The sequence below is a fragment of the Chrysemys picta genome, chromosome 16 (genome assembly GCF_011386835.1).
Source record: "Chrysemys picta bellii isolate R12L10 chromosome 16, ASM1138683v2, whole genome shotgun sequence".
Lineage (NCBI taxonomy): Eukaryota > Metazoa > Chordata > Testudines > Emydidae > Chrysemys > Chrysemys picta.
Genome location: NC_088806.1, coordinates 3,802,283 through 3,922,437, shown reverse-complemented (window position 1 = coordinate 3,922,437; position 120,155 = coordinate 3,802,283). Strand labels below are relative to the sequence as shown.

The following is a 120,155-nucleotide window of genomic DNA, read 5'->3' as shown; positions in this document are numbered from 1 at the left end:
GCTGGAGCCAGCCCGTTCTCTTGCTTGTGATTGGCTGGGCCTTGCCCTCTCTCCCCCTTTCCTCTGATTGTCCGGGTGCTACAACAGTTCTTCCCTGTGATTGGCCGGCTCCTTCCTCTTTTTCTTGCTCCCCTACGATGACATCTCTTCCCTCTCATTGGCTGACAGAGGTGCATCTCATCACCCCTGATTGGCTGGGCACCGCCCCTGCGCCCCCTGCACTAGCTGACTGCCCTCCCCCCTCCCGGGATTGGGTGGGCTCTGCCTCTTCTTCTCTCGTGATTGGCTGGGCGCCGCGCTCTGTTCCCGGGCGAAAGCCGGGACCCCTTACAAAATGGCGGGGCGCCACGCCTCCCTTCTCTGATTGGCCGCGGTCCGGAGTGATTGACAGGAGCCTCCGTTTTTTCTTTTTTTAATCGTAACGGCGCCGGCACGAGCCCCGCCAGCTCCCCAGTGACGTTGTAACAGACGCGAGCGCAGCAGCGGCGCGAAGCTCCCCGGCTCACGACCTCGCCCAGCCGGAGTGTTCGCCGAGGAGAGGACACGGGGCCTGGCAGAGCCAATGAGGGGACGGCCAAGCGCGGGCAGTCAATAGCGAACGAACGGGAGGAGAAGGACGTGCAGTGCCAACCAATGAGAGGGCGCATGAGGGAGGGGAGAATGGCGCGGCGACCAATGGGAAGGTTGGGGGAGCGGGCTCAGTCGCCAAGGGGAAGTCTGCGGGGGATGGGTCGGCCGGGGTCGGCATCCAATGGCAGGGCAGAGGGCGGGGACCTAGAGGGAGAGGCTACTGCTGGGGGGCGGGGGACTGTCGGCACCGGTGGCCAATAGTAGGGCGGGGGCGGAGTCTTCCGGATCCGGCGGTCAATGGCTGAGCGAGAGAGGCGTGACCGGTGGACTCTAGCCCGGCCCCCGTTTGCCTGACTGCCCAATGAGCTGCCGGGAGCGATTTTGAACCGCGAGCCGGGGCCCCTGATTGGCCAGACCGCACCGGGACTGGCGCCGCCGGTCTCCGCGATTGGCTGGTGCCCTCAGAGCGCGCGGCCTGTCAGCGCCCGTGGGAGGCCGGCTCGGCAGAGCGAGCGGAGCGCGCGAGCCCCGGGTAGGTACCGTCACGGTTTAGGCGCTTAAGGGGGGGTAGGGGGTTACGGAGATGTGGGGGGCTGGAGAAGCTGGGGGGTTATGAAGATGTGGGGGCTGGGGGGTTGTGGGGGTGTGGGGGCTGGAAGAGCTGGGGGGTTATGGAGATGCAGAGCTGGGGGGTTATGGGGATGTGGGGGGCTGGAAGAGCTGGGGGGTTATGGAGATGCAGAGCTGGGGGGTTATGGGGATGTGGGGGGCTGGAGGAGCTGGGGGTTATGGGGATGTGGGGGGCTGGAGGAGCTGGGGGGTTATGGAGATGTGGGGGCTGGAGGAGCTGGGGGGTTATGGGGATGTGGGGGGCTGCAAGAGCTGGGGGGTTATGGAGATGCAGAGCTGGGGGGTTATGGGGATGTGGGGGGCTGGAGGAGCTGGGGGGTTATGGAGATGCAGAGCTGGGGGTTATGGGGATGTGGGGGGCTGGAGGAGCTGGGGGTTATGGAGATGTGGGGGGCTGGAGGAGCTGGGGGGTTATGGGGATGTGGGGGGCTGGAAGAGCTGGGGGGTTATGGAGATGTGGGGGCTGGGGGGTTATGGAGATGTGGGGGGCTGGAGGAGCTGGGGGGTTATGGAGATGCAGAGCTGGGGGGTTATGGGGATGTGGGGGGCTGGAGGAGCTGGGGGTTATGGGGATGTGGGGGGCTGGAGGAGCTGGGGTTATGGGGATGTGGGGGGCTGGAGGAGCTGGGGGGTTATGGGGATGTGGGGGGCTGGAGGAGCTGGGGGGTTGTGGGGGCTGGAGGAGCTGGGGGGTGTGGGGGCTGGAGGAGCTGTGGGGTGTGGGGGCTGGAGGAGCTGGGGGGTTGTGGGGATGTGGGGGGCTGGAGGAGCTGGGGGGTTATGGGGATGTGGGGGGCTGGAGGAGCTGGGGGGTTATGGGGATGTGGGGGGCTGGAGGAGCTGGGGGGTTATGGGGATGTGTGGGGCTGGAGGAGCTGGGGGTTGTGGGGGTTGGAGGAGCTGGGGGTTATGGAGATGTGGGGGCTGGAGGAGCTGGGGGGTTGTGGGGGTGTGGGGGCTGGAGGAGCTGGGGGGTTATGGGGATGTGGGGGGCTGGAGGAGCTGGGGGTTATGGAAATGGGGGGGCTGGAGGAGCTGGGGGGTTGTGGGGGTGTATGGGGTTGTTATGGAATGTGGGCGTTAGGGGAGAAGGGGCTTATGGGGGCTGGGGGATTGTGGGGAAGTGGCAGGATTATGGGGGCTGGAGGATCAGTGGGTTATGAGGGAGTTGGGGGGCTGTCACGGAGTCCCCGGGCGATGCTCTGGAGCTGCTCCCCACGAAGCCAGGCAGGGCTCTGGGGGAGCCTCCTCTCTGTGAGCAGATTGTCACCAGGGCAAGAAGCTCCCACGGCTTCGACCTTCCTGGGTCTGACCTCAGAGCATCCAGCCTCCCCTTCCACACTGTGCGCTTCCCACAGCGATTCCGCGCACCCCAACTCCGCAGTCAGACATGACTCCCAGCCCGCCGGTAAAACAGGAGGTTTATTAGTCGTCAGGAACACAGCGGAGAACAGAATTTGCTAGCACAGAAATCAGTGACTTTCAGCCAAGTCCATCTTGGGGAGTCCTGGCCCAGATGCCCTGGCCTCTCCCTCTGCCGGTCCCACGCCGCAGCGTGGCCCGGACTCCCCCCTCTGCTGGTCCCACACTGCAGACTGCCCTGGACTGTGGAGTGTGTGTGTGTGTGTGGGGGGGGGGGTTTATGGGGATGAGGAGCAGGGGTTATGGGGGGTTGGAGGAGCAGGGATGTGAGTTTGGGGGGGGGCTTTGGCATGGGAGGGGGTCTTTGAGCCAGGTGGAGTGTGGGTAGGATGGGCGGCTCAGGGTTAACTGGTACGTGGAGGGCTGGGATCTGGGATGGGTGAGTTGGGGCTGGGGATTTGGATGGGGGGGCTGGGATGAGTTCTAGGGAGCAGATCCTAGGGGTGGGGGTGGGTGGGTTCGGGAGCAGGGGGCTCTGGTGCTAGGGTTGGGGGAGGGGCAGTGGGGGACCCAGGGAGGGGGTTGGGGTATTGGGTCGCTGTGCTGGTTTCAGGTGGCTGATGGGTTGGGATTGGGTTGGGTTAGTGTGGGATTGGGGGGGCTCTGAGGCAGCCTGGCATGGGGGTTATTGACTAGGGTGGGATGTGTGGGGTGCAGGCAGGCTGAGTGAGGGTGGTTGGGGTGGGGGGTTCTCTGGGAGTTGGGGGGTGATGAGGGGTGGGCTTGGGGGCTGTGACAGTTGAGCCCCGGGGTACCCCACAGAGTAAGCAAGTGAACTAACTAGTGACTGGGCTGTTAATGGGGAAACACTGAGACAACTTGCAACTGGACAGGACCCCCAGGCATGGGGTCATTGCTTGGCTTTTCCTGGGGTGGTTGGAGTGCCCCTCGTCCGGCTGGGGGCAGCCCCTTGGCCCCGCTGGGGGGTGGGCTGCACAAATTGAACTCAGCTTTCTAGTGATCCAAATACATCCGCTCCTGCCCCCGTCCATGCCCAGCTCTTGCTAGGATGTTGCTTGACGTACTAGGTGGCTCAGTTGTTTACTCCGTGGGGTCCAGACCCTGTTCTTGCCTTGGGGGGTCTGGATCCTGATTGTGACAGGGGCAGGAGTCAGGGGACTGGACAGACTGGTTTCCAGCCCTTCTTTGCTCCCTGTGGTGTCTAAGCCAGCAGGGGAGCGCAGTGCCCTGGGTCCGTGCCAGTGTGGGCTAGTGGCTAGGAGACTATGCAGGAGGTGGTCAGGATGCTGGGGATCTATTCCCCGCTCTTTGGGGGATCTTTTGACAACTCTTCCCCCCACACTCCGTGCCCCAGTTTCCTCTCTTGCCCTCTGTCTGTTCAGATGATACTTCCCAGGGCAGGCCCTGTATAGCCAGCACAATGGGGCCCTGATCTTAGCTGGGATCTCCAAGCACTGTTGTAATACCTGTAACTAGGGTGGCGCCCTTCAGAGCATGTCAGCCAAGCTCCTGTCCCTCCATTACCTGCACCCCCCTATTTCAGGGACTCCCTGCCGCTCTCCCCATAAGTATCTCCATTCTCCACACCATGCCAGGGGCTGGGTACCCCCTTCCCCCAGGCCAGGGACCCTGTCTTTCCTTCCCCCCGAGGTTGGAGCAGGCTTTGAGCAAGAGTAGAGGGGTTGTTCACTGCAGGATATTACTGGGTGCCATTGAGTTAAGCGGAAACCTAGTCCGTTCCTGTGGATTTCCAGCTGTTTCATCAATCCATTTCAGTGATTCTAATAAGCCAGAGAGACCTTAACCTTTCTGGTAGAGTCGCCTATGCAAATTTTTTGGAAAATCTGAAGCAGGAGTTGGCAGCCTTTCAGAAGTGTTGTGCCGAGTCTTCATTTATTTACCCTAATTTAGGGTTTCGCGTGCCAGTAATACATTTTAAAGTTTTTAGAAGGTCTCTTTTTCTATAAGTCTATAATATAGAACTAAACTATTGTTGTATGTAAAGTAAATAAGGTTTTTTAAAATGTTTAAGAAGCTTCATTTAAGATGAAATTAAAATGCAGAGACCCCTGGACCGGTGGCCAGGACCCAGGCAGTGTGAGTGCCACTGAAAATCAGCTCGTGTGCCGCCTTTGGCACGCGTACCATAGGTTGCCTACCCCTGATCTGAAGGGTATTTTAAAAAAACAACCCCTCTCTATTCCACCCCCGGCTCTGCTTGACCTGGGCTGAATTCTGTTATCCCCACCTTTTAAAAATCCCGCTGCTGTCTGGGCAGCGGGAACCAGTCGAGGTTTTAACAAGACCCAAAATAACATACTGGGTGATTTGCATTGTGCAAGATGAAAACCTTTGCAGTTCTATGAGGAGAGCTGCTGACGGTCAGCGTTGGTTATGCAGGTGAGATGTTTTTCACTATAAGTGAAGGAATGAATTGAATCCGAATGCTTATCAGAGGCGCCCTGTTTCAGTTTGCTTATAGCTAGGTTTGGACAGGTTAGATTTTTATGGGTGAGTGTCGATTTCATTGCATGCAGCAAACCGATGAGAAATACTTCCATGCCTAATCATCAAAATTGACAGGCAGGGTAAAGAACTCATTAGTTTGACTTAAGGGTCTTTACTTTGTCTACATCAGGTGCCAAAATACACAATCTGTGGTTTAACTGTGCAAAGCTTTCACTTTTCCAATCTGTCTGGTCGTTAAATAATTGTCTGATGCCAATTTCCCATGACTGTGAAAATTTAAAATGAAAAAAATTGGGGGGGGAGAATGCTTAAAACCATCATTTTGCACAGCTGGGATTTAAATATGCAAACACTGGTGTATGGGGGGGGGGAGTGCTTCAAAATAAATATGGATATTATCCATTGAAATTATATATATAAAAAAATATCAGCTGCTGCCAGGCCTACTTATAACTTTGGCAAACTTTTAACTGTTTGCCCTGAAATTGTCTGGTCCGAGTCTTTGCCTCAGACTGACTTTTGCGAGAAAATTTCAGCCAGAATGGGTCAGCCATTTCTGAGAATGAAGATAGGAAAAAATAAGGCACTTTCCCCCTGTTAAATTCTTAAGACTTTCTTTGAGAGTCTCCATCGCCCCCCAGCTTTGGAGCAGGGACTTGAAATCTGGCAGGGATCACGGCCCTGGTTGTTCCCGGGGAGCTGGATTCCGTCCATGTCTCTGTCACAGAGTTCCCAGGAGACATTGGCCAAGTCGCTTCCACCAAATGCTTTCCAGATGGCCACTCAATGAGTCTTCCTCCCTTTTTGGGTGCCCAAAATGAGCCCACAGGGTCCGATGGCAGCCGGCCACGTGCTTGCAGCTGAAGTCACCGGGAGCTGTGCTGTGAACATGCCAGGCACTGTGTGACACAACGTATTGCTGCCTCGGTGCCTCCGTTCTCCGTCTGTAAAATGGGAGCAAAAGCCCTCAGCTGGCAGGGCCAGTAAGAGAAATCAAGGCATGGGAAGCGCTCGGCTCCCGGAGGGCCGAGCACTGGGGGAGATGGAGCATGGGTTAGAAGCAGCAGCAGGAGAGATTCCAGAAGACTGGAAAAAGGCAAACATAGTGCCCATCTATAAAAAGGGAAATAAAATCAACCCAGGAAACTACAGACCAGTTACTTTAACTTCTGTGCCAGGGAAGATAATGGAGCAAGTAATTAAGGAAATCATCTGCAAACACTTGGAAGGTGGAAAGGTGACAGGGAATAGCCAGCATGGATTTGTAAAGAACAAATCATGTCAAACCAATCTGATAGCTTTCTTTGATAGGATAACAAAGCGGAGGATGTGGTATACCTAGACTTTAGTAAGGTGTTTGATACGGTCTCACATGATATTCTTATCGATAAACTAGGCAAATACAACTTAGATCAGGCTACTATAAGGTGGGTGCATAACTGGCTGGATAACCGTACTCAGAGAGTAGTTATTAATGGTTTCCAATCCTGCTGGAAAGGTATAACAAGTGGGGTTCTGTTTTGGGGCCGGCTCTGTTCAATATCTTCATCAACGAAGATATCTTAGATATTGGCATGGAAAGTACGCTTATTAAATTTGCAGATGATACCAAACTGTGAGGGATTGCAACTGCTTTGGAGGATAGGGTCATAATTCAAAATGATCTGGACAAATTGGAGAAATGGTCTGAGGTAAACAGGATGAAGTTTAATAAAGACAAATGCAAAGTGCTCCACTTAGGAAGGAGTACGGCAGAAAGGGATCTAGGGGTTATAGTGGACCACTAGCTAAATATGAGTCAACAGTGTGATACTGTTGCGAAAAAAGCAAACATGATTCTGGGATGCATTAACAGGTGTGTTGTGAGCAAGACGCGAGAAGTCATTCTTCCGCTCTACTCTGTGCTGGTTAGGCCTCAACTGGAGTATTGTGTCCAGTTCTGGGCGCCGCATTTCAAGAAAGATGTGGAGAAATTGGAGAGGGTCCAGAGAAGAGCAACAAGAATGATGAAAGGTCTAGAGAACATGACCTATGAAGGAAGGCTGAAAGAATTGGGTTTGTTTAGTTTGGAAAAGAGAAGATTGAGAGGGGACATGATCACAGTTTTCAGGTATCTAAAAGGGTGTCATAAGGAGGAGGGAGAAAACTTGTGTATCTTAGCCTCTGAGGATAGAACAAGAAGCAATGGGCTTAAACTGCAGCAAGGCAGGTTTAGGTTGGACATTAGGAAAAAGTTCCTAACTGTCAGGGTGGTTAAACACTGGAATAAATTGCCTAGGGAGGTTGTGGAATCTCCATCTCTGGAGGTATTTCAGAGTAGGTTAGATAAATGTCTATCAGGGATGGTCTAGACAGTATTTGGTCCCGCCATGATGACCTCTCGAGGTCCCTTCCAGCCCTAGAATCTATGAAACAAGCTGGGGGGGGGGGGGTGCAGGTGTTAAACAAGGAGACAGCCACGGAGCGACGAGTGGCTCATTGAGCAAGCACCGTCCACGGATTGAGGCAGGGCTCCTGTGGAAACCGTAGCATGTGATCGTGTAGTTATAGACGTAAGCTTATCTGTAACGCCGGCGGGAAGGGGCGGTCGGAGCTGCGTTTCCCAGGCTTGGCTGGGAGACTCCAAATCCGTGATACGGCTGTGGCCAGAACTGCTGACAGAGCGTTGCCGGCTCTCTGTTTTTAAAGCTGGCCTGGGGTTGGGGCAGATGGGATGGGCAGGGGCTTTAAATCCAGACCATCTCATAGCCTGTTCTCTGGGGGCGAAGAGCTGTGTCACTCCAATGCCTGTCAAACAGCTGGGAGGAAAAACCTCTGTGTTCAAATTCCCCTTCAGAGTTGGGTGATCACTAGTCCTCCACAGAGACCTCTGGCAAAGGCCAGGCCTGTGGGGTGGGGACAGGGGAAGCTCAATAAGCTTATTTTGGGGAGGAAATCGACTTTCCAGCCTTTGTCATAAAGGAGGGTTCATGTTCTTTCCCTCCCCAAATCGGTCCCCCGGGGCACGCCGGTGTGGCCGATTCTAACAGCTGGTCTGTTTCCAGTGGGGTCCCACGGGGATCGGGGCTTGGCCCGACGCTATGTAACATCTTCCTCAGTGGCCTGGAAGAAAAGAGCAAATCGTCCCCGCTAGAACTTGGCGATGACCTGACAGCTGGGGACGCGGTGAATAACGAACAGGTCAGGTCACTGATACAGGGCACTCTGGATCGCTTGGTGACCTGGGTGCATGCGAACTATGTGCTTTAGTACAGCTAAATTCCAGAGGGACGTGAGTTAATTGGCGAGGGCTCAGAGAAGAGCCATAAACCGGCCGGGGAGTGAGAGACGCCGGGTGTTCGATCTGTTTAGCCGGGGAAGGTTGGGGTAGTGCTTAGGGCACTGGGCTGGTACTTGACTCCCGACTCCCCGTGTGACCCTGAATCGCTCTGATCTCTTCTGTAAAGGGGGATCCTTGTGCCCCAAGGGGAACCCCCTGATCCAGGGCCCTCTGGCGATCAGGGTCTCCGCGGGCAGGGACTCTGGGTGACCGCTTAGGCTGGTGCTGATGCTGTGTCTGCTTCTCCCCACAGAATGGCCTACAAGGAGAATGTGACCCCTGGTACCGGCACCAGCCTGGCCAAGGTGAGCCAAACTGGCGGGCCTAGGGTGGGAGGGATTCTGTTGTGCCAGGCGCTGCACAAAACCCTCTCTCCTGCCCCCCCACCCTAGATCGGAGCCCCCCACCCGGCGGTGCCCAAAACCCTCTACCCCCCCCCCCCGAGATTGGGAAACCCCCCCCCCAACCTGGTCGCTGCACAAAACCCTCTCCCCCCGCCAGAGATCGGAGCCCCCTCCCCCCCCGGGCACTGCACAAAACCCTCTACCCCCCACCCCCCCCTGTGCTGCACAAAACCCTCTTTCCCCCCCACCAAGATCGGAGACCCCCCTCACCCGGGCACTGCACAAAACCCTCTCCCCCCCGCACAAGATCGGAGCCCCCCCACCCAGGCACTGCACAAAACCCTCTTTCCCCCACCTGAGATCGGAGCCCCCCTCTACCCAGGTGCTGCACAACCTCCCCATCCCCCAGATCAGAGCCCCCCCCACCTAGGTGCTGCACAAAACCCTCTCGCCCCCCCCCCCCCCCACGCCTGAGAACAGAGCCCCCCGCCCGGGCGCTGCACAAAACCCTCTCCCCCCACCAGGTATTGGATCCCCCCACCGGGCACTGCACAACATCCTCTACCTCTTAGTCCCAAGAGCGAACACCCACCAAAACAAAGAGCACAAACAAAAGCTTCCCCCACCCCCCAAGATTTGAAAGTATCTTGTCCCCTTATTGGTCCTTTGGGTCAGGTGTCAGCCAGGTTACCTGAGCTTCTTAACCCTTTACAGGTAAAAGGATTTTGGAGTCTCTGGCCAGGAGGGATTTTATAGTATTGTACACAGGAGGGTTGTTACCCTTCCCTTTACAGTTATGACACAGGTGCTGAGGCAAAGTGAAAGCCCCCGCTCAGCGCCCGCTCTGCCTAGCTACGGTACAGGAGCGGTGGCAGCCACCACAGACCAATGATAAATACGGGCACTGATTCCGAGCGATGTAGTAAACTGGGAGAAAACCGGCCTTGGGGTGAGAGACACCAGCAGCTTGATCTATTTCACTTACCAAACAGAAGGTGAAGGGAGAACGTCTATAAATATCTGCCCGGGAAACCAGTATTTGTCAATGGGGATTCGCCATCGCTGACAATTTCCCACTCGAGATGGGCTGGTTTTCTAACAGATCCGTTCTCGGGTTTCTTTTCTTTGGAGAGACCCCGTCCAGCCTCTGGCACCTGCCTGTAACCCTCGGCTGCTCTCTCTCTCTCCCCCCTGCAGTATGGGGTGCTGAGCGGGCCGGGCCCCCAGCGAGTCCCCCGGAAGGATCCCTACATGCCCAGCGGCACCCCCTCCGAGTCGCTGCTGGCGCAGAGGGCAATGGCCAGCACCAATAAGATTATCCTGAAGTCCTCCAGCATCCAGAAGCCAGGTCGGGAGGGGCAAGTTGGGGGCTGGGGGTACGCGGGGGGGGGGAGGGGAGGGGAATCTGTCCTCCCCCCCAACAGATCTGCTCAGGCTCGGCCGGGTGTTAATTCAGGGTAGTTTCGAGGCCTGCGTTAGGAAGGAAGGCAGAGCGGGCGATCTCGGGGGCCCGTCTGGCCTTGGAATCGATAAGTCTAGGAGCTCAGAATGGGGGAGAAAGACGAAGTGGGGATTTCCGACAGTCTAGTAGGGCCCATTCGATCAGCCAGCCCAACCTCCGGGTTCGCCCAGGCCAGAGATGGTGGACGGGGCATCGCCCGCAGTCTGGCTCAGCTGGGAGCTGTGGGCACCCATAATGTCTGGGCTGCCCACCGGGACCTGTCTTTGGGGAGGGTGGGCCTGGTGCACCGGGGTATGCTAGGATGTGACTCACTCTCCCTCTCCGCAGCCGTCCCAGGCAGGGTGCCTGCCGAACTCAGCTCCGGTGCCCAGGCGGCTCAACCCACCCCCCAGTGAGTGTCTCTGCAAGGGAGGTGGCTTGGGCTGGGCTGGGGGGCCGGGGTGGCACTTTCCCTTAGAGGACACTGAGATCTGACTCCTGCGTGGGGGGGGGAGGAGGGGGGAGAAAGAGTGCTCACTTTGGGGCTGCCCGTCCTGGCTGACATCCCCCTCACCCTGATCCAGGTGGTTCCCTGGAGATCTGCTGTCTGGGCTAGGGAGATCTGGGGCACAGAATGGGATTTGGGGCAGCCAGGCCCTAGGGAGCGTTGGTGGGGTGGGGGGCTACCAGAGGGAGGGGAGATCTAGGACAGGTGGGCCTTGGGGAAGGGCTGCTGGGAGGGAGGGCAGTTTCTGGGGCAGCCGGGCCCCGGGGTGGGGAGGGGGGTTTCTGGGGTGGCAGGGCTCCGGTGGGGGAGGGAGTGGAGGATCTGGGATGGCTGGGCCCATGGGGCAGAGCTGCCCAGAGGGGAGGGGGATGTGGGGAGGCTGGGCTCCAATGGAGGGATCTGTGGGGGGATCTGGGGCAGCTGGGCAATTCGGGGGGAGGACTGCCCGGGAGGAGGGGGGGATCTGGGGCAGCCGGGCCCTGTGGGGGAAGGAGGATCTGGGGCGGTCAGATCCCGGGAGGTGGGCTGCTGGGGGCAGAGGGGGGATCTGGTGTGGCTGGGCTCCAGGAAGGGGATCTGGGGTGGCTGGGCCCTGCGGGGGAAGGGATGCCTGGGGGTGGGATGTGGGGCAGCCAGGTCCTGGGGGGAGGGCTGCGTGGGAGCAGGGGCCCTGTGGGGGACGGGGGATCTGGGGGAGTACAAATCCCCTGCTGTCCCTTAGCATCCCGTTCTGCACCCCCCAACTCTAACCCCTCCGCCCCCCCGCCAGGCGAATCTTTACCATCAATGACTTTGAGATCGGGCGCCCGCTGGGCAAGGGGAAGTTTGGGAACGTGTACCTGGCCCGGGAGCGGGCATCCCGGTTCATCGTGGCGCTCAAGGTGCTCTTCAAGTCGCAGATGGAGAAGGAGGGCGTGGAGCACCAGCTGCGGCGGGAGATCGAGATCCAGTCCCATCTTCAGTGGGTGGGGCTGGGCGCGGGCGGGGTGGGGCAGACTCAATGCCGGCGCCTCCAGGGGGCACCGTGTGGGGCAGGGTCCTGGCTGGGGGCGCGACCCTGAGAAGGGATTGGCGGGGGGCCCCCGAAGCCTGGCCTGCAGATAAGGGACCCAGGAGATCGGGAAGCAGAGAGGAGGTGGAAGCCCCTTGGGGTGGGGGTGTCCCGGGTGCAGCCCTGAAGCTGTGGATTGGACCAGTCTGGGGGGGCCGTCCTGCCCTGGGAGGGGCCAGCTGGGGCACCCCCACGACACCCCCTCAGTAACCCATGTCCCAGGCCGTGCATGTGGGGGTCTCTCTGGCGGGGGGATCAGGGGCAGGGAAGAGTGCTGCCCCCCATTGGGAGGGGAGACAACCCCCCCCCAGTTGCCCTGCCCCTTGGTGATCTGACTTTGACTCGGGCCCTCTCTGAGCAGCCTCATAGGGAGTGGGGCGGGGGCTCCCTAGTGGGCACTGTGCCATGGGCAGGGGGCACTCTCTGTGCTCAGGCCCGGCTCTCACTGCCCCCTGCCTTTGGCCCGCAGACACCCCAACATCCTGCGCCTCTACAACTATTTCCACGACAAGAAGCGGGTCTACCTGATCCTGGAGTATGCGCCCCGTGGCGAGCTCTACAAGGAGCTGCAGAAATGCCGGCAGTTCGACGAGCAGAAGACCGCCACAGTGAGTGTGCAGGGGCCCGTCGGGTGCAGTGCCCCCCAGGCCCGGGGCAAGGCAGATGGGGGCTGCAGACCCCTGTTAGATACAGGCGTGGCACGTGCCATCTCCACCTTGGCTGTGAGGGTGGCATGGTCTATGGGGAGAGCGCTGGCTGGGAGTCAGGACGCCTGGGTTCTCTGCCAGGTTCTGAGGGGGCGTGCGGTCTAATGGTTAGAGCGGGGGGGGCTGGGAGCTAGGAGTCATAGAATCATAGAATATCAGGGTTGGAAGGGACCTCGGGAGGTCATCTAGTCCAACCCCCTGCTCAAAGCAGGACCAATTCCCAACTAAATCATCCCAGCCAGGGCTTTGTCAAGCGTGACCTTAAAAACCTCTAAGGAAGGAGATTCCACCACCTCCCCAGGGATCCCATTCCAGTGCTTCACCACCCTCCTAGGGAAATAGTGTTTCCTAATATCCAACCTTAACCTCCCCCACTGCAACTTGAGACCATTTCTCCTTGTTCTGTCATCTGCCACCACTGAGAACAGTCTAGATCCATCCTCTTTGGAACACTCCTTCAGGTAGTTGAAAGCAGCTATCAAATCCCCCCTCATTCTTCTCTTCTGCAGACTAAACAATCCCAGTTCCTTCAGCCTCTCCTCATAAGTCATGTGCTCCAGCCCCCTAATAATTTTTGTTGCCCTCCACTGGACTCTTTCCAATTTTTCCACATCCTTCTTGTAGTGTGGGGCCCAAAACTGGACACAGTACTCCAGATGAGGCCTCCCCAATGTCGAATAGAGGGGAATGATCACGTCCCTCGATCTGCTGGCAATGCCCCTACTTATACAGCCCAAAATGCTGTTAGCCTTCTTGGCAACAAGAGCACACTGTTGACTCATATCCAGCTTCTCATCCACTGTAACCCCTAGGTCCTTTTCCGCAGAACTGCTGCCTAGCCATTCGGTCCCTCGTCTGTAGCAGTGCATGGGATTCTTCCGTCCTAAGTGCAGGACTCTGCACTTGTCCTTGTTGAACCTCATCAGGTTTCTTTTGGCCCAATCCTCTAATTTGTCTAGGTCCCTCTATATCCGATCCCTACCCCCTAGTGTATCTACCACTCCTCCCAGTTTAGTGTCATCTGCAAACTTGCTGAGGGTGCAGTCCATGCCATCCTCCAGATCATTAATGAAGATATTGAACAAAACCGGCCCCAGGACCGAACCTTGGGGCACTCCGCTTGAAACCGGCTGCCAACTAGACATGGAGCCGTTGAGCCCGACGATCTAGCCAGCTTTCTATCCACCTTATAGTCCATTCATCCAGCCCATACTTCTTTAACTTGCCGGCAAGAATACTGTGGGAGACCGTATCAAAAGCTTTGCTAAAGTCGAGGAATAACACGTCCACTGCTTTCCCCTCATCTACAGAGCCAGTTATCTCCTCATAGAAGGCAATTAGGTTAGTCAGGCATGACTTGCCCTTGGTGAATCCATGCTGACTGTTCCTGATCACTTTCCTCTCCTCTAAGTGCTTCAGAATTGATTCCTTGAGGACCTGCTCCATGATTTTTCCAGGGACTGAGGTGAGGCTGACTGGCCTGTAGTTCCCCGGATCCTCCTTCTTCCCTTTTTTGAAGATGGGCACTACATTAGCCTTTTTCCAGTCATCCGGGACCTCCCCCGATCGCCATGAGTTTTCAAAGATAATGGCCAATGGCTCTGCAATCACATCCGCCAACTCCTTTAGCACCCTCGGATGCAGCGCATCCGGCCCCATGGATTTGTGCTCATCCAGTTTTTCTAAATAGTCCTGGACCACTTCTTTCTCCACGGAGGGCTGGTCACCTTCTCCCCATACTGTGCTGCCCAGTGCAGCAAACTGGGAGCTGAGCTTGTTCATGAAGACAGAGGCAAAAAAAGCATTTGAGTACATTAGCTTTTTCCACATCCTCGGTCACTAGGTTGCCTCCCTCATTCAGTAAGGGGCCCGCACTTCCCTTGACTTTCTTCTTGTTGCTAACATACCTGAAGAAACCCTTCTTGTTACTCTTAACATCTCTTGCTAGCTGCAACTCCAAGTGTGATTTGGCCTTCCTGATTTCACTCCTGCATGCCTGAGCGATATTTTTATACTCCTCCCTGGTCATTTGTCCAATCTTCCATTTCTTGTAAACTCCTTTTTTGTGTTTAAGATCAGCAAGGATTTCACTGTTAAGCCAAGCCGGTCGCCTGCCATATTTACTATTCTTTCTACACTTCGGGATGCTTTGTTCCTGCAACCTCAATAAGGATTCTTTAAAATACAGCCAGCTCTCCTGGACGCCTTTCCCCTTCATGTTATTCTCCCAGGGGATCCTGCCCATCAGTTCCCCGAGGGAGTCAAAGGCTGCTTTTCTGAAGTCCAGGGTCCGTATTCTGCTGCTCTCCTTTCTTCCTTGTGTCAGGATCCTGAACTCGACCATCTCATGGTCACTGCCTCCCAGGTTCCCATCCACTTTTGCTTCCCGTACTAATTCTTCCCTGTTTGTGAGCAGCAGGTCAAGAAGAGTTCTGCCCCTAGTTGGTTCCTCCAGCACTTGCACCAGGAAATTGTCCCCTACGCTTTCCAAAAACTTCCTGGATTGTCTGTGCACCGCTGTATTGCTCTCCCAGCAGATATCAGGGTGATTAAAGTCTCCCATGAGAACCAGGGCCTGCGATCTAGTAACTTCTGTTAGTTGCCGGAAGAAAGCCTTGTCCACCTCATCCCCCTGGTCTGGTGGTCTATAGCAGACTCCCACCACAACATCACCCTTGTTGCTCACACTTCTAAACTTAATCCAGAGACTCTGAGGTTTTTCTGCAGTTTCATACCGGAGCTCTGAGCAGTCATACTCCTCTCTTACGTACAATGCAACTCCCCCACCTTTTCTGCCCTGCCTGTCCTTCCTGACCAGTTTATATCCATCCATGACAGTACTCCAGTCATGTGAGTTATCCCACCAAATTTCTCTTATTCCAATCGCATCATAGTTCCCTGACTGTGCCAGGACTTCCAGTTCTCCCTGCTTGTTTCCCAGGCTTCTTGCGTTCGTGTCTGGGCACTTAAGATAACTCGCTGATCGTCCCACTTTCTCAGTATGAGGCAGGGGTCCTCCCCTCTTGCGCTCTCCTGCTCGTGCTTCCTCCTGGTATCTCATTTCCCCACTTACCTCAGGGCTTTGGTCTCCTTCCCCCAGTGAACGTAGTTTAAAGCCCTCCTCACTAGGTTAGCCAGCCTGCTGGCGAAGATGCTCTTCCCTCTCTTCGTTAGGTGGAGCCCGTCTCTGCTAGCACGCCTCCTCCTTGGAGTCTTGAGCTCTCTCATAGAATCATAGAATATCAGGGTTGGAAGGGACCTCAAGAGGTCATCTAGTCCAACCCCCTGCTCAAAGCAGGACCAATTCCCAACTAAATCATCCCAGCCAGGGCTTTGTCGAGTCGGGCCTTAAAAACCTCCAGGGAAGGAGACTCCACCACCTCCCTAGGTAACGCATTCCAGTGCTTCACCACCCTCCTAGTGAAATAGTGTTTCCTAATATCCAACCTGGACCTCCCCCACTGCAACTTGAGACCATTACTCCTTGTTCTGTCATCTGCCACCACTGAGAACAGTCTAGATCCACCCTCTTTGGAACCCCCCTTCAGTAGTTGAAGGCTGCTATCAAATCCCCCCTCATTCTTCTCTTCTGGAGACTAAACAATCCCAGTTCCCTCAGCCTCTCCTCATAAGTCATGTGCTCCAGACCCCTAATCATTTTTGTTGCCCTCCACTGGACTCTTTCCAATTTTTCCACATCCTTCTTGTAGTGTGGGGCCCAAAACTGGACACAGTATTCTAGATGAGGCCTCACCAATGTCGAATAAAGGGGAACGATCACGTTCCTCGATCTGCTGGCAGATCTCTCCCCAGCTCTGGGAGGGGAGTGGGAGCTAGTGGGTTAAAGCGGGGGGGGCGGGGCTGGGAGCCAGGACTCCTGGGTTCTTTTCCTGGTTCTGGAGGAGAGTGGGGTCTAGTGGTTGCGGCTCTGCTCCTGGCCTACTGGGTGCCCTTCTGCAAGTCACTTCCTCTCTCTATTGCCTCAGTTTCCCAATCAGCAGGGGGCACTCTTCCCTGGCAGGCAGAGCTGGCCCCAGGGGGGTGCTGTGGGGCAGGGGCAGCAGGGGGTGCTCTGCCCTGGCAGGTAGGGCTGGCCCTAGGGCGGTGCTAGGGGGCGCTATGGGGTAGGGAGCAGGGCGGGGGGGTTCAGCAGGAGGCGCTCTCCCCTGGCAGGCAGGGTGGCGCTAGGGGGCGCTGTGGGGCAGGGGCAGCAGGGGGCGCTCTCCCCTGGCAGATGGGGCTGGCCCCAGGGTGGCGCTAGGGGGCACTGTGGAGCAGGGGGCGGTCTCCCCTGGCAGGCAGGGCTGGCCCCAGGGTGGCACTGGGGGGGTGCTGTGAGGCGGGAGGCTCAGCGGGAGGCACTCTCCCCTGGCAGGCAGGGCGGCGCTAGGGGGCGCTGTGCTGTGGGGAGTAGAATATAATTTAACATTTTCCACTGCAGGTGGAGGAATTTATTGATTTTTTTTTCCCCCCCAAACATTTATTTTTAACCTGTGCGCCCCTGTTTTTCAGGGACAGTAAGAAGGGGGCGCAGGGGGCGGGTGGAAACAAGTGGGGATTTTCCTTGTTTCAAAGGCCTCTTTCCGCCTCCAAAGTGTTTTTGAAAATCTTGGATTTTAGGGGGGAAATGGGGGGTTCGTGCCAACCCAGCCCCCTGACCGCCCCGCGCTCTGCCCCACAGTTCATGGAGGAGCTCGCTGACGCACTCATCTACTGCCATGCCAAGAAGGTGATTCACCGCGACATCAAGCCGGAAAACCTCCTCATGGGCCTCAAGGGCGAGCTCAAGATCGCCGACTTCGGCTGGTCCGTGCACGCGCCCTCCCTCAGGTGAGAGCCGGCCGGGGGCGCGGCGGGGAGGGGAGGTGTCCCTGCCCCATCCTCAGCTTGGCACTCACCCTGCACCGCTCCCCCCGCACCACTCCCCCACAGGCGGAGGACCATGTGTGGCACACTTGACTACCTGCCTCCCGAGATGATCGAGGGCAAGACGCACGACGAGAAGGTGGATCTATGGTGCATCGGGGTCTTGTGCTATGAGCTCCTGGTGGGGCACCCGCCCTTTGAGAGCTCCACCCACACGGAGACATATCGCCGCATCACCAAGGTGAGGCGCCCCGCCCCTGAGGTGGCTGCATCTCAGTGCTGGACGAGGGGTCCCTGGATAACCAGCCGCCCCACTCCAGAGGTGGCTGCATCTCAGTGCTGGATGAGGAGTCCCCGAGTAACCGGCTGCCCCGCCCCAGAGATGTGGCAGAATAACTCACGGCACATTGTGGGAGGCCGCACAGGCAATCCCCTGTCAGCCTAGGGCTGCTGCTGTGGGTTTCGGCCAAGGGGGCCACTAGTCCTTTGGCATCCCTAGGAGGGGTCCCCCAAGTCTGGGATGATCTGTGCTCCTGCCCCTCACAACTGGACACCTCAGTCATGAGCTCCAGGCTGAGGGCGTTACCCCAGCTGCAAGGGGGAAGGCGGGCGCAAAGGGGCCACAGCAGAGAAGAGAACCCAGGAGTCCTGGCTTCCAGCCCCTCCTGCTCTAACCCCAAGCCAGGGATAGAACCCAGGCGTCCGCCTCCCTCTGACTCTGCGTGCCCCCGGCAGGTGGATCTGCAGTTCCCGCCATTCATGTCAGAAGGTTCCCGGGACCTGATCACCAAGCTGCTGTGCCACAACCCCGCGGAGCGGCTGCCGCTGCGGGCCGTGCTGGAGCACCCCTGGGTGAAGGCCAATTCCCGGCGGGTGCTGCCGCCTGTCTTCAACCCCGCCCCTGCCAACTAGCCCTGCCCCGCGGCCTCTTTCATCCCTCACGGGAGGGGCGGGAGGGTGGGAGTCCCCGCCCCCCCCCCCCCCCCCCGCCCAGCCTCCCTTGGCGATGTCCCCCCCCTCGGGCGGTCCCAGGAAGGGGGCACGGGGCCGACACACCCACTCGGGCCTGTAAATAAAGGTGCGGCTGCCAGTCCCTGACCCCGGAGGGTTTTGTGGCCACCTTCCCAGCTGTTGGGCTAGCCCCCACCTACACCCAGAGGGGCAGCGGGTCCCTGCCCCTCCTCTCCTTTCCTGCCCATGTGCCATGGGGCGGCGGCATGCCCCGGCCTGGCCTGTTTTAAATGTCCCTGCAGGAGGCTGTATGCCCCCTGCCCTCCTTTTAATAAAATTTGGAGTTACTTTGCCATGGGGTCCTCTTGCGTCTGTCTGTGTTGGGGGAGGGCAGAAAAAAGGGTGGGGGGGCAGCGGGGGGCAGCTTCGGGCCTGCAGAGCCAGGATCCCCTGGGGGGCTCAGCAGCCTTCGTCTCCAGCCTTTAACCCGCCCCCCCCCTTCTACTTCCCCACACCCCAGTTGCCGTCCACGGGCCCTGGATTTCCCAATATGACCTGTCCCAATGTCCTCCCAACCCAGCTCCTGCTGCTTGCACCCCCCCCCCCCCATGGTTCATAGGGGGTGCTGTGCTCCTGGGAGCGGGGCAGGGGCCCCTAATGGCCCAGGGTGGTGCTAGGGGGCATTGTGGGGCAGGGAGCAGGGTGGAGAGCTGCCTGAACACTATCCCATAGGTCAATAGCACTAGCACCATCCTCTTCACCCTCTGGGTCCTCTGCTGCGAGCCGGGGGACTTGGTGAGGATATGGGAACTGGGGGTGCTGTGGGGCAGGTGCAGCAGGGGCCGCTCTCCCCTAGCAGGTGGAGCTGGTCCTAGGGGGGCACTGTGGGGCAGGGAGTGGGGTGAGGGCTCAGCAGGGGCCGCTCTCCCCAGCAGGTGGGGGGCACTGTGGGGCAGGGACACACAAGGGGCTGCTCTCCCTTGGCAGGCGGGGCTGGCCCTAGGGGGTGCTGTGGCGCGGGGGGCTCAGCAGGGGGCCCTCTCCCCTGGCAGCAGGGCTGGCCCCAGGGTGGCGCTAGGGGGCCCTGTGGGGCAGGGAGCAAGGCAGGGGGTTCAGCAGAGGGCGCTCTCCCCTGGCAGGCAGGGCTGGCCCCAGAGCACTAGGGGGTGCTGTGGGGCAGGGACACAGCAGGGGGTGCTCTCCCACACCTTTCATGCCCCCAGCCCTGAAATGCAGCCATTGCTGGGGCACAGCAGTGCCCTTGGCTGCCTGGCTCCCCATGAGTCGAACATGGGCCCCCCTGCTGGCTTGGGGGGCAGGCCTGGGGGCAGAGCCTCTTCCCACCCCCTGATTGCCCCATCTCCTCCCCCCCAACCTCAGCCTCAGCTCGGGGTGGGGGGAATCCCTTGGGCCTGGTCTGTGTGGAGGGGACTGACCCAGCCCCACGGCCGCAGGGGGCCGGGCACCTCCTGCCCCCATCCCAGCATCGCCCCTGGGGGAGGAGGGGTAGAATAGGACTGACAGGGCCCTTTATTGGCCCTCTTGGTCCCTTGTTGCCCCCTCCCTTTTTTATCTGCCATCTACTGGCCCCCATCTCCCCCCTTGTTTCCCCAGACCCTTTGTCTGCCCCTGGCGTCCCTTATCTGCCCCTCTTCTAGCGGCCCCCTTCATCTGCCCCCCTTCTATCCCTTGCCTTGCTGCCCCTCCCCCTTCATCTGCCCCATGCCCATTATTTGCCCTGCCCCCCGTGGCCCCGCCCCCGCGCGCGGCCCCGCCCCCGCGCTGATTGCAGAGGGCTCGGGCCCAGCAGCTCCCCCTCCTGCCCCCCCTCACCCGCCCAGGTGCCCGGATGCGCCAGCCCGGCCGCCATCTTCCCCGCTCGGCTCAGGGACCCGCGCCACTCGCCGAGCGCCCGCCCCGCCGCAGACCCCGGCCCGCGCCGCCGCCGCTCCCGACATGTGAGTAGCCCCCGATGCAAGAAGGGAAGCAGCGTGCAATGGTCCCCGGGCTGCATCGCTTCGGGTGCATGCCAGAGCCGGGCTCGCCGCCCCCGCAGGGGCTGGGGGCTCCGCCGACCCCGGGGCTTAGCAAAACGGGGGGGGGCAGGGGGCTGCTCAATGCCCCACGGGCTGCATAAACCTGGGGGCATGCGAGATCGGGCCCTTTCCCCTCGCCCCCGTAGGGAAAGGGGGCTCATCCACCCTCCCAATGGATGGTGTTAGTAAGGCAGGGGCATGATGGGTGCAAGGAGATAAATAGTGTGCAATGTTCCCCAGGCTGCAGAAAGCGGGGTGCACGCCAGATCTGGGGTCCCCCTGTCCAGGGCAGGGGGCTTATCCACCCTCCCAGTGGATGGGCTCGGTAAATCCAAGCTGGGGTGTTCTCAATGCAAGGAGATAAAGAGCGTGCAATGTTCCCCAGGCTGCAGAAAGCGGGGTGCACGCCAGATCCGGGGTCCCTCTGTCAAGGGAAGGGGGCTTATTCACCTTCGCAGTGGATGGGCTCGGTAAAGCCAAGCTGGGGTGTTCTCAATGCAAGGAGCTAAATAGCGTGCAGTGCTCTCCAGGCTGCATAAAGCGGGGTGCACGGGAGATCCGGGGTACCCCCCCCAGTCCCCATAGGGGAAGGGCGCTTATCCACCCTCCCGTGGATGATCTCCGTAAAGCCAGGCTGGGGTGTGCACCCGAGATCGGGGCTCCCCCGCTGGGAAGATGGCTTACCCACCCTCCCGTGGCCGGCCTCTGCAAAGCAGGGTAGGGGCATCCTCAGGGCAAGGAGAAAAATAGGCTCTGGCGTGGGATGATGCATCGCCCCGGGTGCACGGGTGATCTCCTTGCCCGTTCCCGCATTTGGGGGGCTTATTCCCAAAAGCCAGGGCCCCTGGGGCTGGGTGTAGCCAGGCAAGGGCAGGGACGGGGCTAGGGGATCGATAGCAAGGAGATCGATCGCTTGCATTGCACCTCTGCTTGCATTACCCCCCCCCCATGCATCAGCTAGCCGCATACTTCCTGCCCCACCCGCGGGGGGGTCCCATCACACCCGATGGCACCCGCGCTAGCAAAGCCCGGTTGCAAAGAAAGGACCCAGGGGTGCCCCTGGCTGCGTTTGCTGCCATGCACAAAAGATAGTGGGTGCCAGGGGGCTGGGTTGGGGGACACCCTGCAAAGGGGCAGAGGGAGGGCTGGAGAGAGAAGAATGGGTGGTAGGGGCCCAGGGCTATGGGGGGAGCCTGTGATGGGGGGCACGGGTTTGTCGGGTGGGGCGGGAGTCTTGTGGGGGGACAGAGGGAGGGGGGTGGGAGCCTGGGTTGGGGAGCAGAGGGGGATGGGGGGCAGGAGTCTTGGGGAGGGGGACAGCAGGAGAGGGCAGGAACTAGCCATGGGGAAGTGGGTTTAAAACTATCACTCCATCTCCCCCCCACACACACACTCATGTCATGCGGGGGGGGGGGGGCACCCATCGGGGGACGCTGGGTTTAAAAAGAGCCTCAGCCCAGCTGAATTTCTGGGTGGGTCCCCAATCCTCTCCCCCACAGACAGGGGGCATCCGAGGCCCCCTCAATACAAGAATAGGGGGGGCTGCGTCCCCCGTTTGTCCTGCTGGGTATTTTTAGCTCCGGCGGCAGGATGACGCTGAACATGGCCGCTCGTTGGCAGCCCGCCTCCCACCCCACACACACGTTTTGCTTTCCCGGTGGGGAGGCAGCCCCCCCCCCCCAGTTCTGCAGAGCCCCCCAGCCTCCGATGTGAAGGCCGCGTGGCCAGTTGTAGCCCAGCCCCCCACCGTCCGGGATTTTCGGGGAGGTGGGGGGGTCATTTTTTATTTTTAGAGGAGACGGGAAGGTCACAAAGAAACAGATGGAGAATGGAGTGAGCCAGGTTGGGGGGTAGGATGTGGGGCTGGGAGATGGATGAAGGACAGGGCAGCAGTGGGGTGGGGGGGTAGGATGTGGGGCTGGGGGGTGGGTTGGGCAATGGAGGGAGGACAGGGCAGCAGTGGGGTGTGTGGGAGGAGCATAGGATGTGGGGCTGGGGGGCATGGATGGAGGACAGGGTAGCAGTGGGCCGTGGGGGTTAGGATGTGGGGCTGGATGGAGAACAGGGCAGCAGTGGGGTGTGTAGGATGTGGGGCTGGCAGGGGCCGGAGGATTAAGAGGGGGATGGATGGAAGAAGGGGCAGCAGTGGGGCATGGGGGTTGGGATGTGAGACTGACAGGGCCCTGGGCAGGTTGGAGGGGCATAGGGCATTGGGGCAGGGCAAGGCGGTGGTCCCACCCCTCCCCACCTCAGACCCCACTCCAATCCCAGAGTTGGGGGAGAGAACCCAGGAGTCCTGGCTCCGGGGTCCCTCCCTGGCCTGCAGTGGACGAGCTGCAGGGTTGCTGTGGGTCTTTGACCGTGTATTGGGGGGGGGGGCTGTGCCTGTTTGGGGGCCCCCCGAGAGCTCTGTGTGTGTTGGGGAGGGCCTATCTCACTGCCCCCCAACCTCCTTCTCTAGCAGGGGCGGCCGCCTATCCCTCTCCTGATGACCCCAGCCCCCTACAGCTGGGGATTGTCTGCCCATAGACGCTCCAGGGCCCTGGGGGGTGTCTGCACACGCCCCCACGGACGCTGTAGGGTCCCGGGGGGTGTGTGTGTCTGCACACACCCCCAAGGACGCAGTAGGATGGTGTTTCTGAGCTGGGGCATTGCAAGGCAACAAAAACGTTAGTACAGTATAAACCAGAGCGAATTTCCCTTCCCTATGTGCTGCGGAGTGGGGGCGCTGGGAGCCAGGACTCCTGGGTTCTCTCTCTGGCTCTGGGATGGGAGTGGGGGCTAGTGGTTAGAGCAGGGGGCGCTGGGAGCCAGGACTCCTGGGTTCTCTCCCTGGCTCTGGGAGGGGAGAGGGGGCTGGTGGGTTAGAGCAGGGGGCGCTGGGAGCCAGGACTCCTGGGTTCTCTCCCTGGCTCTGGGAGGGGAGAGGGGGCTGGTGGTTAGAGCAGGGGGGGTTGGGACCCAGGACTCCTGGCTCACCCAGGCCAGAGAATCTTCCCCCTGGAGGGAGGCCGGTAATTTGGGTTTGGCTAACGCGCCTTCTAGACAGGCCTCCCGGCTGGATCCAAACACTGGACCAGCCCCCCTCTGCCCCGGGCAGCTTGTTCCAAGGGTCCCTCCCCTTCCCGGTTAAACACCGGGGCCCGATTGTGTCTGGCGCCCCCGGGATTTCCTCCGCAGGCCAGTCCTCCCAGAGACACTCCCCAGATGCCGCCACGGCCCCTCTCGGCTCGGTTCTGGGCTCTTCTCTGCCCCACTCTGCGGCGTCCTTTGGGAAAACTGCCCGCATTGGAAGCAGGGGCTGGTCGCGGGCTCACCCACGCCGCAGCCGGGGCAAATCCCCTCCCGGCCCCCCGCGAGGGGGTGTCTCTGGGGCTGGTCCGATGAACGCTTCTCGCCTGAAAGTTGAATCCTGGATCCCAGTCCCCCCACTCTGACCATTCACCCCCACTCCCCTCCCAGAGCCGGGGAGAGAACCCAGGAGTCCTGGCTCCCAGCCCGCCCTGCTCTAACCACCAGCCCCCACTCCCCTCCCAGAACCCTCTCCAGTGCAGCCCCCGTTTGCATCTCTCCCTGGCACTGGGTTTGGGTCGTTACCCAGCTGATCGCAGCCTACGTCTGCCCGGCGGGGATAAATTCTAGGGGTTCATTCCCCGGTGCTGCCCCACAGCCGCCCCCCCCCCCCCCGCCGCCCAAAAAACCAGGATAGAGAGGCACCTGTGACGCTAGGGGGGCTGCAGGGAGAGGCTGGCTATGGGGCAGGATTATGGGGTACTGGCAGTCCAGGAGTGGAGGGCATCTATGGGAAGGATTGAAGGGTGCTGGCATTGCTGGGGGCAACTATGGGGTGGGATTGAGGGCACCAGGGCGCTATGGGGTGGCAGTGAGGGGCTATGGGGCGGGATTGGGGGGCAGTGGCGGTGTGTGGGGGGTTATGGGGTGAGATTGAGGGGCAATGGGGTGCTATGGGGTGGGAGTGAGGGTCTATGGGGTAGGATCGAGGGCCGCTGGCAATGCAGAGGGGGGCTATGGGTGGGATTGAGGGGCTATGGGATAGGATCGAGGGGCGCTGGCAATGCAGAGGGGGGCTATGGGTGGGAGTGAGGGGCTATGGGATAGGATCGAGGGGCGCTGGCAATGCAGAGGGGAGCTATGGGTGGGAGTGAGGGGCTATGGTGTGAAAGCGAGGGGCAGTGCCCACTGAGGCTGGCTGGGTTTGGGGCTATTTCTCCTTTGCGGGGTCACTGTGACCATTGCCCTCTGCCCCCCAGGTCGGCCACTGCTGCTGTGCCCCCCGCCGCTGGAGGAGAAGGGGGTGGCCCCCCACCACCACCCCCCAACCTCACCAGCAACCGGAGGCTGCAGCAGACCCAAGCCCAGGTGGACGAGGTGAGTTCAGGGGGTGGCATGCGGCTTCCGGACACCTGGGTCCCTTCTCTGGCCGGGTCTCCCTGTGTCTGACGCTTCCCCCCCTCTCCCCCCAGGTGGTTGATATCATGCGGGTGAACGTGGACAAGGTGCTGGAGCGGGACCAGAAGCTGTCGGAGCTGGACGACCGAGCCGACGCCCTGCAGGCCGGCGCCTCCCAGTTCGAGACCAGCGCCGCCAAGCTAAAGCGCAAGTACTGGTGGAAGAACCTCAAGGTGCGGCCCCCCGGCTCCCACTGCCCCCGCCGCCCCCCATCTCTCCACGCGACGCCCCGGCTCCCCACGGTCCTCTGCAGCCTCCACGGCCCCCCGTGGCCCCCTCATCTCCCCATGGCCCTCTGCAGTCCCCACGGCCCCCTGTGGCCCCCCCGTCTCCCCCCCACAGCTCCCTGTCTTCCCACGGCCTCCTGCAACCCACTGACATCTCCCCACGGCCCTCTGCAGCCCACTGACTTCCCCTGCAGCCCCCATGGCCCCCCTGTGGCCCCCTCGTCTCCCCACGACCCCCTGTGGTCCCCCATCTCCCCCCCATGACCCCCACGTCTCCCCACGGCGCTCTGCAGTCCCCATGGCCCCCTCGTCTCCCCCCCACAGCCCCCTATCTCCCCACTGACATCTCCCCATGGCCTCCTGCAACCCACTGACTCCCCCCATGGCCCCCTGCAGCCCCCCCCGTCTCCCCACAGTCCCCTGTGGACCCCCGTATCACCCCCCCACAGCTCCCTGTCTCCCCACGGCCTCCTACAACCCTCCCTATATCATCTTCCTCATCCCTGCCACTCTCTGCCCCATAGCTGCCCTTCCTGGCTCCCTCTGACCCTCTGCCCTCCCCCAGGGCTCCCCTCCTGGCCCCAAACCCCTGCCCCCCACTTCCCTCCCGCGGCCCCGACGCTCATGGTCTCTCTCCCCACAGATGATGATTATCCTGGGGGTGATATGCGCCATCATCTTGATCATTATCATTGGTGAGTGGGGGTTTGGGGGAGGGGGGGCTGGTGGGCAGGGGGGTGGCTATGTGACCCCCACCCCCTTCCCTAGGGACGCTCCCACCTGCTCTTGGGATGTGGGAAAGGCAGCTGGGCACCTGTCATGGGGGTGTGGCAATGAGGAGGCGGGGCTGTCCTTGGCCCCACCCACAGACAGACCCACAGCCACCCCTAAAGAGGGCAGCAAAGGGTTATTGGAAGGGGTGTGGCTTTCCTTGGACCTGCCCACACAGAAACTCCACCCACCCCTCTCCCCTTAGTGCAGAAATAAAGGGGGTGGAGCTTTTTTCCATCCCACAGGCCCCACCCACCACAGCACCTACACAGTCCAGCCAATAGTGCAGAAACAAGGTATTCGAGGGGGTGGGGCTTTCCTTGGCCCTGCCCACAGACACCCCGAGTACAGCTGTGAAACAGGCAAAGGGTTATTGGGAAAGGGTGTGGCTTGTGAGGCCCCGCCCACAACCGCACCTGGACCCTATGGGGTGAAACTGGGGAAGGGTTATTGGGAAGGGGTGTGGCTTTCTGTGGCCCTGCTGGATGGCCTGAAATTTCCTTCCCTCGCTCCCTGGACTTCCCCTTCTCCAGCTGTTGGAGTCTGCTGGGTCCTGTCGTCGTCCCCCCCTTCTTCCCCCCGAGCCCCTTCTCTATTTTTGGAATGAAGGTGATGGCACCCATCAGAATGAAGCAACAGAAATGTCCCATCCCCAAATGCCACCTGCCCCCTCTCCCCCTCCCATCCAGTCTCCCTGTAAACGTCAGCCACCATCATTAGGTTCCAGGGTTAACATCCAATTGGGCTAAACAGGGAGACTTCCTCTTCGCTCTGAAGAAAGCCCCACTTCCTGTCCTAAACTGGTGCTTCCCGTAGGGCTCTTAGGCTGCCCTGGCTCCCCAGAGGGATCCCTGTATAATCATCAGCCTGCCCCAGAGGTGGCTGCATTTCAGCGCCAAGCGAGGGGTCCCTGTGTAACCAGCCGTCCTGCCCCAGAGGTGGCTGCATCTCAGTGCCAAGCAAGGGGTCCCTGTGTAACCAGCCGCCCCGCCCCAGAGGCGGCCGCATCTTGAACTAACTCCTCTCTGCTCCTGTCTCTCTTTCCTTTCTAGTTTACTTCAGCACTTAATGGACCCTTGGAAGCCAAAGCCCCCCCTCCCTCCCCCCAAAGGAGCTGCGGCCGGGAGAGGCGCGAGGGGCTATGACCCCCCCCTCCCATGATCTCAGCCATATCTTCCAGCCTCCCCCTCCCCCTTCCCCTTTCCCCCCGGGCCCCCCCGTGGCGTGTGTGCGTGTCTTGCGGTGCGTGTGGCCGTCCTGTATATAGGCTGACTTATTTATACATATATATATATTCTATATTTTGTCTGTTTGTAGATTTATTACTAGATTTCCAGCTGTCATGGATCCGCCCCCCAATACCTGCTCCCTCTCCTCCCTGGTGTTTTCAGTGTCTAGTGTTTTAATTTAAATATTTTAAGGACCAATCCCCCTTCCCCAAAAATAAAATAGGGGGAACCCAGAAGCCTGAGAAACTCAAGCACCCACCCCTGCCCTTTCAGAGTGAGGCCGGGCAGCGCGAGCGCTGGGTCCCCCGGTTTGGCTATGTCAGCACAGGTATAACCAGCCGCCCTGCCCCAGAGGTAGCTGCATCTCAGCACCTGGGCTAGGGGTCCCTGTGTAACCAGCCGCCCCACCCCAGAGGTGGCTGCATCTCAGCGCCGAGCAAGGGGTCCCTGGATAACCAGCCGCCCCACCCCAGAGGTGGCTGCATCTCAGCACCAAGCAAGAGGTCCCTGGCTAAACCAGCTGTGCCCCCTCTCCCCCCCCCCCCCAGAGGTGGCCGCATCTCAGCACCTGGGCTAGGGGTCCCTGTGTAACCAGCCGCCCCGCCCCAGAGGTGGCTGCATCTCAGCGCCGGGCAAGGGGTCCCTGGATAACCAGCCGCCCCACCCCAGAGAGGGTTGCATCTCAGCACCTGGGCTAGGGGTCCCTGTGTAACCAGCCACCCCGCCCCAGAGGTGGCTGCATCTCAGCGCCGGGCAAGGGGTCCCTGGATAACCAGCCGCCCCACCCCAGAGACAGTTGCATCTCAGCGCCGGGCGAGGGGTCCCTGTGTAACCAGCCGCCCCGCCCCAGAGGTGGCTGCATCTCAGCGCCGGGCGAGGGGTCCCTGGATAACCAGCCGCCCCACCCCAGAGATGGTTGCATCTCAGCGCCGGGCGAGGGGTCCCTGGATAACCAGCCGCCCCACCCCAGAGATGGTTGCATCTCAGCGCCGGGCGAGGGGTCCCTGGATAACCAGCTGCCCCGCCCCAGAGACAGTTGTATCTCACACCACGTGGGGCCGGGGGTGGGGGTGTCATGAGTTTCTTTACCTTCCTCTTCCCCCCCCGCCCCGACCCTGTGGGCTTTTGTAACATTCCTGGAGCCCACTGTGCAGTCTGTCTTTGGGGGGAGGGGAGGGGGCTGGGGGTTGATCTTCCTGCCCCCCCACCTCATGTTGGGGAGGGGGCAGTGCTGTGTCACACCCCCAGCTCTAAGCCCTTTAAGAGTCTTAAAGTGGGGGTTGCATGGGGAAAGGGGGGAGCCCCCAAATCCACCCCTCCCCCATGGCCCAGCAGTTCCAGCTTCTCTCCTCTGGGGATCTGGGGGTGGCGGGATGGGGCCCCAAGGTGGGGCAGGCTGGCTCCCCATTAACTGTCTGGCCCCAGAGTGTCCCCCACCCAGCAGCAGGGCCCAGGCCTGGCTGGGGAAGGGGGGCTCGGTGATCCCATAGCGGGGAGGCTGGTTAAGTCTTGTCTAGGAGGGGGGAAAGAAGCTGGCGCAGCCCAGAGCCAGCGACTTCCCGCCCCCCAGACAGGGTGTGGGCACTGATGGGGCATTCCCCTCCCCCACCCCCTAGTGGGGGGGTTCCCCTGGTGGCCAGCAGGGGGTGACCCCTGAGCTGCTCTGCAATGGAGGAAGCAGTGGGTCGGGCTGTGGGGGGGAAGGGTACGATTGGGGGGTACTGGCCGGCTGGATCCCCCCACCACCCCACCGGGACCCTGCCCGGCTTTGCATCCCTGTGTCGTGTGATGAGTGACCCCCACCTTTCCCTGCCCCACCCCCTAGAGTCAATCATCTGTAGCATTAAACCTTCCCTGCTAGCCCCATAGCGTTAAACCTCTCCCAGCTCCGAGACAGCCCCATAGCACGACCCCTGCCCCCGCCAGCCCCTATAGCACGATCCCCCACACACACCCACTTAGGAGACGTGACGTGTGACTGTGTCCCTCGGGGGGGGGGGGGCGGATCGGGGGCCCCCCTGCCAGCTCGGAGGGACGTTGGTGCGGGGTCCCCTACGATGCCTGTTTTGGGGGGGGCAGCCTGGTGGGTCCTCTGCTCCCCATCTGGAGGGAACGCGGGAGCTGAGGACCTGGCTGGCTCTGCCCCCCACCTGCCCCCTATGAGGCTGGCTTGGCAGTGGGGCGGCCGGGGGTGCCTTCAAGCAGGCTGTGTGGATTGTGAACTGCTGGGGAAGGGGGGGGGGGGCAGATCCCAGGCTGTGTTTTCCCCAGGCCGGAGGGCAGGTGTCACTGCTGCCCCTCGGCTTTGGGGGCGCTGGTCCCACCATGCCCCACAGTGGGACCAGCGCCCCCGAATTCTAAAGCCATCTGGGATGGGAGTGGAGGGGGGGCAGGGCTGGCTGGATTCCCCTAGACCCAGCCGGAGGGAGGGGGGTCGGTCTCTCCCCCCCCCCCCACGTGCTCCCTGGCAGGCACCGTGTGGAGGGAACGGGGAGTGACTTTATGCTGTGAAAATGTACAATAAATAAATGTCCTGTGAAGAACGCCCAAGCTGCTGTCTGTCCATCTGTCTGTCTGTGCTGCCGACTGTCCAGGGGAGGGAGCCCTGTATAACCAGCCGCCCCGCCCCAGAGGTAGCCGCATCTCAGCGCCGGGCGAGGGGTCCCTGTATAACCAGCCACCCCGCCCCAGAGGTGGCCACATCTCAGCGCCGGGCGAGGGGTCCCTGTATAACCAGCCACCCCGCCCCAGAGGTGGCTGCATCTTGGTGCCAGGTGAAGGGTCCCTGCATAACCAACTGCGCTGCCCCAGAGGCAGCCCCAGGAATGAAAGGAGCTGGGGCTTAGCAGCCAGCCTCAAGCCTCTTTTCCAGCTCAGGGGGTGGGGGGTTCCCTTCCCATAACAACCCCACGCCCCCCCTTAGGGAAGGTGTTTGGTTTGGGGGTTGATTTATGGTTACAGTTCTGTTAATTGAAAGGGGGACTCATGCCTATCTCAGTGAGGTTTTAACTCAACTCAACCCAGAGCCGGGGAGAGAACCCAGGAGTCCTGGCTCCCAGCCCTCCCTGCTCTAACTCCCCAGCCCCCACTCCCCTCCCAGAGCCGGGGAGAAAACCCAGGAGTCCTGGCTCCTTCCCCACAACCGACCCTGTTAAAAATTAAGACTCCCCCTCACGCAGTGGAGCTGGGTGAGTGCCGGGGCTGCCAGCAGGGGGCAGCCTTCCCTGCTGCTAGAGAAATGGGGCGGGGCCATAGCCCCATTCCCATCTGGCTACAGTCCGGACCAAGGGAGCCTTGACTGGTTCCTCCAGTGCTGAGCTGGGCAGCACCCACGGCCAAGGGCTCTGGGGTTCGCTCCCTGGGTCTGGGAGGGGAGTGGGAGCCAGGACTCCTGGGTTCTCTCCCTGGCTCTGGGAGGGGAGTGGGGTCTAGTGGTTAGAGCAGGGGGGTTGGGAGCCAGGACTCCTGGGTTCTATCCCCAGCTCTGGGAGGGGAGTTTTGGTCTGGTGGCTGTGTATTCCCCAGCACAGCCAACCCCTAGAACTCAGCCATGAGGCCGAACCCCAGGTATCCCCGAGACCTTGGGGGTGAATAATTTTAAACAAACCCCATTTAAGCCCAGAAAGGGCCTGTTCAACCAGCCAGCCCGTCCCTCTGGCTAGCACGGACCCATGCGTTGCACTCAGCCCCCCCCTGCAATGCATCCCACACCCAAAGCCTTTCACCCCTCGGCTAACTAAACTGGCACAGATCACAAGAGATGGAGGCGGGGGGCTGATGTCCCTGCAAAGGTGAGATGAGCCCCCATCTGAGCCCGGCAGGGCATCGGTGCCCCACGCTGGACCAGAAGGCAAACTCCCCCCACGGGCCCTGCCCATCTGGCTTAGGCGGGCAGGGCTAAATGCTATTTTGCGCCAGGCAATGAAAAGGGACGGAGGGGTTGGCTGGGTTGGCTCTGCCCTTTGTCTACAGCTGGGCAAGGGTACAATGGGCACCGCTGGCCAAAAGAGCCTGATCTCGTGGGGTCCACCCGGATACGTGCTCGAAGAATCCAATGATTTCTGCTTCGCCCACGCTGAACGCTGCCTCAACAACCAACCTCCTCCTCCCCTCCAGTTTCTACGGCACGTGCTCAGGATTCGGCACGTAAGCCCCCCGATTGCCGCATCACATTTCCCTGACTTCTGTGATGCACACACTGAATTCTGCATCAGCTTGCCCTGATTTCTGTGTCACCTGCTTGATTCTGCACCTGTTCCCCCTGCCTTCTGTCTCACACACTGAATTCTGCATCCAAATCCCCATTTCTACATCACACATTGAATTCTGCACCCAAATTCCCGAGTTCTGTTTCACACTTACTGAATTCTGCACCCAAATTCCCTGATTTCCCCCATCACTGACACTGAATCCTGCATCACACACACCAAATTCTGCACCCAATTCCCCCCGATTTCTGTTTTGCACGCTGAATTCTGCACCGAATCCCTGATTTCCATCTCCCCTGCTGATATCTGCACCAAATCCCCCTGATGTGTGTTTCTCACACTGAATTTGCCATGAAATCACCCTGATTTCTTTGTCATGCTCAATTCTCCACCAAAGACCCCCTGATTATATAAAGTCATAGCATTGAAGGCCCGAAGGGAGGGACTCCTCTGAGTTCCTGTACCTCACAGGCCATCAAGCCCCGCACACCAACCCAACAACTGAAATCAGACTGAAGTATCACAGCACACAGGCCATAAACTATTATGTGCTACAGGGAGAGGATAGGATGGATGATCCTGGCAAATGACCCGCACCCCATGCTGCAGAGGAAGGTGAAAAAACCCCATAAACACAGCTGCTGACCCAGATGAGCAAGACCCAGCCAGCCAAGCACCGGAGAGAAAGAATCTTTGGTGCCAACTCAGATCCCTGGCCCAGCCACCCACCCAGCCAGCGTTCCATCTCTGGCTTGGCCATCCCCGATGCTCCAGAAGAAAGAGAGAAAAGCCCAGAATATTCTGGGCAGGCAGGGGAGGGGATTTCTTCCTGACCCCTGCAGGCGACTGGCCAGAGCCCGGAAGCCTGAGATCTTCAGAACATAAGAAAGAAACTGGAATGTATTTCCCTCCACCCCAGGACGTCAAGCCCCACTCCCCACCCTCCCAAGCAACCCCGTCATACAATGGCCCTCAGCCATTTGCCCAGCTCCTTCTTACAACTAATTCAGCTGTTTGCCCCCTGCAATTCCCAGTGGGAGACTGTCCCAGAAGATCACCCTGCGGATGGTGAGAAACCGTCTAACGTCCAGCCTGAATTTGTCCAGGGCCAGTTTATAGCCACTTGTTCTTGCAGGAACATTGTCCTTTAGCTTCACTCGCTCGTTGTACCCTGCGGTGTCGCCCCCCCCCCCCCGTCTTGCCCCAAATCCCCCCGATTTCAGCATCACAGACGCTGGATCCTGTGCCCAATCCCCCCGATTTCAGCATCACGCCCGCTGGATCCTGCCCCAAATCCCCCCGATTTCAGCATCACGCACGCTGGATCCTGCCCCAAATCCCCCCGATTTCAGCATCACGCCCGCTGGATCCTGCCCCAAATCCCCCCGATTTCAGCATCACGCCCGCTGGATCCTGCGCCCAATCCCCCCGATTTCAGCATCACGCACGCTGGATCCTGCCCCAAATCCCCCCGATTTCGGCATCACAGACGCTGGATCCTGACCCAAATCCCTCTGATGTATTTATAGAGAAATCAGTCCCCGTCCCCCCGAGTCCTCTTTTTGCTGGGCGAGACAAATCAGTTTTTCCTGTCTCCTCTCATAAGACAGGCCCTCCATGTCCATGATCATTCTAGGAGCTCTTCTCTGCACCGGGTTCCAGTCTGAATTCATCTTTCCCAAAAATGGGTGAGCCAAATTGGAGGCAGCGTCCCAGATGGGGTCTTACCTGTGCCTCATCTGACACGACGGCCTGTATCCATCTCCATGGATACATCCTAGTTCACTTTTGCCTTTTGCGCTGCCCCATCACACTGGCGGTTCCTTGGCCTAGGATCGACCCACCTGCCCAGGGCGCTCTCCTGCTCCGTCGTTTCCAGCGGACGAGCCCCCAGCTCGCCGCACAAATTCTTGCCCCTAAATGCATGGCCTTGCTCTGGACTATGGAGTTTCATCCCATTTCTGCCACTCCAGTCTTCAAGGTCATCCAGAGCGTCCTGAATAATATTCCAATCCTCTTCTGCATTGATGTCTCGCATGCCGGATCCTGCCCCAAATCCTCCCGATTTCTACGTTTCGCACGCTGGATCCTGCCCCAAATCCTCCCGATTTCTACATCTCGCACGCTGGATCCTGCCCCAAATCCTCCCGATTTCTACGTCTCGCACGCTGGATCCTGCCCCAAATCCTCCCAATTTCTATGTCTCGCACGCTGGATCCTGCCCCAAATCTTCCCGATTTCTACGTCTCGCACGCTGAATCCTGCCCCAAAATCTTCCAGATTTCTACGTCTTGCACGCTGGATCCTGCCCCAAATCCTCCCGATTTCTACGTCTCGCACGCTGGATCCTGCTCCAAATCCTCCCGATTTCTACGTCTCGCACGCTGGATCCTGCCCCAAATCCTCCCAATTTCTACGTCTCGCACGCTGGATCCTGCCCCAAATCTTCCCGATTTCTACGTCTCGCACGCTGAATCCTGCCCCAAAATCCTCCAGATTTCTACGTCTTGCACGCTGGATCCTGCCCCAAATCCTCCCGATTTCTACGTCTCGCATGCTGGATCCTGCTCCAAATCCTCCCGATTTCTACGTCTCGCACGCTGGATCCTGCCCCAAATCCTCCCGATTTCTACGTCTCGCACGCTGGATCCTGCCCCAAATCCTCCCGATTTCTACGTCTCGCACGCTGGATCCTGCCCCAAATCTTCCCGATTTCTACGTCTCGCACGCTGAATCCTGCCCCAAAATCCTCCAGATTTCTACGTCTTGCACGCTGGATCCTGCCCCAAATCCTCCCGATTTCTAGGTCTCACATGCTGGATCCTGCACCAAGTCCCTCATGTTTCAGCACCTGATTTCCAGCTGAGGGAGGGAAGTGGGGTCTAGTGGTTAGAGGGACCAGGACTGGACATAAGGTTGAATCTACACGAGGAAGACAGGGTCAGGGGGTTGGAGAGATCCCTGGTGTAGGCCCCATCCAGCTGCCAGAGCAAGATTGGTGCTTGCCTGGTTGGTGCCGCAGAGCCAAAGCCTGGGGCTGTCTCAGCTCCGGCTATTAATAGATGTCCCATAGCAGCGGGAACAAGGCGCTCTCGCCTCCTAACCTAGCTCCCCAGGCCCCGCCCCAGCTCCTACCACCCACAGACCTCCTATTCCCAAACACAGCCCCATGAGCCATGGGGTGGGGCTGCCGGGAGCCTCACCTGCCTCCTGCCCCAGATGAGTGGCTGAGATACGCTTTCCTGGGCAGCGCTGATTGGAGAGGGGGGGTGGGAGCCAGGACTCCTGGGTTCTCTCCCCGGCTCTGGGAGGGGAGTGGGGGCTGGTGGGTTAGAGCAGGGGGGCTGGGAGCCAGGACTCCTGGGTTCTCTCCCTGGCTCTGGGAGGGGAGTGGGGGCTGGTGGGTTAGAGCAGGGGGGCTGGGAGCCACGACTCCTGGGTTCTCTCCCTGGCTCTGGGAGGGGAGTGGGAGCTGGTGGGTTAGAGCAGGGGGGCTGGGAGCCCGGAATCCTGGGTTCTCTCCCCAGCTCTGGGAGGGCAATGCGGTCTGGTGGGTTAAAGCAAGGGAAGCTAGTGGTAGAAGGAAGGCCCACGAGCTCTGCCAGTGACACGCTGTAGCTGTGGGCGTCCCCCTGCCTGTGCCTCGGCCTCAGTTTCCCCACCAGGTGGGTACAGAGTCAGGCTGGGAAATGGGGCTCCTGGGGGCAGTGTAGGCTTCGCCTGCTCTCCTCGGTCCCAGACCACCTCCTTCCCTCCCAGAGGCAGGGATGGAACCCAGGCGTCCGGGCTCCCCGCCCCCTCACTAGCCCCGCCACTTGCCCCGTGCGCCGGGCCCGCACGTGTCCCCCCAGCTGCCGCTGCGGCGAGGCGCCGACCAATGGGCGGCCGGCGGGGCGGGGCCGTTCGTGGCGAGGGCCAATGGGCTGCGGCGGGGGGCGGGGCCGGGTCACGCGCGGCCCTGCATGCCCGGCCGGGACACGCCCCTCGGGGGCGAGGCCGCGCGGCCTCACGCGGCCGCCTGCATGCCCGGGGCCCGGCCGGCCAATGGGAGCCACCGAGCGCCTGGGCGGCCAATGGGCGGCGAGAGGGGCGGGGCCGGCGGCGGCCAATGGAGGCGAGGGGCGAGGGGCGGGGCTGGGCATGGGGCTGCGCAGCCAAAGGGGCAGACGGGGAGCGGCGCCGCGGTGAGTGGGGCGTGTGGGGAGCCGTGGGGCTGGGGGTCCGGAAGGGCGGGGCTGTGGGGCTCCCGTAGGGCAGAGGGGCTATGAGGGGCAGTGGGGCTCCCGTAGGGCAGAGGGGCTGTGGGGATTATGTAGGGCAGAGGGGGATCCTGTAGGGCAGAAGGGCTATGGGGGGCTGTGGGGATCCTGTAGGGCAGAAGGGCTATGGGGGGCTGTGGGGATCCTGTAGGGCAGAGGGGCTATGGGGGGCTGTGGGGGGTCCTGTAGGGCAGAGGGGCTGTGGGGGGTCCTGTAGGGCAGAGGGGCTGTGGGTCCCTAGGGTGAGGGAGTAGAGGGGCTGCGTGAGAAGCTGGGAGTTGTGGGTCCTGTGGGGCAGAGAGGCTGTCGGGGGGCTGTGGGGTCCCATAGGACAGAGAGGTGCTGTGGGGGGGGGGGGGCTTTGGTAGTCCTGTAGGGCAGAGAGGCTGTGGGGCCATCTATAGGGCAGAGAGGCTGGGGGTCCCTAGGGTGAGGGAGTAGAGGGGCTGTGTGAGAGGCTAGGATTTGAGAGTTGGGGGTCCCATAGGGTAGACAGGCTGGGGAGCATAGGGGTGCAGAGGGGCTATGAGGGGGTCCATAAGGGGAGGAGCTAAGGGGTTTGGGGGATTTCATAGGGCTGAGGGGTGGCTGGAAAGATCCTTTATTGTGGGGGGCAGAGTTAGCCCGGAGGGGTCCCTTAGTGCAGAGAGTCTGGGATATCTATTGGGGGGCATCCATGGGGAGGGGAAGGGGTTTGAGGGTGTTTGTAGGATGGGGAGGGGTTGGCCTGGGGGTTATGTAGGGGATGGGGGGAGTCCATGGGGATTTGGGGTCCTGGGTTTATGGAGGCAAGGGTCCCATAGGGCATCTGTGGGGGATAGAGTTGGGGGTCTGTGGGAGGAGGTGCTGCAGGGGGCACTTCCCCTCCGGCATGGGACCAGCCCATTAACCCCTCCCCTGACTCAGCTTTGCACCCCCTCCCCTGAATTTTACTGACATGACAGATGGGGGGGCAGGTGGGGGGTCACTAGGAGCAGGAGGCTCTGTGCGGGGGGCCGGGGGCATGCTAAGTTGCTAGGAGTTGTGCCTGGGGGATGGGCTGATGGGGGTGCATTGGGAACTGACAGTGCCCTGGGGGGCTCCCAGACAGGGCTTGTGGGGTCTGAGCAGCGGGCGGGTCCCTGGGTCCCCCCCACACTTCCGCTCCTATAGGGGGTGTGACGGTGGTGCTACACTCCAGTGCCCCATCCTAGAGCTAGCTGCATCTCAGCAGCCCACACCTGGCTAGCCGCGCAATGCGGGGGGAACAGGAGAGAACCCCCCTGCAGATGAGCCAGGGAGCTGGCTGGGCCCCGTGGCTGGGGCTGACAAGTGTGTGTGGGCCCCTTTCATAATCGCCGCGAGTGGTTTATGTAATCCGGGCTTTGAAAGGGGCAGGTTCGCCTCGGCGGCGACTGAGTCATTGTGTTATTCCCCCCGCCGCCCCCTCGGCTGGCGGGCCCAGAGCCCCGGGAGAGCGACATGTCGGGGAGGCTCCCGGCGCGTTTGGGCCGTGAACTCTTTGTGCCTTTCCCCGGTCCTGCTGCTGCAGCCTTGCTCTGTGCGTGAGCTGTTCTCTTTGTGTGTGTGTGTGTGTGTGCGCGTCAAGGGTAGTGACGCAGGAGCGCACAATGGCAAAGCTGAGCCGGGGCCCCAGGAGTCCTGGCTCTTCCCCTCCCCCCGTTGTAACCCACTAGACCCCACTCCCCTTCCAGAGCCAGGGATAAAACCCAAGAGTCCTGGTTCCCAGCCCCTGTGCTCTAACACTAGCCCCCACTCCCATCCTAGAGCTGGGGAGAGAACCCAGGAGTCTGGGCTCCCATCCCTCCAGCTCTAACACTAGCCCCCACTCCCATCCTAGAGCTGGGGAGAGAACCCAGGAGTCCTGGCTCCCAGCCCCCCAGCTCTAACCACTAGCCCCCACTCCTGTCCTAGAGCTGGGGAGAGAACCCAGGAGTCCTGGCTCCCAGCCCCCCAGCTCTAACCACTAGCCCCCACTCCTGTCCTAGAGCTGGCGAGAGAACCCAGGAGTCCTGGCTTGCAGCCTTTCGGGGTAACTAGGCTCCCTGGGGACCCGGAGGAGCCGGGCTCGCGTTCCTTGCCATGGCTGTGCTCCTTGCCAGTTACTGGGCCTGGTAAATACCCCCTCTCTTTTTGGGAAATCTCCGAGCTTGGTACTGAAAAGAGTCTCCGTCCCGATCCCTCCTGGGCCCAAAGAGGAGGAGCCCCGTCTGCCAGCCGGGAGCCCTGGATTTTCCAGTTCCCTCTGACCTTTGTGTGGCGGGGGGAATAGTACACACCGGGCGGGGGACGGATGGCTAAAAAAGCCACTTAGCCGATGATGGGCTGCTGGCATACGGATTACGGCTGAGAACATCCATGCCCTGGGCCGTCAAGAGGATCAAGGGTTCTTCCTGGGAGCCTTACCGCTCGCCAGGCCCGACTTAAACGCCATCGGTTCCGTTCCTAAAACAGGCGCCTCCTAAATTCCTGCTTTTGTCCGGCTCGGGATGACCAGGAGAGAGCCCCATCGTGTGGTGCTAGCCCCCCAGTTTGCACGAAGCCAGCAAAATTCTGCCCCGTGTTTGGGGACGCCGAATCTCCTGCGTGTGCCGGGAAATGGAGGACCGTTCGCGCCGGGCCGGCTAAAAGCACGCTGGCGAGCTTTCTGTGCGTCACGGGTTGTTTTGGAAAGAGCCAGCGTGCCGGGGTTACTGTAAATGTTGCAAGCCTGCCCTAGCCCTGGCATGTGTCAGCCCGTGAGATTGCCATAATAAAACATACAGTAGGGCAGAGGTTATTGGAGCGCTCGGTATTTGTTGGCACACATGGGTGTGTGAGCGGGGCGGGGGGCGGGGTGCCTGTGCTGTGTTTTGCCACGTGCAGGGCTCCTTGGACTGCTTCCAGCTCCACTGCTGTCCGTTAATTTTTTTTTTTTCTTTTTTTTAATAATGGAGATATCCCATCTCCTAGAACTGGAAGGGACCTTGAAAGGTCATCAAGTCCAGCCCCCTGCTTTCACTAGCAGGACCAAGTACTGATTTTGCCCTAGATTCCCAAGTGGCCCCCTCAAGGATTGAACTCACAACCCTGGGTTTAGCAGGCCAATGCTCAAACCACTGAGCTATCCCTCCCCCCTGCGGTCCCACCGACATACCCACAGCTCGTCCCCCGGAGATGAGTCCTGGTTCTTTGGGCTGCTGTCGGTTTGAGGCCCGACGGCAGGGCTGGTGCCGGAGTGGGTTTTGGGGGAGGGTGGGAGGGAAAGAAGGGGTGATGCCTGGGGCACGTCTGCACTGCGGCTTGGAGCATGCTAAGACCAGCCGTATACAACGGATGGGCAAGAAACACATCCAGACATACTCTTGCCCCCCCCCCCCTTCCACTGCTGTTTTCAGCGAGCTAGCGCATGTCTGTCTACTGGAAGTGGGGGATCCCTGATTCTGGGAGGGGAGCAGGGGCTAGGGGTTAGAGCAGGGGGGGCTGGGAGCCAGGACTCCTGAGTTCTCTCCCCAGTTCTGGGAGCAGCCAAGGAATAAATTAGCATGTGAGAGCAGGGGAGGGAGTCGCTGGCTCCGACCAGCCTGTGGTTAAGCCGAGAGAACGCAGTGTTCCCGGCGCTCTGCCTTGGTTTATTTCCACACGGCAAACTTGGCCTGGGGCGGGCGACTGGGCAGAGCTTGGGCGCTTTTATGCCTGCCCCACATCCTCCACCCCCCTGGGACAGGCCAATGGCGGGTGCATTGCTCTGGTGACGCCGCCGCGGCTCCTGGAAAGCCCCCCGGGGGGCTGGCGTGTTGTGTAAGGAGCTGCCAGGCGGGTACCTGGCTGGGAAAAATTACATAAGGGCCCCTGTGAATGGAGTCACCGCAGGCCGGAGCGGGTGACCTGGTTATATCAGGAATCTGGCTCAGGGGGGCTCCGGTTACAGCTGACCAGGTGCAGGAGATGCATTGGAGCCAGGACTCCTGGGTTCTCTCTTTGGCTTTGGGAGGGGAGTGGGGGCTGGTGGTTAGAGCAGGTGGGGGCAGGGAGCCAGGACTCCTGGGTTCTCTCCCTGGCTCTGGGAAGGGGGTGGGGGCTGGTGCTTAGAGCAGGGTGGGCTGGGAGCCAGGACGCCTGGGTTCTCTCCCCAGCTCTGTGAGGGAAGCAGTGAACTGCTCAGAGCATTCATTCCCTTCCGGCTCTGTCATCCCCTCGCCCCCCCTGTGTAATTAACCCCCAGCAGGAACACTGCGCTTCTGCTGAGTGGGCTGGGTCAGGGGGCCCGCCGCTCTCCAGAGCCCTGCATCAAAGGGCCGGCGGGGGTGGCGGGAGAATGGCCCTGCAGATGAGTGGGGCCTCTCCAGGCGGTGGGAAACAATGTAGCCGGCGGAGAGGGGGGCTCGCTGAGCAGCTTGGCGGGGAGAAGAGGGGGCTAGATGGTGTCCTCTCCCGACCTGCGGGCGCCTCTCGCGGCGGCTGAGTGGAGGGGAGCGCGGGTGTGAATCCAGCAGGGCTCCGGTTTTCATGCTGAGGACTGAGGTGGGGGACCCGGGCCTCCCATCGGTAGCAAAATGGGCTCCCGGGAGCGCCAGGCCTTTGGCCTTAGAGCCGTCTGCAAGGGAAACAGGGTGGCTGCGCTCCTTTTCCATGGTGCAATGGGAAACTGAGGCAGGAGATGGTATCAGAACAGTGCCCCCCCCCCCCCCCCCCCCCCCAGCTCAGGTTTGCAGGGGGTAGGGATAGCTCAGTGGTTTGAGCATTGGCCTGCTAAACCCAGGGTTGTGAGTTCAATCCTTGAGGGGGCCATTTAGGGAACTGGGGTAAACATCTGTCTGGGGATTGGTCCTGTTTTGAGCAAGGGTTTGGACTAAATACCTCCTGAGGTCCCTTCCCCTGAGGTCCCCTCCAACCCTGATATTCTGTGATTCTAGTGTGTCTTGGGGAAGCCAGCCCCTGCCCCGCAGTGCATGCAGTTAGAGAACAGGACGTGGCGAGATCGGGGTCCAGGGAGGCTGCAACAAGAGCCTGCCCAGGGGGGTCTCAGATCTGTGCCACCAGTCCATGCCTCAGTTTCCCCAGTTATAAAATGGGGGTGATCGCCCCGCCCTGCCTCCCCCGGGGGTTGCCAGGATAAATGCCTGAAAGCCCGAGCGGCGCTCGTGTACTGTGGGGACCATACAAGTGCTCGGGCCAAACGCGGCTCGCTGGGCTGAGATCCTCTCCGTTTCTGGCCCTGGCGGGGCTTGGCTTTGCAGACGCTGGGCTGTCGTCGGGGTGTCGGGAGTAGAGGGTTTGCTCTGGGGCGCCCACTGAGTGCTCCTCTTTCCTCGTCTTTGCCAACAACGCAAATATTTATCAGCAAGCTGCGTTGGAGGGGACGCGATCGCGGCTGCCTTATCAGCCGGCGTGGGCCAGAGTCAATATTTTCACCCCCTCTGTGCCTCCGTGCTCAGGCAGTGTGTTCCCTGCACCTCTTGTTCGTGGATCTCTTATCTGCCAAAGAAAATAATATTTACCAATGCCGGCATTCCTGCCCGCTGCTTACTACTTAATGTCTTTCCCACCTTCCTGGGGCCATCTGTGACTCTTTGGTCCTGGCGGTCTGGATTTGGCCTGCCATCCACCTGTTGACTACCCCAGATGCGTTTGGAGCTGTACAAACCCCCAACTAGTTGGGTCCTGCCCCACCAGGTCCCCTTCCTTATTATGAGCTGCTGACCGTGAGCCATTCGATCGGGCATCTCTGGAATGGGTTTTTTTCCCCCCAAGGTCTGGGTGGTGGATCCAAGGTAAGGAAATTGGGTGACACGGTTAGAAAGGATCCGGATGAAATTTTTGGATGAAATTGTAGGTCTCCCCGCTCAGCCCCCCGGTTTGTAAAAATTTTCCAAATTTCTCACATGGGAAAATGTGGGAAATCTCAAATTCTCCTGGGCTGGGAAACCTCCCAAATCTGCCTCGTTACCAGCCCTGTAGGGCCTTACAACAAAAATCCTGGCACGTCCTGCTTGGCTCTGTTTTCCCCTGATCGGATTTTTTTTTTTTTTTTTGGTGCCCTGCCAGCAGCTGGCATGAGGTTTGTTGATGCTTTTGCTGGTTGATTATGCAGGCAGACCTGGTTCCCATTGGTCGGCCCGCTCGGCCAATGAGAGCCGCCCCGGAACCTGGGGTGGCAGCACTACGGTCCACGTGCGGGACTGTGTAACACGGCGCTGACATCACCCGGCGGTCGGCCAATGGCGAGGCCGCCGGGCGTTACACAATTGGGGGCAGCGGCTCTGCCGGAGCCACTGGGCGCGGGTGGCATTTGGGGGGCGCCCGGCTGCAGAGGATGCACCTGGAGCCCTGGGCAGCCAAGAGAAGCCGGCCGGCCGTGGCGGGGTTTGCAGCACCGAAGAGAGGCAGAACCCCAGAGACGTGCAGTGCCGCTGTCACTGTGAGTGTGAAAGTCGTTGATTTGACTCCCCAGCTTTCAGTGCGTTTGCCCCCCTTGACGGCTGTGGGCGCTCCCCTGTTCTCGCCGCCTTCCCTCCCCCTGCACAGCCTTTCGGATCTAGGGCTGTGGGCTCCGCCCCAGAGCTCAGCTGGTGCTGACACACAGGGATCCGTCCTGCCAGCACAAAATGTTCTCTGTGCAATTCCAACTGTCCCGCTTTGCCAAGGCAGGGCGTGTCAGCCGACGGTTTCCCTGCCCTTGGTCTTTGTCACTGCCATGCTAATTAGCCCTGGAAAGCTATATTCTTCTTTTGTAGGGCGAGGTTTTGCAACGCCACCAGGGCAGGGGGTGGGAAGCCAGCGCGGGAGATGCGTGCGCCTGCTTTGGCGAGACGGGCGGCTGGTTTGTCCGGTGCGCTTGTAGCAAATGTGTCATAAACACCGGGGGGAAAAGGATGCGAGAGTTGTAACTTGGCGGGGGGGGGGGAGATTGAAATAACCGTCTTGGGATGGGGCGGCGGGGTCGTGGGTGACTTGATTTGTTTTGGAGATGGGTCTCCAAAAATCGAGTCAGTCTGTGTTTTTGACTCCTTCTTTCCTGAGCTTATCAGACAGGCAGGAGCTGAAATTTACTTTCTCTTCGCTGGGAGACACCAGTCATTTCCCTCCCCCTGGCCCCTCTGGGTTTGTTTTTAGCATTGCCGCTGGTTTCACTTAAATCCGGTTTTAAACCAATTGAATCCAGCTGGTGCAAACCCCGGGGCGGGGGCTGGTTTGGGGACTTGGCTGATCTTTGGTTTCAAGAAGCTACTGATAAGCCCAGCGAAGACCGGAAAAGTGTCCGTGCAGCCCTTTGCACCAGTGTCAATCGGTTAAAAAATCCCTCCCCTTAAATTAAATTGGTGCAAGGTTCTGGCGTAGACAGACACAGCTCCTTCCGGGCGGTTGTATCTGGGTTGCAGACGCAACCAGGTCAAGGCTCGCTTACTTAGGAACGCCTTTCCCTGCTAAATAAGTGTGTGTGTGCACGTAGCTGTTGTGTTTTTCTCCTGCTGCTGTGTGTGTTTGCAGCTGTTGCCTGTGTGTGTATGTGTGTGTGTGTGTGTGTGTGTGTGAGAGAGAGAGAGATCTTGGCACGTGTTAGGTTTAGTGTTGTTTTTAGAAAAGGTAGGTTTTTTTTTCCAGGGCCAACTCTGAGCTTTAATTTTCTCTTATTATTGATGCGGGGCTAGTGAATCAAGGTGCGATTATTATTTATTTTTAAACATCTTCGTGTCACTCACCCCCCTGGCTCCTTCCATGCCAGTTGGGGTGTAGGCAAGCGCTTGGTAAACCGAATGATCCCCAATCGGTGTAACGTTTTGGGCCAAAATGTCCAAAGCTGGGTTCGTAAAGTGAAGCTCCTCAAATCTGTGTTGACACCCCTTAAATATAAAGGCTCCCCTTCCCAAAACAGCTGAGCACCCACACTGCTCATCCTGGTCCAGGAGTTGAGGTGGTCCGCACCTTTCGTTCGGTTCCATTAACTGTGGGATCAGGTCTCTTGCTTTCCACACCCAAAAGATCTGGGTATCCAGCAGTAAAAGTATCCATCCATTCATCCGCCCATCTATCCCCAATGTCTGTCTGTCTAAAGAAGCATTTAAAAAAAAATTAAAATCCATTTATTGTTGTACGTATCTGTCAGGACCCGAGCACCAAATTCCCAGTTTCTCTGGTAACCGCTTGTTGACTTCCCCCATCGCTGCCTCTTGTTGCCGGGGGAACATGGAGCGTGGTGCTCAGGTCCCGGCTGGTAGCTAAAGCAGAGGAGGCCATTTGAAATGGGCGATTCTTTATAGGCACGGCCGTGGGGTCCGGGCGGATCTCGCGGCCTCGAAATCGGCGAATCCGGTTCATTCCGCGGCGTCTTTGCCGACTCTCTGTTTACAAAACCTTTGGCTCCGGCCCAGACCAGCTTAGCTCCCTGTCTCTCGGACGGGCTGCTAAATATAGCCGGGTGGCGAGAACTTACCGGCCGAGCGAAAAGAGGCCCAATAAGAGGCTGAGAGCAAACAGCTGCGCTAAGAATAGGCCGGCTTTGGTGCTTGAAATAGACCCACAGCGGCTCACTGGGCTGAGAGCTCACTGCACTGCTGTGGGCCCCATGTGCCCGGCTCCAGCGGGCTCGGGAGAAAGGGGCTGACATCTGGGGTGGGGCTCGGGGCCCGCACCTCCGGGCTGTGTCCCAGGGTCCTGCCCGACTGATGGCCAGGGGCTTGGGCCTGGCGGTCGGAATTGATGCAGTGGAGAGGAGGCGTGGACTATGAGCCAGGACGCCTGGGTTCTCTCCCTGGCTCTGGGAGGGGAGTGGGGGCTGGTGGTTAGAGTGGGGGAGGTGTGGGGGTCGGAGACAGGACTCTCTGTTCTTTCCCGGGGCTAGTGGTGAGAGCAGGGCGGGATGGGAGGCAGGACACCTGGGTTCTCTCCCCGGCTCTGGGCAGCGTTTGTCCCTTAGCAGTGTATTTTTGAAGAGTAATAAGCCACGGGGTCTGATGGAGAGCTCCTTTCACCCACCACCACGTGGGGTGGGGTGTATTCCAGGGCTGGCTGGGCTCGGGGGATGGGGAGTGAATTGCGTGGTAAGAGCCAGCCGAAACCCTGGCCCAGTGCGGACAGCCGGCGAGGGCACAGCTGGCCTGGGACGTGCCCTCCATCTCCCTGGGCGTTGTCCCCTGGCCCTGCTCCGTGCATGTCCCAGCTCCCTGCAGTGTGCTGGACCTAGGCCGACGGGGGCTGCTTGGCTGGCGGATGGAAGGTCTGTGTCGGAGCCAATCGACCCCCCAGGAGCCAGGGAGGGGGGTCCCCCTGCAGCCCCTTGGGGCAGGCTGGACCTAGGAGTCGGTGGGGGCCCGGTGCCTCTAACCGCAGCTCTCTCCGCTCTCATAGGTACAGCCTACGACGTCTCTGACTGGATCTGTCTCTAGCCCCGAACCCTGCACCTCCGCGCAGGCTGGGTGATGTCCCCGGCTCCTCCCCGATCATGAGCACCGGCTGCGAGCCAGGCCAGACGCCCTTCGAGGGGGCAAGTGTGGGCGGGGCCGGCTCCGGAGCCCCCCGGCGGACCCGGGCCCAGGGCCGGGCCACCGACGACATGGACGCCAACAGCAACGGCTCCAGCGGCACCGAGTCGCGCGGGCGGGACTCCCTGCGCAGCGACCGCAGCAGCAGCGGGAACGGCAAGGACTCAGCCCTGCTCGAGACCACAGAGAGCAGCAAGAGGTAGGGGGTGCGCGGACCCTGGCGTCCGGGGGCATGGAGGGGTGCCGGGCCGGCTGGCGGACCCCGGCGTCCGGGGGCGTGGAGGGGCGTGGGGACGGTGGGGTGTTTAGAAGGCAGGTCAGGGTGACCTAGGCTCTGGGATGCCACGGTGAGGGGTGTGGTCTATGCACCCCCAGCCTCGGAATGAGGGGAGGGGCCCCTCTGCCCATTAGTGCCTGGCATTTTGGGGGTGGGGGCTGCCCATGGGGGCCTGGGACGCTCGCTCTGATCTCTTCCCCCCCCCCCCCCCCAGAAGGGCTGGGCGGCCCCTCTGGGTCTGCCTCGGGGTGCCCCACATTCCCTGCCCCTCGTGCCGTTCCAGCCGGGCAGCAGCAGCGCCTGGCGGGCAGCGGGGCCACGGTTCTGACCAGCCCCCATCTCTCTCCCCCGCAGCACCAACTCCCAGAGCCCGTCTCCCCCTAGCAGCTCCATCGCCTACAGCCTTCTGAGCACCAGCTCCGAGCAGGACAACCCCTCCACCAGCGGCTGCAGGTAGGCGAGCATAAGGGGTGGGGGCCCTGGACGAGGGGGGGGCACATGGCCCTAGGGGAGATCCTCCCCAGCCCCCCCATACACACTATGTTCTGCACTGTGGCTGACGCTCATCGGCTCCTCTCCCCTCTGGAGAAGCCAGACTGTGCAGAATTACCAGTGAGAGGGGAGTGGGGGCTGGTGGTTAGAGCAGGGGGGGCTGGGAGCCAGGACTCCTGGGTTCTTTCCCTGCCTCGGGGACGGGAGTGGGGTGCAGTGGGTTAGAGCAGGGGGGCTGGGAGCCAGGATTTCTGGGTTCTTTCCCTGCCTCGGGGAGGGGAGTGTGGTGCAGTGCTTAGAGCAGGTGGGGTTCGGAGCCAGGACTCCTGGGTTCTCTTCCTGGTCTGCCACTGACTCGCAATGTGACCTTGGGCAACTCCTTCCCCCTCCCTGCAACTGGGCGGTGTGGGGCTGCCCCCCAGCAGGGGGGGTGTTGGGCTGGTGGTGGGGAGCTCGGGCCTGTAGCCTGGTGGCTCACCGCCCCCCCCTTCCCCCCCCCGTAGCAGCGAGCAGTCTGCGCGGGTGAAGACCCAGAAGGAGCTGATGAAGGCGCTGAAGGAGATGAAGATCCGGCTGCCCTCGGAGAAACGCGGCAAGGGCCAGTCGGGCACCTTGGCCACCTTGCAGTACGCGCTGTCCTGCGTCAAACAGGTCCAAGGTAGGGGGCGCTGGGCTGGCTGGGGGGGCGTGGTGCCCCGGCGAGGGCCCCCGGGGCGGGATCCAAGGGACCCAGCCGCCCGCTGTCTCTGGTACCGCGGAGGTTGCCGGGCAGGGCCGGCTGGGCTGTGGCCGGCCTGTGGTGGGCAGGGGGAGCCCATGCTCCCAGGGCTGACGGGCTCTCCTCCCCCCCCCGCAGCCAGCCACGACTACTACCAGCAGTGGACCATTGACGAGAACCAGCCCTGCCATCTGGATGTGGCCAGTTACACCATCGCCGAGCTGGAGGGCATGACCTCCGAGTACACCCTCAAGAACCCTGTGAGTGCCGCCACCCCCCCGCCTGGCTCCCGGGATACCTCCCGGCGCTGCAAGCCCTGTTCCTCTCCCCTGGTGCCCTGCCTGCCTCCCAACTGCCCCCTGTCCCCGCAGGACACGTTCGCCGTGGCCGTCTCCTTTGTCACGGGCAAGATCCTTTACATCTCGGACCAGGCGGCCTTCGTCCTGCACTGCAAGAGGGACGTCTTCAAGGGGACCACCTTTGCCGAGTTCCTGGCCCCCCAGGACGTCAGCATCTTCTACGGCTCCACCACCCCCTTCCACCTGCCCTCCTGGAGCGCCTGCACCTCGGCCAGTGAGTGCCTGGGAGAGGGGGCTCTGAGGCCAGGGTCTTCTCATCTGGGATCTAGTGGTTAGAGCAGGGGAGGCTGGGAGCCAGGACTCCTGGGTTCTCTCCCTGGCTCTGGGAGGTCAGTGGGGGCTGGTGGGTTAGAGTGGGGGGTGCTGGGAGCCAGGACTCCTGGGTTCTCTCCCCAGTTCTGGGAGGGGAGTGGGGTCTAGTGGTCAGAGCACGGGGGGCTGGGAGCCAGGACTCCTGGGTTCTCTCCCTGGCTCTGGGAGGGGAGTGGGGGCTGGTGGGTTAGAGCAGGGGGGGCTGGGAGCCAGGACTCCTGGGTTCTCTCCCCAGCTCTGGAAGGGGCACAGAGCCTTCCCAGCCCCCACTAACCCCCTACCCCTTGGCCTTGTCCCCAGCTGCTGCCGCTGTGGACTACACCCAAGAGAAATCGGTCTTCTGCCGGATCAGGTGAGTTCCACCTGCGGCAGGCGGGGTGTCGTCTCGGACGGGGTGAGGGGGTGCAGCGCTGGGGGACCCTTAGGGACTGGACTGTGCCCGGCGTTCAGATCCCATGCTGCAAACCCCAGCCAGCTTCCCTCTGCCGTGCCGAGCCCCACGGCCTTGTGTCCCACATCCCAGCCTCTCCACTGCCGCCTTCTCGCTCCCTCCGGGCCAGGCTGTGAGACGGGAAATCCTCGAACGGGGAGGAATATTTCAGCGAGCCCCAGATCCCCTCTGTTTGGGGAAGCCAGGCTCACCCTGTCTGCGTCCCCTCTTCCCACTCGCTCCCTTTGGCGTGGGCAGGGCACCCCGTGTTCACAGCAGCTCCCTGGAAGCTGGGGGGCTGGGGGATCTGGAGGGAAGGGGACCCCATGTTCCCAGCAGCTCCCGGGCAGGGGGCTGGGAAGAGGTCCCATGTTCCCAGCTGTGCCTGGGGAGGGGGAGAATTGGGGGCTGAGAAGGGGACCCCACAACCTGTGTTGCTAGCCGTGCCTGAGGGGGGGGGAATCTGGGGCAGGGAAAGGGACCCCACACCCCGTGTTCCCAGCAGTGCCATGGGGATGTGGGACGGGGAAGGGGTCCCCGTGTTCCCAGCAGTGCCTAGGGGATCTGGGACGGGGAAGAGGACCACATGTGCTGTGATCCCAGCTGGACCCAGGAGGAGGGGATCTGGGGCGGGGACGGGGTCCCTGTGTTCCCAGCAGTGCCTAGGGGATCTGGGACGGGGAAGGGGACCCCACGTGCTGTGTTCCCAGCTGGACCCAGGAGAAGGAATTGGGGGCTGGGACGGGCAGCGGGCAGCAGTGCCGGGGGGCTGGGGCAGAGGGGTCTGGCGGTTGTCGTTGCTGGTTGGTCCCGGTCTCCTCTGGCCTCTGGTCTTATTGCAGGCGTTTGTTTCTCAGTGGAGGCCATGCCCGTGGGCGGGAGCTGTGTTACTTCCCCTTCCGGCTCACGCCTTACCTGGCCAAGGTGCGCCCCGCAGACAGCGCCGAGGGCCAGCCCTGCTGCCTGCTCATCGCCGAGCGCATCCACTCGGGATACGAAGGTGAGCTGGGGCAGGGGAACAGGGCCGGGGGGCCCCTCAGTTTCCTCCCTCTGCCTGGCCAGCAGGTGGCCCTGTGCCCCTAACCCCAGCCCGTGTCTCTTCCCCCCCAGCTCCCCGGATCCCGCCCGATAAACGGATCTTCACCACCAGACACACCCCCAGCTGCTTGTTCCAGGACGTGGACGAGAGGTGAGCAGCTTGGCCGAGCCCGGGGTGGGAGCGGGAGACACCCTCTATCTATCCGGGCTGCCCCCCAGCAGCACAGCGAGGCTTGGAGGGTCTCCAGCGGACCGGCGCCGCCCCCTAATGTCCTGTGGCTTTGGGTCAGCCTTGTCTGTAGCTGGGCTGTGGGGCCTGTCGAAGCCGGGACCTTGGTGGGCAGCGGGACCCACCCAGGGATGCCAGCTCACGGTGCCTGTCTGTTTTCCCAGGGCTGCCCCCCTGCTGGGTTACCTCCCCCAGGACCTGATTGGCACGCCCGTCCTCTTCTACCTGCACCCGGAGGACAGGCCGCTCATGCTGGCCATCCACAAAAAAAGTGAGTGGGTGGGGGGAATCCCAAGGGTGCCGGGGGGAAAGAACCAAAGGGTGAGTGTCATTTGCAGCTCCCCATTCGGACGCTGACTCTAATCCACTCTCATGCTTCAGGGCTTCAGCCTGGAGCCTGCCGGGGGTCAGGAAGGGAGATTCTTCCCCATGTGCAATTGGCAAAATCTGTTCAGGGATCTTTTTTCCACCTTCCTTTGAAACGTCACAGCTCAGCTGCAGGGTGGGCTGGTGACCTTAGCTGGCACATAAAACCTCTCCCTAGCTGTCTGGGTGATGGGGCTAGCTCTCCTTGGGGTCCAAAGAATTGCCAGGTTTGGGGTCAGGAAGCAATTCTCCTCCCTCCCACCCCACCCCCCAGACAGATCAGCCTGGCCTTGGGGAGTTTTCACCGACTGGCATCATCTGGCCGTGTCCTACCTAGTCAGTTCCCTGCATTAGAGAGGCCGCGGGCAGAAGGGCCTGAGAGCCAGGACTCCTGGGTTCTCTCCCCAGCTCTGGGAGGGGAGTGGGGGCTGGTGGGTTAGAGCAGTGGGGGCTGGGAGCTGGGACTCCTGGGTTCTCTCCCCGACTCTGGGAGGGGAACGGGGTGTGTGTATCTCAGACACTGATCCTTATTCCCCACCCCTAGTTCTCCAGCACGGCGGGCAGCCCTTCGACCACTCCCCGCTCCGTTTCTGCACCCGCAATGGCGAGTATGTCACCATCGACACCAGCTGGTCCAGCTTCGTCAACCCCTGGAGTCGCAAGGTCTCCTTCGTCATGGGGCGCCACAAAGTGCGCACGTGAGTACCGTCCTCCCCCCCCCCCCGCCCGCCTCCAGGGATCTCCGGCTGCCTCGCGGTATCGGGGGCCGCCCGGCCTCGCACTGACCCTTCTCTCCCCCGCCGCACAGGGGTCCCCTCAACGAAGACGTCTTCACGGCCCCCAAGGCACTGAAGATGCGGCCGCTGGAGCCCGACATCCAGGAGCTCTCGGAGCAGATCCATCGGCTGCTCCTTCAGGTGGGTCATGCTCCCTCCTTAGCCCCACATCGTCTCCCACCGAGGTGCCTCCCTCTGGGTGCTAACCCCCCCCCCTGCTTCCCTCCCCCCCACAGCCTGTGCACAGCAACGGCTCCATGGGGCTCTGCAGCATGGCCAGCAACGCCTCCCACGAGCAGTTCCTGAGCGCGGCCTCCTCCAGCGACAGCAATGGCCTCCCCGCCGAGGAGACAAGGGCCCAGAGGCCGGTAAGAGCCCCGGCTCTGGGAGGGGAGGGGGGGAAGGGGCTGTGAGCCAGGACTCCTGGGTTCTCTCCCCGGCTCTGGGAGGGGAGTGGGGGCTGGTGGGTTTGGGGGGGGAGGGGGCAGGGCGCCCGGACACCTGGGTTCTCTCCCCGGCTCAGGGAGGGGAGTGGGGGCTGGTGGGTTAGAGCAGGGGAGCTGGGAGCCAGGACTCCTGGGTTCTCTCCCTGGCTCTGGGAGGGGAGGGGGGAAGGGGCTGCAAGCCAGGACTCCTGGGTTCTCTCCCCAGCTTTGGGAGGGGAGTGGGCCCCAGTGGTGAGAGCGGGGGGCGGGGGCCTTCCCGCTGCCCTGACCCCACCTCCTGTCCCCAGATGACCTTCCAGCAGTTCTGTAAGGACGTGCACATGGTGAAGAACCGGGGCCAGCAGGTGTTTATCGAGTCCCGCGCCAAGTCGCCAGCTGCCAAGCCCCCCTGCGCAGGTGAGAGCCCTGGGGCCCCCGCGCCCAGGGGGAGGCAGATTGGAGGGGAGGTGGGTTTGCCAGCCCCTCTTTGCTCACCCCCAGTCGCTGGGGAGACGCAGGGGGGGGGGGCGGATCGAGGGCAGCTCCAGCTGAACCGGGTCCCCCCCTCGTTGCAGGCCTGGAGACGCCCCAGGATGGCGCCGGGCTGGGCAGGGAGGCCCCGTGTGAGGCGCAGCAGGGCCCGGGCCAAGTGGGCGCTTCTGAGGAGTCTGGCCAGAAGGAGCCCTCCAGTTACTCCTACCAGCAGATCAACTGCCTGGACGGGATCATCCGGTGAGCAGGGGCCGGGAACCCCAGCTCAGAGCCGTTCCCCACACTGGGGGTTGACCTGGCGCTGAAATGCAGCCGTCTCTGGAGCGGGGTGGCTGGTTGCAGGGACCCTTCGCCTGGCGCTGAGATGCGGCCACCTCTGGGGCAGGGCGGCTGGTTATACAGGGACCCCTCGCCCGGCGCTGAGATGCGGCCACCTCTGGGGCGGGGTGGCTGGTTACACGGGGACCCCTCGCTTGGTGCTGAGATGCGGCCACCTCTGGGGCAGGGCGGCTGGTTATATAAGGATCCCTTGTCCCCGCTAACCCTGGGACCTGTGGCTTTTTTAGGTATCTGGAAAGCTGCAACATCCCCAGCCGGGTGAAGCGGAAATGCGGCTCCTCCTCGTACACCGGCTCCTCCAACTCGGACGACGACAAACAACGGGCAGGCAGGGAGGCGTCCGACTTGGCCAAAGGTATCGTCCCGCTTGCCCTGTTCCCCCCACCCCTCCCCGGTCCACCTGCCGCCCTCTCTCTCCCTCTGGATATTACCCTGTTGCTGCTGACGGGGCTTGGTGGAGGGGGGTCGTGATGCCGGCCCGGGGCACTGAGATCGGCCCAGCAGGGAAAAAACAGCTGAAATTCGGCCAGCGGGAGACACGTTTCACGGCCGTCGACGTCCCACCCTTCAACCGCCTCGAAATGCTTCCTTCCCGTCCGTGTGTTAAAGTTTGCCGGCTCCCGACGCCGAAACTCCCTTGAAATCGAAACGATTCGGGGCATGTTTGGTGTCGTGGCCATGTTTTCCCCATGGGAAAACGGCCCGGGAAGATGTCGTCCCCCCCCCCCCCCCCCCCGTGCCGCCCCAGGGACTGCGGCGCGCCCCCCCGCGTCTCCCCTCATTAACCCCTCGTTGTCTCTTTGAACAGATGCGGCGGAGGAAATGCTGCCAAGCCGGTCCAGGAGGGAGGAGGAGGAGCCCGCCGCGGCGGTGGGACCCCCGCTGGCCCCGCTGGCGTTGCCCAGCAAAGCCGAAAGCGTGGTGTCCCTCACCAGTCAGTGTAGCTTCAGCAGTACCATCGTCCACGTGGGAGATAAGAAAGCCCCAGAATCGGGTACGGGAGGGGAAGCACCGCTGGGCTGGCGGGCGGAAGGGGCCCGGGGCTGCCAGCTCCCCGGCCCCGTTCCCGGCCGCGGCAGAGAGCCGAGCCGCCCGGTCTCCCCCTGCCGTGGCCCCCCCTACCCCACCTCCGCCGCGTCTCAGTAACAGCGTAATATTCAGGGGGCCTTATCTCCCCGGCAGCCTCTGCTCCCCCTGCACCCCATAACCACTTCCTTTCACGGCTCCGTGACGCGCCGGCATCACGGGGGGTGGGGGTGGGGGTGGCTGGGTTTCTCCTCCCCCCCCCCCTCCGTGTGTATTTAATTTGCCTTTTTCCCCCTTACCCCCACGCCTGCCGTCAGGACGCCCCTGCGGGTGACTCCGGGAGGGGCCGGGACGGCCTCTGGATTCGTGGCCCTCCCCGAATGGATTTTCGTTCCTCCCCCTCCCCTTTTTTTGCCTCCCGCTGACACGTTTTTTTCCCTCCCTTGTTTCCTTCCTTGATGGCGGCCGAGTCGCCGGTGAAGCCCCCACTGGGATGGGGGTGGGTTGGGGGGCGGTCTCCAAACAAAGCACGGCTGCTTGGCAACGGCTCCTTGGCTGCGGGGGGCCCCCGCACAGGGTCCTCCCTGGGCACTGATGGCATGGTGGGGGGGAAGGGCTGGGAGCAGGACTCCTGGGTTCTCTCCCCTGGCTCTGGGAGGGGAGTGGGGGCTGGTGGTTAGAGGGTGGGGGCTGGGAGCCAGGACTCCTTGGGTCTCTCCCCGGCTCTGGGAGGGGAGTGGGGGCTGGTGGTTTAGAGAGGGGCTGGGAGCCAGGACTCCTGGGTTCCATTCCTGGCTCTGCTGCTCGCTCACTGCGTAACGTTTCTCCCTGCACGTGGCTCCGTGTGGTGGCACCCCCCAGCTGACCCTCCCCCCCCCCTTGGTCTCTCCCCAGACACGGCGATGCTGGAGGAGGGCCCCGGCCCCGCGCCCCCCGACCGGGAGCAGTACCGCCGTGTGGGGCTCACCAAGGAGGTGCTGTCCGTGCACACCCAGCAGGAGGAGCAGGCTTTCCTGACTCGTTTCCAGGAGCTCAGCCGTCTCCACGTCTTCGACGTGCCGGCCGGGCGCAGCCGGCAGGAGGGACCGGGCGCAGAGCCAGGTGGGGGCCGCATCCGGGGGTGAGGGGGGGCTTGTGCCTGGCTCCCGTCCCTCCCTTTGCTAACGCCCAGCCTTGTCTTCTCCTGGCAGGGCACTGTGGCCTGCGGCGGGGCGCCGGCCGGCGCGGCAAATCCAAGGCTAAGCGCGTCAAGCAGCACAAGGCGTCCGACAGCACCGGCTCCCCGCCTCCCCCCGGCCCTTGGCCCCCCTCAGCCGCCTCCCTGCCCTTCCCCACCGTGCTGCCCATATTCCCGCCCAGGCAGCCCTGCGCCGAGCCCGCCCCCCACTTCCCTGCCCCCCTGGTGGCCCCCATGGTGGCCCTGATGCTCCCCAACTACGTCCTGCCCCCGCCATACTTCCCGGCCCCCTTCGGGGAGCCCTTGGGTCCCCGCCAGCCTGCCCCCCCCGAGGCCTCGCGCTCCACCACGCCCGAGCAGCCCAACTCGCCCCCCTTCGACTCCCGCTGCAGCTCCCCGCTCCAGCTCAACCTGCTGCAGATGGAGGAGGCCCCCAAGGTGGCCGAGCGGCAGGAGGTGCCTGGCGGCCAGGCCGGGCTGGGAGGTGGCAGGGCCAGCAGGACGCCTGGGGCCAGTGAACTCGGCCCACAGAAAGAAACCTGTCTGGTAAGGAGCCGCCCGCTGGGAAGGGGAGTGGGGGCTGGTGGGTTACAGTGGGGGGGCTGGGAGCCAGGACTCCTGGGTTCTCTCCCCAGCTCTGGGAAAGGGAGTGGGGTCTGGTGGGTCAGAGTAGGGGAGCTGGGAGCCAGGACTCCTGGGTTCTCTCCCCAGCTCTGGGAAAGGGAATGGGGTCTGGTGGGTCAGAGTAGGGGAGCTGGGAGCCAGGACTCCTGGGTTCTCTGCCCAGCTCTGGGAAAGGGAGTGGGGTCTGGTGGGTCAGAGTAGGGGAGCTGGGAGCCAGGACTCCTGGGTTCTCTCCCCAGCTCTGGGAAGGGGAGTGGGGTCTGGTGGGTCAGAGTAGGGGAGCTGGGAGCCAGGACTCCTGGGTTCTCTCCCCAGCTCTGGGAAAGGGAGTGGGGTCTGGTGGGTCAGAGTAGGGGAGCTGGGAGCCAGGACTCCTGGGTTCTCTCCCCGGCTCTGGGAGGGGAGTGGGGTCTGGTGGGTCAGAGTAGGGGAGCTGGGAGCCAGGACTCCTGGGTTCTCTCCCCGGCTCTGGCACTCACCAGCTGTGTATTCAGGCAGGGCCCCCACCCCTGTCTTTTGGGGAGGGTGAGAGTTGGGGGAGGTGCGTATGTAGCCCCCCAGGTCAGTCCTGATCTCCCCTTTCCGGCAGGCGGAAGGTCAGGACTCCTCCAACAACGACGCCCTGTCCAGCTCCAGTGACCTGCTGGACCTGTTGCTGCAGGAGGACTCACGCTCCGGGACCGGCTCGGCCACCTCGGGCAGCGGCTTCATGCACAGCGGCTCCAATGGCGGCAGCACCTCAGCCAGCGGCACCAGTAAGTGACAGGTTGGGAGTGGATTGGCTAAAGCCTTAGTGGGGGCGAAGCCAGGACTCCTGGGTTCTCTCCCCAGCTCTGGGAGGGGAGTGGGAGCTCGTGGGTTAGTACAGGGGGGCTGGGAGCCAGGACTCCTGGGTTCTCTCCCCAGTTCTGGGAGGGGAGTGGGAGCTCGTGGGTTAGTGCAGGGGGGCTGGGAGCCAGGACTCCTGGTTTCTATTTCTGCCTCTGGTGCTGATTTGCTCCCTTCTCTCCTGCCTCCCCCTCTCCCGCACAGCCAGCAGCAAAAGCAGCCACACCAGCAAGTACTTCGGCAGCATCGACTCGTCGGAGCCAGAGCGGGCGGGGCAGCCGCTGGGCGGGGCGGGGGCTGGGGAGCAGTTCATCAAATACGTGCTACAGGACCCCCTCTGGCTGCTCATGGCCAACACTGACGAGAAGGTCATGATGACCTACCAACTGCCCGACCGGTGAGGCGGGGAGGCGATCGGGGGGCAGAGGCAGGGCTGGCGATTGGGGGGCAGAGGAGGGGCTGGCGAGGGGGGAGGTGATCGGGAAAGAGGCAGGGCTGGCGATCGGGGAGCAGATGTCGGGGGAAGAGACAGGGCTGGCAATTGGGGGGAGGTGATCGGGGAAGGTGAGGGGGAGGTGACTGGGGCTGGCGATCGGGGGGGGGGGGAGGTGATCGGGGAATAGGCAGGGCTGGCGATTGGGGTGAGGGGGAGGTGATCGGGTTGGAGCGAGCAGGGAGCTGACCAGGTCACGGGAGAGGGTGACAGGCAGGGGGCAGTGCTGCAGGTGGGGGGCAGGCCCGGATCGCCCCCCTTGACGCTTTGTGCCCCACAGCCCCGTGGCCGCTGTGCTGCAGGCCGACCGGGAGAAGCTGCGGGAGATGCAGAAGCAGCAGCCGCGCTTCACGGAGGAGCAGAAGAAGGAGCTGGCCGAGGTGCACCCTTGGGTGAAGAAGGGGCTGCTGCCCAAGGCCATCAATGTCACGGTGAGGGGGGTCCAGACTCACCCAGCTCCCTGGGCGCTGGGTAGGGGGGTTGTGACAGGTTCGGTCACAGAGACCCCTTTGGGACTGTCACCTGACGTGCTGAAATTACCTCTGAGCCCATTTTCCCTGCCAGCTTGGGACTCCAGAACCCTGCCTTGTTGAGTCAGACAGACCTGCCTGCTACAACACAGACCCAGGTCTGGTCCATACCCCCAAAGCTGCAGACTTCAACCAAAAACTGCTCAGCAGGTCACCTCTTTCCAGCACCCAGACACCCAGCTCCCAATGGGGTCCAAACCCCAAATAAATCCGTTTTACTCTGTATAAAGCTTATGCAGGGTAAACTCATAAACTGTCCACCCTGTATAACACTGAGAGAGAGAGATGCACAGCTGTTTGCTCCCCCAGGTATTAATCACTTACTCTGGGTTCATTAATAAACAAAAGTGATTTTATTAAGTATAAAAATGAAGCTTTAAGTGGTTCCAAGACAGAACAAAGTAAGTTACCAAGCAAAATAAAACAAAGCACGCAAGTCTAAGCCTAATACATTAAGAAACCGAATACAGGTAAATCTCAACCTCGGAGATGTTCCAATAAGCTTCTTTCACAGACTAGACTTCTTCCTAGTCTGGGTCCAGTCCTTTCCCCTGGGACAGCCCTTGTTAGTTCCAGCAGGCATCTCAGGTGAAAGCAGGGGATTTCTCATGACTGACAGCCCCCTTTGTTCGGTTCTACCCCCTTTTCTAGCTTTGGCCCAAGGCAGGAATCTTTTGTCTCTCTGGGTCCCCACCCCTCCTTCTAAACGGAAAAGCACTAGGTTTAAGATGGATTCCAGTATCAGGTGACGTGGTCACATGTCCTGTGAGACTGGCCCACACTCCCCCAGGAACGTTTGCAAGTAAACAGACCATTTACAACCAATTGCTCTAGTGAACGGGCGCCATCAAGCTTCCAAACCACCACTAATAACCCACACTTTGCATAATTACAATAGGACCTCAGACTTAACTTCATATTTAAAGTTTCAGATACAAGAATGATACATAGGATGACCACACACAGTAGATCATAAGCTTTTTTTATGCTGCCTTACAAGAGACCTTTTGCAGAAAGCATATTCCAGTTACCTTATAGTTACATTCATAAGCATATTTCCATAAAACCTTATGGAGAGCAACGTCACAGGGGTGCCCCACGTCCACTGACCCGCCTTTCCTGCTCTCTCCCCCAGGCCTGCGTGGACTGCGGCAGTAACCCGGCCTCCCACCTGGCGCCCCTCTACGACACGGAGCCGCACGCCATGGAGCTGAGCGCCACGCTGGAGCCCATGGAGGAGGGCAGCAGTGCCCCCCCCTGCCCAGACATGGCCATGGAGGAGGAGGAGGCGGGGCAGCCGGCCCGGCCCGAGGCGGGCACCGAGAACGCTGGCTGAGGCCCCGGCCCGCCTCCCCCCACACTCCCAGGCAGCGCCGGCTGCCCCTCGGAGCCGGCCACCGCACGGGATGGACCAGAAGTGCCAGACCAGCCCTGGCCCCAGGACTCAGCCAGGCCGAGTGCAGAGCCGAGCCGGGCCCTGCTCCGGACCCTACCCTGCCCGCAGGCGCCCCCCGGAGGCCGGGGCTGGCCCTGCGCAGGGCGGAGTATTTATTTTTGGAACGTGTTTTTTGTACGAAAAGGCGGGACAATAAACCGCAGCCACGGCTGTCCCCCGTGGGCGGCGACGTCCCAGCAAGATCCGAGGCCTCCTTTGTGTGCTGCCCCCCTGTTCCCAGGGAGTGGTGTGGGCCATGGGCTTCCCCAATCCCCTGATGCGGCTCCCTAACCTTGTCAACCTGGCTGCAGTCTCTGCTCTAACCACTAGACCCCACCTCCTTCCCAGACCTGGGGAGAGAACCCAGGAGTCCTGGCTCCCAGCCCCCTGCTCTAACTGCCAGTCCCGACTCCCCTCCCAGAGCCAGGGAGAGAACCCAGGGGTCCTGGCTCCCGGCTCTAACCACTAGCCCCCACTCCCCTCCTGAGTCCACGTTCCTTGTGCCACTGTGGGAACTGTCTGCTCCAGCTGCCTGTGCCCGCGGGCCTGGGCTGGCGCCGGCCTGAGCCTTGCATCCCATCCTCCAGCTGGGGTTTGTCTGCTTGGGCAAAGGTCTGATCCTGGTGCCATGTTCCCCTGGTCCTTCCCCCACGCCCGTCTGCCCAGGCCTGGGCGCCGTCTCCCTCCTAGGGTGTGCCCCCGGGTCCACCCTGCTTGCCCCCAGGCAGGGGTGGGGGAGCCATGCCTGCTGCCCAGCGCCTGCCCCCCTTAAAGCAGGATCCCCTGATGTTTCTGAGCCACATGCCCCCCTGCCCTGCGGGGGGGGGGGGCAGTACCCACAAACGTGGCTGGTTTTCATCCTTGCCCAGGAGGTTAGTGACCCCCTTGAGGTACGTCCCCTGGGCCAGGCTGCGGCCGAAAGGGTGTCTGAATGGGAACCCCGGCATGGGAGCAGGGCAGCTTGTGGGGCCCTGTTGCCAGGTGGGCTGCCCGAGGGTTCACCCAAGAGCCCTGTGAGTGGTTAAAAGGGGAAGACGCTAGGAGCCCGTGTAGGGGAAGGGACAGTTTGAGATGGGAGCGGGGGGAGAGCTCGTTGATCTGGCCAAACTCTTGAGATTCAGCTGGGAAATACCATGTGAGTTTTTCACCGCCAGGTGAATTAACCCTTGGCCCTGTTTCCCCGGGGGCCCTGGTGGATTCTCCAGCACCATTAAGTGGCGGGGGGGGGGGAAATCACGTGGGCCTTGTAGGCAAGATTCAGCCGGGAAATCCGGCCTGACCTATGGGTCATGCACGGAGGCAGCCCCGCTTCAGCCCCCTTCACCAAGCCGACACGCCAGCGGAGGCGGGAGGGGTGGAGGGACGTGTGGGTGGGCCAGTGTACGGAGGTGGGGGCCTAGGGCCAGGAGACAGTGCATCCTATTTACAAAGGCCCTGGGCAAAACAGGGCGAGGAAGAACAACAGCCTGGTAGTGGCCCCCGGGGGCCAAGTGAGAGTAACCCCCATTGCCTGTGTCTGCCAAGAGCCTGAACCTGTAGCTGCCCCCCAGGACGCTATCTGTGGCTGCTGAGCGCTTGACCCCATCACTGTGAGAAAGGGGGGCTGCCCCTCGTGACCAACACTGCCTGAGTTTGCTGAGAGCCTGAGCCCATTGCTGTGAGAAGGGAGAGCTGTCCCCTGTGGGACCACCGCTGCCTGCGTCTGCCAAGAGCCTGAACCCCTGATGGCATCGTTCCTGTCAGGGCTGAAGCCCGGTTTTCACGTCACCGCTGCTCGTTGTAGTAACTGGGAGTTTGAGAGAGGCTGGGGTCCTAATAAGGATCAAGTGGTGTTTGGTTACTTTCTGCAGGGCACATTCCCCTCCTGCTACTGGTGGGCAGGGCCTCCCTTGCCCCCATCCCCGGAGGCATCTCCCCACAGGCGCACCTCCCGGTCATTTTCTGCTGTATCACTCCCTGTACGATTGCACCAAGCCTCATGGGGCCCCCCCACTGGCTGCTGGCGCCGGTTTTCTGGCAGAAACGCCCCACTGGGGGCTTTGAATCCAAGCTGTTACCCTGCCCCAGCCTTGTATGAGAGCAGTAGGGTTTTGTAGTTTGCTGTCTGAAGTTGGTCTCACGCCAGCAGCTGGGTAACGACCCCACTGAGACGCAGGACAGTTATAGGCACTCAGCTGTGATGGCCAAGTGGTTAAGGTGTTGGACTTGAAATCCAATGTGGTGTCCCTGTGTAGGTTCAAATCCTGCTCGCGGCGGTTGGCTGCTTTTGCTCGGAGAGGCGACGCCCGGAGATCTCGCTGGCTCGGGGCATTTTCGGGGGTGAAATGCCAGGCAGGGGCCTGTGGGTGGGTGGCACTGCTGGGTCCAGGAAAAGCAAATTCTGTGGCCATGGGAAATGCCCCCCAAATTCCTCTGAGGGATCCCCCGACGCTCGGAGAGGCAGGCCCTGGGTGGTCAGCATTCAGGACTCGCTCTCCTTCCACCCAACCCGTCATCGACTCTCCAGCCAAAACCCAGCCACTTGGGGTGGCCCCAGCTCCGGTGGGATCCTGCCCCCAGGACCGATCTGTGGACGTGAGCCCGGTGCCAGAGCCCTGATCCCCGCAGAGTGGCCTCCCCAGCCAGACACCGGCAGGGATGTGTCCGCCGACAGGCCAGGGCAGAGGTACCGCGGAGATGACAGGCTGGGTCTGCAGCCGGTGGCTGGAAATAGCCCCTGATCGAGCCACTGACGTTGTCCAACCCAGAGCGAGACAGGGCACAGAGAGCCAGAGGGCTTCTAATCCCCATGCCGCCTGCCCCCTGCCAGAGCCTGGGGTGCTGATCCCCCCCCCCCCCCCCGTGAATCTGGAGTCACCCCGCTGGCGTCAGTGGGGCCTTATTTCCTTCTCACTCACCCCCGTGTGAATCCGGAGTCACTCCAGTGGAGTTAGAGGCGCTGATTCCCCGCTCGCTCACCCCCGTGTGAATCCGGAGTCAGCGGCGTTACACTAGCTTTGTTGCATTGGGCCTCGTTTCCTGCAGGTCGGCGGGCTCGGAGCCCTGCTCACGGAGAAGCCGTGGCAGACGCCTGTCCTTCACCGCGCCACCCTGCACCATCTGCACCCAGGTTGTGCCTGCCAGCCTCTGGGCCAACCCAGGCTCTCCAGGGCATCACACAGCACGTCCAGTCGCGCCTCTTTGTTCCTCAGCTCCGGTGCAACCCCCCGGTCTTGTCCCGGCATCCAATCAACCCTTAGCTTGAGCGTGTGGCGAGCACAGTCACGGGTACCCAGGCTGGGGGGAGCCACTGCCCTGGCATGCAGGCCCCGGCGCCCCAGGAGTGTTTTAGTTCGCGGCCTGGCGGGCGATGGCTGGGCGGCTGATGCTGGGGATTATCGCTAACAGCGGTGGGTAACGGCGCACGCTCCAGGCTCACCACTAGGGGACGCACTGGATAGGGCAGGGGCAGGAGGGCCCCGGGTGGCCGTCCCTGGGATGGGAGGTCATTTAGGATAAGGGGGGGGCTTCTGCAACCCCCAATAACACCCCGAAGCAGCGGGGTCAAGGGCTTTGCCCATTAAGGACACCGGAGGCTAATTGTCATTTGGCTCGCCCCGTTTCCAAGTGCCCCCTGCCCGGAGCCAGAAGCCCCGTCCTGGAAGTGGCGGTCTGAGATGCTGTTCCGCCCCCGCCCCGCCAACCTACAGGCGAGGGAGGTGTGTGTGTGTGTGGGGGGGGGCGGCTGGAGGAATGGATATGGTGGGCGGGGGGATTCTCAATGGACAGACCGGGGAGACCTTTTCCGCACCGCCGGGCGTGGCTTAGCCTGTGGGACTCATCGCCACTGGAAGTCGCTGGCATGGATAACGGGGCTCTGTGGAGAGAGCCCAATGGAGGAGGCTAACGAGGCTGGCGTAGGGGTAGGGGGAGAGAACGGAGGTCACTAGTATGGGGGGAGGGCTGTGGAATGGGGGGGAGCACAGAGCCCTTGGAAAGGCGGGGAATGGGGGGGTACATGTTCCCTGGCATGGGGGACGGGAGGCTGGGGGGGGAGACACACAGCTCCTGGGGGCAGAATGGGGGCACACAGAGACCCTGATGTGGGGGGTTCCCTGCCACAGGAGACACGGGGGGCACACAGACACAGCCCATCCCAGGGGACGATGGGGGAGGGACAGGGAGCCGCTGAAGTAGAGGGGGACGGGGGGTGGCGGGCAGGGAGCTGGTGGGGGGTAGAGGGGAGCATGAGCTCAGCCCATACAAGCTGCCCTTCATTGTCATAATATTCCCCCTTGCCAATAGGGGCGCTACTCTGAAAGGGGACAGAGAGTGCTGGGTATGGAGAGAGAGGGTGTGGGTGTGGGTGTGGATAGAGAGAGAGATAGACAGATAGGGAGGGTGTCTGGGGATAGATAGATTAGATTAGATTAGATTAGATTAGATAGATAGAGGGTGTGTGTGTAGATAGAGGGGGTGGATGGGGATAGATAGATTAGATAGATAGAGGGGGTGTCTGGGGATAGATAGATTAGATAGAGGGTGTGTGTGTGTAGATAGATAGATAAGGGGGGTGTATGGGGATAGATTAGATTAGATTAGATAGATGGGGTGCCTGGGGATGGATGGATGGAGAGATATAGATGGGGTGCCTGGGGATGGATGGATAGATAGTTTAAATAGATAGATGGGTGTATATGGGGATAGATGGAGGGATCCCCACGTGCGGGTTCTGGGGAGAAGTGCCCTGGGGAGAAGAACGTCGGGGGCTGGGCACAAATCCCGGTTGGGCTTTGATCCCCCCCCCCGTCGTTGTTCTGGTTCTGACCCACTTCCCCCCATCGCCCCATGACAGAGGCCAGGGTCCCTCGATGGCATGTGCAGCCCTCGCTTCCGCCCCGCCACAAAGGGGCTTAGCTGCAGCGAGCAGTCAAGGGTGGCAGGTTGGGGGGCGGCGGGGGATTAGTGCTGCCCCTTGGCTCACTAATCCCCCCCTTTAATCTCCCCCCCACCCGAGCGTGTGGGGCAGAGGGGCTTTTAATAGGTTTGCCCACCGACCCTTTAATTAAAGTACCCGGCGAAGCGCGACTGGACAGGCCGGAGACACCAAGGGGGCGGGGTGGGGGGCTGACGGGGCCGGGCCCTGGAAATGCGGGATGCCGAGGCCCGATCGAGTTGTGAGGGAGCGGGCACGCACAGGCTCCCGGCCCCCGGCCCCGGGCTGAAAGGAGCGGGACGGGGGTAAAACTAGGCAAATCTCTAGCTGAGTAATTGGACCCCGGAAGACCTCTGCGTCCCCCCGGGGGGACAAACACCCCTGGCTGAGACCCACTGGGCTAAAACATCTGCCGGAAGGTCTCCAGGCTGCCGAGCGACGGGCCGTCCACCACTCCTCGGGCCGGTTTGTTCTCGTGTAAAAGTGGCACCGTATTTCCAACGGGACCTGAGCTGGTTTCGACCGCCGGCCGGGACTTTGGCCCTGGCTTTCTTTGCTGGGTCAGAGAGACCATTAGGAGCCCAGAATTTCCTCCCCATGCCGGTCCTTCCACACACGTAGCCCTGTGATATCGACGTGTATTATACGGCTCTATGGGGCACATACATGTAACCCTGTGATATCAACGTGTATTTATACAGATCTATGGGGCACACACAGGTAGCCCTGTGATATTGACGTGTATCATACGGATCTATGGACAGGGCCGCCGAGAGCGGGTTCGGGCCCCGGTGAAAAAAAAATTTCGGGCCCCCCAGCAAGGGCAGACCGGCTAAACAGGGCCGACAAGGGGGGGGGAAGCCAGGGCCCGGGGGGGGGGACCGCTGGGCCCCGGTAATTTGTACCGGCTTCCCACCCCCCACCCCACCGTTGGCCCTGTCTATGGTGCAAACACATGTAGCCCTGTGATATTGATATGTATTATAGAATCATAGAATCATAGAATATCAGGGTTAGAAGGGACCTCAAGAGGTCATCTAGTCCAACCCCCTGCTCAAAGCAGGACCAATTCCCAGCTAAATCATCCCAGCCAGGGCTTTGTCAAGACGGGCCTTAAAAACCTCCAAGGAAGGAGACTCCACCACCTCCCTAGGTAACGCATTCCAGTGTTTCACCACCCTCCTAGTGAAATAGTTTTTCCTGATATCCAACCTGGACCTCCCCCACTGCAACTTGAGACCATTGCTCCTTGTTCTGTCGTCTGCCACCACTGAGAACAGCCGAGCTCCATCCTCTTTGGAACCCCCCTTCAGGTAGTTGAAGGCTGCTATCAAATCCCCCCTCATTTTTCTCTTCTGGAGACTAAACAATCCCAGTTCCCTCAGCCTCTCCTCATAAGTCATGTGCTCCAGACCCCTAATCATTTTTGTTGCCCTCCGCTGGACTCTTTCCAATTTTTCCACATCCTTCTTGTAGTGTGGGGCCCAAAACTGGACACAGTATTCCAGATGAGGCCTCACCAATGTCGAATAAAGGGGAACGATCACGTCCCTCGATCTGCTGGCAATGCCCCTACCAGATATACATATCTATGGGGTACACACAGGTAACCCTGAGTGGCTGGGGCTGGGGCTTGGGGCTGGGGCTAGATCTCTTGGGAAAGTTTGCATCTCCACACACACACCCCCCGCCTGGGCCCCTTCCCCCCAGGTGTCAATGGAAAGGGAGCGGGAGGGGCCGGCAGATCAAAGGGGTCTTTGCAATTCACAGGCGGTTTGGGGGAGGGGACACGTGCTGCCCATTAACACCTCCCTGATTATGGGCTGGCGGGGGGGCTTGCTGGGAACCGCCCCCCCTTGCCATGAATCACTGTGTGTGGCTGGGAGCGGGGGGGAACCTGGTGACCCCCTATCTGTGCACCCTAGGAGGATGTGGAGCAGGGGTCTCCGAGCTCAGGGGAGACTTGGGATCCCTCTACACCCTGAAAGGAGGCTGCTTCCCCCCTCCCAGAAAGGGGTTGTGCCCCCTCCCCCCCACTACCACGGCCATCTGTGACCCCTATGGGGTTCCCTGGCCCGGAGGTGGGGGGGGGAGATGATCACCCCTGTACAGGACACCCCCGGTGGCAGCCTGCCCCCCGCCACACTAAGGCGGGAAGGTCAACGAGAGAGCGCCCCCAAATCAGTGCTCTTGGATCCTGTAGTGGGAAGAGGGAGCGCAGAGCGGCTGCAGGCAGGATGAACGGGGGTGACAGTGTCTGGGGCGATCAGGGGGAGCGGCGAGGGGCTTGGGAGGGAAGAGGAATGACATTAGCAGGTCCCACATGAACAGGGTATCGGCGGAGGGGGGAAATTGGAGGAGGGGTCTTGTGTCATAAATCAATATTTGCTCCCCTTCACCCCATGCTGGGCCTGAGAAGAGGGGGCTGGCGCTGGGGTTAAACAACCAGGTGCAAAGATCAGGGGCCCTCATGCCGGGCGCTGCAGAGACCCCGACCGAGATCAGGGCCCCCGTAATCCATCTATCTATCCCCATCCACCCTATCTATCTATCTATCTATCTATCTATCTATCTATCTATCTATCCCCATCCACTCCCTCTATCTATCTATCTATCTATCTATCTATCTATCTATCTATCTATCTATCTATCTATCTCCATCCACCCCCTCTATCTATCTATCTATCTATCTATCTATCTATCTATCTATCTCAGTCCCTTTGATCCCCTCCCGGCCACCTGTGTGTTGGGGGCGGAAGGGCGAGGCGCGGACAGATGTTCCCAACTGTTGCCCAGCGGGAGGGGGCGGAGCAGCCAGGCTGGGGCGACGACGGGGGTCTCCCGTGCTGGGCCCGTGCTGTCCACACGCCCCTGTGATCTCCACACCCTCCCGCCCGCCCCCGACACCTGCTGGCAGCCACCCCCCCATTCCCCCTCCGGGCGCCTCCTGTTCGCACCTCGCTGGGAGATGGGGCGGGGGGGGGGGGGGTCAGGCTGCACAGCTCGTGCCCTGCACGGGACATCCTGCCATCAGGCCTCAGCGGGGAGGCGGGGGGAGAGGGAGGAGGGAACAAGCTCCGCCCCTCCTAGGCCTTGGCCACGCCCTGCCTGTTTGGAAAGAGCCTCCAAAGGAAGCAGGAATAGAGAGGTTCTGGGAACCCCTGTTTCTGTATTTTGGGGGGTCTCTCCTTCCCCCATAGCTGTCATTGTGGGGGGGTCCCCTCCCCCATGTCTATGTCTGGGGGTCTCTCCCCCATATCTGTCTTTTGGGAGGTCTTGCTCATTGTGTCATTGTAAGGGGTCCCCCTCCTCCATGTCCTGTGTGTCAGGGGGTGTCTCCTCCTCCCCCAGGTCTGTATCTGGGGGGGTGTCTCTCCCCCATACCTGAGTTTTGGGGTTTTTTCCCTTCCTCATGTCTGTATCTGGGGGTGTCTCTCCCCCATACCTGAGTTTTGGGGGTCTCTCTCTTCCCCATGTCTGTAGCTGGATGTGTCTCTCCTCACCATTTCTATGTCTGTGGTGGGGGTGTCTCTCTGGGTCTGTCTCCCCAACCCTCTCTCTCCCCTGCAGAACCTGGTTCAGTAAATTGGGTCTGGTGGATGCAGAACCATGGGCCTGCGCGAGCAGAGATCCGGCACCTGGGCTGAAAAAAGCCAGTCCTGTAGATACACTGGGTTCATTTAAGGGCTGGTTCTAAACTGAGCCATGGACGGCTTTGAGCCAAGCGGAGATGAGCCAGGGTTTGCTGAGATCAGGGGACGTCGGCAGGGGAAGGGGTTACCGGCGTTGTCCCCCAGTGTCACACCAACCTGCCAATTTCACCCTGGTCCCTTGGTATTGAGTTAGTCCAAAGCATGGAATTGACTAGCGATCCCAGCATCTGCTCCACACCCCAGGCTGAGAAGCAAGCATGCCCTGCCCCCAAGCTCCAGTTACACCTGGTTAACCCCTGTGGACACGATCCTGGTGGACAAATGTCTTTGTGTGTGTGTGTGTGCCCCAAATGACATACACTAAACCAAAAGGGATGGGAGATGTTTATCCCCATTGCTATAACCAGATTTGGCTACATTTCTGCTGTCCGTTATCTGAGAGCGCTTTCCCATGTAGATGAGGCCTCGGCGTCCACACAGCAGCTTGCACCAGTTTAACTAAACTGATTTCAATGAGGATTTAAGTGCATCTTGCCTGGGTATGCTTAAAATGCGGGCTGATCTAAGTACACTGGAAAAACTCCTCCAGTTATACCGGGATGAAAGTGCTTATACTGGTGTAGGGATTCCTGCATTGGAAATCCTAACCGTTGTGCCCCATAACTACAGCCACTCTAGAGGCTGTACTGGACTAGATCAATTGGGAAAAGATCCCACCGCTCTTGAAGAATGGCAGAGGCTTCACAGGAGAGATTAGCAAACTTGGTTTAGAGAGTGAGAGACTCAGTTTAGCAAATAGGAGGTAAAGGGGGGATTTGATCCCAGTCTGTAAGTAGATTAATAGAAGATCAGGGTTGGAAGGGACCTCAGGAGGTATCTAGTCCAACCCCCCTGCTCAAAGCAGGACCAATCCCAACTAAATCATCCCAGCCAGGGCTTTGTCAAGCAGGGCCTTAAAAACCTCTAAGGAAGGAGATTCCACCACCTCCCTAGGGAACCCATTCCAGTGCTTCACCACCCTCCTAGTGAAATAGTTTTTCCTAATATCCAACCCAGACCTCCCCCACTGCAACTTGAGACCATTGCTCCTTGTTCTGTCATCTGCCACCACTGAGAACAGCCGAGCTCCATCCTCTTTGGAACCCCCCTTCAGGTAGCTGAAGGCTGCTATCAAATCCCCCCTCATTCTTCTCTTCTGCAGACTAAATAACCCCAGTTCTCTCAGCCTCTCCTTGTAAGTCACGTGCCCCAGGTCCCTAATCATTTTCATTACCCTCCGCTGGACTCTCTCCAATTTGTCAACATCGCTTCTGTAGTGGGGGGGCCCAAAACTGGACTCAATACTCCAGGTGTGGCCTCACCAGTACCGAATAGAGGGGAATAATCACTTCCCTCGATCTGCTGGCAATGCACCTACTTATACAGCCCAAAATGCCGTTAGCCTTCTTGGCAACGAGGACACACTGCTGACTCATATCCAGCTTCTCATCCACTGTGACCCCCAGGTCCTTTCCTGCAGAACTGCCGCTTAACCAGTCAGTCCCCAGCCTGTAGCAGTGCCTGGGATTCTTCTGTCCTAAGTGCAGGACTCTGCACTTGTCCTTGTTGAACCTCGTCAGATTTCTTTTGGCCCAATCCTCCAATTTGTCTAGGTCACTCTGGACCCAATCCCTACCCTCCAGTGTATCTACCTCTCCCCCCAGCTTAGTGTCGTCTGCAAACTTGCTGAGGGTGCAATCCATCCCATCATCCAGATCATTAATAAGGGAGGTTAAGGGGGGATTTAATCCCAGTCTATAAGTACCCACATAGGGAGCAAACACTTAATAACAGCCTCTTTGATCTAGCAGACAAAGGTCTACCAAGATCCACTGGCTGAAAGCTGCACTAATTCAGGCTGGAGATACATAACTAGCAGAGCTACTTCCCAAGGCCCTGGTGGGTTCTCTCCCCATCATGGGAATTTTCCAATCAAGACAGCATGGGCTTTCTTTCTTTTTTTGCAGAAGACCGGCTGTAGTCCAAAGAGGGATGAATTCGGGGCAGACAGGTGGTCGGACTAGAGCAGTGGTTCTCAACCTCGTTGTGGGTCACCTATGCAGCTCTCTGTGTGGTATGTGGCCTGCATCCACACAATATATATGCTACCTGGAGCATAGGGCGGCTAACCCCTAGCCTCGCCCCTTCTCCCTGAAGCCACGCCCCCCGCCAGAGCCCTGAGCCCCCCAACCGCGGCTCAGCCTCCCCTGGCCTGTGATACCCGCCACCCATGCCCTGAAGATGTCACATGGGCCGCAGCTGTGTACTGATTGGGCCACAACACCAGATGATCACAGGGGTCACCCGCTGGCCTTTGACTCTAGGAATCCACAAATCTAACCAACAACCGTGTTCTACCAGTGCAAAATCTGTGCCTAGGCCCTGCCGAGCCATTTTGCTTGGGGGTGTTTGCAATTTTTAAATAGTTCAATCAGTAAAACTCCTAGTGCGGAAGCAGGTAGACCTGCAAAGCACCTTTGTACCGGTGTAACTGTGTCTGCATTAGGGCCGGTTGTATTGCGAAAACTAGCAGGACAGTTGTGTGTGAGGTTAAACCGGTCTGGCTTTGCAAACAGCCCCCGGGGTTATGGATATAAACTCCAGCCCCAAAGCGGCCCAGTCGGGTGGCTGCAACCCTGGCCGGAGTGAGAGCTGCCTGCCCGCTGCTCAGCCTCTGTAAGGGGTTTCCAGTGGCTGTACTATGTGGGGGGTGTGCACGGGTCTGTCTTTTGTGCCCCTCACGCTAACCGTGTCCCCGCCTTCGTCGCTGGCGTAAAATAAATGCTTTATGCAATAGACAGTGCACTTAGGGTACTGAACCCATCTATCTGTGTGTCACTCATATCTACCTGTCCATGTCACTCGGCTCTGCCTGTCCCTGTCCCCCAGCTCTACCAGTCCATTCCACTCACCTCTGCCTGTCCATGTCACCCAGCTCTACCTGTCCATTCCACTCACCTCTGCCTGTCTCTGTCACCCAGCTCTACCTGTCCATTCCACTCACCTCTGCCTGTCCATGTCACCCAGCTCTACCTGTCCATTCCACTCACCTCTGCCTGTCTCTGTCACCCAGCTCTACCTGTCCATTCCACTCACCTCTGCCTGTCTCTGTCACCCAGCTCTTCCATGTCACCCAGCTCTACCTGTCCATTCCACTCACCTCTGCCTGTCTCTGTCACCCAGCTCTTCCATGTCACCCAGCTCTGCCTGCCCATATCACCCAGATGTACCTGTGCATCTCACCCAGCTCTGCCTCTCCCTGTCACGTCACCCAGATCTACCTGCCCATGTCACCCGGCCCTGCTTGTCCCTATTCCCATAACCCAGCTCTATCTGTCCACTCCACTCACCTCTGCCTGTCCCTGTCCCCCAGCTCTGCCTGTCCCTGTCCCCCGCTCTGTGTGTAGCAGTCTCTGAGCTCAGCCCCACAGCTGCGCCGCCCCCCGCCGCGATCGCACGCGTTTGAAGTGCGGAGGGCGGCGCGGGGCGCTTTGATGTGGGGCCGGGCGCGGGCCCAGGTGCCAGGGCACGTGGGGAGGCGGAGGGGGGCCCTGGGCTCGGTTCCCACCACGTGGCGCGGCGTTAGGCCGGGATCAAAGGCGGCCGCGTTCCCAGGGGCGGAGCCGGCGGCTTCCCAAATTCCCAGGGGAACCGCTGGGGGCCCCGTGTCCCTGCGTGAATCGCCCCCACCCCAGGTCCCCAAACACCCCCTGGGTCCCCCGCTAAACCCCTCCTAGATCCCCCCTTACACCCCGGATCCCCGCCTAGATCCCCCCTTACACCCCGGATCCCCCGCTGCACCCGAGATCGCCTCCTAGATCCCCCGCTGCACCCTGGGTCCCTGCGTTACCCCCCCCCCCTAGATCCCCAAACACCCCAGATCCCCCTAGATCCGCCATTGCACCCCAGATCTCTGCATTAATAACCCCTCCTAGGTCTCCCTCTGCATCCCAGATCCCTGGCTAATCCTTCCCCAGCCCCATCCATTTTTCAGATGGGGCTAGTGGTCCATGAGAGGAAGGGTTGGGGGTTGGGATTGGCCCGGGCAAGTGTTGTGGACCCATCTGCTCTAGTGACTGAGAGAGGATTTGTTCCCTTCTGGGCAGGGCTCATACACACTGCCCTGGCCGTGGCCTCGCCTGCAGGGATGGGGGTTTGCTAGGCCAAAGCCAGGCAGGGCAGCCTGACTGCAGTGGGCGCCAAAGGCGGGACACGGCTCTCAGCAGCCTGGAGTCAGGTCACGGAGCTCTTTGGGGTCGCTCTGTATTGAGCACTGTGAGGCTGAAAGCAGCGTCTTGCCCTCCCACAGAGCAGGGCTCCCACCCCCAAATGGGCTCTCTGAATTCCTCCCCTCTTCGCTGTCAAGGCTAGAAGGGGGGCTCATGGGCATCCTGGATGACACAGGCCTTTGCCATTACAGAGGTACCCAGAGGAGGGTGTGGCAGCTGCCCCCCAACTCAGCAGCTGTCCTGAAATAGTATGGAACTGTTCTGGTCTAGTAGACCCCACTCCCCTTCCACAGCCAGGGAGAGAACCCAGGAGTCCTGGCTCCCACCCCCCGCTCTAACCCGCCAGCCCCCGCTCCCCTCCCAGAGCCAGGGAGAGAACCCAGGAGTCCTGGCTCCCACCCCCCGCTCTAACCTGCCAGCCCCCGCTCCCCTTCCAGAGCCAGGGAGAGAACCCAGGAGTCCTGGCTCCCAGCCCACCCTGCTTTAACCATCAGTCCCCTCCCAGAGCCAGGGAGAGAACCCAGGAGTCCTGGCTCTAATTCTTGGCTTTATTCACTACTCCATCAGCAGGCCGGCTCCCTTGTCTCCAGCAGCAGGGTTTGGGTGGGGGGATGTGCTGGGGTGGGGGAAAATCTCTAGGGTGGAGGCGGGCGGGGGTCCGAGGAGAGGGGCGGGGTAGGGGCAGGGGAGTGTGAAGGCCAGGGGCCCTCGGAACCAGAGCTTAGGGGATTTGGGGGAGGCAATCTCCTTAGCCCCATTGTTCCCTTACCGCCTCCCGCGGATGTGGGGGGGAAAAGCCAGGCGGGGGATTAGCCACGTTGCACTGAATGAAACAGGCCATCCCACTGCCCCGTATCCTGGCTACAAGCACAGTGGGGGTAGGATTGGCCAGAGGGGGTGGTTGCGGGGGAGAGAAGACACGCCGAAAGGAACCCGGCGGAGCCCAGGAGGAAGGTGCATCACCCACACCGGGCAGCTTTTGTGTGTGAACTTCCCTCCTGCCCCCCCCCCAAAGGGACCACCCCCCACACCCCACAGCTCAGGGGCCTGCTGGCCCCTCTGCTCTACAAGGTTAGGGTAGCTGGTAGCGGTTGCAGGGTGGCTTTGGTGGTTCAAGCAGAGGGGATGGGAGCCAGGACTCCTGGGTTCTCTCCTTGGCTCTGGGAGGGGAGTGGGGGCTGGTGGTTAGAGCTGGGAGCCAGGACTCCTGGGTTCTCTCCCCAGCTCTGGGAGGAGAGTGGGGGTTGGTGGTTAGAGCAGGGGGAGCTGGGAGCCAGGCCTTCTGGGTTCTCTCCCCAGCTCTGGGAGGAGAGTGGGGGTTGGTGGTTAGAGCAGGGGGAGCTGGGAGCCAGGACTCCTGGGTTCTCTCCCCAGCTCTGGGAGGGGTGTGGGGGCTGGTGGTTAGAGCAGGGGGAGCTGGGAGCCAGGCCTTCTGGGTTCACCACCCCTTTTATTGTTGTCAATAGGAATGGCAGCACACAGTCAGCTGCCCGGAAATCTAGGGAAAGCCCTTCCTGGTGCTGGGTGCCTGCCCCCCACCAGCCCTCTGTCTGGATCAGGGCAGGGATGTATTTTGTTTTGCTGTTATCTGTGCCATGGTAGCACCTACAGGGCCCCATTGCACTGGGCACTGCCCAGACCCACAGGGATAGACCGCCCATCCCCCAAAGAGCGTAGCCAGAGGGTGGGAGGGGAAACAGAGGCACAGAGAGTGGAACGCACAGGCACAGGTCCGAGACCCCTTGGCAGACCCGTGGCAGGGCTGGCCAGCTTCAGCTCTGTCTCCCCTGGACTCCAGCCCAGGATCCGGCCCTTTGACGCTGGCCTGGGCTGGCAGCATCCCTTCCCCTGGGTGAGCGGCCCGGGGGCCGGCTGTGCAGCCTCTTGGCCTGAGCCCCCCACCCCGCTTTGCAGGGCCGTCCATTTGTCCCCGGCCCCCTGGGCTTTCTGGCAGCAGAAGGGCCCATAAAGCAGCGCGCCGGGCGGGGATGAAAGGGGATCACAGCTTCGTCCCAAGAGGGGAGGTGAGGAAGGAGACGCCCAGGGTGGGGAAGGGCCTGGCCTTTCCCACAGCCGGACCCCAGGCCTGGTTCCCAGGCCCACACCTTCCCGCCGCCAAGCACCAACCGCCAGGGCCTGCCCACGTGGCCATAATGTGCCCTGCAGGCCCTGGGGCCCTGGGGGAGGGGGGGAGCAGAACAGCAGCTGCTTGGCAGGCAGAGATAGATAGATAGCGGAGGTGGATGGGGATAGATAGATAGATAGATAGATAGATAGATAGATAGATGGGGTGGATGGGGATAGATAGATAGATATATAGATAGATAGAGGGGGTGGACGGGGATAGATAGATAGATAGATAGATAGATAGATAGATAGATAGAGGGGGTGGATGGGGATAGATAGATAGATAGATAGATAGATAGATAGATAGATAGAAGGTGTGGATGGGGATAGATAGATAGATAGATAGATAGATAGATAGATAGATAGATAGATAGATAGATAGATAGATGGGGTGGATGGGGATAGATAGATAGATAGATAGATAGATAGATAGATAGATGAGGTGGATGGGGATAGATAGATAGATAGATAGATAGATGGATGGGGTATATGGGCATAGATAGATAGATAGATAGATAGATAGATAGATAGATAGATAGATAGATGGGCTCAGGACAGGCCAGAGAACGGCCCCAAATCAATTCCTGGTTGAACCAGAGCAGATCTTTCAGAAAAAAACCCATCCCATCTTGATAGAAAAGTTGTCAGTGACGGAGAATCCACCCTGCCCTTGGGAACTCGTCCCTTAATTCCCTGCACATTTAAAAACGTTTCCAGTTTGAATTTGTCTGGTGCCAGCGTCCAGCCACTGGAGGGTGTTACACATTGGTCTGCCCAGCTGACGAGCCCTCTGTCAAATATCTGTTCCCCAGGCGGGTACTTATTGGATCACAGAGTCCTGCCTCCCAGCCATCCTTACTCCAAGCACAATGGCCCAGCTCTAACCACTAGACCCTACTGCACAGGAAGGGAGAGAACCCAGGAGTCCTGGCTCCCACCTCCCCTGCTCTAACCACTAGACCCCAGTCCCCTCCCAGAGCTGGGGCCAGAATCTGGAAGTCCCATGCTGTAACCCAGTCTTTCCATAGACATGCTTAGCTATGAATACCTGACATATGAACAGGGGGCGCAGCTGGGAGAACAGGCTACCAGGCTTCCCAGTCTCAGCAGCTGGCCTGACAGATTGAAGCCGGCTTGGCGGATCAGGGGAACATCAGGAATTTTGAAGGCACAGGCCAGCGGGACTGGTTGTGGGAGGTGGGCAAACTGCCTTCATGCATGGTGTCGCATTCCTGACCATCCTGGCTAATAGATAGATAGAGGGGGTATATGGAGATAGATAGATAGATAGATAGATAGATAGATAGATAGATAGAGGGTGTGTGTGGGGATAAATAGATAGCTAGATAGAGGCAGTGGATGGGGATAGATAGAGGGGGGTATCCTCCAGGAACTTCTCTAGTTCTTTTTTGAACCCTGTTATAGTCTTGGCCTTCGCAACAGCCTCTGGCGAGGAGCTCCACAGATTGACTGTGCATTGTGTGAAGAAATTCGTCCTTTTGTTTGTTTTAAACCTGCTGCCTATTCATTTCATTAGGTGACCCCTAGTTCTTGTGTTATGGGAAGGAGTAAATAACACTTTCTTATCTACTTTCTCCACACCACTCATGATTTTATAGACCTCTGTCATATCCCCCCTTTGTCGTCTCTTTTCCAAGTTGAAAAGTCCCTGTCTTTTTAATCTCTCCTCATGCGGAAGCCGTTCTATGCCCCTCATCATTTTTGTTGCTCTTTTCTGAACCTTTTCCAATTCCAATATCTCTTCTTTGAGCTGGGGCGACCACATCTGCACGCAGTATTCAAGGTGTGAGCGTACCATGGATTTATATAGAGGCAATAGGATATTTTCTGTCTTATTCTCTATCCCTTGCCTAATGGTTCCCAACATTCTGTTCGCTTTTTTGACTGCCGCTGCGCATTGAGTGGATGTTTTCAGAGAACTATCCACAATGACTCCAAGATCCTTCTTGAGTGGTAACAGGTAATTTAGCCCCCATCATTTTATAGGGATAGTTGGGATTATGTTTTCCAATGTGCATTACTTTGCATTGATCAACAATGAATTTAATCTGCCATTCATTTGCCCGCTCACCCGGTTTGGGGAGATCCCTTTGGTCTGCTTTGGACTTTTACGCTTCGTCTGGGAACAAAGCTTTCCAAGGCAGTGGCTAGAAGAATTTGTTCATTGGCTGAACCATGTCTACGCCGGGGTTTAGGTGTACTAGTCTGGGCATGTACTCGTGTGTCTGTGAATGAGTGGATACGTCTGTGCACGACGTGCCGGGGGGAGCTGCTAGCCTGGCCTTTCCTCCCTGCCGGGCCCCCCCATGAGAAAGTTCTCGTCTCGCTAGTCTTTGAGCTGGGGGCCCTCCCCCACTGGGACTCACACCTCAGGTTTACGACACTGGGAAGTCCAGCCCGACACAGGTTCCCACGAGACACAAGCCGCCCTGGGCTGCAACAAAGGGTAATAAATAGCTCAGACCTGCCGACAACCACCCCACACACTCGAGTCAGTGGGGGGCATTGCTCCTACCCCACAGCGAAGGGGCCCCATTGGCGGGAGTTGCTCCTGGTTTACACCAGGGTGAGAGAGGGGGAATTGGCCCCTTGACCCCAAAGGCCCACGCCGACACAGTAATGTGATGGGATAAGATATCGGCTGTACCGCGGGCAACACATACCAGCCCGACCTACAATCTAGCAAGGGCCAGATCCCAGCTGGTGTCAATGGGCGTCTCTCCATTGGAGTCAATGGGGCCAGACCCCAGCTGGTGTCAGTGGGCGTCTCTCCATTGGAGTCAATGGGGCCAGATCCCAGCTGCTGTCAATGGGCGTCTCTCTATTGGAGTCAATGGGGCCAGATCCCAGCTGGTGTCAATGGCCATCACTCCATTGGAGTCAATGGGGCCAGACCCCAGCTGGTGTCAATGGGCATCTCTCTGTTGGAGTCAATGGGGCCAGATCCCAGCTGGTGTCAATGGGCGTCTCTCTGTTGGAGTCAATGGGGCCAGATCCCAGCTGGTGTCAATCAGCCATAGCTCCACTGAGGCCAGATTTACACCAGCCAAGGGTTTGCCCCGAGCATTCCAAGGTTAATTCCAGCCTCCCCATGGAGACTTCCTGACCCATTAGCTTGACAATGGCCTCCCCATCCCCTTCCCTGAACCACCCTCTTGCATATTCGATGCATCTTCCTTCTGTCATGTGTGAGAGGCCCTTGGCACCTCCGCTAATGCCCACAGCTGGCGCTCACGGCCATAACATACCCCAGGCAGGGAATTTTCCCTCCACTGGGGAGTGGGGCCGTGGGGATAGGTTGGGGATCAGAGGACCAGGGTGGGGGATTTGGACCAACAAAGAGCGTTGCCACAGTAGCCAGTTCGCTTGCTTGATTTCAACCCCCTAGTGTGGTAAAATCTATCTTGGTTTTTAAAAAAAAATCTACTGTCTGGTGAAACTTACAAGAGTAGGCACTGAAATCAGCTGCAATGTTTGGATGTGATCTGTGTCTACACTCCTGCGCTCCTGGTGTGAATCAGGAGTCACTCCACTGGAATCATGGGGGTTGTTTCACCCCTCACTCACCCCTGGTGTAAATCAGGAGTCACTCCAGTGGGGACAAATTCACCCCTCACTCATATTGGTGTCAATCAGGAGTGACACTTTGTCAGTGGTTTGGGGGCCTGCTCATGAGAGTCACCCCATTGGTTTTGGGGGGAGGATACCCAGGAGGGACGGCTGCCCGGATGGGGAGGGGGGACTGGGCTGTGGGGTGGCTGTGAAAGTTGGGCAGTGGAGTTGGGGGTGACAGGAACTTGGGGCTGGGGACTGCTGGGTTGTAGGGATGGGTGGAGTGAGGAAGATGGGCATAGGTGTGGGGCAATGGGGGACTGAGGAGAGATGAGCATAGGGTGGGGCAATGGAGGGTTGAGGGGAAGTTGGGGTCAGGGACACGGACGGCTCTGGAAGTTGGGGGTCATGGTTGTAGGGAAGTTCTGGGGCAAGGTTGTAGGGAAGTGGGGGAGAGGGCAGGAATGGGGGTACAGAAGTTGGGGTCAGGGCTATAGGGGAGGGGGGAGGGGGAGGGAAGTTGGGGGTCAGGGCTGTGGGGAAGGAGGAGGGAAGTTTGGGGGTCAGGGCTGTAGGGCAAGGGGGGAGGAAAGTTGTGGGTCAGGGCTCTAGGAAATGGGGAGGGGGAGGGAAGTTGGGGGTCAGGGCTGTAGGTAAGTGGGGGGAGGGTACAGAAGTTGGGGGTCAGGGCTGTAGGGCAAGGGGGGAGGAAAGTTGTGGGTCAGGGCTCTAGGAAATGGGGAGGGGAAGAGAAGTTGGGGGTCAGGGCTGTAGGTAAGTGGGGGGAGGGTACAGAAGTTGGGGGTCAGGGCTGTAGGGCATGGGGGACAGGATGGGAAGTTGGGGGTCAGGGCTGCGGGGAAAGGGGAGGGAAGTTGGGGGTCAGGGCTGTGGGGAAGGGGGAGGGAAGTTGGGGGTCAGGGCTGTGGGGAAGGGGGAGCAGGGGCAGGTTGGGAGCAGGGCTGTGGGGAAGGGAGATCGGGGCAGGCAGGGGGCGGGAAGGGCGCTCTCCCCCCGCGGGCCGGCCCCACTCGTGTGCCGCGCCGCGGGGGACCCGGGGGGCCGCCACACTCCGGCGGCGGATCAAAGCCCGGGGGGCGGCGCCGGCAGGGCCGGGCCTGGGGCGGGGGCCGGCTCATAAAGGGGCCGCTGGGGATCAGCCGCCCCCCCAGCCCGGCCGCCGCCACCATGAGCAGCAACGCCCAGTGGGACAGCAAACAGGACAAGAAGGTAACTCCGGAGTCCGCTCGCTTCGGGTCTCATTCCGGATCCGGGGACTCCCTCCCCGGATCTCCCCGCTCTTTCGGGGTGTCTCTTTCAAAAGCTGCCCCCCTTCCTTCCCTTTCCTCCTCCAGCTCCTGAAACCCTTGATGGAGAAGCGGCGCCGGGACCGTATGAACCGGAGCCTGGAGCGACTCCGGCTCCTCCTATTAGAAGCCACCCAGGACGAGGTAAGCCGAATCGGATTTCTTCCTCCCATTTCCCCGCCGCTGCCCCAAACCGAATGATCCAACGCATATTTCTCTTTCTCTCTTTCCCTCCTTCCCCCCGCTTTGTCCTTCCCTCCCTCTCTCTTTTTTGTTGTTGTTTTTCTTGCAGAGACTTAAAAACCCCAAAGTTGAAAAGGCCGAAATTTTACAAAAAACAGTTCACTTTGTGAGGACCCAGCCTCCTGCAGGTATCCCCTTCGGCGCGGCCGGCTACTCCTCTTCCTTGGCTCTAGCCCGGGGGGGCCCGTTGGCCAACCCAAGTTGGGCCCGGACCAGATACAACTACGGTGACCGGCTAGCAAGTGTGAAAAACTGGGTCCCTTTTCGGGGGGAGGGGGAATAGCGGGATGTTTGGTCACCCTAGACTTCCCTTCTCCCCGGGGTGTTTCCCGGGCCGGGACCCGGCGAACGATGGGGTGGGTCTCCCCCGTCCTCGCACCTCTTTGGATGGAGCTCCGGGGTGGGCCCAGAGCTGACAGATGCTCAGCTGGGGCAAATTGGCGTCGCTCCGTTGGGGTCCTCACTGGCTTTGGTGTAACTCTGGAGGATGTCCGATGGGCGCCTGTGTTTTTACACCAGGGCGAGCGAGGGGGGAGTCCGACCCATGGGCGCCCATGGTGTTACTCCGGATTTGCACTGGATCGAGAGGACATAGCTTCGTTGGAGTCCAGGGGACTCATTCTGCCCTGCCTTTAGTCTGGATTTACACAGTTGGAGGTTCTCCTCTCTCTCTGGTGTAAATCGGGAGCGCCCTATGTTTAGACGTTCCGTGGGAGCTCTGGGACTTGCTCTCTTGGGAAGGGAAGGAGGGTTTGGTGCAAGAGTTTTGCCATGGACTCCTTAGGGAGTAGGTGGGTGTGACTTTGATTGCCTCCCTGAGAAGTAGGGGTGTGTGTCCCCCTGCTGCCCCCTACTGGACAGGATGAGTCCTGGTGTGTGTGTGTGTGTGTGTGTACACAACTCCATCCCATAACACCCATCACTCACCCCGCTCAGGCTTTTAAACTCTCACACTCCTGTCTGGGGTTGGCCCGGCCGCAGGGCCAGATCCTGATCTCAGGCCTGGTCCTGCACTAGGAAATCAGGTGGGTAGAACTACGTCGCTCAGCGGTGTGAACAGTCCAACCTCCCCGAGTGACGCTGTTACCCTGGCCTGACCCTGGGTGTAGACAGAGCTACAGATTTCTCCCCTCGACCTAGCTGCCACCCTTAAATGTAGACCTGGCCTCAGTTTCTCTGCTATAGATCTGGGCAGGAAATTAAGTCCCCCTCTCTGGACTCAGCTCCCACGCCGCCAGGCCCAGCCCTTTTCCAGCAGGAGCTCACCTGGGCTTTCTCTTCCCCCAGCCCCAACCAGCCAAATCCACCTTAGGTGACTTTTGGCTTTTGAATCCTCCCTCCGGGGTTTTGCATGGGGGTCAGGGAGAGGGTCAACAGATGTGGCACGCAGAAATACATTGCTTGGCTGTGAGACCTGCTTCCTGGGCAGTTTTGCTGTTGATTTCAACTGGGTCACACCCAACTGGTGGGGCCCAGTTCTGATTTTAATCACACCCCGGTGTAAATCCGGAGTCACTCCGCTTGAGTCACGTGGGCTGATTCCCCTCTCGCTTACTCTGGTGTTAATCTGGAGTCAGTCCACTTGAGACATGGAGGCTGATTCTCCTCTTGCTTACCCCAGTGTAAATCTGGAGTCTGTCCACTTGAGTCACAGGGGCTGATTCCCCTCTCGCTTATCCTGGTGTTAATCTGGAGTCAATCCACTTGAGTCATGGAGGCTGATTCCCCTCTCGCTTATCCTGGTGTAAATCTGGAGTCAGTCCACTTGAGTCATGGGGGCTGATTCCCCTTTTGCTTACCCCGGTGTAAATCTGGAGTCAGTCCGCTTAAATCACAGGGGCTAATTCCCCTTTTGCTTACCCCGGTGTAAATCTGGAGTCAGTCCACTTGAGTCATGGGGGCTGGTTCCCCTCTCACTCACCCACTGGGGCAGGCTGGTTTACATGAGTAGAAAACCATTGTAAACAAGATCTCAATGAGGTCTGTAGTGTATTTCCCTGAAGCCACCTTGCCGGGGAGGTGCAACTCATCCAAGCTTTGCTAAGAAATTGGCATCCCTGGGTGGGGCACCCCTGTGTTCCCACGTGACCTTAACACTGGGGAGTCTACAGAGCACGCTGAACCCATTTACACCAGCTGAGGATCTGGCCCTGTGGATGTTCCCCATTTAAAACTGGCTTCGGCCCAGGGTGTCAAATGCCACTTATTTCTGGGAACCCCCCCACCCGCAAAGCCCCGGCCTTAGCAGACCCGGGGGGGAGGGGAGGGGAGGTTTCTCAGTCTGCAGGGCATTGGGTGTCCCGTCCCCAGTGGTTTGCACTTGCCCTGCTGTACCCTTTGCGCGCCCGCTGCTTGATGCCTCGCTAATTAGCCCCCTTTGTCGTTGGCGGTTTTTGCAACGCACCACAGAGCCGGCGAGGCGAGACGACACCTTTTTGCAGAGGTACCACAGCGGCTATCGGGAATGCCTGAGCCAGGCCACGCACTTCCTCCGCTCCAGCCCGGGCATCTGCGCGGGCAAGAAGGCCTACCTGATGGAGCGCATCTGCCACTGCATGGAAAAAATCACCGCCCGGGAGCTGCCGATGGGCAGCCCCTTCTCCAACCCGGCCTATGCCCGCGACGCCTTGCCCAGCTGCAGCCCGCCGCTCGGGGACGCCACCTGCGTCCTGCACCCTGCTCCGGCCTTCCCCGCCGGCCACAGACTGCAGACCCTGGCGGCCGGCCGGCCCCAGCTGGGGAACTCCAGCAAAGGTGCTCGGGACAAGCTGAATGGCTCACAGAACTCTGCAGGCCAGCCCCAGGAGCTCAACGTCTGGAGACCATGGCCATAGGGGCCGGGGACCCCCTTGTAAATCAATAGAGTGTATATTAAATTCTCTATATATTGTATATTAGGAGGTTTATGGGGGTGGGATGTTTGGGGAGGGGTTTTTTGGGGGGGAGGGGGTGTGCGTGGTTACTGCAACTTCATAATATTTTCCTTAAAGACCCGGCTAGGATGGGTTTTCCTTTTAAAAAGAAAAATCACTTGCTCCCAGCATGGGGAGAAATGCTGGGGGGTCCCAAAGCAGCTGGCAAATCAAGATGCTGATTTTCTTCCCATCCCACCGTGATTTTGTTTATAATGCTGTTATGGGTCGGTTGATTTAATTGGGAATTGGTCCTGCTTTGAGCAGGGGGTTGGACTAGATACCTCCTGAGGTCCCTTCCAACCCTGATAGTCTATGATTCTATGAAACGGGGAGGGGGTTCACGTCCCTTTTTTGTCCACCTCAGAACAACCCCTTAGTGACCAGCGGCTTAGCCAGCTAACCCTAGACGTTAAATAATATTCAAGAGCCAGAGCTGGGGGGCAGGGAAGGGGAGAGGAGTGGGGGTATTTTTCCCCCTCCTTGTATATATAGATTTCCCGCCCCCCCCCCCTTTCCCCATCTGTGTATTTCTGAAAAATAAAAATTCGAATGTGGACTCACAGATCTTGGCTCTGCGTGTGAGTTTGGTGTCAAAACTGGGGTGGGGGGATGGAAGGGCGGCAAAAAGGGGGGTTGTGTTGCTCATTGAGTGGGCGTGGTGGCTCTTTGCGTGGGGCATGCATGGAGTCTACTCTGCCCCGCAAGTTCCCTGCGTGGAATCTACTCCCCCCACCCGGGTTTACAATGGCACCAGTGGTGCAATGGAGCCGGGCCCATGCTCAGAAGGGGCCCCAGCCTGCCCCGAGACCCCACTCTCTTGGCCTGCCCACCGGCTGGGTGAGGGCTCCTCTCCACTCCCCTGCTCCTCTCAGCCCCCTGGCTGGACCCCAGTGCAGCTCCAGCTCCAGGCAGTCTCTGCTTCCCACCAGCTGGGGGGGCCCACCTGTCTCCCCAGAGCTGAGCCGCCTGGGACTGGTGCAGAAGCCTGGCCAGTCTCAGCCAGTGGGGGCAGATGGGACAGTGTGGGGGGCTTGGCTGGGTCCCTCCGGGCAAGTGGGTCTTGAGGGAGCCTCCCAGCACGGCTTGGGGAAGTGGGTCTCTTGAGGGGTCTGTGGGGGGTGTTGGGCTGTGAGGGGGCAGGGAAGATCTGTGTGTTGGGGCACTAGGGAGTGGGGCTTCTGTGTGGGGTGCCGGGCAGTTGTGGTGGGGCTGTGGGCAGGGGGGCGCTGGGCAGGGGGGCGCTGGGCCGGGGTGATGTTGTGCAGGGCGCTGTGCATTTGTATGGGGGGGTCTGGGCATAGCTGGTCATGCAGTTCGAACGCTGTAGCTCTGAGGGGATGGGGAGGGATCTCTCTAGCAGAGGGCTCTTGAATTCAGCGCCCCGAGGCGAAACCAGCTCCAGTCTCTGGACGCTGAAGGGCGACAAATGTCCTAAAAATATTGATCCTTAGCTGTTTTCCACCCAGTGATCTCAAAGTGCTTCACGAAAGAGCCGGGGGACTGTTGCCTCCCATGTCACAAATGGGGAAACTGAGGCGCGGGATGTGAAATAGGGTGACCAGATGTCCCGATTTTATAGGGACAGTCCCGGTTTTTGGGTCTTTTTCTTATATAGGCTCCTATTACCCCCCACCTGATTTTTCACACTTGCTGTCTGGTCACCCTAATGTGAAATGACTTCCCAGCTTGAAGCGTCAGGCTTTCAACCCAGACCACGTGAGTTTACAGGACGTGCGCTGCCTGCCACGCCCACGCTCGCCGGGTCATTTTTCTTGGCCAAGGAGACCCTCCTGCTAGAGAGGCGAAGGGGTGAATTTTCTGCCCCTCCACCCGTTCCATTTTACACACACATCCGTGTATCCCGGCCTTTCTACCACCTCCCCATATACCCTCCCTCCCTGTGTGGATTTAAAAATTCCTTGCAACGGAGAAGCCTCCCCCAGTCCTTGCTAAATTGTTCCACTCATTAATGACGCTCCCTGTTAAAAACACACATCTCATTTCCAACCTCAGTTTGTCTAGCTTCAGTTTCTAGCCCATGTTCTTTGCTAGATATTAAATATTTGCTCCCTGGGTACTTACGTTTCTGTTCTCTATGTGAAGACAATGCAAGAAAAGCAAGCTAGATTTTTCAGTGGGCAAAGGGGACATTGGAGAAGCAACCGCAAGAAATCAGGGCGGTTTAGCCCAATGAGAGAAAGCACTGGCCGGCAGCCGCGAAGTCTGTCACTGAACCAGCAACGCTGCAGCTGGCGATCACAGGCCATGTTAACTACGGCCCTTTGTTTTCAGTTTAAACCGATCTTGACCGGAAAAAATCCTGGGTTTTACCAAAAGTATGATTCAGGGTTTTCACCCTACTTTTGTACCATTCAAATATATCCCCCCGCAAAAAGTAACTTGCTTTGCTAGGAAAATGCAACACACTGAAGGAGACAGATGTGTTACACTAACGTATCTCCAGGCTTTGGCTACACTGGCGCTGTACAGCGCTGCAACTTGCTGCGCTCAGGGGTGTGAAAACGCCCCCCCCAGCGAGTGCAGCGCTGTACAGCGCCAGTGTAATCAGAGCCTGCAGCGCTGCACGCTCGCTCGCAGCGCTGCAAACTATTCCCCTCGGAGAGGTGGAGTACTTGCAGCGCTGCGAGAGAGCTCTCAGGCTTGGGACTTCCCACGGCAGCGCTGGGAAGTCCCAAGTGTAGCCAAGGCCTCTGTGTGTAGATGCAACGCTGCCTGCTGAAGTAATGCTGAGTATTAGGCCTTGGCTACACTCGCGGATTCACAGCGCTGCCGCGGCGGTATAGTCGCGAGTATAATCAGCTCTCTCGCAGCGCTGTAAGTGCTCCACCTCTCCGAGGGGAATAGCTTGCAGCGCTGCGGGCGCTGATTACACTGGCGCTGTACAGCGCTGCGCTCAGAGGGGGTGTTTTTTCACACCCCTGAGCGCAGCAAGTGCAGCGCTGTGAATTGCCAGTGTAACCAAGGCCTTAGTCTAGACTCATAGAAGATCAGGGTTGGAAGGGACCTCAGGAGGTATCTAGTCCAACCCCCTGCTCAAAGCAGGACCAAGCCCCAACTAAATCATCCCTTAAAAACCTCTAAGTCTAGGAGAGGCAAACAGGGGTGGATGCAGGTTCTGAGGTGGCATTGTGTTCTGAGTTCTGTTTTAGTTCCGCAGGAAACCACATTGAGCTCCCTTCATCCAAGCATTCATCTACTGGACGCTTTTCAGCCACCAAAATAAACCCCGCTATTGACCCAGAGACGTTATTTTTAGCACCGATTTTTTGGCGCGGAGTCTTAATAAACCCTGATAAATCCCCAGGAAAAAGTAAATAGAATAAAACCCAAAAACGAAGGACCCGACTCATGGCGGGGACGATGAGCTCAGTGGTTTGAGCATTGTTCTTCTAAACCCAGGGTTGTCAGCTCAGTTCTTGAGGGGGGCCACTTAGGGATCTGGGGCAAAATCAGTAGTTAGTCCTGCTAGTCAAGGAAGGGGGCTGGAGTCAATGACCTTTCAAGATCCCTTCCAGTTCTAGGAGATAGCATATCTCTATTATTATAACACTGCACAGAAAACCTCTTCTTCCTAATGTCGCGAAGCCACCAGCACGGCCCACAGGTAAAACCCAACTACAGCTTGGCAAGCCCGGGGAGCCAGGCACCAGCGAAAGGATCTGGGATTCCCAGTGGAGTGGGGAGAGTGCTGTTACTCATGAACCCCGCAGTTTGGGGAAGCGAGCCCCTGGCCCCGCTCCTTCCACCTAAGGCCCCTCCCCTCCCTCACCCCTTCCACACACACTCTCATCCGCCGGATCCCCGAGCACCCCCCCCACCACCACTGCAGCTAGAAGAGCCCCAAGCACTGGCTCGCACACCCCAAGCACCGGCCTGCTGGCTTCGGGGGAGAGGGGGAGCATGGGTGGGGCCAAAGGATGGGTTTGAGGGGGGCCCAGCCACCTCTAGCCTGTGATACCTGCCGCCCAGTGTTACTGGGATTGACTGGGCTGGTGTTAGGGTCACCTGAGGAAAGAGCAAAGGGCAATCCTCTCATACACCCGCCTGCTTCTGCTAACCGTGTAGGTGGGTGGTGGAGATTTTAGCCCTGTTCCACCTTCTTTAGGTGATCCTCTCACACTATAGGCGATCACAGGATCTGTGCAAGGGTCCCCCTAACACAGAAAAAGAGCCAAGGCCCATGGAACAAAGTGGGAGTAAATTTCAGACCCCTTTCTTCTGAGTCGAACGGTGAGGCAGGCCGAGAGATATGCAGCTCACCAGGCCGCATCTAGTCTCAGGCCAGCAGGTCCAACTCCTAGGCGGGGGAGTGGGGGCTCCACACGCTGCCCCCACCCCGAGCACCAGTTCCCCACTACCATTGGCCGGGAACCGTGGCCAATGGGAGCTGGCAGAGCAGTGCCTATGGGCAAGAGCAACGTGTGGAGCCTCCTGGACCCCCGCCTAGGAGCCGGATTTGCTGGCTGCTTCCGGGGGGGCAGCGGGATGCCAGGACAGGCAGGGAACCCCTGGCCAGATCCCTCACCCCCTCCCACATCCCAACTCCCTGCCCCAGCCTGGAGCCCCCTCCCACATCCTGAACCCCTCTGCCCCACCCCCCAGCCTGGAGCCCCCTCCTGCACCCCAAACCCCTCATCCCCGGCCCCACCCCGGAGCCTGCACCCCCAGATGGAGCCCTCACTCCATCCTGCACCCCAACCCCCTGCCTCAACCCACAGCCCCCTCCTGCACTCCGAATCTCCCATCCCCACATCTTAGCCTGCCCCCCCCACTCCAAACCTGGCATCCCCGGCGCCACCCCAGAGCCTGCACCCCCAGCCAGAGCCCTCACCCCCCCCACATCTCAACTCCCTGCCCCAGCCTGGCCCCCCCCACCCTGAACCCCTCTGCCCCACCCCCTAGCCTGGAGCCCCCTCTTGCGCCCCAAACCCCTCATTCCCGGCCCCACCCCGGAGCCCGCACCCCCCAGTTAGAGCCCACACCCCAACCCCAGCCCAGTGACACTGAGGGATGGGGGGATGTAGTGAGCAGGGCCGGAGCTTCAGGGAAGAGGCGGGGCCAGGGTTTTCGGTTTTGTGCAATTAGAAAGTTGGCAACCCTAGTGTTTGTGTCTGTGTATGAAAAAGAGTGTGTCTATTTCAAGTTATTGCGGGTCTGGTATGTGAGCATAAAGATGTGTGTGTTTATGAGTGTTTGAAGGTAGGGTGTGTCTGAGGGAAAGTGTCTGTGTTTTGCGTTAGCATGAGTCTGAGGGGACGTGGGTGTGTTTTGCGTTAGCGTGTATCTGAGGGGCCGTGGGTGTGTTTTGCGTTAGCGTGTGTCTGAGGGGCCGTGGGTGTGTTTTGCGTTAGCATGTGTCTGAGGGGACGTGGGTGTGTTTTGCGTTAGCGTGTATCTGAGGGGACGTGGGTGTGTTTTGCGTTAGCGTGTGTCTGAGGGAAAGTGTCTGTGTTTTGCATTAGCATGAGTCTGAGGGGACGTGGGTGTGTTTTGCGTTAGCGTGTGTCTGAGGGGCCGTGGGTGTGTTTTGCGTTAGCGTGTGTCTGAGGGGCAGTAGTGCTGGGGGTTGGTGTGTTCGCTCTGTGTCTGGTACAGGTCTGACTCCAGATTTTCCCTGCGCTCCCTGGAGCAGCTGCTGCCTGACCCTGAGAAGAGCTGGAGCCCAGCCCCTTAGAGGCCATGTGGCCCAGACGCCCCTGGGGCTGGGAGTGTGTGGGGGTCTCCCCTGGGGAGCTGCTCCCCTTCCTGGCCAGGGGCTTCTCTTCCCCGCCCCTGGGGCTCCAGGTGTCAAGCCTCTTGGGCTCCCTTTGTAGCAACCTTGTCACTTGTAGAAGCTGGATCAAAGGGGGGAATATTGACACGCAAGGTGGGGCGGCCTTTCCCAGACTCTCACCGCTGGGCCTGGGGGGATCGGGAGCCTTATGCATGTGTGTGTGTGTGTGTGGGGGGGGGGGGAACGGCACACATTGCATGGATACGTCCAAAGGTGGTGTGAGGGTGTCTATTTGCAGGGCACCTCATGCCATGGGACCCAGAGCCCTGCCCTGCAAGGGTATCCCCCACCACAGAGATACCTCTCCACAAAGTGTGGCTGCAGGGACATTGGTCTGCCCTGGTGGAAGCCAGCATCTTCTGGTGGGGGGAGCACAGAATCACAGGACTGGAAGGGACCTCGAGAGGGCACCTAGTCCGGTCCCCTGCACTCAAGGCGGGATTAAGTATTTAAAAGCCAGGACTAAGGTTTTTCAGGCCCGGCTTGACAAAGCCCTGGCTGGGATGATTTAGTTGGGGATTGGTCCTGCTCTGAGCAGGGGGTTGGACTAGATACCTCCTGAGGTCTCCTTCAACCCTATGATTCTATGATCGAGACCATCCGGGACAGGTGTTTGTTCAACCTCCTCTTAAAAATCCCTGATGATGGAGATGTTACCACCTCCCTGGGCAATTTATTCCTGTGCTTCACCACCCTGACAGTTAGGAAGTTTTTCCTAATGTCCAACCTAAACCTCCCTGGCTGCAATTTAAGCCCATTGCTTCTCGTCCTGTCCTCAGAAGTTAAGGAGAACAATTTACCTCCCTCCTCCTTGTACCAACCTTTTATGGAGTTGAATGGGGTGGCCAAGTTTGTTTTTTTTTTTTTGGAGGGGGGGGGAGAAAAGCCAAGTAAGAAGGAGAGAAAAATAAGAAATATAAAGAAAGGAAGAGAAAATAAGAAAAGAAAAAAAAAACTGGGAAAGATGGAAAGACAAAAAGCCCAAGGAAATGTGAGAAAGAAAGAGGAAAATAAGAAAGATAGAAGCAAGGGAAGCAAGAGAATAAAAGGAAAATCTGGAAAAAGGCAGAAGAAAAATAGAGAAGGGAGGGAAAAAAGAGAGCCATGGGGTTGAACCAAAATAGCTGTACTTGTACTAGCCGGGAATCGAACCCGCGCTTCTCGCGTGGCAGGCCAGAATTCTACCACCGAACCACCAACACCGCTATCGGCCGATTTCTTGGCCTTGCACCTTTCACAGCTATTGTAACAGCTCTGCTTCCTTTGCACATGTGCAGGGCCGCCGCCTCGCTCTGTGCATTGCAAACCCTTTCCCCTCTGGCTTGCAAAAGCTTCCACCCTCTGGGCTGCATCTGCTTGGGCCTAGTCCAGAAATGCCACCCGCCGGGGTTATTGTCTTCTCCCCAGGCAGGCGACAGCATCTTTGCACCAGAGGAAAACATTCTGCCCTTCCCACTGGTCTGGGGATGCTGGTGTTACTGGTATCAACTGGGCTGGGCTTAGACGCAGCTGCGAAAGGTATTTGCTGCATCACAGTATTTCGGTGGTAGAAGAAAAAATCAGCTCCCCCCCGCTTTATTGGAATCACGTTTTCCTTGGGAGGGGAGATTTTTGGCCTCTCCAATCTCCCAGTGCATTTTGTCACTAGTTGAGGTCTTTCTGTTTCTCCCCCAAACCCCATGTCCCCCTGGCCTTCTCATTCCTCCAGATAACAACGCCAGAAGATAGCACCGGCTTTCACCAGTAGAGCGAATCCGAGGGAACCAAAGCCCCAGAGCAAGTTTCTACAGCCAAACCCTGTGGGCCCAAGTTGGACGGGGTGTCAGTCTCGGTAGGGGATTCTTGTAGGGCAGGGCTCTATTCCCATGGGGTGAGCCTGCTTGGGTACCCTACACATAGACACCCTCAGGGGATCTTTGCAACCCCCCATCCCGGGAGCTCCAGCAGCAGTTTCCCGATTCCCCCGCCCCCGCCCCCCAGCCCAGCGGTGTGAGCCTGGGAACGCCTGCCAGGCGTGTGTGTGTCAATTTCCCCCTTTGATCCGGCCGCTGAAAGTGACAAGATTGCTCCAAAGCGCCCCAAGCTTGACACCTGAAGCCATCAAGGGAGGCACGGAGGGGTATCATTTGCTATGGGTCAAAGAGGGGCAGTTGACCCCCCCCCAGTCCTTGGTTCATCTCCCCCCCCCCAAACAACAACAACTTTTCATAGGTCATCTGGTCCTCCCCTCCCCCCGCCCCCAAGTCTTTACAGGTCCCGATATAATCACCGGTAATATCTATCTCCTGACACAACTTGCCCCCCCTCACTGCCCAGTAATTTTTCTGAATTAATGCCAAGGGCCGGTTTGGAGCAATCCTGTCACCGTGAGTGAGACAGAAAACCCAGTAAAGAAAGGAAGGAAGAGAAAATCTAACAGAAAGAAAGAAAGAACCGAACTAGACTGAGGCAGACAGAAGGGGCATGAGGAAGACTAAGGGGCAGAGGAAGGAAAAGGGGAAAGAGAAGAGCCAGACACCGGCTTACACTGAACCGGCCCGTGAGATTCCAACTCTCTCTTGTAGCCCGGGCGACGCTTTCCCTTGCTCTGAAAAATGGGCAACCGGTGCCAATGAGGCCAAAAGGCTCAGACTGTGCATTGGCCGGGAATCGAACCCGGGCCTCCCGCGTGGCAGGCGAGAATTCTACCACTGAACCACCAATGCTACTGCTGGAGGAATTTTCTACTGCCTTCCCTTTACAGCTGTTCGCACATCTGCCTCCCTCCAGTTCTTCCAGATCTCTGGCTTTCAGGGCAGACGTGTCACTGCATTCTCCCATGCTGCTCCCCTCCTCTCGGCTGTCCTCCGAGGAACATTGTACCTAGGACTCAGGAGTCCTGGTGGGTGCGTGTGTGTGTGTGTGTGTGTGTGTGTGTGTGTGTGTGAGACCGAGGCCTCTTGTGGCTTGGAGAAAGAAGCCAGACGTGTGTTTAGCTCCATCAGAGCAGCATGAAATGGCTTTCAGGGCATAGGTGTCACTGCATTCTCCCATGCTGCTCCCCTCCTCTGGGTAATCATCAAGTGATCCATCCTCTGTCACCCATTCCCAGCTTCTGGCAAACAGCGGCTAGGGACACCATCCCTGCCCATCCTGGCTAATAGCCATCGATGGACCTATCCTCTATGAATGTACCTAGTTCTTTTTTGAACCCTGTTATAGTCTTGGCCTTCACAACAATATCCTCTGGCGAGGAGTTCCACAGGTTAACTTTTGTTCGTTTCAAACCTGCTGCCCATTAATTTTATTGGGTGAGCCCTAGTTCTTGTTTTATGAGGAGTAAGTAACACTTCCTTATTTACTTTCTCCACACTAGTCATGATTTTATAGACCTCTATCATATGCCTTGTTAGTCATCTCTTTTCAAAGCTGAAAAGTCCCAGTCTTATTAATCTCTCCTCATACGGAAGCCGTTCCATGCCCCTCATCATTTTTGTTGCCCTTTTCTGAACCTTTTCCAATGCCAATATATCTTTTTTGAGGGGGGCAACCATATCGGCTCGCAGTATTCAATGTTTGGGTGTACCATGGGTTTATATAGAGGCAATTGGATATTTTCTACCTTATTATCTATCCCTTTCCTAATGATTCCCAACATTCTGAGAGACGTGGGGTCCAGGAGGCAAGTAGCTTTGACTGAAATCACTGCGGCTCACCCGTCCCCCAAAACGATAATAATTATCACTCTAACACACGCTCAGAAGCCCAGAGAAATGGGAGGATCGCATGTGTTTGAAGGGATGTGTATGAAAAGAAGGGTGTGTTTGCAATTGGGGTTGGGGGTGTTGTGAGTTTTGCATGGATCTGACTTTCAGAGAACTCTCCACGAAGACGCCAAGATCTCTTTCGTGAGTGGGAACATCGAAAGATGTCAAACGAAAAGGTAAGCGAGAACGTCTGAGCGATGAATTATGTACTGACTGACAAATAACCTTCCCCCGTAACACATCTCTGCACGACAGCATTATACCGAACCCAACAACGCAGGCACAGAACGACGCGAGACACAGAAGAGTGCCAGGTGCTGAGGAGAAAAACGCATGCCACAGAGCAAGCCAACACAATGACTCAGGTAACTGATGCTGCCTTTATTGCATGGTGCAACCGAAGAAGGGACGCCAACGCTGATGACATGACACTACACATGTCTTCGACCAATAAGAAGGGTTAGAATCAGGGGTGGATGCAGAGTCCCAGTTTAGCGGGCCCAGGAGGGTTGGGTTGGGTTGTTGGGGGGGGGGGAAAGCAGTTGGGTTGTTCGGGGGGGAAGGAAATGGTGAAGGGGTCATAAGAATGGCAATTCTGGGTCAGACCAATGGTCCATCTAGCCCCGTATCCTGTCTTCCAACAGTGGCAATACCAGGTGCCCCAGAGGGAATGAACAGAACAGGTGATCATTGAGTGATCTATCCCATCGCCCATTCCCAGCTTCTGGCAAACAGAGCCTAGGGACACTCAGGGCTGGGGGGAGTGTGTTGCCTCCCTGCCCATCCTGGCTAATAGCTATTGCTGGATCTCTCCTCCATGAACATCTCTAATTCTTTTTTGAACCCAGTTCTACTTCTGGCCCTTCACAACATCCCCTGGCGAGGAGTTCCACAGGTTGACTGTGCGTTGTGTGAAGAAATACTTCCTTTTGTTTGTTTTAAAGCTGCTACCTATTCATTTAATTGGGTGACCCCGGCTTTTTGTGTTATGTGACGGGGTAAATAACCCTTCCTTATTCACTTTCTCTACACCCATCACAATTTTATAGACCTCTATCATATCTCCCCTTGGTCATCTCATTTCCAAGGGGAAAAGCCCCAGACTTTTAATCTCTCCTTCTCCAGAAGCTGTTCAGGGCTGCAGGGATGGGCAGCTTGACAGATACTCCTGGTCCTACAGCGTCCCTCAGCCCACTGCTAGCTGTCAGCCCAGCTGTTCACCTCAAGCCCTGCGTATTGATACCACGTGTAGGGATGGTGGGCGCTGAGGCGGGTGCCTGGCTTCCTGCCCTATTGATGGCAGGCACCACCCCTGAGTTACCAGGGGACGTTGTGAAGACAAGAATTAGAACTAGGTTCAAATATAGTTGCTGGAGGATAAGTCCATCAATGGCTATTAGCCAAGATGGTCAGGGTGTCCCATGCTCCGGTGTCCACAAATTTCTGTCTGCCAGATGCTGAGACTGGACAACAGGGGATGGATCACTCAAATTCGGCCTCCCTCATTTTGCAGGCCCTCCCAAATGGAGGGGGACACACTCCCCCCAACCCTGATGGTCTCTAATCTTGTCGTTGCTGTATGTATCCCTTGCGCTGGTCCCATTTCATGCTGCACTGATGGAGCTGAACACACGTCTGGCTTCTTTCTCCAAGCCACAAGAGGCCTCGGTCTCACACACACACACACACACACGCACGCACGCACCCACCGGGACTCCTGAGTCCTAGGTACAATGTTCCTCGGAGGACAGCCGGGAGGAGGGGAGCAGCATGGGAGAATGCAGTGACACGTCTGCCCTGAAAGCCAGAGATCTGGAAAAACTGGAGGGAGCCAGATGTGCCAACAGCTGTAAAGGGAAGGCAGTAGAAAATTCCCCCAGCAGTAGCATTGGTGGTTCAGTGGTAGAATTCTCGCCTGCCACGCGGGAGGCCCGGGTTCGATTCCCGGCCAATGCACAGTCTGAGCCTTTTGGCCTCATTGGCACCGGTTGCCCATTTTTCAGAGCAAGGGAAAGCGTCGCCCGGGCTACAAGAGAGAGTTGGAATCTCACGGGCCGGTTCAGTGTAAGCCGGTGTCTGGCTCTTCTCTTTCCCCTTTTCCTTCCTCTGCCCCTTAGTCTTCCTCATGCCCCTTCTGTCTGCCTCAGTCTAGTTCGGTTCTTTCTTTCTTTCTGTTAGATTTTCTCTTCCTTCCTTTCTTTACTGGGTTTTCTGTCTCACTCACGGTGACAGGATTGCTCCAAACCGGCCCTTGGCATTAATTCAGAAAAATTACTGGGCAGTGAGGGGGGGGCAAGTTGTGTCAGGAGATAGATATTACCGGTGATTATATCGGGACCTGTAAAGACTTGGGGGCGGGGGGGGAAGGGGGAGGGGGAGGGGAAGACCAGATGACCTATGAAAAGTTGTTGTTTGGGGGGGGGGGAGATGAACCAAGGACTGGGGGGGGGTCAACTGCCCCTCTTTGACCCATAGCAAATGATACCCCTCCGTGCCTCCCTTGATGGCTTCAGGTGTCAAGCTTGGGGCGCTTTGGAGCAATCTTGTCACTTTCAGCGGCCGGATCAAAGGGGGAAATTGACACACACACGCCTGGCAGGCGTTCCCAGGCTCACACCGCTGGGCTGGGGGGCGGGGGCGGGGGAATCGGGAAACTGCTGCTGGAGCTCCCGGGATGGGGGGTTGCAAAGATCCCCTGAGGGTGTCTATGTGTAGGGTACCCAAGCAGGCTCACCCCATGGGAATAGAGCCCTGCCCTACAAGAATCCCCTACCGAGACTGACACCCCGTCCAACTTGGGCCCACAGGGTTTGGCTGTAGAAACTTGCTCTGGGGCTTTGGTTCCCTCGGATTCGCTCTACTGGTGAAAGCCGGTGCTATCTTCTGGCGTTGTTATCTGGAGGAATGAGAAGGCCAGGGGGACATGGGGTTGGGCGGAGAAAGAAAAAGACAAAAAAAGGGGGAAATTGGGAAAGGGAAAAATGGGAAAGAAAGTGGAAAAAGTTAAGAAAGAAAGAATAAGAAAGGAAGAGAAAATAAAGCAAAATATTAAGAAAGATAGAAAAGGGAAAGAAGGAGAAAGAAGGAAGGAAAGAAAGAGGAAAAATAAGACAGAGAAAATAGGAAAGAGAGAGAGCAAATAATAAAAAACTGGAAAGAAAGCAAGAAAGAGGAAATTAAAACGAAAGAAAGAGGAAAATTGAGAAGGAAAGAAAGAAATCTAAGAATAAGAAACTGTAGGATAAATGGAACCAGCCAGTTAGATTTAAACATCCTTTGTAACTAATAAAATTCATAGCCTGTAATTTGGTGTTGACATTGTTTTTGACTGTCTCCCAGGGACAGCTGACATTACAGGGTGTACAAACTGGAAATCAGGAAGGAATGTAAACCTAAACACTGTATTTCTTCACTGGTTAGGAATTAAATTTGCAGGTGCCATGCAGTTGGCAGAAATTCTCCCACTGGGCCACCAATTCTACATTAGCCAGCCGGGCCAGCCCATTTGCAAATGAACACAGCTCACATGCATTCATTGCAAACCATCTTCCTTGTAAAGCGACAACACCATCCTAGCTTTCACCTGAGCGCCCTTCTGCTGGGGGTAAGCCCAAAACTACCAGCCCAGGTGTTATCTTCTTCTCCCAAAGGGAGATGAGGGCTTCCTTGCTCCAGAGAAAAGATATTTTGGGGATTCCCATTGGATTGGGGATGCTGGTGTCACTGGTATCATCTGGGCTGCGGTTAGATTAGCCGGAGGGAGGCAAAGACATTTGATGCATCAGAGCATGTGGGTGACAGAAGGAAAACCAGCTCCCACCAGCCTTGTTCCAATCAAGTTTTCCTCAGGAAGCAATGATGGGAGGGAAGTAGGGCTAGCCTTAGGGAAAATGGCGCTCAGTCTGGGTGAACTTGTATTTTGGCATCCCCTGGCCCCCGCTGCCTCCCCCTCCATCCCTACCCATTCCCTCAGGCCCCTGTTGTATCCCCCAGCCCCTCCACCCATCCCCCCCATTGCCTCCCCCCCCATTGCTGTGAGCACCCCAGGCCCGCCCTGCTCCTTGTCTCTTGACCACAGCGCCGCGCTCCTTCCAATGACCTGGATGGTCACCCATGTGGCCTACCCATGGGGGGAGGAGGGAGAAAAATTTTAGGCCTGTTAGATCTCTCTGTGTGTTTCTCGCTGGTTGGGGGTGGCGAGGGAGAGAAACGGGGGCCAGGGAGCCTTGACTGAAATCACCCAGACTCCCCCCTCCATACCCCTTAAAATGATGATGAGAATAATAAAAGAACATGGCTGTAGAAGCCAGCTGAGAAGCCCAGAGAAATGGGAGCCTTGTGGGAGGCTCCAGGCCTGTGTCACACAGAAAGACAGCGAGATGGGAAACCAGGCCAGGATAAGACAGACAGACTTAGCCACCGCGTGTAATGAAAATCGGTACACAGGGCACAAAGTTGGCTGCATCACAGATGATTGCCGAATTTATGGTCATCCTGGGCTGGATAGATGGAGGGTGTTTATGGGAATGGGTGCATGGATGGATGGATGGATAGAGGGGGGTATGGGGATGGATAGATTGAGGGTGTTTATGGGAATGGGTGCATGGATGGATGGATGGATAGAGGGGGGTATGGGGATGGATAGATTGAGGGTGTTTATGGGAATGGGTGCATGGATGGTTGGATGGATAGAGGGGGGTATGGGGATGGATAGATTGAGGGTGTTTATGGGAATGGGTGCATGGATGGATGGATGGATAGAGGGGGGTATGGGGATGGATAGATGGAGGGTGTTTATGGGAATGGGTGCATGGATGGATGGATGGATAGAGGGGGGTATGGGGATGGATAGATGGAGGGTGTTTATGGGAATGGGTGCATGGATGGATGGATAGAGGGGTGTGTGGGGCTGGATTGGTAGAGGGTGTGGGAACGTAAAGAGCCAATCAGCATCCCCCCATCCCCTTTGCTGTTATAGGGTGAGCAGATGCCCCGAAATTAACGGGACTGTCACGATATTAGGGGCTTTGTCTTATATAGATAAGGAGACCCTCCCCCATCCCTGGATTTTTCACACTTGCTGTCTGGTCACCCCCATCGCCATAGGAAAGAAGAAGGATGAGAGCGGAGGGTGGACACTGTTTTTGACTCTCTGTGGAGGATGCATGATATTGGGGAAATTAGAAACTCAGGAAAACAAAACGTATTCCGTCCTTGCATTGGCCGGGAATCGAACCCGGGCCTCCCGCGTGGCAGGCGAGAATTCTACCACTGAACCACCAATGCAGACGTTACACTGTCTCCCTTCCCCGCTATTCCCCCTTACAGATGTTTGAACATCTGGCTCCCCACAGCTGTCCCAGGTCTCTGCTTTCAGTGCACAGGGTTGTGTTACCAGCTTTGCTGCCCGCCCCCGCAACATCTGCCCCCAGGCAGCCTGCTACAGCCGGAGAGCGGGCACAGGGTAAGGGAGATACATGCCCCAGAGAAGGGTTAGCAAATAAGGGGAACGTTATGCGGGGTTATAACCTAGATCCATCTATTTAGCTAACAGCAGTTTCTATCTTGATCTCTTTCGGTATCTTTTTATTATTTTCTGCCTAATTTTTGTCGCAGAATCATCGATGGGATCCATACACATCCTCTGCCTATCTACCCACACATCCTCAGGCCCCTTCTATCCAGCCAACCATGCACACTTTCCCATATACACCCTCTATCCATCCACCCATCCCTGTACACACCCTCTATCTATCCATCCCCATACCCCCTCTATCCATCCATCCATCCATCCATCCATCCATTCATGTACCTATTCCCATAAACACCCTTTATCCACCCATCCCCCTACACACCCTCTATCTATCCATCCCCATACACCCCCCTCTCTCTGTCTATCCACCCCATACACATAATCTTTCCAGCCCTGGGGTTCCCAGACTATCCATACTCCCTTCTGTTCTCCAGGTGTCAGAGCTCGGGTAGAGCCCCCCCTCCCCTCCCGCCCGCAGTTAGCAAATGGATCCACCCTTTCAGGCACGTTAGTTCCGGGCTGCTGGGATTTCTCAAGCCATAAAAACCCAAATGGCATCTCCAGCTTTGAGCTAAAGTGTGAGAACTTCCCCCGACACTTCCATGGGCCAGGACACCGGCTGTCCCAGCCGCATCAGCGCCCCAGGAAGCCGCAGGTGAGAAAGAAAAGAGATTTTCCCAGGGGAGGCGTTTTGCTTCTGAGTGTCACACCCATCCATCCCCATATACCCCCTCTGTCTACACATCCCCATACACCCCCCCATCCATCCGTCCTCATATACCCCTTCTGTCTACACATCCCCATCCACCCCCTCTATCTATCTATCTAGCTAGATAGCTCGTTGATGTCTGATCTAAGGATAACATCTCCCTGCCTATTTCTCTCTGTCTGTTTAACCCCTGTGTGACCATTCTTTCTATTATCAGAGGGGTAGCCGTGTTAGTCTGAATCTGTAAAAAGCAACAATAGAAAGAATCAACAGAGGGTCCTGTGGCACCTTTGAGACTAACAGAAGTATTGGGAGCATAAGCTTTCGTGGGTAAGAACCTCACTTCTTGCATCTGAAGAAGTGAGGTTCTTACCCACGAAAGCTTATGCTCCCAATACTTCTGTTAGTCTCAAAGGTGCCACAGGACCCTCTGTTGATTCTTTCTATTATTGCTTTTTAAGAACAAGGAACCAAAGGCTGGATGCCAGATGGTAACCGCCCCCCCCCCACCCCACCCCCCGACCCCCCGTCACATCCTCTCCAGCAGGGGGCAGTGCACAAGAACACTCACGGGAGAAACTTCGCATCCACGGGGAAAACAGCACAGTGTGAACACCGGACTGAGCTGGGTTTAGACTCCCATTTTCCTGGACCAAAACTCGCCCCCTGGTGGCTGGGGCTGAACCCAGCCGGGAGGCCCAATCTGCCCAGCCTCCACCGGGGAGAGCCAGATGAGCTCCTGGGCTGGGCTGGCGGCGGGGGGAGAAACGAATTTTCCTTGACCCTCACCACTTCGTTTCTGCCTCCCCCTCTCCATCTCCACGCACCCAATCCTGCCCCCGTCCCTCTTTCCACTCCCCTCCTCCGTTTGGCTACCTCCTCGCAGGCGGCGGGCGGGGGGGTGTCCTTCGTGCCCGCCCCTCCCCGGCCCATTTTGGACGGGCATTCTCTCCCTTCCCCCTTCACCTGTGTCCCCTCCCTACTAATCATACCCCGCTCCCCCTCATCTCCTCCGGTTTCCTAAAGGCGCCAGCTGTGCCCCCGCTCCCAGCGCAGCCACATCTGTCGCGTGCGTCCTGGGCCGCGCCCTCCGCGCCAGGCGCTTGGCTCCGTGCGCCCATGCCAGGGGTCCGCGCCGAGCGCTTGGCACCGTGCGCCCAATGCCAGGGGTCCGCGCCGAGCGCTTGGCACCGTGCGCCCACTGCCAGGGGTCCGCGCCAGGCGCTTGACCCCGTGCGCCCACTGCCAGGGGTCCGCGCCAGGCGCTTGACCCCGTGCGCCCACTGCCGGGGATCCGCACCGAGCGCTTGGCCCCGTGCGCCCACTACCGGGGGTCCCTGCCATGCGCTTGGCACCGTGCGCTCACTGCCGGGGGTCCGTGCCATGCGCTTGGCAGCGTGCGCCCACTGCCGGGGGTCCGCGCCATGCGCGTAGGTGGCATAATGCGCCCCCGTCTCTCTTCCAGGCCTCAGCCCTGAGCCCGGGGAGGAAGGGGGAGGGGGCGCCCGGCCCGTGCCAGACTCGGGGTCAATTTGCTCTTCACACCCCGGGGAATTTTAGCAGGTTGGAGCAAAAACAACCCCAGCGAAGAGCAAAGGGCTGGTGGTGGGGGGGGGGGGGTGGAGGGGAGGGGGCAGGTGTCTGGGGCGGTCGGTGGGGGAGGGAGGGGCCTGGCCGGCTCGCTGGGCACCTCGCGGCGGGGCGGGGGGTTATAAAAGAGGGGCTGACTGCGCGGCAGCGCCTTTGTTTCGCCCGGACACGGAGCAGGGCGCAGGGCCACCATGGTGACCAAAGGAGTCTCGGAACCCGCCGCGCTGAGGAAGGTGCGCTAGGGCCCCCGCGGGATGGAGGGGCCGGGGAGGCGGGTGGGGGCCCGGGAGCGCACGCGGGGCACTGCGGGAGGCGGGGAGGAGGCAAGTAGCGGGAGCAGGGGTTGGGGCACCCGGGGGGGGCTCTGGGGATATTTAGGGGATAGGGTGTGTGTGTGAATCTCTCGGTTGGGGTATTTGGGGGTTAGCGGGTGGTCTCGGGCGGGGTATTTGGGGAGCAGGGGGGTCTCGGGCGGGGTATTTGGGGAGCGGGGGCAGGTCTCGGGGGGGGTTGGGGGTCGGGGGGCAGGTTTCGGGAGGGTATTAGGGGAGCGGGCGGTGCACGGGGGGGCGAAGCGGGTTCCCCAGCCGGGGGCTGCGGGGCTCGGGGGTCCGGGCGCCCCAGTGCCGTGGGGGGCTGAGTGGCTTCGCGCCTCCTTTGCGCTCTCCCGGCCAGATGCTGAAGCCGCTGGCAGAGAAGCGCAGGCGGGAGCGGATCAACCGGAGCCTGGAGGAGCTGCGGGTGCTGCTGCTGGACAGGACCCGGCACCAGGTCAGTGCGCCCCGGCCGTGCGCCATGGGGTGCCCCCTGCCCTCCCCCCCAGAGAACCCCCGGCACCCGCCCCGAGCCCCCCCAGAGCCCACTGCCCCCCATCCGCCCTGCCCCCTGCCCTCCCCACCCAGAGCGCCCAGCAACCGCCCCTCCCCCCTGCCCCGCATCCGCCCCCCTGCCCTCCCACCCAGAGCGCCCTGCCCTGCCCTGCCCCCATCCACTCCCTGCCCCCTGACCTCCCCCACCAGTGAGCCCCCGGCACCCGCCCCGAGCCCCCCCAGAGCGCCCTGCCCCCATCCACCCCCTGCCCCCAGACAGCCCCCACCCAGAGCCCCCTGCCCCCACCCAAAGATGCCCCCTTCCCCTCCAACGCTGGCCCCGAGCCCCCCCCACTGCAACCCTCCACCCAGAAACAACCCGTCCCGAGCCACCTACCCCACCCAGACACCCGCTACCCCCCAGTGCCTACCCAGAGTCCCCCCAGCCCCTAGACCCCCCTGGCAAGAGACCCCGAAACTCCCACCCCAAACCCTCCAAACCCCACCCAGCCCCCCTGCACCTAGACCCCATCCCCCATCCAGAGACTCCTCCTTCCTCCTAGCGCCTGCCCGAGCCCCCCAATCTCCACCCAGACACAACCTGCCCCGAGCCCCCTGCCCCACCCAGACACCCTCTACCTCCCCAGTGCCAACCCCGGGTCCCCCCAGACCCCAGACACCCCTGCCCAGAGCCCGCTCCCCCTCCAGGCAGCCTCCACGCAGAGCTCCCACCTCCTCCCAGACAGCCCCACCCCGAGACCCCTGCCCCATCCAGACACACGCTACTCCCCAGTGCCTACTCAGGGCCCCTCCAGCCCCCCTGACACCCCACCCAGACAGCCCAGCCCAGAGCCCCCTACCCTTCAGTGCCCACCCGCCGCTCTCTGCCCTGAGCCCCCACGTAGACACTCCCTGTTACTCTCCAGCGCCCATCCCGAGTTCCCCGAATCTCCACACAGACACGCCCCGCCCTGAGACCCCCTACCCCGTCCAGAGAGCCCCCACCCCGAGCGCCGTGCCCCACGCAGACAGCCGCCGTCCAGAGCCCCCCACCCAGAGCCCCCCAGCCTCACCCAGACAGCCCCCACCACCAACCCCCACCCAGACAGCCGCTGCCCAGTGCCCCCCAACCCACACCCAGACAGCCCCCGCCCAGAGCCCACCAGCCCCCACCCAGACAGCCCCCACCCTAAGCGTCGCCCAGAGCCCCCCAGCCCCCATCCAGACAGCCACCCAGAGCCTCCCAACCCCCACCCAGAGCCCCCCAGCTCCCATCCAGGCAGACCTGCCCCGAGCCCCATGTCCACCCAGAGAGCCCCCACCCCAGCCCCCACTCAGACCTGCCCTGAACCCCCAGCCACCACCCAGACAAGCCCCGCCCTGAGACCCCTACCCCCTCCAGAGAGCCCCCACTCTGAGCGCCTTGCCCCACCCAGACAGCCCCGCCCAGAGCCTACCAACCCCCAGCCAGAGCCCCCCAGCCCCCCTCTGCCACCAGCCCCCTCCCCCCTCTCCCATTGATGCCTTCCCACCTTCTGCACCCCCCCTTCCCCGGTCACCTCAGCCCCGTCCGTGGCCGCTTGTGTTGCAGACCCTGCAGAGCCGGAAGGTGGAGAAGGCCGAGATCCTGGAGCTGGCCGTGCGCTACCTGAGGGACTGGAGCGCCCCCGCCGGGCGGGGTAGGGCACTGCTGGCGGGCGGGCACCGTGTGTGTGTGTGTGTCCCATGTACAACACTACCCATCCCCTTGCCCCCGTGTGTGTCTCTCTGCCCCCCCATGCCTGACACTGACCCCCTCCCCCCGTGTGTGTCTCTCCGCCCCCCCCACCCTCATGCCTGGCACTGACCCCCTCCCCCAGTGTCTGTCTCTGCCCCCCCATGCCTGGCACTGACCCCTCCCCCAGTGTGTGTCTCTTCCCCCCCCCATGCCTGGCACTGACCCCTTCCCTCAGTGTGTGTCTCTCTGCCCCGCCCCATGCCTGGCACTGACCCCTCCCCCAGTGTGTGTCTTTCCGCCCCCCCCATGCCTGGCACTGACCCCTTCCCTCAGTGTGTGTCTCTCTGCCCCCCCCCATGCCTGGCACTGACCCCCCCCAGTGTGTGTCTCTCTGCCCCCCCACCCTCATGACTGGCACTGACCCCCTCCCCCAGTGTCTGTCTCTGCCCCCCCATGCCTGGCACTGACACCCTCTTTCCCCTGTGTGTGTCTCTATGCCCCCCCATGCCTGGCACTGTCCCCCCTTCCCCAGTGTGTGTCTCTGCCCCCCCATGCCTGGCACTGACCCCCCCATGTGTCTCTGCCCCCCCATGCCTGGCACTGACACCCCGCATGTGTGTCTCTCTGCCCCCCCATGCCTGGCACTGACACCCTCTTTCCCCTGTGTGTGTCTCTATGCCCCCCATGCCTGGCACTGTCCCCCCTTCCCCAGTGTGTGTCTCTGCCCCCCCATGCCTGGCACTGACCCCCCCCCATGTGTCTCTGCCCCCCCATGCCTGGCACTGACCCCCCGCGTGTGTGTCTCTCTGCCCCCCCCATGCCTGACAGTGACCCTCCCAGTGTCTGTCTCTGCCCCTCCCATGCCTGGCACTGACCCCCCCTCACCCAGTGTGTGTCTCTCTGCCCCCCCCATGCCTGTCACTGCCCCCCCTCTCCCAGTGTATGTCTCTGCCCCCCATGCCTGGCACTGACTCCCCTTGCCCCTGTGTGTCTCTGCCCCCCATTCATGGCACTGAGTGTCTCTGCCCCCCCATGCCTGGCACTGACCTCCCCAGTGTGTGTCTCTCTGCCCCCCCATGCCTGGCACTGACCCCCCTTGCCCCTGTGTGTCTCTCTCTGCCCCCCCCCATGCCTGGCACTGACCTCCCCAGTGTGTGTCTCTCTGCCCCCCATGCATGGCACTGTGTGTCTCTGCCCCCCCATGCATGGCACTGACCCCTCCCCAAGTGTGTCTCTCCGCCCCCCCATGCCTGGCACTGACCCCCAGTGTATGTCTATGCCTCCCATGCCTGGCAATAACCCCCCACCCCCAGTGTGTGTCTCTCTGCCCCCCCCCATGCCTGACACTGACCCTCCCAATGTCTGTCTCTGCCCCTCCCATGCCTGGCACTGACCCCCCCTCCCCCAGTGTGTGTGTCTCTGTCCCCCCCCCATGCCTGGCACTGACCCCCCTTCCCCAGTGTGTGTCTCTTTGCCCCCCCATGCCTGGCACTGCCCCCCTTCCCCAGTGTGTGTCTCTTCCCCCCCATGCCTGGCATTGACCCCCCTTACCCCTGTGTGTCTTTCTCTGCCCCCCCCCCCATGCCTGGCACTGACCTCCCCAGTGTGTGTCTCTCTGCCCCCCATGCATGGCACTGTGTGTCTCTGCCCCCCCCATGCATGGCACTGACTCCCCCCAGTGTGTGTCTCTCTGCCCCCCCAATGCCTGACACTGACCCCCCCCCAGTGTGTGTCTCTGCCCCCCCCCATGCCTGGCACTGACCCCCCTTTCCCCAGTGTGTCTCTCTGCCCCCCCACCCCCATGCCTGGCACTGACCCCCTCCCCCAGTGTGTGTCTCTCTGCCCCCCCACCCCCATGCCTGGCACTGACCCCCTCCCCCAGTGTGTGTCTCTCTGCCCCCCCACCCCCATGCCTGGCACTGACCCCCCTTTCCCCAGTGTGTGTCTCTCTGCCCCCCCACCCCCATGCCTGGCACTGACCCCCTCCCCCAGTGTGTGTCACTGTCCCTGCCATACCTGACACTGTTCCCCCCCATGCCTGGCACTGACCCCCCTCCCCCTGTGTGTGTCTCTGTCTCCCCAATCATGCACTAACCCCCCCAGTCTGTGTGTCGCTGTCCCCCCCCCATGCATGGCATTGACCCCCCCTCCCATGCTGCCCCCCCAGGAGCCGATCCGGCGGGGGAGGCCGACCCTCTGCAGCGCTGCTACCTGCTGGGCTTCCGGGAATGCCTGCTGCGGCTCTCCGCCTTCGTCCGCGACGCCCAGCCCTGCATGCAGGGCCAGCTGCTCGACACCCTGAACCTCTACCTGGCTGCCAAGTGCCGCCAGGTGCCGCCGGAGCCGGCCTGCAGGCTCCGGCCTGGCCTCCCTCCCCCGCCTGCCTGCCCGGTCTCCCCCAGCCCTTCCTCGCCCGCGCAGCCGTGCCACCGACCCTTTCACCGCCCCGGGGCCCCGGAGACGCCTCAGAGACACACGGACGAGGCAGCAGCTTCGAAAGGGGAGCCCCCGCAGCCGGCCGTCTGGAGACCGTGGCCATAGGGCTAGCAATGCAGACACTGTACAGAGCTCCGTGTATAGCACTCACCCCTCCCTTCAGGCCGTGTATATAATGTAAAGTTTATCTATATTGCCAGTTCCTTGCAAATCCTCTGCCCCCCGCAGGTCCCGTTTCCTGGCCTGAGCCGGGAACATGTCTTTTTGGTAGAGCCGGGGAGGAACTTTTTTAATCCACAACGTGTTTTCCGGTGAAAAATGCAGATTGGGTGACACCGAAACGGCTCGTGAATCTGTGGCGGGTTGACCAATTTCCTGGCTTCGGGGGAGGGGTGCGTTTGTGTGGGGGGGGTTGGATCTAAAATGAGACATTTTGATTTGTCAGGGAGGGCCGACGTTTTGTTTGGAAATTCTCTTCCATGTTCTTTGTTTAAAAATATCCCCTGTGTGTTTAAATAGGGTTGAAATTATGAATAGGGCGAACTGTTTCATTCTGACGGTTTTGAAATGAAAGCTTTTGATTCTTCAGTGACAACTGACTTTTCAGTTGGAAAAATTTTTGGATTTAAACCTCCCCCCCCGTTCAATTTTTAAATGGGAAGCGGAGAAATGGCCTTATTTAAACTAGAGCAGATTTGTTTATGGACCCTACCCCGGCAGTTGAAACCTGGCTGCCAGGAATTGGTGTGCACGCAACAGGGGAAACTCAGCTTTTTTGCCCAGATCAAGTCGAAGTAGACAAGAAGGAATTATCAGCTCAGCTGTACAGTGGGTGAACTGTGGCATCAACTTAGGCCTGGTCTACACTTAAATGTTAGGTCAACACAGCTCCGGTGCACTGGTGTAGACGAAGCTAACTTGACGGAAGAATTCTTCCATAGATCTAGCTGCCATGGTAGGAAGTGTCTACACCATGACACTACAATGGTATAGTGGCAGTGTTGTACCTGGGACCCCATGGTGTAGACGTGCCAAGGAGGCCTTGGTAGACCCGGGAATTGAATGCAGATTTTCTGAGAACCTTATCATTATTGCTTATATTATCGTATTATGTGAGGTGCCAGAGAAACACAGAACAAAAAGACGGTTCTGCTAAAACCCATCTTTGATGGCTAGCCACAACTTACCTAGTTCACATGCCCTGCCATCTGCGCAATCCTAGGTTCACAGGCAAAGATTTGCAAAAGTAAGTCATGATTGCAGGTAACCAACCTTAACAGGACCAGATTTTCAGAAGGCACTTTCTGACTTAGTTGGGAATTGGTCCTGCTTTGAGCAGAGGGTTGGACTAGATATCTCCTGAGGTCCCTTCCAACCCTGAGAATCTATGATTCTATGATCATGAGACTCTTTGGGTGGTGAATCAAGGTAGACACTCAAAACTCAAAACGAAGATGCCAAAAATCACCAGCTGCTTTTGACAATCTCAGGCCGGATGTGAAAGTGGTTCTGTCTGAGCTGTTTCAATTGTGGGATTTTTCTGTTAGTTGGCCAAACTCAAAACTTGGGACAAATAATAATGTGTTGAATTGCCTGCCAACTGATTTAAAAAAGAAAAATTTCCAGCAACCGAAAGCAGAAATAAACCAACCCCCAAAATTGTTTCAGGTCAGCCAAAACTTTTCGTTCGACTTGGTTCATTTTGGAGCTTTTAAAACAAACGACATAACTAAATAAAATAGAAGTGAAATGTGGAATGAAAAGTGCTTTTGAATGGAAATGTTTTGTTTTGAGCCCGTCACAATGACACATTTTGAATCCCCACCCCCAAAACTGAAACAATTCATTGAATTCAACACAAATTTGCCAAAATATTTCGGTCGATCCCCAAGCTGCATTTTTTTGGTGGAAAAAAGTGTCATCCGAAGAATTTGGCCTAGCCCGAATTCTGATTATCTAGCTCTATTGCCCGCTTGATGCTTGCCAAAGAATTCCAGCTCCTAGCATCCACCAAAAACCATCTTTAGCCTGGTATCCCTAAAGCTAAGCGATAAGTCCTGGAAAGTCTTGATTTCTGTAGGAATCTCAATCATTTTTTTTACAGGTAAGTAGCAAAAATAAGACTTGAAATCTGGTTGGATTTGAACCCACAACCTTTTAATGGCTGTTTTGTATTCTAAAAGGCTAATAGGCAAACTGTTGCACCACCAAGCTTGCTATGAAAGTTTTCTTTTAATGGATAGAGGCCTTTGGTGTCTACACTGGCGTTTTATATCAGACTCTATTAAAAGCTCTGTGTTTTATAAACTATAATCTTGAATTCCAACCGTGTGAACCACCCACAAGTTGTGGGCTTTGTCGTGGGATGCCGAAGCATGAAGGAAATTGTCATGTTCTAAGAGAAGAGGACGATTTCCCCCAAATATTCTCCCATCCCTGCACAAAGGGAAAAGTGTGGAAGTGTATTTTTGTTCCATTGTGTGCATTTGTGTCTGATGTCCGTTTGTAATGTGGTACCCAGAATTTCTGTTTTGTTAGAAATTCTGCAATTTCAGGGGGGGGGGGGGGATTCATTCCAAATTGGAACACCAACAACAAATGGAAATTCCCCAGAAAATGAAATGTTCAGGGGAAAATAAAACCTTCTTGGCCCAATCAGAATGTTCCATTCTGGTTTCACTGCTTATGATATAGCCCTGGAAACGAAATTTAAAGTAGAAGTGCATTTTGAAACGCAAAGTCGCTTCAGAATGAAAAATCAAAACTTTTCCAGGCGGATGGTTAGTGAAACGCTTCCTTTTGATTATTTTGCCCACGCAAAAGGTCACTGAAATGGACATGTTCCCATGAAATGTTAGTTTTCGATGAGCTGGCCAATTTTCCAGTGGCAAACTGGTAGGTTGAAATTTTTCTGACTTGCTTTCTATGTGTCTGTGTCCTTTGGGTGTGTCTCTGTATAGCTGTGTCTTTATTTCTCTATATTTGAGTTGTGTTTCTCTCTATATATTTGTTTGTGTGTGCACCTCTCTATAGCTGTGTGTGTGCTTTTAACCCGCTCCAAGTCTGGTGTGGGAAAACATTGCTGTAGGTGGAAAGTGCATCCCACCGCTAACACCAGCAGCGCTGAACTTCTTGATGCCCATCTGACTTTGCACAGGCTTCTAAGCTTTGTTGGGCTCCTGCTTCACCTCGTCAGCTCTGCCCAGTGAGTCCAGCTGAGATCAACCCTTGGTCAAAGTCTCTTCAGGGACCCATGCACCTCAGCAGGTATCTGCAGTGACGCCCGGCTCTACAGAGTTGGGTTTATTAGTCAGCTGGAATTGTGAAGTCCTTAGGTTAGCATGGAGGAGCCAAGCTTAAGACATCAAGTCAGCCAAGCTGCCTTGGGCTGTCTCTTCATCAGTCCCAGGTGAGAGCCAGATCTTATCCCCCCTCCTCTCCCCTCTTGGCCCATCACTGTCCCTTCCTCACTGAGCTCACGTATTCTGCTTGACTAAGTTTCCCATTCTTAGATGTTAATTGATCTGTACTTGGGGTGCCCACTGTCTGTCCACATCCTCCACTGGTTAGTTACTGCCCCATTTATTCACTCCAGCCAGTTCCGAGACCCCAACACCTCATGTCTCCTGGAAGAGCAGGTCCATGGGTAGCCAGCCCTAGGCCTGGTCTACTCTAGAAAATTAGGTGGCATAACTATGTTGCTCAGGTGGGTGAAAAAATTGACACCCCCTCCCCCCCCGAGCGGCATAGTTAAGCCAACCTAAATCCCTGTGTAGACAGCAATAGGAAATCTTCTAGGTGGATTATCCAGACAAATGTGCCGCTGTAATGTTTTAAGTGTAGACAACCCTTCATCAAGTAAGTCCCTGGTAGGCCTAACGTTCACAAAAGCCCTACAGAAAAATCCCGCTTCAGGGTAAGGAGGATCCCTGAACTTTGTGAAGGCTGGACTGGGTGAAATTTTTCAGCTGAAACTTTTTTTGGGGAGCTCCATGTGTGAAAAATATCATGAACTTGGGTTGATTTCACCCACTTGGTCATTTAAGGGGCAAAGAAAAGAATATTGGAAACAGTCGAAAAGAAACATTTGGACGTTTTTAAATCCAAATGTTTCGATTTTTCCCAGTGCAAGGGCTTTTTGATTGGCCAATTCCCTTTCCTTCCATTTTTTTCTCAAAAACAAACCAAAGAAAAATGTGGAAAAACATTAATGCTGAAAGTCAAAACGAAATGTTTAGTTGCAGGCTGAACAAACCATTTAGTCCGGCCCGAATCAACTTGGGTTTTTGTTTTTCGGATTTGCCGGCAATGTGAAAAAAAAATCAGTTTGACCCGAAACAAATTTTTTCCCGTTTTTCGGAATCAAAATAGCCATTATTCACCAAGCTCTGCTATACCCTGGTGGGCTGTAGGAGTCATGAAAACTCTGTGTTTGTGTGTGTGTGATTTTCCATCACAGTAGGAGCCATGAAAACTCTGTGTGTGTGTGTGTGTGTGTGTGATTGTCCATCATGTAGTTTGTACAATTAATGCTTCATTTGCTAATAAAAATAACTGGTTAAAAAGTTGACAGAAGTGAATCACATTTTTTCCATGCCCACATGTCTTTTCGGAGGGTGGTGGGAAAAAGGCTGTGAAATTTCAGCCCCAAGTGTGGTTTGTGAGTGTGTCATTGCATGTCTGTGTTCACATGTGACATGCATGCATTTGCACAGGCACGTTCCCACATGTACATGCATGGTTTGGGGTTTTTTTTTAAAGGGGCTGGCGGGGAAATCTGAGATGGCTTGATTCACACTCCCCAGCCCCGCTCCTGTTGTACGGGTCACACCGGGCTTCCTGTCTGTTGGTGAGGCCACGCCAGGGGTCTACAAGCCCCCAGCCTCACGTGTGGCTGTCATGGGTCTCGTGGTCCTTGGCTCCGCGGGAGGACCCCTCCTTTGGCGTGACGCCCCCCCCGTGAAGGTTGCCCTCTCTTGCTGTGGGCCCCTGGGCCTCCACCCCTAGAAGGAGAAATGCCCCCCCCCATCTCTACCCTACATCCTATATCATCTTCCCCAACAGCTTCTCCCATGTCCTTTCTCTTCCATCCCAGGTAAACAGGTCGCTGGGCCCTCTCTCTTCCGTCCTTTGTTCCCCTCTGACTGGAACTGATTGGTCAGGTCACCAGGGGCCTCTCTCCTCAGCTCATTGTCCTCTCACTGGCCAGAACCGGCCTCCCGGTCACCAGTCACTAGGGTCCCGCATCTCCAGGCCGACAGCTGGGGTCCTGGCTGCTAGGTGAGGTTACACCTAGTCCTCCGCACCAACAAACCAACTTGCCCACCACCCTGTTAAACATGCAGCACACATGTTTAACAGGGAAACTGAGGCACACACAGTGCTCACACAAAACACTAAGCAAACCCACCCCCCCCGCTTCATCACAGTGGCCCTCTCCCACCGTGGCACCAAATGGAAAAACACTTCTTTGGGCGCCCCAGCGAGGCAGAGTGCCCCAGGCATCGCAGCAGCCGGGCCAAGCTGGAACCACGAGTGCGTGTCATAGAAAGTCCACGTGTGTCCCTGCCCTCACCGGGGAATCGGGGCTGAGATCTGCAACTCAGCCCCCGGGGTGTGTGTGTGTGTGTGTGTGTGGCGGGGGGGGGGGGGGGGGGCGCTCCCGGACTCTCAGGGCCAGATTTGAGGCCTGCTGCTTTTGATAGCAGCGAGAGAATGGGGGGAAGGTGACTGTGACGGGTTGGATCACAGAAACCCCCTTGGGAGCTGCCACCTGATGTGCCAAGACTATCTCTGCTCCTGTTTTCCCTGCCAGTTTAGGACTCCAGCACCCTGTCTTACTGAGCCAGACACTCCCGTCTGCTCCAACACGGACCCAGGGTCTGAATCACTTGCCCCGAAGCTGCAGGTTTACCTGAAAACAGCTCACAGAAGTGTGCTTGTCTCTAGCACTCAGATGCCCAACTCCCAATGGGGTCTAAACCCAAATAAATCCGTTTTACCCTGTATAAAGCTTATGCAGGGCAAACTCGTAAATTGTTCGCCCTCTATAACACTGATAGAGAGATATGCACAGTTGTTTGCTCCCCCAGGTATTAATACATACTCTGAGTAAATTACTAAATAAAAAGTGATTTTATTAAATACAGACAGTAGGATTTAAGTGGTTCAAAGTAGTAACAGACAGAACAAAGTAAGTCACCAAGCAAAATAAAATAAAATGCGCAAATCTATGCCTAATCAAACTGAATACAGATAATCTCACCCTCAGAGATGCTTCAGTAAGTTTTTTCTCAGACTGGACACCTTCGAGGCCTGGGCACAATTCTTTCCCCTGGTACAGCTCTTGTTGCAGCTCAGGTGATAGCTAGGGGATTCTTCATGATGGCTCCTCTCCCTCCCTGTTCTCTTCCCCCCTTTATATATCTTTTGCATAAGGCGGGAACCCTTTGTCCCTCTGGGTTTCCACCCCCCCTCACTGGAAAAGCACCAGGTTAAAGATGGATTCCAGTTCAGGTGACATGATCACATGTCATTGCAAGACTTCATTACCCACTTGCCAGCACACACATATACAGGAAGACTCACAGGTAAATACAGCCATCTGCAGACAATGGGAGTCATCAAGATTCCAAACCATCATTAATGGCCCACACTTTACATAATGACAATAGACCCTCAGAGTTATATTTTATATTTCTAGTTTTAGATACAAGAGTGGTACATTTATACAAATCAGATGATCACACTCAGTAGAGTATAAGCTTTGTAATGATACCTTACAAGAGACCTTTTGCATGAAGCATATTCCAGTTACATTATATTCACATTTTACCATATTTTTCTAAAACTATCCCAGTTACATTATATTGACTTATTATCATGTTTTTATAAAACCATATAGACTGCACAACATCACAGTGTCTTCCAGCCGCGGGCCAGCAGCTGCCTGCCCATCCCCCGATGCAGCACGGACACGAGCTAATGACCTCTGCAAACAGGGACCCCTGGCTCAGATGCCCTCCTGGTACAGTACCTGGAGCACCAGCTCTCTACCCCTCCCTCTATCTGTGCCCACCCCTCTGCCCGTCCATCCTCATACAGACCCTTCGATCTATCCCTCCTAGCCATCCATGTGCACATCTGTGACGAAGCGGTTCTGGTGGGACCCAACTGAGAGTGCCAACTCAGGACAAATTGCTTAAACAGGGCAGTTACACCCCAAGCCTGGGGTTTTTCCACCTCTAAGGCAAACCAAACCAGCCAAACTAAGAGGACTTCGGTCTCACCCCACTGGCTAACCACAAGTCTCACAAGCAATTTCCTTAGACAGTCCAGTTTCCCAGTATCACCACCAGTACCACTCATTATGGGGACAAATGGTTATGAAAACCAATACCCCAATAAAAGAAAAATAGATTCTCCCGATCCCAAAGGACCAAGCCCCAGACCCAGGTCAATATACAAATAGATCTTACCCACAAATCACGCTGTTGCCAATCCCTTAGAATCTAAAATCTAAAGTTTTATTGATAAAAGAAAAAAGATAGAGAAGAGAGTTAGAATTGGTTAAATGGAATCAATTACATCCAGCAATGGCAAAGTTCTTGGTTCAGGCTTGCAGCAGCGATAGAATAAACTGCAGGTTCAAATTAAGTCTCTGGAATACATCCCCTGCTGGGATGGGTCCTCAGTCCTTTGTTCAAAGCTTCAGCTTGTAGCAAAGTCCTTCCAGAGGTATGAAGCAGGATTGAAGACAAAATGAAGATGAGGCATCAGCCTTATCAGGGCTGGCTTTAGCAAGAGCGGGGCCCGATTCCTGGGGGCGGGGCTTGCAGCAAGCCCCGCCCCCAGGAATCGAGCCGCGCTCCGGCCGGGGTTGCCGGGCTTGGGTCTGACCCGGAGCCGCGGCGCGGGGGCCGCACCGGGGGGGAGACCCGAGCCGAGCCCAGCCGCGCCGCGCCGGGGGGGGGGAGACCCGAGCCGCACCGCGCCGGGGGGGGGAAGACCTGAGCCGCGCCGGGGGGGGGGGAACGGGGGGAGACCCGAGCCGCGCCGCGCCGCGGGGGGGACGGGGAGACTCGTGCCGCGCCGCGGGGGGGACCCAAGCCACGCCGCGGGGGCCGCGCCAGGGGGGGGGTACCCGAGCCGCGCCGCGGGGACCGGGCCGGGCCGGAGCCGACCCGAGCCGCGGGGACCGGGCCGGGCCAGAGCCGACCCGGGCCGCGCCGCGGGGGCCGGGCCAGACCCGGGCCGCGCCGCGGGGGCCAAGCCGAGCCGGGCGGCGCCACGGGGGCCGCGCTGGAGCCAAGCCGGGCCAGAGCCGCTGGGGCCTGCGGGAATGGGCCGCGCCTCCCCGGAGCCCTTCTTGCGCCCCCACCACCCCAGCTTACTTTGTGCTGCCGGCCCGCCCCTGCTTCTTTTCAGACTTCCCGCAAATTCGCGGGAAGCAGGGGAGGGGGCAGAGCGTTCAGGGGAGGGGAGGAGGGGGAAGTGAGCTGGGGGCGGGGTGGAGAGCTGCAGCGCGGGGCCCTCTTGGCGTGGGGCCCAATTCAGCCGAATCGGCTGAATCGGCCTAAAGCCGGCCCTGAGCCTTATACAGTCTTTTCCAGGTGTAAGGACACCTCTTTGTTCTTACTGTGGAAAATTACAGCAAAATGGAGTCTGGAGTCACATGGGCCAGTTCCTGCATACTTTGCTGAGTCTGAAGGCATATTTGCCTTCTCTCAATGGGTCCATTGTATAGCTGATGGTCCTTAATGGGCCATCAGGCAGGCTAGACAGAGCTAATCTCAGCTTGTCTGGGATGTCACGCAGCAGCATAGCATAAGTTTGCCATACAGACCGTATAGAGCCAATATTCATAACTTCAACTACCAAACTGATACACACATATAGACAGCATAATCATAACCAGCCAACCATAACCTTGTCTTAGACACCCCATTTGACCCCCTTTATACAAGATTTGGGTGCCACTACAGGACCTTGGTTGCAACAATGATCTATATGGTCCCAGTTTATGTCAATAACGTCACAACATCACCTGTCTATCCCCAGACACACCCCTCTATTCATCTATCGATCCCGCTGTTCCTCTGTAAACCCCCTCTTGATTCGTCCATCAATCCCCACACCCCAGCCATACCCCCGTCTATGTACACCCCCTATCTGTCTATCCCCATCCACCCCTGCTATCTATCTATTCCCATACACCCCCTCTATCTATCTATCTATCTATCTATCTATCTATCTATCTATCCCCATATGCCCCTCTATCCAGGGCCGGCTTTAGGACCTGCATGGCCCGATTCGAATACCCGGCGGCGGTCCAGGTGTTCGGCGGCACTTCGGCGGCTGGGGGTCCGCTCTGGGTCACAGCACTGAAGGACCCCCCCGCCACCGAAGGAACACGGAAGACCTGGAGCGGACCCTATGCCACCGAAGACCCGGAGCGGACCGCCGCCGGATGAGTAAAAAAAATTAAAAAGGCACCTAAAGCCAGCCCTGCCTCTATCAATCTATCCCCATACACCCCCTCTATCTCTATACACCCCCTCTATCTCTCCCCATCAGCAGGATATCTGTGCACACACTGTAATTGTGGATGGCAGGCAGGTTTATCTCACTGTCCAATGTGTTACCAGTTTGCCTATATGGACCAGCTCAGAGGTTGGTGGGGGCAATGAAAGTTTTGTGTTGCTGTCCTATTCAGGGTATGGGGCAGGGTAGGGTACCAAAGGACTGAACTCTACACTGAAGACACTTGATTCTACTGGGATTTGAACTTATACCACTGGAATCAAAGTCCAGAGTGCTAACCATTACACCATAGACCCCTCTAAAACACAGCAGCCCACAAAGATGAGGTTGTGTTGGGTTTTGGCATTGGGAACACACTCCTGTACCATGAATACTGCTGCGGTTCAGGTCGCCCCATCTCCAAGAAGATCTGTTAGAACTGGGAAAGGTCCAGAGATGGCCTAGAACAATGATTAAGAGCACGGAGCAGCTGTGTAAGGAGAGATTAAAAAGACTGGGACTGTTCATCTTAGAAAACAGACAACTGAGGGGGGATATGCTAGAAGTCTATAAAATCGTGACTGGGGTGGAGAAAGTCAATAAGGAAGTGTTACTTACGCCTTCCTGTAACACACAAACCAGGGATCACCCAATGAAATTACTAGGCAGCAGGTTTAAAACAAACGTAAGGAGGTATTTCTTCACAGTCAACCTGTGGAACTCATTGCCAGAGGATGTTGTGATGGCCAATAGTATAACAGAGTTCAAAAAAAGAACTAGATAAGTTCCTGGTCTATGAATGGCTATTAGCCAAGAGGGCCAGGGACACAGCCCCATGCTCTGGGTGTCGCTAAACCTCTGACTGCCCCAGCTGGCACAGATCCACGGGGTCTGGTCTATGCCCCAGGCCCTTGGGAGTGACCCCTTTAGTGCATCAGGCTTCAAGGACCCATACCGCTCCTGCCATACTTGGAAACTGGGCCTTCAAGCAACCCCTCTCTTTCTCTTTGGCTCCTGGTGTGTGTGTGTGTAGATTGGTTTGAGCCAATCCTAAATGACCCATTCATACCACTGCAGACTGTCAGGTGACACAGTACCCACCCCATCCCTGCTCTGCCTCCACAGCGGCTTTTAATTCTTTGTGCGCTGCACATAGCAATGCAAAGCACAAAGGGAAACTGAGACACGCACCGGCTTCCCCAAAACACTACCAAAATTCCCACTTCATCACCCCAGGATCCACAGGTTCGGTCCCGTCGGGGGTGCCATCAGTGCTTAATTTGCGCTGGGGCCAACCCCTCGCACCTCTTGGCTTGGCAGTTCACAGCGATGGCACCTCTGGGCTCCTGGCCAGCAGCTGCCACTCTCCGGCCGCCCAGCTCGGAAGGCAAAGCGCAGAGCTGCAGAGGCAAGGGTGGCACGGTACGGCGTTGCGTCCCTTACTTGTGCACTGCTGCTGGCGGCGGCGCTGCCTTCCGAGCTGGGTGCCCGGCCCGCAGCCGCTGTTCTCCAGTGGTCGTAGGCAAGAGGAGTGGGGCTGGCCTGTGTGGGGAGGTTGTGATAGGGAGCTCGGGGCAGTGTGTGGGGAGGCAGTGGTGCCAACATACCAGTTCCCCAGGGTGCCATTTCCCCAAAGGCTGGCCCTGCTTGTGGCCCTCTGACCTGGACACATTATTCCAGCTGCAGTTGCACCCAGGTCACCGAGAGTCGGGGAGGTACTTGGGGCACTCGGAGTCTGGGCAGCACGCACTGGGTAGTGCTTTAGATCATTGTGCTTCGTTGTCTTCAACTCCAGGCTTGGGTCAACCCCTGACAAAGCACCTCAGGGTGACTGGCACCCTGGCGGTGCAGTCATTACAAATGCTCTGGAAGGGAGAGCAGTCAGCTGGTTCCATGGTGTAATGGTTAGCACTCTGGACTCTGAATCCAGCGATCCGAGTTCAAATCTCGGTGGAACCTGGGCTATACAGCTTTTTAGTTTAACAGTTCATCTTTCCTCACCTTTGGTGCAAACTTTTCTTTGAGCATTTTACTTCGATGAGCCATTCTCCACCCTCTAGAGTTCCCTGCCTGACGGTTCTGTTCGCTTTTCTTTTCTCTGCTGTGTTTTCCTTTTCCTTTCTCTTTTTCTTTCATATGGGGACTGCAACAACAGTTTTTCTCAGTTATATACAAGGGGCCTACATCCTAAAAAAAGAAGGAGTCTGGTGGCACCTTAAAGACTAACAGATTTATTTGGGCATAAGCTTTCGTGAGTAAAAACCTCACTTCTTCGGATGCATAGCACGGATGCATTTTTACTCACGAAAGCTTATGCCCAAATAAATCTGTTAGTCTTTAAGGTGCCACCAGACTCCTTGTTGTTTTTGTAGATACAGACTAACACGGCTACCCCCTGATACTTTACATCCTAAAGTGATTGATAGATGAGAAATAGAGAGATAAGATCCCATCAGAAATAGATAGATAGGTGCTAAGAAAGAAAGAAAGAAAGAATAGATAGATAGATAGATAGGGTTTATGGGGATAGCTAGATAGCTAGATAGATGAAGACAGCACAAGAAAGAAAGAAAGGAAAGGCTGTGATAGATTATAAGCTGATAGCTAGAATAGACATCATTAGAAAAAGATGGTTTAATAATATGTAGATTGATAGATAAATACCATCAGCAATTGATAGATGTACACTATCACGGAGTGTAGTGGAGTCCAGGCCCTGCACCCCCACTTCCTGCGATTCACTGTGACTCTCAGCCAGCCAGTAAAATGGAAGGTTTATTGGACGACAGGAACACAGTCCCAAACAGAGCTTGTAGGTACAACCAGGACCCCTCAATCAAGTCTTTCTGGGGGGCAGAGAGCTTAGACCCCAGCGCTAGGGCTCCCTCTGTTTCCCCAGCCAGCTCCAAACTGAAACCCCTTCCAGCCGTCTCACACCCCCTCCCCCGGGTTCCTCCTCCAGCCTTTGTCCAGTTTCCCAGGCAGAAGGTGTCACCTGGCCCCAACCCCCCTCCTGGGCTTGTTACATGCTCAGGTATCTTCCCTCAAGGAAAGTCTCCCATCCCACACACAGTCCCAGTAAAACTCCCCTGCAACATTCCCAGGTCAATACTCCCCACTCCCCGCTGTGTCACATATGCCATCAGACAGACATAGATAGATAGATAGATAGAGGGGGTGGATGGGGATAGATAGATAGATAGAGGGGGTGGATGGGGATCGATAGATAGATAGAGGGTGTGTGTGGGGATAGATAGATAGATAGATAGATAGAGGGGGTGGATGGGGATCGATAGATAGATAGATAGAGGGGGTGGATGGGGATCGATAGATAGATAGAGGGTGTGTGTGGGGATAGATAGATAGATAGATAGATAGATAGAGGGGGTGGATGGGGATAGATAGATAGATAGATAGATAGATAGAGGTGGTGGATGGGGATCGATAGATAGATAGAGGGTGTGTGTGGGGATAGATAGATAGATAGATAGATAGAGGGGGTGGATGGGGATAGATAGATAGATAGATAGATAGATAGAGGGGGTGGATGGGGATAGATAGATAGATAGAGGGTGTGTGTGGGGATAGATATATAGATAGATAGATAGAGGGGGTGGATGGGGATAGATAGATAGATAGATAGAGGTGGTGGATGGGGATCGATAGATAGATAGATAGAGGGTGTGTGTGGGGATAGATAGATAGATAGATAGATAGAGGGGGTGGATGGGGATAGATAGATAGATAGATAGATAGATAGATGGGGTGGATGGGGATAGATAGATAGATAGATAGATAGATAGAGGGGGTGGATGGGGATAGATAGATAGCGGGGGTGTACAGAGATAGACAGTTAGAGGGGGTGCCTGGGGATGGATGGATAGATAGATAGACAGATAGAGGGAGTGTATGGGGATAGATAGATAAAATACTATCATAAATAGAAAGAAAGAAAGAAGTGATAGATTATATGCTGATAGATAGAATAGACGTTGGAATAAGGTGGCTGATAGATATATGCCTTCAGAGACAGATAGAAAATGAAGCGAGAGGACAGATGCTGATAGAATAGATGCCATTAGAAAGGGATAGATTGGTAGATAGCTTAAATACCACCAGAACTAGATAGATATAAGGCAGGGAAGAAAGAAGGGAAGGGAAGACACAAATGAGATGCTGATAGACCAGCTGGCATTAGAAAGAGATGGTCAGATACATAGACTGATAGACACTGTCAGAAACCTGGATCTGCCATCAGAGAGAGGGGGAAGTGGATAGAGCAGATGCCCTTAGAAAAGGCGGGACAGAGACTCTCAGAGGGAGGAACTGGCTAGATTAGCTGCAGGCAGCGAAGGAAGGGGGGGCTGGCTCTCTAGCTGGGCTGGGCAGACAAGCGAGCTGCAGGGCGCTAGATGAGGAGCCCCTGCTCATTCAGGCACACGGAAGAGGACAAGGGCTTGGTGAGCGGAGCCCCAACAAGAACGGCTGCTCAGGGGCTGCGAAAAAGCCAGTATGTTTCATCACTCTCCTGCTGATCCTCCAGCAACAGCGAGCCCGGATAGCTCAGTCGGTAGAGCATCAGACTTTTAATCTGAGGGTCCAGGGTTCAAGTCCCTGTTCGGGCGAGTCTCGCTTTTGGCAAACGAGTAAATTGTGGCATTTTGAGTGGTTCAGAAACAGCGGCTTAGTTTCTAAAAATGACTCTTTTTAGTGTGTGTGTGAAATGGCTGCGAGCCCCAGGGACTGATCACAAGGGGGTGTGTATGAAATGATTGCTTTCCCCGGTGACTCTTTGTGTGTGTGTGTGTGTGTGTGTGTGAAATGGTTGTGAGGCCCAAGGACTGATCACAAGGGTGTGTGTGTATGTGAAATGATTGCTTTCCCCAGTGACTCATTGTGTGTGTGTGTGTGTGTGTGTGTGAGAGAGAGAGAGAGAGAAATGGCTGCTTGCCCCAGTGACTGGTTACAAGGTGTGTGTGTGTGTGTGTGTGTTAAATGGCTGCTCGCCCTACTGACTGATTGTGTGTGTGTGAGGGAAGAGGCAAGGGAGGTAATATCTTTTATTAGTCCAACTTCTGCTGGCGAGAGAGAGGCTTTCGAGCTGACGGAGCTCCCCTTCGGGCCCGTGTGGTTAGGTAAAACAGAGATCAGTCACACACACGATACCACCCGGGTCGGCTCTCGCACACTCGCTGTAGTGCAAACAGGAAGTCAAGCTACATGATCACAGTCGCCTTAGAAGCTGTGAACTCACCAGGGGCTGCCGAGGCGGCTGTGCAAGACAGCCGAGCTGGTGGGCCTGATGCAGGGGGCGGGGCATTAGGTTTGTGTCATCCTGAAGTTTTAGGACTTTTTGTTGAACCCCCAAAGCTTGAAAAAACCCAAATCATGTTGTGCCAAACAAAATGTTGTGCTGTTTGTTTTTTAAAAAAAGGTGTTTATAGTTCAAAAAAATAAAAACAGAGTAAATGTTGAACACAACAGTCATTTTGAATTAAAAAAAAAATCCAAACATTTCATTCTGAAAACGGCGAAACAAAATGCCTCTCTTTTTTTTCCTTTCTGATTTTGTTTTCAACCAAAGTTGTGAAATATTTTGGTTGACCCGAATCTGCGTTGACTCTAATCAAAGCAAACATATTTGAAACTGTTTTGTTTTCTACATTGCACTTCTATTAAAATATAATATATATAATATATATTATATTATATATTATATATATTAGCATATATATTATAATATAGTATATTCTTATATATATATTCTATATGTATATCGATATAATGTATATAGAATGTTTTGTATTAGAATATTTTGACATTTCATTTCAATAATGCCAAAACATTAGAATAGAATAGAAAATTAGGATTGGAAGGGACCTCAGGAGGTATCTAGTCCAACCCCCTGCTCAAAGCAGGACCAACCCCAACTAAATCACCCCAGCCAGGGCTTTGTAAAGCCAGGCCTTAAAAACCTCTGTGGGGAAATAGAGCAGGGGGGCCTTCTTTTCAATAGCCAGAGCTGTGAATCTGAAGGCCCCAAAATAAACTCTCCGACAGAGATCTGTGATGCTAACTACCCTTACAGAAAGCAGTACAGGCCAGGGCCCAGGCCAGGGCCTGAACTAGACTAGACGGCACAATTCCCTGCCAAACTCGGTCAAGGGTCATGACCGGGGGGGAGAGGGGGGGGCAAGGAGGGAAAGAATAAAAAAAAGCCCCAGCAGCAGCACTAATGAAATATAATAACCACTTGTGTGAAGCAATAGGTAACTTTAGCTAAATGCAATTTCTTGACTCATGCAGCTTCTCCTTTGGGTGATCTGTGACCCACTCCGTGATTCCAGCTATCTGCAAAAATAGCCAATCATAGATCCTCTTTAGGCATCCCGTGGAACCCCCCCCCCCCCAATCTTTAACCAAAAGACCCCGGAAAATAACATGCGTCTTGAGAAATGTACCCAAACTGGTGCCAAGTACCACCCCTGGGGAAAGCCACCAAGCGCCCCTCTACCCAAATAAACATCCAATTCTCGGAAAAATGAGGAAGGTACCTGGGGGGGGGGGGGGGAACTGACCCCGACCCTAATTTCTTAACTCGCGGTTTGGGGAGGGACTGACCCCAACCCTAATTTCTTAACTCATGACGTGTTGTTTGTACTTTACTTGCGGTTTAATGAAATAAAAACCCACCTGCGAGCGGCCCTCGGGGTGTCAGTCTTCAGACTGCACCCCAGTGCACTGGTATGTATGTCAATAAACTGGCCTCAGGCTTGAGTCTTTGAATTAAAATCATTGCGTGGGTGTCTTTGACCACAACACCTCTAAGGAAGGAGGTTCCACCACCTCCCCACGGAATCCATTCCAGTGCTTCACCACCCTCCTAGGGAAATAGTGTTTCCTAATATCCAACCTAGACCTCCCGCACTGCAACTTGAGACCACTACTCCTTGTTCTGTCATCTGCCACCACTGAGAACAGCCGAGCTCTGTCCTCTTTGGAACCCCGCTTCAGGTAGTTGAAAGCAGCTATCAAATCCCACCTCATTCTTCTCTTCTGCAGACTAAATAATCCAGTTCTCTCAGCCTCTCCTCATAAGTCATGTGCTCCAGCCCCCAATCATTTTTGTGCCCTTCGCTTGACTCTTTCCAATTTTTCCACATCCTTCTTGCAGTGTGGGGCCCAAAACTGGACACAGTACTCCAGATGAGGCCTAACCAGTGCCGAATAGAGGGCAATGATCACATCCCTCGATCTGCTGGCAATACTCCTTCTAATACAGCCCAAAATGCCGTTAGCCTTCTTGGCAACAAGGGCACACACTGTTGACTCATATCTAGCTTCTTGTCCACTGTAACTCCTAGGTCCTTTTAATATAATATAATATAATATAATATAATATAATATAATATAATATAATATAATATAATAGTTTAAACAAAAGAAAACAAGGTTCTCCAGTCTGAATAGTTTTCAATTTTTTCCTATTGAAACTGACACGTTCCCACTAAATGTAGGTCTAAAGTTTCCTGATTAAGTGCTGGCAGTGCACAGCACACTTCGGCTTTCCCAATCTCTCTGCTCCCCCTGATCTACCACCAGCACCGATTAGGACGCCCGTGGTTATTTTTTCTCCCCTTTGTGGCTAATGGTCACATCCCATCGCCGAACAGGGCTTGTGGGACAGGTGAACTCAGAGCATCTTGCTGGAGCCGCGTGGACCTTTATTCCTCCCCCCCATTCATCGAAGCGTTTTGTTGCAATGCCTGTTTGCCATGTCATTTCCCGTCATACATTTCAATGAGTGAAGGATCTGCAGGATTCTCCCATAGAGGTGGAGTGAAATTCCGTAGGGCTCCTCTATGGACAGTTTCCTCTGTGTTTTTCCATCAGACAGAGCTTATTTTGCACCCTCGGAGCTGTGAGAATGATATCTGGCTCCCTGAAGACTTGCCTAGCTTGTATCAGCGGGTTTTCATTGTGGTTCTAGCTTGAGCGGGGTTATGGGGCAGCGTTGCGTCCTTGCTAATGC

General features: G+C 58.0%; 5 protein-coding genes and 7 non-coding genes across 17 annotated transcripts; 9 read left to right on the top strand and 3 right to left on the bottom strand.

Moving 5' to 3' along the window:
- The first annotated feature begins 975 nt into the window (after positions 1-975).
- On the top strand, positions 976-18,592 carry LOC101940349 (aurora kinase C). 2 transcript variants are annotated; one of them, XM_024113269.3, is made up of 10 exons: positions 985-1,102; positions 8,097-8,232; positions 8,625-8,676; positions 9,913-10,063; positions 10,505-10,568; positions 11,434-11,625; positions 12,185-12,323; positions 17,104-17,252; positions 17,355-17,529; positions 18,024-18,592. In XM_024113269.3, exons 3-10 carry the CDS (start codon positions 8,626-8,628, stop codon positions 18,198-18,200), a joined length of 1,098 nt encoding a protein of 365 aa, XP_023969037.1. In that variant the 5' UTR covers positions 985-1,102; positions 8,097-8,232; position 8,625; the 3' UTR covers positions 18,201-18,592. The 2 variants fall into 2 exon arrangements, with proteins under 2 accessions (XP_005313062.1, XP_023969037.1); XM_005313005.4 differs by lacking the exon at positions 8,097-8,232 and having other exon boundaries at positions 976-1,102.
- A 1,354-nt stretch (positions 18,593-19,946) lies between these two features.
- Positions 19,947-29,522, top strand: LOC101938173 (vesicle-associated membrane protein 2). The gene is made up of 5 exons (XM_005312999.5): positions 19,947-20,197; positions 24,547-24,664; positions 24,760-24,918; positions 25,616-25,667; positions 26,796-29,522. Exons 1-5 carry the CDS (start codon positions 19,962-19,964, stop codon positions 26,810-26,812), a joined length of 582 nt encoding a protein of 193 aa, XP_005313056.2. The 5' UTR covers positions 19,947-19,961; the 3' UTR covers positions 26,813-29,522.
- Positions 29,523-35,289: 5,767 nt separating this feature from the next.
- On the top strand, positions 35,290-57,467 carry PER1 (period circadian regulator 1). Of its 4 annotated transcripts, none has more exons than XM_065570235.1 (23): positions 35,290-35,364; positions 44,767-45,099; positions 45,532-45,630; positions 46,173-46,327; positions 46,526-46,647; positions 46,759-46,960; positions 47,359-47,410; positions 48,346-48,488; positions 48,599-48,677; positions 48,920-49,026; positions 49,666-49,819; positions 49,930-50,038; positions 50,134-50,265; positions 50,631-50,739; positions 50,898-51,054; positions 51,381-51,508; positions 51,962-52,147; positions 53,074-53,280; positions 53,370-53,902; positions 54,570-54,735; positions 55,013-55,205; positions 55,582-55,732; positions 56,967-57,467. In XM_065570235.1, exons 2-23 carry the CDS (start codon positions 44,861-44,863, stop codon positions 57,165-57,167), a joined length of 3,624 nt encoding a protein of 1,207 aa, XP_065426307.1. In that variant the 5' UTR covers positions 35,290-35,364; positions 44,767-44,860; the 3' UTR covers positions 57,168-57,467. The 4 variants fall into 4 exon arrangements, with proteins under 4 accessions (XP_065426307.1, XP_065426306.1, XP_065426305.1 ...); XM_065570234.1 differs by lacking the exon at positions 35,290-35,364 and adding an exon at positions 39,492-44,635; XM_065570233.1 differs by lacking the exon at positions 35,290-35,364 and adding an exon at positions 39,526-41,839.
- Positions 57,468-59,439: 1,972 nt separating this feature from the next.
- TRNAS-UGA (transfer RNA serine (anticodon UGA)) lies at positions 59,440-59,521 on the top strand. The gene has a single exon. It is a non-coding gene; the product is annotated as a tRNA-Ser (tRNA).
- Positions 59,522-76,839: 17,318 nt separating this feature from the next.
- Positions 76,840-80,829, top strand: LOC101940900 (transcription factor HES-7.1). Of its 2 annotated transcripts, none has more exons than XM_042847907.2 (4): positions 76,840-77,032; positions 77,158-77,253; positions 77,402-77,579; positions 79,762-80,829. In XM_042847907.2, the coding sequence occupies exons 1-4, from the start codon at positions 76,991-76,993 to the stop codon at positions 80,184-80,186; spliced, it is 741 nt and encodes a 246-aa protein (XP_042703841.1). In that variant the 5' UTR covers positions 76,840-76,990; the 3' UTR covers positions 80,187-80,829. The 2 variants fall into 2 exon arrangements, with proteins under 2 accessions (XP_042703841.1, XP_005313064.1); XM_005313007.4 differs by having other exon boundaries at positions 76,848-77,032; positions 77,402-77,480.
- A 6,363-nt stretch (positions 80,830-87,192) lies between these two features.
- TRNAG-GCC (transfer RNA glycine (anticodon GCC)) lies at positions 87,193-87,263 on the bottom strand. Its single transcript has one exon. It is a non-coding gene; the product is annotated as a tRNA-Gly (tRNA).
- A 1,432-nt stretch (positions 87,264-88,695) lies between these two features.
- On the bottom strand, positions 88,696-88,766 carry TRNAG-GCC (transfer RNA glycine (anticodon GCC)). Its single transcript has one exon. It is a non-coding gene; the product is annotated as a tRNA-Gly (tRNA).
- A 2,926-nt stretch (positions 88,767-91,692) lies between these two features.
- TRNAG-GCC (transfer RNA glycine (anticodon GCC)) lies at positions 91,693-91,763 on the top strand. Its single transcript has one exon. It is a non-coding gene; the product is annotated as a tRNA-Gly (tRNA).
- A 3,259-nt stretch (positions 91,764-95,022) lies between these two features.
- On the bottom strand, positions 95,023-95,093 carry TRNAG-GCC (transfer RNA glycine (anticodon GCC)). The gene has a single exon. It is a non-coding gene; the product is annotated as a tRNA-Gly (tRNA).
- Positions 95,094-97,769: 2,676 nt separating this feature from the next.
- LOC135976009 (transcription factor HES-7-like) lies at positions 97,770-107,154 on the top strand. Its single transcript, XM_065570228.1, has 4 exons — positions 97,770-97,872; positions 98,315-98,410; positions 100,040-100,127; positions 102,333-107,154. Exons 1-4 carry the CDS (start codon positions 97,831-97,833, stop codon positions 102,704-102,706), a joined length of 600 nt encoding a protein of 199 aa, XP_065426300.1. The 5' UTR covers positions 97,770-97,830; the 3' UTR covers positions 102,707-107,154.
- A 6,856-nt stretch (positions 107,155-114,010) lies between these two features.
- TRNAQ-CUG (transfer RNA glutamine (anticodon CUG)) lies at positions 114,011-114,082 on the top strand. The gene has a single exon. It is a non-coding gene; the product is annotated as a tRNA-Gln (tRNA).
- A 2,593-nt stretch (positions 114,083-116,675) lies between these two features.
- TRNAK-UUU (transfer RNA lysine (anticodon UUU)) lies at positions 116,676-116,748 on the top strand. Its single transcript has one exon. It is a non-coding gene; the product is annotated as a tRNA-Lys (tRNA).
- Positions 116,749-120,155: the final 3,407 nt, after the last annotated feature.

Excerpts from the sequence above, each read along its gene's own strand:
- LOC101940349 (XM_005313005.4), top strand. The coding sequence starts at position 8,626 with ATGGCCTACAAGGAGAATGTGACCCCTGGTACCGGCACCAGCCTGGCC. Across the intron at positions 12,324-17,103 it reads ACGAGCAGAAGACCGCCACA|TTCATGGAGGAGCTCGCTGA; the intron begins GTGAGTGTGCAG and ends TCTGCCCCACAG. Across the intron at positions 17,530-18,023 it reads CATATCGCCGCATCACCAAG|GTGGATCTGCAGTTCCCGCC; the intron begins GTGAGGCGCCCC and ends TGCCCCCGGCAG.
- LOC101938173 (XM_005312999.5), top strand. The coding sequence starts at position 19,962 with ATGCCCATTATTTGCCCTGCCCCCCGTGGCCCCGCCCCCGCGCGCGGC. Across the intron at positions 20,198-24,546 it reads GCCGCCGCCGCTCCCGACAT|GTCGGCCACTGCTGCTGTGC; the intron begins GTGAGTAGCCCC and ends TCTGCCCCCCAG. Across the intron at positions 24,919-25,615 it reads ACTGGTGGAAGAACCTCAAG|ATGATGATTATCCTGGGGGT; the intron begins GTGCGGCCCCCC and ends CTCTCCCCACAG.
- PER1 (XM_065570235.1), top strand. The coding sequence starts at position 44,861 with ATGAGCACCGGCTGCGAGCCAGGCCAGACGCCCTTCGAGGGGGCAAGT. Across the intron at positions 46,328-46,525 it reads CTGCGTCAAACAGGTCCAAG|CCAGCCACGACTACTACCAG; the intron begins GTAGGGGGCGCT and ends CCCCCCCCGCAG. Across the intron at positions 49,027-49,665 it reads GCTGGCCATCCACAAAAAAA|TTCTCCAGCACGGCGGGCAG; the intron begins GTGAGTGGGTGG and ends CCCCACCCCTAG.
- LOC101940900 (XM_042847907.2), top strand. The coding sequence starts at position 76,991 with ATGAGCAGCAACGCCCAGTGGGACAGCAAACAGGACAAGAAG. Across the intron at positions 77,033-77,157 it reads ACAGCAAACAGGACAAGAAG|CTCCTGAAACCCTTGATGGA; the intron begins GTAACTCCGGAG and ends TTCCTCCTCCAG. Across the intron at positions 77,580-79,761 it reads CCGGACCAGATACAACTACG|AGCCGGCGAGGCGAGACGAC; the intron begins GTGACCGGCTAG and ends AACGCACCACAG.
- LOC135976009 (XM_065570228.1), top strand. The coding sequence starts at position 97,831 with ATGGTGACCAAAGGAGTCTCGGAACCCGCCGCGCTGAGGAAG. Across the intron at positions 97,873-98,314 it reads AACCCGCCGCGCTGAGGAAG|ATGCTGAAGCCGCTGGCAGA; the intron begins GTGCGCTAGGGC and ends TCTCCCGGCCAG. Across the intron at positions 100,128-102,332 it reads GAGCGCCCCCGCCGGGCGGG|GAGCCGATCCGGCGGGGGAG; the intron begins GTAGGGCACTGC and ends CTGCCCCCCCAG.